This window comes from Lolium perenne, chromosome 4 (assembly GCF_019359855.2).
Source record: "Lolium perenne isolate Kyuss_39 chromosome 4, Kyuss_2.0, whole genome shotgun sequence".
Lineage (NCBI taxonomy): Eukaryota > Viridiplantae > Streptophyta > Magnoliopsida > Poales > Poaceae > Lolium > Lolium perenne.
In genome coordinates this window covers 214,342,110-214,486,288 of record NC_067247.2, presented here as the reverse complement: position 1 = coordinate 214,486,288, position 144,179 = coordinate 214,342,110, and the positions used below count along the sequence as shown (strand labels likewise).

Sequence of the window (144,179 nt, the reverse complement as noted above, 5' to 3'; positions counted from 1 at the left end):
GTTTCTTTTTTCCTCGCTCGCGTGCAGTACAGTCACGCAGTACAACTGCAGTACAGTTGGATCGTGGATAGCTCCAGAGGCTCGCTAGACCACACGCACTTGCTTGTTCTTAATTGTCCTCTAAAAATTTGCTATAAATCAGAATGTCATCAAAGTATACCACCACAAAAAGTCCAATAAAAGCACGTAAAACTTCGTTCATCAGTCTCATGAAAGTACTAGGAGCATTAGTTAATCCAAAAGGTATTACCAACCACTCATATAAACCGAACTTAGTTTTAAACGATGTTTTCCATTCATCTCCTAATTGCATACAAATCTGGTGGTAACCACTACGCAAATCAACTTTAGAGAACATAATAGAACCACTCAACTCATCAAGCATATCATCCAAACGAGGTACAGGGTGATAGTATCGAATGGTAATATTATTAATAGCTGTACAATCAGTACACATGCTCGAAGAACCATCTTTCTTAGGTACGAAGATAATAGGAACAAAGCTTATTAGATGAACAATTTAAAACAAATGGAACAATCAGATGGTGCAAGGTTCTAGTCCCTTCCTTCCATGATAGAATGACTGCAAAAAGGAAACATTTGGAATCAAAGAGGCATTAAAAAATTCTGGCACAAAGAAATGTTGAAGCACAGGAAATGAAAATACTCTAATTGCTTGTGATTTGAGAATGAAATCATCATGTACACAAAACCGTTGTCAAGTATAATAGAGCGGCACAATTTGGCATCCAGAATCATTGCTCATTCATACCAAATCATTTATTCCATACACTAAAAGTGCACGCCAAACATATTTACAGCCGACAGAAAATATCTTTGATAAATTGCTTTAATGGAGGAGGATGTTCAGAAGCTAGTAGGAATCCTCTTGTCAGCTCTTCATCCAGGTACAAAACGTTAACAATCATCAGAGTTATCTTGGTGAAGCAATGCAAACCTGGGCAAGCTCTTCAAATCAGAACATACATGTACGCACTCAAGAAGGCGATTTTTAAGTCATTATGCATTTACTCACCCTTCACTGAAGTCATATTATCTATACAAAGGATCGATCAGGAATATAATTATATATCTTCTTGTTCAGCTCAGACACAATCGCAGTCGGATCTTGTGATGGAGGCCGCGTCGTGGCAACTTCTCGTGAAGATATGCACACAGGCTCATGGAAAAATTATACAGAGAGGCGACCTATAAATTCTAACATCGAATAAATGAAACCTGCATGAGTACTCCCGTAATTCTGCAGTAGTACGTGCATCTATATTGGGGGTATTACCGGAGGCAGGTTTCTGTGTCTATGGATGGCTAAAACGATGTGCTGCTGCGTTTCTCTTGAGGGCATCAGTACGTACCGAAAGAAAATTGAGGGACATAATTCCTCGTCTGCAGACAACAGATGTTATTTTTTGCCGTCTTCGTTGTACCAGAAAATTGGACTGAACTCCTTTGAGGAGTGCACGTGCACCGATCCAATCTGATTATCTGCAGGGAAAAGAACTTATGTCCCTAATATAACATGACTATATTCTTAGGTTGATGATTAACCTTTGGCAGTAGCCTATACGGTTGTGTGCATCAACCCATGCAGAGCTCCTTGGATATTCCTTCTTTCAGAAAAAACTTAAATCAACAATGAATATGTGCTAGTTTCAATGGAATGGCCGTTAATATTACTGAACCTGCCCATTAAATCTTGCACCTTTCCTGAGCTAAAATTCAGGACAACGTGATTTATTGAAAAAAATCAACAAAATGATAATAAAATTTTCATTATGATGCTACTCTGCCTTCATCTATACTAAAGAGTTAACCTGATATTACTCCTGTAGTAGAAATTGAGCTTTGCTTGTACACTTACATGATATTAGGATTTAATTTAGAGATCTCAAATTTCTAGGTTCGCAGTACTCTACTGGCTTAATCTCGTTGAGAGATACAATGTCATCTGCGGATTTTAAGATAAATCAGTTGAACTCGCTAATATCACATGTAAATTATAAATATCACCAGGCCATTATCCAAAGTCGGTGATTCAATGATAGAAAATAGACATTGAAAAAATGGTATTAATAAGGAATTTCATGATACATCTAAATGCACATGGAGGCACGTTGAGATTAACCTTACATAAAAAAGTTGATAGCGTTGATATCCCGCAAAAAGAAAAACAGTGCATGACCAACCGATTAGAAAACACATATCATAAGGTTAGCAAATTGTTATAGAAATAAAATATAAGAATAAATCGAGATAATTGTGTTCTTTTTTATAGCTTATTAGATGAACAATTTAAAACAAATGTAACAATCAGATGGTGCAAGGTTCTAGTCCCTTCCTTCCATGATAGAATGACTGCAAAAAGGAAACATGTGGAATCAAAGAGGCATTAAAGAATTTTGGCACAAAGAAATGTTGAAGCATAGGAAATGAAAATACTCTAATTGCTTGTGATTTGAGAATGAAATCATCATGTACACAAAACCGTTGTCAAGTATAATAGAGCGGCACAATTTGGCATCCAGAATCATTGCTCGCTCATACCAAATCATTTATTCCATACACTAAAAGTGCACGCCAAACATATCTACAGCCGACAGAAAATATCTTTGATAAATTGCTTTAATGGATGAGGATGTTCATAAGCTAGTAGGAATCCTCTTGTCAGCTCTTCATCCTGGTACAAAACGTTAACAATCATCGGAGTTATCTTGGTGAAGCAATGCAAACCTGGGCAAGCTCTTCAAATCAGAACATACATGTACGCACTCAAGAAGACGATTTTTAAGTCATTATGCATTTACTCACCCTTCACTGAAGTCATATTATCTATACAAAGGATCGATCAGGAATATAATTATATCTCCTTGTTCAGCTTAGACACAATCGCAGTCGGATCTTGTGATGGAGGCCGCGTCGTGGCAACTTGCTCGTGAAGATATGCACACAGGCTCATGGAAAAATTATACAGAGAGGCGACCTATAAATTCTAACATCGAATAAATGAAACCTGCATGAGTACTCCCGTAATTCTGCAGTAGTACGTGCATCTATATTGGGGGTATTACCGGAGGCAGGTTTCTGTGTCTATGGATGGCTAAAACGATGTGCTGCTGCGTTTCTCTTGAGGGCATCAGTACTTACCGAAAGAAAATTGAGGGACATAATTCCCCGTCTGCAGACAACAGATGTTTTGTTTGCCATCTTCGTTGTACCAGAAAATTGGACTGGACTCCTTTGAGGAGTGTATGTGCACCGATCCAATCTGATTATCTGCAGGGAAATGATAAGGACTAATGAAGGACCGACAAAGGCACTGACGGAGAAGGTCGTGGGATGGAAGTCGGCAATGGTCAGATAAAAGAAGCAAGGCGCGCCGCGTTAGCTGGACAAACAATTCCTACCTTGAGGTCGTACATAGTTGGCGCAGGTTAACAATGGTGCCCCCAACTCGTGGCCGTACATTGCTAAAAGTAGCAGTTCAATCCATCTGGAATATTAGGATGTCATGTGCTTGGTTGCGGCCATGCAGATCGTGATCGCATCTATGATTTGGGATTACACTAGTAGAAAACGCTCATCTATACCGGTTCGTAAGGGCCATTTGCACCGGTTTCTCAACCGGTATAAAAGATCGGGTACAAAAGCCCCCCCCCCCCTTTCGTACCGGTTCCTTACGAACCGGTATTAATGGCGCCTCCACGTGGGCACGGCGAGGGAGCTTTGGTACCGGTTTGTATTACAAACCGGTACCAAAGGTTGTCTACCGCGGCAGAGAAAATGCAGAAATCTCTGCCGCGACAGAGAATTCAGGGTTTAGGGGTATCGGAGGGTTTTGTATCACGTCGATGCACCAGAAACGCATTTGGGTTTACGTAGTACATGAAGATCAAGGTGATGCATATCAAGTTGGTGCATATAATATAACACACATGTAATTGCATAAGTAGTACTCTTCGATGCATATCAAGTCGATGCACCCGAATAAAGTAGTACATGCATGAAGATCGATCTTCATGCGTAGTGGTACTCTCCGAGGCATACTATCTATTACATGTACCATAGTGGTACACTCCGAGAGTCGAACTATATATACACAAAGCAATCGAGGAGCGGGAGAAGATCTTTATGCATAGTGGAACTCTCCGGATGCTGGTATGACTTTTCGAAGGAAAAATCCCGCCAATTCCTCGCTTTGAAGCGCTCCTCGATTGAGATCTTCTCCCGCTTTCTTCTCAACTGTAAAAGAATAAGATACAAATGAATACATATGTGTGTGTGTATATATATGTATATATTAAATCACAAATCAAACAATTATTACTGAAACTCAGCACAACTTATGGTAACAAAATAAATTTTTGAATATTGTTTTCGTACATCTCTAGTTCTTTCATTATTCACTCTCTCGCTGACAATTCTGTGGATGTACTCGCAAACATAGTATCCACATAGATCAGTCCCCTGTGGTTGTTTCGCGCATTTCTGTACAAGAATATAATTCAGTCAAATAATAATCAAGTATGATAAAGGTGTGTGGACCTAGGTAACTACTACTTACTTTGTTCGCACGCCATATCAGCTTCGGTGCCCATTGAAAGGACTGATCTTCCTTGATGAAAGTTTCCATACGCTGCCCGACAAAAGAAAATGCACAAAAGAGTTATCAATCAGTTGATATCAGGAAATTCACAAAAAAACCGATAAGAATTTGAATTACCTTTTGAGCATAAGAAAACAAGACTTGTATAGTATAGGCTCTTTGGTTAGTGAGTCAAAGACTTCAACTTCTCCTTCGTACATTTTAATGACGATAAGAATAAAGTGAAACCTGCGCACGTTTAAATATGTAGAGTCATATATATAAGTCATCAGTTAATATTTTAACATATGGTGAGCAAAATAGAATGTGTTATAAGAGAGTAACACTCACTGGAAGTTGTAAGGCCAAAGTATTATCTTTTTGTCATGTTGTCGCTTCAAAAACCTTAACAAAGTCTCCGGTGTATCCCTGTTATAGAGGGGTTCTTCTATGGTCCTGACATACATTGTGTCCGGGTCAATGAACCCAATGTTCGTGATTTCATCCCTTTTGCATTCGAGCATCTTCGATCTGCATAACATAGCGCACAAAAGATTATAATTTGCAGATAATGAAGGAGCTGAGCTAAAGACTTCTCAAATTATATAAATAAATCACTTACAGACAATAGCAACTGATGATAGATTTGTCGAGGGCCCGAAGATTGTATAACTGGAAAAGCTCACAGAAGTCAACGCTCACAGAGTATTCTTGGAAGTAGTGCTCTTCCTTAACTCGCACCATGATAGTCTCGATCCCCCCTTGTGGCAACACCGTACCACGTATGCAAGTTACGCATTCTTGTTGGTAGCTTCCTGATATTCTCGACCAAATCTTTCCCTTGAACATATTTATATTGTACTTCAGCTGAGGGGTAATCGGTGTATTGTCGAGAACTTTGAACGGCCTTCTCGTCAAACACCACGAGATGGGGGGCCGATTGAACGGGTTGTTGTCCGAGCTGGTGGACTTGGTGTATCCCTTTTATCTCCTTGACACCCGATTGAACGGGTTTTGTCGCCTCGATCATGTTGTCATACGACCTTTCAATAGAACGCCTATAGTCAGATGGCGGCGATGGTACATTGTCATATAGATTCTCAACGGTACGCACAACTTTCACCGAATCTAGTGTCTTCTCAAAAGGTATCTCTGGCACTTTCGGTGCAAAAAAGGCTTTCAGCTCGGACTGAACGGTTTCCCTGTTTTCCTCTTCACTTTTTTCCCAAGGTAACTTCTCAATGGGCGGCTGTGGTTTCTCCTTTCTAGATCTCTTCCTAGGCGGTGTACCGTTCCACTTAACGGGCCCTGTCTTACACGGAGGATCTCGAGATGGTGGACTCACGCTGGTGTCCCTCTTAGGTAGGTGTGGACTTGGCTGCTCACGAGGACTGCTACCAGGAGGAGTCGATGGCATTTGCTGCTCATGTGGAGGAGTCGGTGGCCTTTGCAAAAGGACGACGTACTTCTTCGGCCATAGGGCGAAACCGTGCTTGACATCGGCCAGTGTCCTCTCATCTTCACCTCTAGAAATATCAAGCTCCACTGTTTCAAAACCCGGAACAACTTCATCCACCCCGACACGAACACAACAAGGTGGAATGGGCATATGCTGGTGCATTGCTCCATCTTCACTTGGGTACACATAGCTGACCGCCACCTTAACGGACGCGGTCCTGAATAACATATGTAGCGCGCAATCTGTCTTCTCCGTGACATAATCCACGGGGTAGCTTCCTCCACATCCATCAAGATGCGAGGAACCGACACTACTTCTTCGCTGAGATGGGGCAGCATCGGCTTGTGGATCCTGTAGAAACAGCGGCTGATCAGGTGCCCTCTGATTTTTCTCAAGCGCCTCCACCCTAGTTAACAATTCTGTTAACGTGTTGGCATCCTTCTTCTTCTTTCGCGAACGGCTTCTATAAGTGTCAGCGCTGTCCGGCCACGCTTCCTTCATGGTGAGACCTGGGCGAGCTCGTACCCGTCCAACGTGTTCAGGATTCCCCAGAGCGAGTGTTAGCTCGTCATTCTCTCTATCGGGAATGTACTCTCCCTTTCTGACCTTTTCAATTGCATCTACAAGCTTCGGTACGATTGCCTCAATTTTTTCCTTCCATTTTCCCTTCGCAACGATCAGCCCTGTATTTGGGTCCAACCCTGCCCCATGCGCGAACAACAAGAACTTGGACCGTTCGGGCCAGTCCCATGTCTGTGGAGTGATTCCTGCATCCATCAGTTTATTTTCAAACGCTGTCCTCTTCGGAATGGCAGTCTTGTAGCCACCTGACCCCAAATGATGCCAAAGTTTCTTCTTTGCAGCATTTTTCGTATTTGTGACCGATCGGGACACAAAAGTAGACGATTGCTTATACGCCTTAAATGCGGGCCAGTGATCTTTTATCTTCACTAGATTATCATCGAATACTGGATCTTCATTCTTATATTTGTCCCATAAATTTTTCTTCCAGGTCTGGAATTGTATGGCCATCTTCTTCCATGTCCATTCCCTGACTTTATTCTTCTGGCCTTCCGTCATGTCTTCCGGTAGGCTGAATCGTGTCAGTAGAGTGTCCCAAAGAAAAGTTTTCATCGCGTCGTTGACATAACTAGCTTCAGTCCCCGCTTTCTTCGGCTTATTTCACTCTTGAATGCTGATCGGTACATGGTCCCTAACAAGAACTCCGGCTTGATTTGTAAATTTGCGGCAGTACTCTTTGGGATGCTCCGGTTCACCATTAGCCTTAAATGCCGTGAGGGCTAACCTGCCCTCGCCCTTTAACACTCTCGTCGGGCCTCGTTTTGTTTTAACAGACTTGCTCGATGATGCAGAAGGCTAAAAGAAAAAAATTATTTGTTAATAAGTGCAATACAAATAAATGAATGCATCTAGGGATCGATGAACTTAGACTAATTGATACATAAATATACACCTCGTCGGAGTTTGTTATGGACACTTCATTGTCTCTTCTAACTTGTTCAGACTCAAGTCCCTCGCCGAAATCATTCAGAAAGTCTTCGAACTCGTTCTCATCTTCATCGGGTTCCGTACCACGGGCACTCTCATAGATCAATTTCTGCATCGCTTCTTCCCCCTCCTCATCTCGGACGAAGGTGCCGTCCGCCATACCTCAATGCCACTACAAAATTAAGAAAGCAATTATATTTCTTTCATCCAATGAGTCATTTAGCTAGCAATTCATTATTTGAAATACATAAGTTGTGACAAGTTAATAGCATAATCCTGTGAAATACAAACACATAGCATTTCTTGGGAGGTGGCATCGGCGGCGGTGGCATCGGCACATTTCAATAGCATTTCTAGGGAGGTGGCACATTTCTAGCCACTTGTTGTGAGAGGAAATCCAACTATATATCGATATCATCCGATTTCTTTTTGAACAACAATATCATCCGATTGCATTTCTCTTAAAAAGAGACATTTGCATCAATAGACATCCCTCGATCCGCAACACCACCGCCCCGCTGTCCACGACATGGCACTCCGCCCGCGGCATCAGCGACGACGGGGTCAGCGAGGTCGTGGCCGCGCTGCGCAAGGACGTGGACAGCCCCATCACCACCACATCCTCCTGTACGACTCCAAATGGGGCAGCCTGGTCACCAAGCAGGGGCTGCAATACTCCGGCGCCGACTTCAGCTTCGGCATCTACAACGACCACCGGGCTACTTCCTGTACGCCATCGTGAGCCCATCCCACTCCACCATCCCACTCCTCTACAGCCTCCTGTCCATCATGGCGCCGGAATGCGAGCCCATCGACGCCATGGCATCGTCGCAGCACGAGCACCGGCCTGCACCCCAACGGCACCGAGCCGCTGTACCGCATCGCCGTGGACTACACCCCGGACGCGTGCCACCACGCGCAGGCCACCGGCGAGATCCACGTCACCTACGACCACCGCGGCGGCGCGCGTTGGCGCTCCCCCGGCCGCTTCCTGCCGGGCGGCACCGTGCAGACCAACTTCTACGTCGCGGGCGTCGGCGGCAGGGAGATGGTCCACACGCTCCCCTTCGACTCCTCCGACGGGTTCCACCACTACGCCGTCGCCTGGGGTGCCGAGGCCATCGAGTGGCGCATCGACGGGGAGGTGGTCCGGCGGGAGGAGCGGCAAGGTGAGGGGCAGCCATTTCATTGAACAAGTGGTGGGCGGCCGCGGTTGAGGGCGCCGCGGCACGCTCCACTGCACGCAGACGTGCGCTGCTCCATTGCTGCGGCGTAGGCGGCGGTTGGAGCAGGGAGGCGCTGCGGCGTAGGCGGCGGCCGCTGTGGCGGGAGGCGCTGCCGGCCGGAGGAGGGGAGAAGAAGGGGATCGAGTCGAAACCCTCACCTGGTTGCCAGCGGAGGGGGGAGCGGCGGGTGACAACAGCGTGGTCCTCGTGGCGACGGTGAGCGCGTGGCGATGACGGCGGACACGGCGGCGATGGCGAGGCTTCGGGGTCCTTGGCGATGGCGGACACGGCGGCGCGCGCGGCTTCAGTGGTGGATGTGTGTGTTTCTGGCACCAAATTGGTGCTGCGCGGCTAAGGGAACGAGGCGAACCCCCATTGACCAAAGGGTTTTTTTGTTTTCTTTTTTCTTTTACTGTTTTCTTTTCTTTTGATGTTTCTTTTCTATTTCTTTTTTTATTCTGTTTCTTCTTTCTTTTCTGTTTCTTTTTTTCTTTCTTTTCATTTATGTTTCTTTTCTTTTCTATTTATTATTTTCTATTTCTTATTTTCTATTTCTCTTTTTTTTCTTTTCTTTTGTTTTGTTTTGCTTTTCCTTTTCCTTTTCTATTTCTTTTTTTTCTTTTCTGTTTCTTTTCTTTTTCTTTTCTGTTTCTGTTTCTTTTTTATTTTCTTGTATTTTCTTGTATTTTTTTCTTTTTATGTTCCTTTTCTTTTAAGTTTCCCGCCACGACGCCGCACGTGGGAGAAAAAAGGCGAGAAAGAAAGGGGCGGGAATAAAATTTTATTACGATTGAACTCGAATTAAAAGTACATAGCTCAACTGAAAATTAAGATACATGGCCAGATTTGACTGTTGGATTCATTCAGTCATACTCGTGCCTAGCCCTATAGTACTCGCCACTGTAGTCGTCGTAGTCGCCGTCATCATCGTCGCTGGCATCGGGGTAGCGGTAGTCGAACCTCGGCGGGAGAGCACGCGTGGGCTGGGACTGAGGGTAGCGCAGGCGGGGGCCACGGTAGGCCATGACGCCCTGGAGAGTCTGGCCGCGCCACCACAGCCGACGGCTGGCCTCGTTGAAGTTCGAAGGAGGCGGGCCGCCCTCCTCGTGCTTGGCAAGCACCCTCTCACGCCGATTGATGAAGAAGCTTTCCCAAGTCGGGCTGTAGTCGGGATGCCACTGGGGATTCCTCCGCTGCTCTGGCGTGAGCTCGAAGTAGTAGTGGTTCGTGATGGCCATCTCGTGCGCCACAACTAGAGGGACTGGAGGGACCGGTACGCCTCCGACGCTTAGCAACCAGCCGGTCGGAACGCGGTACCCCGGCGGGCAGGGGTAGTTCGAGGTGCAAAGCGCCTCCACCTCCCGGGGGGTTAGAGATACGATGGAAGCCATGGGAGAGAATGATGAGGTTTGCAGATATGAGTCTAGATGTGATATGTAAATGGAGGCCAAGCCTACATATATATAGTGAAAAAATGGCGGGAAGACAGAGGCAGGAACCGGTGGAAAGCGCGGGAAGAAAATAGGCGGGAACGCAATGGCGCGGCAAACCTTTAGTACCGGCTGGTTGGTGCAACCGGTACTAAAGGTGGTTTTTCTGTCATGTAACAAAACTGTCGGTGGGATAAGGACGCGTGGGTAACCTTTAGTACCGGCTGGTGGGTGCAACCAGTACTAAAGGTGGTTTTTCTGTCATGTAACAAAACTGTCGGTGGGATAAGGACGCATGGGTAACCTTTAGTACCAGCTAGTGGGTGCAACCGGTATTAAAGCTGTCGGCAGGATAAGGACGCCCTGCTCGATGAGATAAAGCATGTAGCGCACGACGCCCTGTCGGAGGAAGAAGACAATGTAGAAGCGGCACCGTGCCTATAGAAGGAGCATCGATACGCCATGGCAAGCAGCTCAACAAGCCAACATGGATGGAGAGTTTCATCACCATGGATGGAGGAAAGGGTTGGGAAATCTCCCGTGGCGAAACTTGTCGAAGATGCCCTTGGTGCACACGCCCTATGGCATCTTCGGAAGTTCCGCCTCGGAATTTTTTTCCTGCAAGCCCGTAAAAGACTCCATCTCCTCTAACAATGTTGGGGAAAGGGTTGGGAAATCTCCCGTGGCGGAACTTCTCGAATATGCCCTTGGTGCACATGCCCTATATATGGCATATTCGGAAGTTCCGCCTCGGAAATATTTCCCTGCAAGCCCGTGAAAGCTACTTAACTAGTAAAACAAGCCAACCATCTCCATTGTTAATATCTTACATACAGTAACATCATTACACAAAAGTGATTTCCATATTGAGATACACAAGTTATGATCCCTATCTAGCTAGTCTTCTGACTTTTCTTCGTCTATTTCCCTTTCTTCTGACTGCGACGCAACCATGGACAATCTTCATTGTTTAAGATGATGCTTGGGTCATTTTTTACCTTGAAGGGTGGAATATCATCAAACTTATTATAATCTTCTGACATGTCTGTCTTGTCCTCTACTCCCACGATGTTTCTTTTTCCTGAAAGAACTATGTGCCGCTTTGGCTCATTGTATGATGTGTCCTCTTGCCTTTTTTTTTCTTTTTTTTTTCGGTTTGCTAGACATGTCCTTCACATAAAAAACCTGAGCCACTTCATTGGCTAGGACGAATGGTTCGGTGTCGTACCCTAGATTCTTGAAATCCACTGTAGTCATTCCGTACTGCGGGTCTACCTGTACCCCGTCTTTCAGGTTGAACCATTTGCACCGGAACAAAGGGACCTTGAAATTAGGTCCATAGTCAAGTTCCCGTATCTCCTATATGTACCCATAATATGTGACCTTGTTCCCATTGCCATCTTCTGCATCAAAGCGGACACCACTGTTTTGGTTGGTGCTCGTTTTGTCTTGGGCGAAAGTGTAAAATGTGTTCCGATTAATCTCGTACCCTTGAAAAGTCGATATAGTAGAAGATGGTTGCTTGGCCAACAAGTACAGCTGCTCGTCATCGGTGACATTCATGAGACGTGTTTGCAACCAACCGCCGAAGGTCTTCATGTGTTCTCCATCAATCCAATCTTCATGTTTCTCCGGGTATTTAGAGCGTAAGATATCCTTGTGTTCCTCTTTGTACGGAGCCACCAAGATGGAATTATGTAGAACTGTGTAGTGTGCTTGAGTGAAAGAATGTCCGTCCATACACGTTGTTGCTTTCTTTCCTAGCGTGCCTTCTCCACGCAGTCTCCCCTCATAGCGCGATTCAGGAACACCGATCGGCTTAAGGTCAGGAATAAAGTCAACACAAAACTCAATGACCTCCTCTGTTCCATAGCCCTTGGAGATGCTTCCTTCTGGCCTAGCACGGTTATGAACGTACTTCTTTAAGACTCCCATGAATCTCTCAAAGGGGAACATGTTGTGTAGAAATACAGGACCGAGAACGCCAATCTCTTCGACCAGGTGAACTAGGAGATGTGTCATAATATTGAAGAAGGATGGTGGGAACACCAACTCGAAGCTGACTAGACATTGGACCAAATCCTTCTGTAAATTTTGTAGAGTAAGTGGATTGATCACCTTCTGAGAAATTGCATTGAGGAACGCACATAGCTTCACAATGGGCACTCGAACATTTTCCGGCAGAAGCCCCCTCAATGCAACCGGAAGTAATTGTGTCATAATCACGTGGAAGTCATGAGACTTTAGGTTTTGAAACTTTTTCTCTGACATGTTTATTATTCCCTTTATATTCGACGAGAAGCCAGACGGGACCTTGATGCTACTCAGGACTTCAAAAAAGATCTCCTTCTCCTCTTTCGTAAGAGCGTAGCTGGCAGGACCTTGATACTTCTCTGGATTCAGGTTGTTTCCTTCGTGGATACTTTGCTGGTCCTGCCGTGCATCCGGTGTATCTTTTGTCTTCCCATACACGCCCAAGAAGTTTAGCAGGTTCACGCAAAGATTTTTCGTCACGTGCATCACGTCGATTGCAGAGTGAACCTCTAAGAATTTCCAGTAGGGTAGCTCCCAAAATATCGACTTCTTCTTCCACATGGGTACGTGTCCGTCAACATCACGCGGAACAGATTGTCCGCCGGGACCCTTTCCAAAGACCACTTTTAAATCCTTGACCATATCATATATAACTTCCCCAGTAGGGCGGGTAGGCTTCGTTCGGTTATCTGCCTCACGTCCGAAATGCTTTCCTCTCTTTCTTACGTGATGTTGTTTTGGAAGAAATCGACGATGCCCCAGGTACACATTCTTGTTTCCCAAATATATAGTGTCAGACTCACCTAAACAGTGTGTGCATGCATTGTATCCCTTGTTTGACTGCCCTGAAATGTTACTAAGAGCAGGCCAATCATTGATGGTTACAAACAATAACGCCCGTAGGTTAAATTCCTTTTGTTCGTGCTCATCCCACACAGGTACACCTTCGTCACGCCACAACTGTAAAAGTTCTTCAACCAATGGCCTCAGGTACACATCAATATCGTTGCCGGGTTGCCTCGGGCCCTGGATGAGCACTGGCATCATAATGAACTTCCGCTTCATGCACAACCAAGGAGGAAGGTTATAGATACATAGAGTCACTGGCCAGGTGCTATGACTGGAACTCTGCTCACCGAAAGGATTAAAGCCATCTGTACTTAGACCAAATCTTAAGTTCCTTGCGTCATCTGAAAATGAATTGAACTCTCTGTCGATTTTTCTCCACTGCGACCCGTCAGCGGGGTGTCTCAGCATCACATCTTTCTTACGGTCCTCTTTGTGCCATCGCAACAACTTGGCATGCTCTTTGTTTTGGAACAAACGTTTCAACCGTGGTATAATAGGAGCATACCACATCACCTTCGCAGGAACCCTCTTCCTGGGGTTGGACTCGCCCTCAACATCGCCAGGGTCATCTCGCCTGATCTTATACCTCAATGCACTACATACCGGGCATGCATTCAAATTCTCGTACTCCCCGCGGTAGAGGATGCAGTCATTGATGCATGCATGTATCTTCTGCACCTCTAATCCTAGAGGGCATACAACCTTCTTTGCTTCGTACGTACTAGAGGGCAATATGTTCTTCCCTGGAAGCATCTTCTTTATTATTTTCAGCAACTTTTCAACCCCCTTGTCAGAAGTACCATTCTCTGCCTTCCATTGCAGCAATTCCAGCGTGGTACCCAGCTTTTTCTGGCCATCTTTGCAATTTGGGTACAACAGTGTCTTGTGATCCTCTAACATTTTCTCCAACTTCAACCTCTCTTTTTCACTTCCGCAGCTTATCTTCGCATCAAGAATGGCCCGACCCAAATCGTCATGGGGGTCATCAAAAATCGGCTCATCAAAAATGGGCTCTTCTTCAGCTTCGTCTTCCCCCATTCTACTATCACCGTCTTCGGTGAACATAGGATAGTTGTCACTATCCTCTTCTTTTTCGTTGTCTTCCAATATAACCCCTCTTTCTCCGTGCTTGGTCCAACAATTATAGCTGGGCATGAAACCGTTCTGCAGCAGGTGGACGTGAATGGTCTTTGAGGTAGAGTAATCCATCGTATTCTTACAAGAACTACATGGACAATAGATGAAACCATTCGACTGCCTGTTTGCCTCAGCCACGTTGAGAAAATAATGCATGCCATTAATGAAGTCGGGATGGCACCGGTCACCGTACATCCATTGTCGACTCATCTGCATTTTATATGTATATCAAAAATCATTAATTACACAGCATCGTGGATATATGAATGAACAACTTAATTAATATTCAAGTTCATCACATAAAACTAAGTTTTTTATAAAAAAGAAGAGGCTCACTGTCAACACCCGGATTTTTAAGTCCAGATGCCTGTTATGCCATACATCGCAATCCCAGGAATATTGTTGTTGCGAGACATAACAGTTGAATATCATAAGTCATCATTCATTACATACCATAGTCGTCTTACAAATAGAGATCACATGATCCAATATTACACAAATAGTTGATCTATTGATCAACGTACACAAAGTTCATAGTTTCATAGCGGAAGCGTAAGTAGAAAAGACTCTCTAGTCCACAGGCCAACGTCTGACGTCAGAAGATTCCCTAGTTGTCGTAGGCGTCCTGCTGGTCGTCCTCTTCATACTGCTGTTCTGCTTCATAGTCTGGCCATTTGAATAGCCAGGGACACAGCCGTGAGTACTTTAAAGTAATCGCAAACTAATACTAATTTAAGTGCTAACAATTCTAGTAAGGGGTGCTAAGCTCTAGTTTATTTTGCGTAAAGCCAATTTTAGTTCACAAACATTTTAGTAAACAACTCTTCATGTGCTAACTAACTCAAGTGGGAACATTAGTGTCATTCCCACAACTCCGTTGTGATTCAAAGTCAATGTCACCTTTCAAGTTCAAATTCACAAGTCACCATTCACCATTCACCATTCGTAGTTTTAGAAAAGTTCTGATGACGGAACAGTATGGCCTTCCCAACTGTCCATAACCGCGGACGCGGCTATTCGAATAGGTTTAACTCTGCAGAGGTTGTACACTTGTGCCACAACAATTGCAATAGCTCGTCAGTAATCGGCCTGATTTATCGTACGCAGACGCGAACTACCAATCCTAACCTTTCATTTACATATTCTAGTATAGGCACCTCTCCCCATGAGCTTGGCCTCCAAGTGAAGGCAGACGATCGGCACAGGAGCGCACGGGGCTTGGGCCGGACATTCACCTCATTTCACGTCATTTCATATCACTTCACCAGTACGGAGGCAGCCTCGGCATAACCCCTATGACGCTTGTTCAGAGGGAACCCATACTAAAATACATAAGTTTCCAGCTAAGCCTTACCCAGATTCAGGTATTGTGGGGGTACTTGTAAAATTGGAATGGTATCGCATCCGAACCCAACCATTAGTATTTTTTGTAAAATTCACCAAGTCCTTCACCAGTCATATTCACCTTCAAAATCTTTCAATAGAATGACTCATCATTCCAAGGTTTTCAAAGTCATTTGAATTCACAAGTTCCCAACTAGGGTAGTCACTTTTAATTTAGCACTAGCATCTAAGTATGAGGGGTGCTAAGTACTTTGCTTTGCTTCTAGGCTAACCTTGATACTCTTGTACTAATCCAAGACTAATCAATTAAATCATAAATCGGAAGTACTTTGATAAACAAAAGTAAAATAAGCTTGTAAGTAAAACTGGGACATAGGATCATAAGCATAAAGTAAATGGGGTAATGCCTTGCTCATGGTGAGCTTTGCAGTTTGCAAGAGTATTATCTTGCTTTGCTTGAGGGAGACTAACTTTACCACTCTAGTAAATTTCTCTACTTTGACCCAAGTTAACTATAAAAGTAACTTCTTGAGAAAACAAGTAAAAAACTTGGAAGATATAAACTTGGGATAGGCTTATGTAAGAAAAGATAAGATTCATGATGCCTTGCCCCAAGGGGCTTTGCACTTTGCAAGAATATTAGCTTGCAACATTATAACTTGCAATAGTCTAGCTTGCATTGGTAATAGCTTGCCTTGGTTGGTGATGTGATCAAAGTTTTCTTGCTCTTCCTCTTGGTAGAAGACCTCTTCCTCTTGATAGTCTCCGGTACTAGCGTCTAAAATACAATACGGGATACACAATCATCATACCAAACTCATTTACTAAACTAAGCACACACATGATTCACACAACTTAAACTAGCATCACACCTTACTATTAAGTTGGTGAATGTGTTTTTCTTATTCAAGAAAAATAATTTCCTCTCATACTAACTTAGGTGTTACTTTTAATTATTTAGATAAATAATTTCCTCCCATTATCTTATTAAGATTTAATTTCTTTCATGAACAATATATGACCTAGGTTGACCAAAGTCAACCTCTTCATACTCATCATGTAAGAAAATGATTTAAATGAGGTTCCATACCTCATACAATTTAATACTAACATGGTAGTGATTTAATGTCACCAAATAACTCAATATGAGGTTTATATAGACCATGGTCACCACCTCATGTTGAAATACTTGAGACCAAGATTTAAATGAGAGGGAAACCTCTCATATGATTTAACACATAGTTGCAACTAGGTTAACAACTACCATTGAGGTGGTTTCACATCCTCAACAATTCTTTGGTTATTCTAACATTACTTGTATTTACACCAATTATTCTATTCACACAATTACTACAATTAGGGTGCATTGGTTGTGTTGCTTGAGGAAGAATAATTTCCTCTCCTTACATATGTAAGTGATAGTTTCCTGCTAGTGTTTGAGAGATACTTTTCTCTCTTTGTAATCTTCTTAAGTTTTAATTTCTCAAACAATTATACATGAAATCATGTTGACTCAAGTCAACCATTCACCATCATTTGAGAAATTGATTTAAATGAGGTAAAGTACCTCATACCATTTAATAACACTACAAATGATTTAAATCTCGAAATAATTCCCATAAGTGAGTTTGGCCAGGGGTCCAAACATCACATGAATTCATTTGAGACAAGATTTAAATGAAGCATAAGACTTCATATGAATTACTTAATAGTTTTGGACAATATCCACTAGTTAAACTAGCCATATTATCCACTACTTGAACTAGGGCATGATCATGTAAAGTGACCACACCATTTTATTGCAAAAACAATTAGTGCAAGTCAAATGTGAGCTATTGGAGTTGGAATCAACTCAATAGCTATTTTGGTTGATTTTTAGGAATTAATCTAAGGCAGAAAAGTCCCTGTCTTGTTTATTTTGCTACATTAATTCTACAAACAATTTTGAGATGGGCCCAGTGGCATTTGATAGAGAATTTCACTAGCTTTCCAATGGTATAAAAATCATCAAATTTGGATAAGCCAAACAGATTCTATTGAATTTTGAAAACAGGGTCAGTATTCAAATTTATACTAAATTCATTTAACCAGATTTGAAAAATGGGCCGGCGGGAAAATAAACGGGCTCAAGGATTTAAAAACGCCCGGGGGCAGAGTTGGGCCGGCCCAGCAGTGCGTCCAGCGCGCAGCGGGCCAGCTGACAGGGGGAGGTCCACATGTCAGTGAGTTCACTCACCCGAATCGGTACGGGATGGTGCGGGCCGTAGGATTAGAGGAAGATCGTGCGGCCGAGGTTCGTCGTCTCCGTCGAGGGGAGGGACTTGCTGGCGCGGCGAGGCACGGGGGTCGACGGCGAGCTGGGGCTCCGGCGAGCGGCGGCGTTGATGCAGGTCGACGTTGTAGACGACGGCGAGTGCGCTGGTACCGGTGGCGTCGCCGATGGTGCTCCAATTCGTCGGCGATGATCTCAGGCCCTCCGCGGCTCCGGCGACTAAATTGAGCAGCTCCGGTGGCTAATCAAGGTGGGGAAGGAGTTGAGGTGCTCAGGAGGAAGAGGGGAAGCAGAGGGGGTGAGGATTTTGTCCAGAGGACGCTTCCTTTTATAGGGGGTCGAGGCGCTGCGGGTGCGGCGGAAGGTTGACGACGACGAGGTCGTTCCAGGGAGCGAAGGGGCAAGCTATGATGCGCGTCGGGTAGGCGACGGCTAGGTGGAGCTAGCGCGCGTGATGGCGAGGTGGGGGACGGTCTGGTTGGCGCGCATTGCGTCCAGGTCTGCGGCGGCGTCCGCGGGAAAACGGCGACGGTGTCGACGGTGACAGGCGGCGCGAGGACACGGGACCGTGTCAGGCGGGTTCAGGGTGCGGCGGTGATGCTCAACGCGCATCTGGTTGGCCTGGGCACGGGAGTTGTTGCGGGTAGGAGGGGCCATCTGAACATTGAAGTAGATGATAAGATAAGAGGGAAATTTCTATGGTTTGTTTGAGATAAAGTTCAAAAAGTTCACAACTTGAACACTTGAGTAGTGTTGAGGGGGTAAAACCAGCAACACTTTTTCATTCATACCAAACATCACACATTACAAATCTAGCACACCGTTGGTTTGAAGAACCATTCATTCGCTCTATGATACAAGGGGATCCTGATACAACTCACACCTACTTAAGTGCTGGGGTGATACTACTCTTCCGGGTGGATTCTTATTCTTCACGGGTGAGGTGCTTGGCGAGAGGTGAGAGCGTTGTCCAAATCCCTGCGGGTTTTGTACTGCCTGAAGTCCTGAGGTGCTTCATAGGGGTTCATCTTTGGTTGTGGTGGGGGCATGGTCATCGGTCTTCCCATGGAGTCATGTCTTGGGTAGTAGATGAAACGAGTGTTCTTGATCTTGTCCTCATTTTGTCCACACAGACGGGAAATTGCTTCTTGCATAGCTTTGACTAGTCCTTCCTTCCAAGTGTTTCCCGTTACAGAAATCCAGATGGTTTCCCATACCGGGGCATCAAGCTTCCTTCGTAGATCAGTAGAAACGTCCCACTGAGGTGGTTCTCCTGGCTTAGCTTTGAGTGGTATTCCGAAGAACTTGGGATACGGGTGTCCTAGATAGTCCACGAGTTGCTTCAACTCCTTCTCGAACCTTTGGTCGCCTCCGGAACCAAGCTGATAGGATTCCCATTGGTACGTCATCTGTGAACAGAGAGGAGGAGTAAATTAGAGAAGTAGTCAAGTGCGCAAAATTTTATGTAGGCTTGCAAAGAAAGTAGAATATAGATTTCTCATTTTGCAGAGGATCTCAAGGATAAGAGTCAGAACAAGTTTTCTCAAATATTCATTTCATTGGTTTTTGAAACTAAGTTTTTCAGACGTCCATTCTAACTAGGGTCTCCTAAGGTCAAACAATGGCTCTGATACCAACTTGTCAACACCCGGATTTTTAAGTCCAGGTGCCTGTTATGCCATACATCGCAATCCCAGGAATATTGTTGTTGCGAGACATAACAGCTGAATATCATAAGTCATCATCCATTACATACCATAGTCGTCTTACAAACGGAGATCACATGATCCGTATTACACCAATCGTTGATCTATTGATCAACATACACAAAGTTCATAGTTTCATAACGGAAGCGTAAAGTAGAAGGGACTCGCTAGTTGGAAAGGCCATACTGTTCCGTCATCAGAAACTTTTCGAAAACTATGTTTGGTGAAGGGTGACTTATGTTTTTGAACTTGAAAGGAGACCTTGACTTTGAATCACAACAGAGTTGTGGGAATGACACTAATGTTCCCACTTGAGTTAGTTAGTACCTGAAGAGTTGCTTACTAAAAGGTTTGTGAACTAAAATGGGCTTTATGCAAAATAAACTAGAGCTTAGCACCCCTTACTAGAATTGTTAGCCCTTACATTAGTATTAGTTTGCGAGTACTTTAAAGTACTCACGGCTGTGTCCCTGGCTATTCAAATGGCCAGACTATGAAGAGGAGCAGAACTATCAAGATGACGACCAGCAGGACGCCCACGACAACTAGGGAATCTTCTGACGTCAGACGTTGGCCTGTGGACTAGCGAGTCCCTTCTACTTTACGCTTCCGTTATGAAACTATGAACTTTGTGTATGTTGATCAATAGATCAACGATTGGTGTAATACGGATCATGTGATCTCCGTTTGTAAGACGACTATGGTATGTAATGGATGATGACTTATGATATTCAGCTGTTATGTCTCGCAACAACAATATTCCTGGGATTGCGATGTATGGCATAACAGGCACCTGGACTTAAAAATCCGGGTGTTGACACTCACCGAGGTTGTACGGTGCCGGCTAGGGGACGACGCTGGCGATCGACGGCGGTGAGGACGGGGATGATACTAATTAAAACCTACAAAATATACCATAATTTCAGCTCAAATTGATTATAAAAAAAGTAAAATCCCTAACTTAGGCATTTCATCAAACACCTTGCTAGCACTAGAAAAATAGTACGAGTTAAACTACCAAAGAAATGAGCTAAATTAGGAACGCCGGAAGAAATGATGATATTGCTAACCCTTGGATAGATGGAGGTCGTTAATCTTGTTAAAATGGTGGAGAAAAAATGAAAATTTGTTGGAATATGAGAGGTGCAAAAGTTTTAGAAATGTGAGAGAGATGAGAAAATGAGAATGGATCGGGGGAGGGGGAGGGGCAGTGAGCATATGAGGCACCCTTTAGTACCGGTTGCTAACACAAACCGGTACCAAAGGTCCAACCCTGGCCCCACCCTCACCTGCTATTCTGGCCGAAGACCTTTCGTACCGGTTCCTAACACGAACCGGTACGAAAGCTCGTAACTAACCGGTACGAATGCCCCTCGCCCGTCTGAGCGTCCGAACCGGTACAAATGCCACCTTTAATACCGGTTCGTAAGGGAACCGGTATTAAAGTCTAAAAACGGTTGCCCCTTTTTCCACTAGTGTTAGCATACAAACCTGTCGGGTTCTGGATGAGGCCGAGGCGCAGAGCGAGGCCGGTGGCGGCCGGCAGTCGCACACGGCTCAAAGTTCTATCCATCTTGTCGATTATGAATCTATGTGCTTGTGTTGTGGAGTGGTTTAGATTATATCTTGCTGTTTGGATACGGAGGGATTAGCTATCAGCTCTCCAGAGATAGATGCGTCTAACAATCTACGCTGGCGAAGTTAATCTCAAACGATGTTATTTATTTGATTATGTCTAGCTAATCCACACCATTGGTTGTTAGTTATTTTAATAATATAACTAGCCGATGGGCCCGTGCATTTGCGCGGCTAGATAGATTTAATAGGCATTGTTATACTTGGGGTTGTTCTCTTGGTAAGATATTTAACCTTGATGTCAACATTTGATCCATTTAATTCAGCACAAATTAGATGCTATAAGTAATTCTATCAAGTGCATTAGTTCGTCAAGAGCTACAATAATATAAGACAAATTGAACATGGATGCAAAACCATATATAAATTTCGATACCAATCTTTATATGGAATTTCATAATAACCTTTTTACCAATTGGAATTTGTGAATCGATCCGTGAATTGTAATAATATTATCTACTCTCTTATTCCACTGAAGATATGACTGGCCATATTCTCATTAGTTTTTCATCAGCAATGCTGCCTATAGATGTTTATCTGGTCTGACAATCTAATGCAATAGTTAGTGTGTATATTCAACACTGGTTTTTTTACATCGACCATTAAAAAAACTTGTTTTTTTTACATCAACCATGAATTTTTTTTTTACATTGACCATGAAAAATACTAGGAATTTGCTAAAGTTATATTTTCCATCTTGTATACAATCTATTATATTATTAAAACAACAAACAACCAACGGTCTAGATTTGTCACCCTAAAATGTAGGGACTTAACGGTGGAGATTTAACAAATTGATTCCTCGGATCAACGTCAACACGTCAAACAGCGACAAGCAAAACCGTTTCGCGACCGATGACCTCATGGATGATGAAACGTACACAACGGCCTGATCTAGATAAAAGGAAGTTTAAATGGCCGCACGCGTTTTCAACAAACCGATCGACCTTATCGTCCAGCCCTGCCGAGCGCCTGTATAAATGCCAACTATTCAACAATTCACCCATGCAAGGGAGAGGTACACACGCGCCGCACCATGCCACGATTACTTGCATGCGTCGTACACAAACGGAGGTGGAAATCAAGAGGTGAAGGATTGTCCAACAAGATTCAAGACGATTAATGGCATAGTTATGATCGGAGAAGACGACATCACGCTGCCGGACCAGATGAGGTCCATCGTCGATCGTCGTGGAGCGCTACATATCCATTGCTAGCGTGCTGGACCGTGCCAGCCGGCTAGCTAATGCCATCAAATTCATCGGCAAAGCCACAGAACAGCAGGCCACACCATCAACTTCAGTCCAGCAGGATGCCTCTTTGCCCCACTTAAGCCACCATACCTGGTGCCAGGATTTAGCACGGAGGAATTATAGATGCTGATGACTGATTGGTGTTGAGGGAAATGTCTAGCGGCCGCTGAGGGTGTCCTACAAGGCTACAACAGCCTTGCCTTTTCTGATGAGTTCGACATGACAAGGGTAAGGCCTCTTGGCGATCTAGCATCGACAAAGTGACAACACATGCAAAATCTCCGATTCTGAGACAGGCCCGATCTATGTGGCGATTTTGATCTAGCCCAAAGGAATGGTGCGTCGGCTCGATCCCAACTACATGCAGCAAATACAGGGCGATGGTATTGCAGATGGTCTAATTCTCTGATGAATCCCCCCATCAGTTGGGCTAGCTCTGTCAGATCATTCGCCTGGACTTTAGTTTAGCACCCAATTCCATACAAAAATCATTCGAACTGACATGCACATGCACCAGCCCGAATCAAATAGGTTTTGCCCTGTCCTTGAACTAACTTGCTGCTGCATGCATCGTGTATATTCAGAGGACGCTACAACCTGCAAAAGGAAGTACTCCTATAGAATATGTACATGCATCTTATAGAAGAGGGCTTGATCACATAAGCACCCAGGCTGACCGATGACACATTCAAGCAATAAAAATGCTCAATCAGCATGGTACCGTAGGAGGCTAAGACAGTGGAATTTTTTTTAATAGTATACTCATCGCAATTCAAATTTGTAAACAAATACTCGGCAATAGTTTAGTATATGAATATGTATATCAACCATTATAGTAAAACAGTGGAAGTAATTAAGGCACCAAATCGATCCATACATGCATGGTGCATACTTTGCATTATTATAATCGTGCTTGGTAAATATTAGAACAACAAAGCTGAATGATTTTTTTTTATAGAAATATAGGAAAACAAGTAAATAGGCCCATCAACGTATGAAAAATATGTGCCATTTGTATATATAGATTATATTAGTAACATGACGTAATTTATATTTTTGGACAATACACAAGAAAACTGATTTAGAAATTACATTATTAACACAATGTAGATGAATTGAAACGTTTATCCAATACGTGCAAACTTCGTATAGGGATAAGAAATGCAACCCAATTTTCAATATGAAAAAATGAACAATAAATAAACACAATTTCACTAACTCCTTGCTAATTAGAACTCCATGCGAAATCCATCAATACAATAGATAATTTTTAGAATAATTATTATATAGGAAATTATCACTTGGGTTCATGTAAAAAAAACTTAAATTTTTTGCTTCAAAGCAACATGATGGGAGTGAGGGAAAGAAAATTTGTTGTACTAACCAGTGTTGAATATACACACTAACTATTGCATTAGATTGTCAGACCAGATAAACATCTATAGGCAGCATTGCTGATGAAAAACTAATGAGAATGTGGTCAATCATATCTTCAGTGGAATAAGAGAGTAGATAATATTGTTACAATTCATGGATCGATTCACAAATTCCAATTGGTAAAAAGGTTATTATGAAATTCCATATAAAGATTGGTATCGAAATTTATATATGGTTTTGCATCCATGTTCAATTTGTCTTATAATATTGTAGCTCTTGACGAACTAATGCACTTGATAGAATTACTTATAGAATCTAATTTGTGCTGAATTAAATGGATCAAATGTTGACATCAAGGTTAAATATCTTACCAAGAGAACAACCCCAAGTATAACAATGCATATTAAATCTATCTAGCCGCGCAAATGCGCGGGCCCATCGGCTAGTTTAAAATATATTTAAAACAAACAAATCTCTAATGTCTAGGTGTACCATCTCTACTAGTAGTATATACTTGTAAATTACACGTGACTTGCACGTGAGAGCTCTTTTTTTTAGTGAAACAACTTCGATGCAATAAGAATTCGATCTTTTTTTAACAAAGGAGTGGGGCCCAAGGGCTTGGATACCATTAAATGCAATAGAAGGGTACATATTACAGATAGCAGTCAACAATCACTTGGGTTGAAAGCCAATGCAAGTCCGCCTACATAATAGCGGAATTTTGTGAAGCTTTTTAACTTAATTGGTCAAACATGCGAAGCATGTGCCATTTACTTGTACAACTTTATCGGAAAAAATACTTGTACAAGCTAGTTCCCCTAAGTACTACCAGCACATAAGTAAACAAAAGAACCAGGGACATCATCAGCTGAAAACAACAATCTATTCATATAGCGGCTCTTGCATCACCCTTTGAAAATCATCTACCTGCAAAGATGAGTGCAGAGTTTCTGCTCGTGCTTTCACCTGTTCCAAGATCGTCCAGTTGATCTCATGGACATCTGCATCAGCCAAAGCGGTAACCAAGTTGCCAGCCACTAGCTTCTGCAGATCAGCAACAGCATGTAGGCCATCTTGAATTGTAGAATTCTATCCTCGGTTCATTTCTTTGTTCCGCCAAGTGGCCACATCCAAGTCCTTTTGAAGACGCCTAATCTTAGCTTCCCCAGTGCCACATCCTTCTGTTTTGTTCCTACAAACGTTTGCATCACTGGAACTCTGGACATCTGTGATACAATGCTGCTTGGCAGGGACATGAGCAGTCACTTGCTTCTGCGATTTGCCATGCATAAAATCAATCAGCAGATTAAAAGGAAATATGTTGGTTGATTCATGTCACCACTTTGAGCAACCCATGAGTTTCTAAACCTTAAATGGAGTCTAAAACATTGCAATAAAAGGGTGGGTGCATCATTTGGATGCAGAGGCCGGGGCGACCCTATTTTGAAGAAAAAATTAGGAAATCTGAAATCTATATCTATATCTCTACCATCTATACCACTCCACTCCTGTTGACAGTTTGATCTCTTTTAGTACATTAGATTATTTCATGTTTAAAACACTATTATAAAATTACCTCCTTAATGTTGAGCTCAGGAGGATCCAGATGTGCTGATCCTAGGCGGCCCGTCAAATGATTGCTTGCTAGAACAATAGGACCAAATCCTGCCTCCTTTCTACCAATGTCTGCATCACTGGCTCGCTCACTGTCTTTGTTAGGAACATGAGCAGTGGCTAGCTGCTGCAAATCAAAGTTCATCAAATCAATCAGCAAACAACACATATGAAATTTGATCAGTGCGGCTAAATACCTTCTTCAGCAGCTGCCCCACGGGATCGTCCTTTTGGCGGCACATCACACGGGTGAAAAATATCGACAACGACTTGGGGTGCGGTGATTTTGTCCCATTCCACAGTATGCCGATCGAGGCTGCAATTATCTTATTCTGCAAGATATTTTGCCTCCGAGATTCTTCGTAGGCATTCTCGAGTGGAATATCTAGCAGGCATTACAAAAAAATTAAACAGATGCTAATAACAAGAAGTGGAAGCAAGCAATAAACTAGTCTCGAAAATCAAATACATAAAAAAAGCTGCCAGACAAAGTGTTCAACCTTGGTCGACTGGGGAGGTGGCGCATTGGCCGTTCGGTTTGGTTCGGTGGATCATGGTGGCGCTTCGTGTACCGATCTCGCCGGCCGGTAAGATGAACCAGTGAGTCGGGGAAGCAGATCCGATGAAGCGGACGGAGTGTGGTTGACGGTGTCGCTGAGCTGGCTCCGGCGCGGTGGATGTCGGCTACGGATGGAGGACTGAGAGGGAGAGAGACGGACTAGGAGTGAGGTAGGGAGAGAGGCCCTTGCTTGTCCGTGGGTGGGGCTAGATATAGGGGAAATGAAAGCCCTAGAAGATAGCATCCTGCTAATATCCTAGTACAAAACAATTGAACTAGAAAATCCCGCCAATATATGGTGCTGAATTGCGGGCGGCTCATAGCTTGTGCACAAATAAAATGGGAAAATCCAAAAATGTAGTTCAACAAAAAAAACTCTAGTAGGCAAAGTCGCTAGCTCGCCATGAGAAGATGCACTCCGCCAAAAAAATGTCATGACAAGCTAGTTTGCTATGGATCTTGCATTAACCCTGCTCGATAAAATGGTGGGCACAAAAGACAAGCTAAATCAAAAATAATGGTGGTAGAAAGATGTAAACTCTCAAATGTAAACTCTACTAAACAGGGCCAGCTCAAAAACATGCCTCATATTATTAGTACTTCCTCCGGTCCATATTAACTGCCACTAAAATGGATGTATCTACAAATACATCCATTTGAGTGGCATGTATATGGATAGGAGTAGTAGATCAAGGTTGCGAGACAGTGGAGGAAATGAGGTGGGGAGGAGGAGGGTGACGACCAGACCCCCACCTTCACGACACCGCATAAATAGAAGCTAAAATATGTGAAACAATGGAGAAAATGAGGTGGGGAGGAGGAGGGCGATGACCATACCCGATAACAGTACTCCCCCCGGTCGAACTGCTCCTCATGTCGCGCAAGGTGAAAAAAGGGGTATTTTTTCATTGACTTGATGGTGAAAAAAAAGGTCTTCTTTTTAGCCCCAGCGTCACCACAGATCAGGTGACATGCACCTATTGCATGTCACCGTGTGACATGCTGTAGTGACCTCACCCGCTAGGGTGCCGATCCCTGTGTAACAGTGCTAGTCCCGGATCGAACTGCTAGCACACACAGTTTAAGATGTAATACCAAATAGCAAAGGTCAATATTACATCGCATGATCCAGTAAAATAAAATAGTTCATTACAACTTGCATAGCTCTCAGCTAGCACTTATTCAGAGTTCACAACGGTAACGTAAAACTTAAAGCATGGAGCCATCTGTCTTCAAGATGCCACAGGCAGACATGTTGCGCGAAGACTCGTGATCCTAATTCATTGATTCCTTAGTCAGAAAATAACCTGCAACATGAAACGTTGCAGCCACAAAGGGTCAATACACTTGAATTGTATTGGCAAGATGTCACTGTTGGGTGGGCGTAAAAGACACCTATCAATTATATGCATATTGAAACATGGTCTTCCTTTGGCTTAACTTTGTATGTATCAAAATGAATTCTTGTTATAGAATCCCTATACATAATACTAGCACACCAAGGGGTACCAATGTAAGGAGGATCTCCTATACATGATGCTAGTCCACCAATGGAGGTACCAATGTAAGGGTGAATTGCCTGTACATAATGCTAGTCCACCTACGGTAGCACCAATGTAAGGGTAAGCTCCCTGTACATAATGCTAGTCTGCCTACGGTAGTACCAATGTAAGGATATGTTGTCTATACATAATGCTAGTCCACCTACGGTAGTACCAATGTAAGGGTAAACTCCCTATACATAATGCTAGTCCGTCTACGGTAGTACCAATGTAAGGAACTCTAGCTATTTACGATTCCTTAACGAGAAAAAAAATGTCCATTCTCTTTGATTTCTGGACGGCGATCCCCACCATTTCTCACCATGCAAACGCCCCCATCATACCAATATGTCTAGGTTTTTCGTGAACCAAGTTGTTTTCATTATGGAAAACATATCTTTTTACCTCATCTAAAATTGACATGATATCTCAGCCACGTATCTATCCACATATCTAGGAAACTCTACTTACGGTGAAAAAGGGAAATCAAATCATAGCAAGACACATAGCGTATATAATAAAAATAATCCTACACATGCACTACTAGTGAAATCCTAGAATATATTTAGCAAACAGTAGGACAGTGAAAAAAAAGTGACACTTGCCTTAGCGAGGGGATGAGTTGTTACACTCTTCGCAAAAACACTCGTTGCAATCGGAACAACCACAATCTACAAACATAATATCACACCATAAACACATACAAACATATATGCAAGCACAAATTAAATATGAATGCTTCATGCGAGTTAAACATGATCAACCCAACTTAGTATGTTTTCTGGTTGTCACTATACGCATGATGCCACGGTTCAAATTTTAGTGTTGTTTACTTTATGTAAAACATTTTCTAACACTAGAAAGGTCTACAACACTATATAAAATATAGAAATAAAATAACAGAGACTATTGATTTTGTTTATTATACTACTGTACAGAAGATTTGATTATCCACTAACCGCAAAAGGGATCTCTCAAAAATCTTTTATATAACTCATTTCATAGCGAAAATACTCTAATTGTGTGTTCTGCAAAAACTGCGAATGAACATGATGCAAAAGTGCAATATTATGTGTCTACTGTATTCTACACATTTTTTTGAATCCAGGGACACGAAGTTTGCTAAATTTGGATAAACGAAACTAAAGATATGGTTTTTACGAGTTTCTATGTTTCTTTGTCTAAAAATTCGAAAAAAGGAACAGATATGACAAGTGGCAGAATCTGGTTGGTCAATACCCCTTCGTTTAAGTGATCAGCTTTGGGCCTTAGGATCAACATCGTGTAGTTGCAAGGAAAAGAACTAAAAGAAGAAAATTATCAAGGGCCAAGGCAGCTCACGAACAGGAAGAAAGACGTCCATGTGCTTATTCGTGGATGTAGTCGCGTTCCGGCGGTTCTTAGCGTCCGTGAAGTGGTGTACGAGATGAAATCGACGATGAGTTCTACGTACGGGCTTTCTCACTGGTGCGCAGTCGCTCGCCGGAAAACTATCTCGCGGACGTGCTCAGAGACGAAGATGGCGCCGTCGCTGTGGTGCACCAAAATTCACGAAACAAAGTTTGAAACGTGCGCAAAGAAGAAATAGGAAGTTTGGAAGAAACTAGAGATCAAACCGTGGACTGAGCTCACCGAATTCGACGATACACTGCGGCAGTACCGCGGAGTTGCGAGGCCAAATTCGAGCAGCCTGGAGGCTCTCGGTCTGTGTGGTTTGAGGGAAAACTAAGAGGAGGGTGTGAAGCTTAAGTAGGAACAAACGGCTCGTTAAATGGTGGCGTAAATCACCGGGAATCAATTCGAAATGAAATACAAGAAACTGAAAACGTACGCAGTCTCGCGTGCGGTGTCTCTTCGTGCGTGGTTGAAGACGATGACCTGGCAGTGGGACCCGCACGTGAGGAAAAAAAATGAAAAGAAAAACAAAGAAAATGATACACAGAAGCGCCGCATCGGTAGCTCTTCCGTGCGGCGCATTAAGATTCGGTAAAAAGCCGCGCTGGCCTTATCTAGTCGATGCCACATCTCGTTCCTTATCCCCTCGTCATTCGCTCTCTCTCCGACCACCATGGAAACCAGCGACGGAATTTTCCACGAGCACCACGCCGGAGGGGCTGCCGCCGTCCCAGACCATGCATCGGGAGGCTGCCGCCCCACGAGCACGCGTCCGCAGGGGAGGCCGCTTCCGAGCCCACTCCGGGAGGGGAGGGCCGAGGGCGCCGCCGTCGAGCACGCATCGGAGGAGGCCGTGGACGCCGAGCAGGGAGCCGCGACGGGAGCACACGGCCGCAGGGGAACCCGCCGCCGAGCCCGCTTCGGGAGGGGAGGCCGCCGCCGTCAAGCACGCATTGGAGAATACCATCAATGCTGAGCACACATCACGGATGCGGCCGTGAGGCATGAGGGGCCGCGCGCTGGTGCTGCTCTGCATGGCGGCGAAATTCCCAGGAACGTGCTGCCGCGGCGGAGACCTCTTCAGCGGCGGCGACCGAGGCCACTTCGGCGGCAAGAGTAGCAGCGGCACGGGCGGGCGCGATTGCCAGGTGCGGGGGTGGGCGTGCTTGCCGGCAGGGCCGCGTCTTGGCCGCACACAGCCGCCGGCGAGCCGCATGGCCGTGGCGTCTCAGGGTCTGGTGGTGCTCATTTGGCTGGGCTGCATACTTGCGGAGGCGAGTCGATTTTGCAAGATGTTTTGGTAGCAGTTTTAGCAGTGGTAGATTACATAGCTCGATGTAATTGTTGTATTTGCTAGATCGTCTATTGCAATACTTAGCCGGGTAGGAGAGGTATGCCGAGGTTATTTACCTTGATGATACTTGTTGAGCCGGCGCTCTGGTGAATTGCGGCGGCGACGGCAGTGAGTGGGCGAGGTGGTGGCGGCGGAGCTTCCCGTCGGCACTGTGCTGAACCCAGATCGGTGGGTTGGTGGGACGAGTGGCACTCCCGGTCAACCTTGTAACGTGTGCCACCGCCCCCACCACTGTATATATAGCACAGGCGACAGGGGCCCACCAACCAGACGCGGTTGGGCGCCCCCGATCAGGGCGCGGACGAGGTCAAGGGTCCGAGTTCGAGCCGTTGGGCTCGGACGCGAGGAGATCATCCTAACATTCTCCCCCTTGATCTCAACTTTTCTTTTAACTTTATACTTTCATTTTATTCGTTTCATTTTGGATCAGTCCATAGGGCATGTTTCATCGTCACAGCTCTATTGCCGATAGAATCAGACAGCCACAATACACTTCTCTGTTTTGAAACAAATTCTTTTACTTTTGGGCCTCTTATGATCCAGGATAGGTAAGACTTTCCCTTAAACCCATGCCGGCTACGTGCTCCTTGAACACGCTGGGTGGTAAGCCTTTCGTTAGCGGATCCGCAAGCATATCTTTTGTCCTTATATGCTCGAGACTTATAGTTTGATCCTGGACCTTGTGTTTCACAACATAATACTTAACCTCAATCGGTTTAGTAGCATTACTCGACTTGTTGTTGTGAGCATAAAATACTGCAGGCTCATTGTCGCAGTACATCTTTAGTGGTTTGTCAATACAATCTACCACTTTCAAGTCGGGTATAAATTTCTTTAACCATAATGCCTGCCCCGTGGCTTCATAACATGCTATAAATTTTGCATACATCGTGGATGATGCAACTATGGTCTGTTTGGAGCTTCTCCACGAAATAGCTCCCCCTGCGAGGGTGAATACATATCCAGATGTGGATTTTCTATCATCTTTATCCCCCGCAAAATCTGCATCTGAATACCCTCTTATTTCTAGGGAATCAGATCTTCTGTATGTTAGCATGTAGTTCTTTGTGCCTTTCACATAACGCAATGCCTTCTTTACCATTTTCCAGTGTTCAAAACCTGGATTTTCTTGATATCTACCGAGTACTCCGGTGATAAATGCTAAGTCAGGGCGAGTGCACACTTGTGCATACTGTAGCCTTCCAATAGCCGAAGCATATGGAACCGCTTTCATTCGATCGAGCTCGTATTGATTTTGGGGACTTTGATGTTTCCCAAAACTATCGCCCTTGACTATAGGGGCAGGTGTGGCACTGCACTTATGCATATTATACTTACTTAGAATCTTTTCTAAATAAGCCTTTTGCGATAGTCCTAATACTCCATTGTTCCTATCTCGGTGAATTTCTATGCCCAAAACATATGACGCTTCACCAAGATCTTTCATATCAAAATTTGAGGACAGGAACTTCTTTGTATCTTGCAGTAGACTAACATCACTGCTGGCAAGCAGAATATCATCCACATACAAGGTTAGGAAAATATATTTCCCACTTTTAAACTTTGCATAAACGCAATTGTCCTCAATATTTTCTTTAAATCCAAATCTCTTAATTGTCTCATTGAACTTTAGATACCACTGTTTGGAGGCTTGCTTCAATCCATAAATGGATTTCTTTAGGCGGCATCCCATTTCTTCCTTGCCTTCCATGATAAAACCCTTGGGTTGTTTCATGTAGACATTTTCTTCTAAATCCCCGTTTAGAAATGCCGTCTTTACATCCATTTGATGCAACTCTAAATCAAAATGTGCAACTAGTGCCATGATGATCCTGAAGGAATCCTTACATGAGACCGGAGAAAATGTCTCATTGTAATCTATCCCTTCTCTTTGTGTAAATCCTTTTGCCTCTAGAGGTGGCTGTTGTTGCTCCCTTTCATGCTCAACAAATGGTTCATTCGGCTCCTGACGGACAGGTTCTGAATTTTCACTCATCGTTGTCATGGGTGGAGTTACAACAGGTGTTTGCACCACAATCGCAGGGATCGTCGGTACAGGTGCACATGGTAGCGCAAAAAATGGCTCCTGAGTCATCGGATTGGGTGCATGCACCCTCTTCTCCTCAAGATCAATTTTCCGAACTACCATGCTCCCCCTCATCATTTCGTCTTCTAAGAAGACAGCATGTCTCGTTTCCACAAACTTTGTATATTTGTCTGGACAGTAGAAACGATAACCTTTTGACTTTTCAGGATAGCCAATAAAATGGCAACTGACTGTTTTGGTATCTAACTTTGCGATATTTGGATTGAATACTTTGGCCTCAGCAGGGCTCCCCCACACTTTCAGGTGGTTTAGAGAAGGCACTCTCCCTGTCCATAGCTCATACGGCGTTTTGGGCACCGATTTGCTTCGTACTCTGTTTAGAATGTGAATAGCGATTAACGCCTCAATCCACAATCCCAATGGTAGGGTGGAATAGCTCATCATACTGCGCACCATATCCATAAGGGTACGGTTGCGCCTTTCAGCTACCCCATTCTGCTGAGGTTCGTCCGGCATCGAGTACTGGGCGACTATTCCAGTCTCCTGTAGAAACCTTGCAAAAGGTCCAGGGACTTGGCCATATGGAGTATGTCGACCGTAGTACTCCCCTCCACGATCAGACCTGACTATCTTTATTCTTTAATCATGCTGATTTTCAACTTCAGCTTTGAATATTTTGAATTTATCCAACGCTTCTGTTCTTTCTTTTATTGGATAAATATAACCATATCGGGAGTAATCATTCGTGAATGTTATGAACGAATCATAGCCATCCACACTTTTCACAGGAAATGATCCACATATCTCTGTGTGAATTATTTCTAGTGTTGCTGTGCATCGATTTGCACCCTTTTTAATTTGCTTTACAAATTTTCCTTTAATGCAATCGATGCACTGTTCTATGTCTGAGAATTCTAATGGAGGAAGAATATCATTCACAATAACAAGTCTTTCTATTCTTTGTATTCTCCCCCTCGAAATATGGCCTAAGCGACAATGCCATATTTCGATGATTCATCAGTTCTTTTCTTTTCTTTTGTTCTTTGTCCAACGCGGACAACACTTTCTTTCACTCAAATTACACACAGACAACACCCACATAAGCATTATTACACCATATGGCACACTTGCCATGTCCTTCCTGTCCATGTGTACTTTTCTGTCACGGTTGCTACAAAGAATCGGGTCGCACATATCTTTGAAGAACCAGTTAACTGACTCTTTATTCTTTCAAGATACTCCCTTACGGAAGCACACTCTGCAATTGAGCTCACAACTCAATTGTATTCTTTATAAATGGCACTTAGCCACCTTTTATACTGCCATGCAGCATCATCATCCTTGTCATTTCTGACTGGATCTTTTGGTCCGACCGGCTGTGGAAAACCAGTCCACCTCAGCACAAATCGACCTTCTTTTCTCCATTCAGTGTAGTTGTCACCTTTGAGGGTTGGAACATCCTTGATGCATCTCATCAAGTAGTACCCTCCTTTAAACCATAATGGAATGAGATCATAACAACAATTGCATGCAATAATCCAACGTTGGTCAAAATTAGAACATACAACTGTTTATGCAAATAAAACTATATCACCGTTGGGCAGAAATAGAGATAAATGCACATGTCATTGCAACAAAACATGATCATGCCATCAATAACGTTGGTCATAAAATGACAGGATCATAATTGTTTCAACAACCACTTTTAAACAACCTTTTAAATTTTAATCATCACTTTTGCATTTTCCCAAATTGAAAATGCATCCTAACTATTTGCAGCGGAAATTTTGAAGTCAAACTTTAAACTTTAAACTTTTCAGAAGCATCTCTGTTACTTATTAATTTCCTAAAACAAATATCTCGTTGGTTCAATTTGCTCAGGAAAAAAAAACTTGACAAAAATGCTTCTTTTACTATTGCAGCGGAAACTTTTACTATTAACTTTTGAACTTTCCAGAGGCATATCTTTCACTTTTAATTCCTAAACAAATATCACGTTGGTTCTATTTGTTCAGAAAAAACTTGGACAAAATTAGGCCAAAATTGACCCAAAACTGCCTAAAAAATGCCTCTGGAAAAACATAAAACAGTACAAAACTGTAAAAAACTGTGTTACTGTCGCGGCCCACGCGGCCCGCACGCGGCGAGCGACGCGCAGCAACGCGCCGCGCACGCGGCTGGCAGACGCGGCGCCCACGCGGCCGGTGACGCGTTCGCACGCATCGCGGCCTCGCTAACGCGACCTTCCTCTCGCCCGCTCGCGGCCCGCGCGCAGCCCACGCGGCCCGCACACGGCGCCGACGCGGCCCGTACACGGTGCCCACGCGGAGGCTCTCCTGGCCGTCGGATTCGATCCGACGGCGTCCCTTCTCTTTCGGCTGGTATAAAACGGCCGAAAACGGCCGGAGAAACCCTAGCCCTAAACATTTTCTCCCCCGAGCCCCTTCTGTGTCTCTCTTTTGGCGGCGGCGCCGACCGGCAGCTCCTCGCGAGCGCGTGCCCGGCAGCTCGCCGGCGACGGGCAGAGCTCGTAGCCCCATCCCTTTTGTTCTTTGCCACTGTGAACTCCGGCGGCGGCGCGGAGGCTTCACCGCCCGCCCGCGCGCTCGGGTCCGGCGGCTACGGGGCTCTCCCGCGGCTCTCTTTACTCTCTGGCGCCTGGGAGGTGGCCGCTCGCCCGCTCCGGCAGCAGCTAGCCGGGGACAAGCCCCCCTCCCCTTTCCTTTCTCTCTGCCTCCACCACCATAACCTCAACGGCGGCGCGGTGAGAAGCAGTGGCGCCCCCTTTGGCCCTCTCGCCGGCGCGTGCGTGCACTCTCGGGTGAACGCACCGCCGTCGTGCGGCTCAGTGGCGGCGCCCTTTGCCGGCGACCTCGAGCAGCAGCTCCGGCCGCCACCCGCAACCGGTGTCCTTCTTTTCTTTTCCTCCTTTATACTTTAGGGATCGCGGAATCGATCTGGGGTTTAGCTAGGGTTTGCAGTTCATCTTTTCTTCCCGGAAACAAAGGATCTATCGATCTAACAACGTGCTCTGATACCAATGTTGTATTTGCTAGATCGTCTATTGCAATACTTAGCCGGGTAGGAGAGGTATGCCGAGGTTATTTACCTTGATGATACTTGTTGAGCCGGCGCTCTGGTGAATTGCGGCGGCGACGGCAGTGAGTGGGCGAGGTGGTGGCGGCGGAGCTTCCCGTCGGCACTGTGCTGAACCCAGATCGGTGGGTTGGTGGGACGAGTGGCACTCCCGGTCAACCTTGTAACGTGTGCCACCGCCCCCACCACTGTATATATAGCACAGGCGACAGGGGCCCACCAACCAGACGCGGTTGGGCGCCCCCGATCAGGGCGCGGACGAGGTCAAGGGTCCGAGTTCGAGCCGTTGGGCTCGGACGCGAGGAGATCATCCTAACAGTAATCCCTCATGCTAGTGCTACTAATATAGTTGATTTTAGTAGTATTTGCTAGTTAAGTTCTAGTTACCAGAATAATTAAGAGTAATTGACTGGTTAATTATGTCATAATCCTAGTTGCATTTTTACTAATTGCCAGATTAATTTGTGGTAATCATCATATTAACTAGTGTTAATTAGTCACTAGTTGCCATATTACTAAATTTCTAGTAGGATCTAAAATAGTACTCCTAATGTGGAGTAGCTGCCATATTTCAGTGAGAGTACTTGCCAGATTAATTAGGGGCCTGATGATTCTCTCCCGTGACTCCACATTGGTTAAAACCTGTAAACCAAGTGAAATTTATCTGGCAGTTAGTCGTAGTTAATCTGGCAATGTGTCATACAATTTCTCTATTTTTCTGGTAACCATTTTAGGCAGCTAGCAAGTGTATTAGTTTCTACCGTGTGTAAGTGGTAAACGTTTCTGGGCAAGCAAATAGGGATTGTTTAGTGATTGTTTTTCCGCTTGTCTTTCTATCCGCAAGATTCCAAATTGTTGAACGATTGATGGTTTCTTAGGGCAAATAAAAATGCTGCTGAGAGGTTATGGTTAGGAAGTTTGTCTTGTTTTTTTGCCAGCGACAACCGCGTGGTAGGAAGCTTTGCAGAGACAACGTCACAACGATGACCAGTACTCAGTCATGGGCAGATGCAAGTTGTCTGTGCGCATTTGGTTGCGGTGGGCCGCTTGACGCGAGAGGGCTGCCAGCGGGGCCTCGCACGGGAATGAAATTATGCGGCACCGCCGCGTAGTACAATCCAACAAAGAAACGCCATGCTGCTGTGTCGCGCAGCGTGCACGTGCGGCCTGGCTTGGCTTGCTCATTTGAGCAGCTTCGCTGGTGCCACGCTCTCCTTTCTCTCTTTTTTTTTTCTTTTTCTTTTTAACCAAAATCACTTTTCTCTTCCCTGTTTTAGTATTTGGAAAAAAAAATTGACAAATTGAATTTGATTAAAAGTGACTCAAACTAAATCAGAAAAATAATACAAATAAAATATCAGCGGATTCCTTATTCAATGAAGAATATTTTGGAACCACTTTTAAATCATTTTGAAAAAAAAAGAATTCGGCACATAGGCCTATATGGCTTTATTTGCATTACTTCGGGTTTTAGGTTTCTTTAACAAAATTTAAAATTTCATTCAAGTTTTTCCTAGGCAATGCAACGATGCCAAGATGCTTATGAATGCAATGCATGCATTTTGATATTTAAAATTTTGGGAAAAAGTTTTTAAATAACTTTAAAAGTTTTAATTTCTTGGAAATTTTCAATCAAGTTCAAACAATCAAGCATTAGATTTTATTTTTATTTCACATACTAAAGTTTGGAAAATTTTGGGATGTGACAGACTACCACCCTTAAAAGGAATCTCGTCCTCGAGATTCGAGAAAGGCTAGAAAGAAAGATGGGTTCGGGACATGTTGGGGTGGCTACCACCCTTAAAAAGAAACTTTGGTAGCTTAGACTAGGTCTTGGGTTCATGCTGGGTTCATCCTAAGTATGACTTGGCATTAGGTTGTCTCTTGGAATATCTATGGATTCATATCTCCAATAGGGGTTGTTTACATGTAGTGAACAACATATCTATTCAAGGTGACCTGAGTAGGTTTCCTCATAGTTGGGATTCTAATCTATATGGGCAGGTGGTTGAACTACTTTTGACAGAAGGGGTCACTTTTTGGGTCAATCAGGAAACCAAGGTGAGGGGACTTCACGACATTCCTCATCCCTTGCTTGTTGGGGCCATCGACAATCATCCCCTACTCTTCAACTAGTGGTTGGACCTGCAAACTCACCGTAGTCCTACGCTTGGCAACACTTGCCTACTATAAGGGTATATAATATTTATCCACCCTAAGGTTTAGTCTTAATCATCGACATCTCTTTTCTAGGTATGTCTCTCTAGATTCGCAAAGCCAACATTACGAAAGCGAATAATAAGAGTAGTAGGAATGGTGATCAATCCATCCTGCACCCAGATCATTACTCCGTATTTGATTTATTGAATCCCGTGTTCTAACACTTGGTCAACCTCACAAGTTTGAACAAACTTCCATGGAATAATTGAATCAATGTTTCAATCTCCATTATTGAGCTATTTTGAAAATATTTCTATCGATCCTTAACTAGGGATTTGCATAACTCACATCCTATGCTTCCTCATCTTGATGGGAACCATCATGGTTGGTTTTGCTAAGGTTGTCTTCATGACGATTTGTCGAGAAGACACATGTTGGGTTAGATGTAGATGAGAATAGATAGAAAGGTTCTATAGAAGTTCCCTACCCAAACATGACAAATCAAGCAATTTAGCAAACAACAATCATCTAACAAGCATCAAGCAACATAGCTCAAATACAACCAAACTTGTATGGTCATACCACAATTTGGTATGATCAATACTTATTAGGATATCGCCGGTTCAATAAAAGAGAAGAATGGTGGTCTGGTCTATTTCTATTTTGGATGTTCAAGTTTCTATTCTACTCCATCAGTGTATCTTCGTGTGTTCTGAAGTCTACATCGAAGTCTTTATTGAAGTCCTTCATTAATCTCCCATGAAACCATTCTAGCAAAGTGGAAGGACGTCACATGAAGTAGCAGTCCCTCAATTCAGGCACAAGGTCATCATCTCTACTTCCTTGATGGTTTCATAAGGTAGGTCATCTAAGGTAAGAGGAAAACATTATTGAAAATTGAGTAGATGAGAATACTAGAAGTTCACAAATCAACCGTCTTTTTAATAGAAGTAGGATTAGATAGATATTTCATCCTAGGGTCTTCCTTATGTTCTAATCCAAACCTAGGGTCACGAACCTAAGGGCAACACAGTGCTCTGATACCATCTGTGGTGACCTCACCCGCTAGGGTGCCGATCCCTGTGTAACAGTGCTAGTCCCGGATCGAACTGCTAGCACACACAGTTTAAGATGTAATACCAAATAGCAAAGGTCAATATTACATCGCATGATCCAATAAAATAAAATAGTTCATTACAACTTGCATAGCTCTCAGCTAGCACTTATTCAGAGTTCACAACGGTAACGTAAAACTTAAAGCATGGAGCCATCTGTCTTCATGATGCCACAGGCAGACATGTTGCGCGAAGACTCGTGATCCTAATTCATTGATTCCTTAGTCAGAAAATAACCTGCAACATGAAACGTTGCAGCCACAAAGGGTCAATACACTTGAATTGTATTGGCAAGATGTCACTGTTGGGTGGGCGTAAAAGACACCTATCAATTATATGCATATTGAAACATGGTCTTCCTTCGGCTTAACTTCGTATGTATCAAAATGAATTCTTGTTATAGAATCCCTATACATAATACTAGCACACCAAGGGGTACCAATGTAAGGAGGATCTCCTATACATGATGCTAGTCCACCAATGGAGGTACCAATGTAAGGGTGAATTGCCTGTACATAATGCTAGTCCACCTACGGTAGCACCAATGTAAGGGTAAGCTCCCTGTACATAATGCTAGTCTGCCTACGGTAGTACCAATGTAAGGATAAGTTGTCTATACATAATGCTAGTCCACCTACGGCAGTACCAATGTAAGGGTAAACTCCCTATACATAATGCTAGTCCGCCTACGGTAGTACCAATGTAAGGAACTCTAGCTATTTACGATTCCTTAACGAGAAAAAAAATGTCCATTCTCTTTGATTTCTGGACGGCGATCCCCACCATTTCTCAGCATGCAAACGCCCCCATCAATATGTCTAGGTTTTTCGTGAACCAAGTTGTTTTCATTATGGAAAACATATCTTTTTACCTCATCTAAAATTGACATGATATCTCAGCCACGTATCTATCCACATATCTAGGAAACTCTACTTACGGTGAAAAAGGGAAATCAAATCATAGCAAGACACATAGCGTATATAATAAAAATAATCCTACACATGCACTACTAGTGAAATCCTAGAATATATTTAGCAAACAGTAGGACAGTGAAAAAAAAGTGACACTTGCCTTAGCGAGGGGATGATTTGTTACACTCTTCGCAAAAACACTCGTTGCAATCGGAACAACCACAATCTACAAACATAATATCACACCATAAACACATACAAACATATATGCAAGCACAAATTAAATATGAATGCTTCATGCGAGTTAAACATGATCAACCCAACTTAGTATGTTTTCTGGTTGTCACTATACGCATGATGCCACGGTTCAAATTTTAGTGTTGTTTACTTTATGTAAAACATTTTCTAACACTAGAAAGGTCTACAACACTATATAAAATATAGAAATAAAATAACAGAGACTATTGATTTTGTTTATTATACTACTGTACAGAGGATTTTATTATCCACTAACCGCAAAAGGGATCTCTCAAAAATCTTTTATATAACTCATTTCATAGCGAAAATACTCTAATTGTGTGTTCTGCAAAAACTGCGAATGAACATGATGCAAAAGTGCAATATTATGTGTCTACTGTATTCTACACATTTTTTTGAATCCAGGGACACGAAGTTTGCTAAATTTGGATAAACGAAACTAAAGATATGGGCAAACAGAGCTTGGCTCTGGTGGTTAGGTCCCTTGTGGTGGAACCAGCCCACTCAGGTTCAAGTCCTAGACTTGACATGGGTGTTTGCATTTACCTGGATTTATTCCAGAATTTAACCGGCGCTATGCTTTCAGTGGTAGGTGACGTGCCCGTCAACGGAGGCGCCGATGGTGACTTCGTCAACCTCAAGATATCTTGGGCTCGATCCCTCGGAGGTGCTCATAGGGGTAGGGTGTGCGTGCGTGCGTTCATAGGGGTGTTTGTACGTGCGTGTTTGTGAGCGTCTGCGTTGTACTGTGTTCTCAAAAAAAAAAAAAAAAAAAAAAAGAAACTAAAGATATGGTTTTTACGAGTTTCTATGTTTCTCTGTCTAAAAATTCGAAAATAGAAACAGATATGACAAGTGGCAGAATCTGGTTAGTCAATACCCCTTCGTTTAAGTGATCAGCTTTGGGCCTTAGGATCAACATCGTGTAGTTGCAAGGAAAAGAACTAAAAGAAGAAAATTATCAAGGGCCAAGGCAGCTCACGAACAGGAAGAAAGACGTCGATGTGCTTATTCGTGGATGTAGTCGCGTTCCGGCGGTTCTTAGCGTCCGTGAAGTGGTGTACGAGATGAAATCGACGATGAGTTCTACGTACGGGCTTTCTCACTGGTGCGCAGTAGCTCGCCGGAAAACTATCTCGCGGACGTGCTCAGAGACGAAGATGGCGCCGTCGCTGTGGTGCACCAAAATTCACGAAACAAAGTTTGAAACGTGCGCAAAGAAGAAATAGGAAGAAACTAGAGATCAAACCGTGGACTGAGCTCACCGAATTCGACGATACACTGCGGCAGTACCGCGGAGTTGCGAGGCCAAATTCGAGCAGCCTGGAGGCTCTCGGTCTGTGTGGTTTGAGGGGAAACGAAGAGGAGGGTGTGAAGCTTAAGTAGGAACAAACGGCTCGTTAAATGGTGGCGTAAATCACCGGGAATCAATTCGAAATGAAATACAAGAAACTGAAAACGTACGCAGTCTCGCGTGCGGTGTCTCTTCGTGCCTGGCTTGAAGACGATGACCTGGCAGTGGGACCCGCACGTGAGGAAAAAAAATGAAAAGAAAAACAAAGAAACGCCATGCTGCTGTGTCGCGCAGCGTGCACGTGCGGCCTGGCTTGGCTTGCTCATTTGAGCAGCTTCGCTGGTGCCACGCTCTCCTTTCTCTCTTTTTTTTCTTTTTCTTTTTAACCAAAATCACTTTTCTCTTCCCTGTTTTAGTATTTGGAAAAAAATAATTTGACAAATTGAATTTGATCAAAAGTGACTCAAACTAAATCAGAAAAATAATACAAATAAAATATCAGCGGATTCCTTATTCAATGAAGAATATTTTGGAACCACTTTTAAATCATTTTGAAAAAAAAGAATTCGGCACATAGGCCTATATGGCTTTATTTGCATTACTTCGGGTTTTAGGTTTCTTTAACAAAATTTAAAATTTCATTCAAGTTTTTCCTAGGCAATGCAACGATGCCAAGATGCTTATGAATGCAATGCATGCATTTTGATATTTAAAATTTTGGGAAAAAGTTTTTAAATAACTTTAAAAGTTTTAATTTCTTGGAAATTTTCAATCAAGTTCAAACAATCAAGCATTAGATTTTATTTTTATTTCACATACTAAACTTTGGAAAATTTTGGGATGTGACACATGCGGTTTAAATTCAAATTTAAACATTGCGAACAAATCTGAAATAATCATGCATGTTCACAGCACATATTAAGATAACCCCTAAAAATTTCAGATCAAAATTCGAAACATACATCGAGAAACAAAAAAGAGAAATATGTCATGAATAGTTCCGAATTCAAATCCGAGTTTCTCTGTAGACTATTCACATCTGAGTTTCTCTTTTTTGTTTCTCGATGTATGTTTCGAATTTTAATTTGAAATTTTTAGGGGTTATCTTAATATGAGCTGTGAACGTGCATGATTTTTTTCAGATTTTTTCGCAATGTTTAATTTTGGATTTAGGCCGCATGTCACACGGTGACATGGTGCATGTCACCTCGCTACCGCTCGAGAAATGGAGCCCCTCTCCGCTGGGCTCCATAAAAGCTTCACTGCTCGTGTCAGACTGTTGAAGACACTGGCAAGTGCATGTCAGGGGGACAGAGAATAAATTTCGTCCACGCGTCGGCGCGTGCTGTCTACCCCAAACACTAAACTCTGTCTTATGAAGTCAAGCATGCATGAAGAGAAGTGGTTTTTGGTTTCAAACATGGAAATTTCAAAAACCCTCTCAAGAGCTACATTTTGGAGCGACTAATTTTTCATATTCATGATTTAAACTTGTTTAAATGGGCATAAAAATGGGCATAAAATTCAAAATAAATCAAAATAAATGAAAAACCAAGGCACATAGTCTTTTATGTCATATAGCAAGCATTCAATTAAGTTGATAAACAAGGTCTAGACATATTCAAACCAGAAAAATCATGTATCTACCCCCTAACCCTAAACTCTGTCTTATGAAGTCAAGCATGAAGAGATGTGGTTTTTGGTTTCAAACATGGAAATTTTGAAAACCCTCCCAAGAGCTTCATTTTGGAGTGACTAAGAAGCATACATGCTTACTTTTTCATATTCATGTTTTAAACTTGTTCAAATCTTGGTCAAACCTAGGATTTGACCAAGATTCAAATGGGCATAAAAATTTCAAAAAAAAATGAAAAACCAAGATCTTCTTATGTCATATAGTAAGCATTCAATTACGTTGATAAACAAGGTCTAGACATATTAAACCTGAAAAATCATTTATCTGCCCCCTAACCCTAAACTCTGTCTTATGAAGTCACGCATGCATGGTGAAGAGAAGTGGTTTTTGGTTTCAAACATGGAAATTTCAAAAACCCTCCCAAGAGCTTCATTTTGTAGTGACTAAGAAGGATACATGCTTACTTTTTCATATTCATGTTTTAAACTTGTTTAAGTCATGGTCAAACCTAGGATTTGACCAAGATTCAAATGGGCATAAAAATTCAAAAGAAAATCAAAAACCAAAGCACATAGTCTGTGTATGTCATATAGTAAGCATTCAAGTTGATAAACAAGGTCTAGACATATTCAAACCAGAAAAATCATGGAAATATCAAAAACCTCCCACAAGCTTCATTTTGGAGTGACTAAGAAGGATCGATGCAGGTTACTTTTCATATTCATGTTTTAAACTTGTTTAAATCTTGGTCAAACCTAGGATTTGACCAAGATTCAACAAATGGGGATAAAAAAAAATAAAATGAAAAACCAATGCACATAGTCTTCTTATGTCATATAATAAGCATACAATTAAGTTGATAAACAAGGTCTAGACATATTCAAACCAGAAAAATCATGTATGTGGTTACCCCTAACCCTAAACTCTGTCTTATGAAGTCAAGCATGAAGAGATGTGGTTTTTGGTTTCAAACATGGAAATTTCAAAAACCCTTCCAAGAGCTTCATGTTGGAGTGACTAAGAAGCATACATGCTTACCTTTTCATATTCATGTTTTAAACTTGTTCAAATCTTGGTCAAACCTAGGATTTGACCAAGATTCAAATGGGCATAAAAATTCAAAAAAAAGAATACCAAGGTCTTCTTATGTCATATAGTAAGTGCGCATTCAATTAAGTTGATAAACAAGGTCTAGACATATTAAACCTGAAAAATCATGTATCTACCCCTAACCCTAAACTCTGTCTTATGAAGTCAAGCATGCATGGTGAAGATAAGTGGTTTTTGGTTTCAAACATGGAAATTTCAAAAACCCTCCTAATTAAGAACTTCATTTTGGAGTGACTAAGAAGGATACATGCTTACTTTTTCATATTCATGTTTTAAACTTGTTTAAGTCATGGTCAAACCTAGGATTTGACGAAGATTTAAATGGGCATAAAAATTCAGAAACAAAATCAAAAACCAAAGCACATAGTCTTTGTATGTCATATAGTAAGCATTCAAGTTGATAAACAAGGTCTAGACAAATTCAAACCAGAAAAATCATGGAAATTTAAAAAACCTCCCACGAGCTTCATTTTGGAGTGACTAAGAAGGATCGATACAGGCTTACTTTTTCATATTCATGTTTTAAACTTGTTTAAATCTTGGTCAAACCTAGGATTTGACCAAGATTCAACAAATGGGGATAAAAATTCAAAAAGTAATCAATAAAATAAAAACCAGTGCAAATATTCTTATTATGTCATATAGTAAGCATTCAATCAAGTTGATAAACAAGGTCTAGACATATTCAAACCATAAAAATCATGTATCTAGCTACCCCTAACCCTAAACTCTATCTTATGAAGTCAAGCATGCATGAAGAGAAGTGGTTTTTGGTTTCAAACATGGAAATTTCAAAAACCCTCCCAAGAGTTACATTTTAGAGTGACTTAAGAAGGATAGATGCTTAATTTTTCATATTCATGTTTTAAACTTGTTTAAATCATTGTCAAACCTAGGATTTGACCAAGATTCAAATGGGCATAAAAATTCATAAAAAAATCAAAAGAATGAAAAACCAAAGCACATAGCATTCTTATGTCATATAGTAAGCGTTAAAGTTGATAAACAAAGTCTAGACATATTCAAACCGGAAAAAATCATGTATATATCTACCCCTAACCCTAAACTTTGTCTTATGAAGTCAATCATGAAGAGAAGTGGTTTTGGGTTTCAAACATGGAAATTTCAAAAACCTCTTAAAAAATTCATTTTAGAGTGACTAAGAAGGATGCATGCTTCCCTTTTCATTTTCATGTCTTAAACTTGTTTAAATCTTGGTCAAACCTAGCTAAGATTTGACCAAAAGATTTAAACGGGCATAAAATTAAAAAAAACAGAAAATTGAAAAACAAAAGCATATAGACTTCTTATGTCATATAGTAAGCATTCAAGTTGATAAACAAGGTCTAGACATACTCAAACCAGAAAAATCATGTATATATCTACCCCTAACCCTAAACTCTGTCTTATGAAGTCAATCATGAAGAGAAGTGGTTTTGGGTTCCAAACATGGAAATTTCAAGAACCTCCCAAAAGCTTCATTTTAGAGTGTGACTAAGAAGGATCCAAGCTTACCTTTTCATTTTCATGTTCTAAACTTTGTTTAAATCCTGGTCAAACCTAGGATTTCACAAAGATTCAAATATATGGGTATAAAATTCGAAAAATAGAAAAATAAAAAACCAAAGCACATAGCATTCTTATGTCTTATAGTACGCATTAAAGCCGATAAACAAGGTCTAGACATATTCAAACCAGAAAAAATCATGTATATATCTACCCCTAACCCTAAACTCTGTCTTATGAAGTCAATCATGAAGAGAAGTGGTTTTGGGTTTCAAACATGGAAATTTCAAAAACCTCTTAAAAATTCATTTTAGAGTGACTAAGAAGGATGCAGGCTTCCCTTTTAATTTTCATGTCTTAAACTTGTTTAAATCTTGGTCAAACCTAGCTAAGATTTGACCAAAAGATTCAAACGGGCATAAAATTAAAAAAAAAAAATCTAAAACAAAAGCATATAGTCTTCTTATGTCATATAAGAAGCATTCAAGTTGATAAACAAGGTCTAGACATACTCAAACCAGAAAAATCATGTATATATCTACCCCTAACCCTAAACTCTGTCTTATGAAGTCAATCATGAAGAGAAGTGGTTTTGGGTTCCAAACATGGAAATTTCAAGAACCTCCCAAAAGCTTCATTTTAGAGTGTGACTAAGAAGGATCCAGGATTACCTTTTCATTTTCTTGTTCTAAACTTGTTTAAATCCTGGTCAAACCTAGGATTTCACAAAGATTCAAATATATGGGTATAAAATTTAAAAAAAATAGAAAAATAAAAAACCAAAGGACATAGCATTCTTATGTCATATAGTAAACATTCAAGTTGATAAAAAGGTGTAGACATATTCAAACCAGAAAAATCATGTATATATCTACCCCTAACCCTAAACTCTGTCTTATGAAGTTAATCATGAAGAGAAGTGGTTTTGGGTTTCCTACATGGAAATTTCAAAAACCTCCCAAAAACTTCATTTTAGAGTGACTAAGAAGGATACATGCTTCCCTTTTCATTTTCATGTTTTAAACTTGTTTAAATTATCTTGGTCAAATCTAGGATTTGACAAGATTCAAATGGGCATCAAAATAAAAAAAAATCAGAAAAATGAAAAACCAAAGCACATAGTTTTCTTATGTCATATAGTAAGCATTAAAGTTGACAAACAAGGTCTAGACATATTCAAATCAGACAAATCATGTATCTATACCCCCTAACCCCTAAACTCTGTCTTATGAAGTCAAGCATGAAGAGAAGTGCATTTGGGTTTCAAACATGGAAATTTCAAAAGCCTCCCAGAAGCTTCATTTTAGAGTGACTGAGAAGGATCCAGGCTTACGTTTTCATTTTCATGTTTGAAAGTTGTTTAAATCTTGGTCAAACCTAGGATTTGACCAAGATTCAAATGGGCATAAAATTCAAAAAAAATTAGAAAAATGAAAAACAAATGCACATAGTCTTCTTATGTCATATAGTAAGCATTCAAGTTGATAAACAAGGTTTAGACATATTCAAACCAGACAAAATCATGTATCTACCCCCTAACCCTAAACTCGGTGTTATGAAGTCTAGCATGAAGAGAAGTCGTTTTGGGTTTCAAATGTTTAAGCCAAAAGCCCCATTTCAAATATTTCAAACTTATTCAAATTTGGTTCAAATTTGAAAGACATACAAGTTATAGCACCCATAGTGCATACATGTTCACACATACTGCACTAGATGCTAACCCTATAGTTTAGGGGCGGACCTAGGATAAATTTTTAGAGGGGGCAAACAAATGATAAGTGATGCAAATATCATTTCTTAGCCATTTGGATGACGTCAAAAAAATTCTTTGATTAGAAATGGGGTTGTTCGAACCCCGTAGTTGGATTTTTTGAACCTAGATCTGTAGTACTGGGCAAAACCCTAGTTTAACCTAGTATTTAATTATAGATTCGTATTTCGATTTTTCTACCTTTTTATTATTACTATGCATCACATATGTGTTTGCCCGTCGAGTGAAACTCGGAAGAAGAAGGATCACTCGGAAGGAGAGAAGAAGGGAGAGCATTATGGTGTCTCCCCTTTTTCGGGTGATGATGATGATGTTGACTGTTGTGCAGGGTTTGTCAGTGAGCAGGAGGTGCGAGCGAGCGAGCGAGTCGAGCGAGGCCGAGAATGAGAGAGATTTGTTTTTTTTGTGAGAGGGACAACCGAAGGATCCTGAAGGACCCAAAGACTTCCAATACGCATCCTGATGCGTATTCTCTTGACAAATAAAATGGCTAGGAGTTTGCGTACCTATTGCACGTGACCTGTGCTCACTGAAGTGTGGGACCTCACGCATGGGCACCACACGTAAGTGACAGACCTGTTGGTGTAAAAACTCGGTTGATTATTATAGTGCATTAGAACAAAGTTTCCTATGGATTCAAGGGTAGGAAATCCAAGTTAACTCATTGATACGTCTCAAACGTATCTATAATTTCTTATGTTCCATGCTAGTTATATGACAATACTCAAATGTTTTATATACACTTTACATCATTCTGATGCATTTTCCGGCACTAACCTACTAACAAGATGCCGAAGCGCCAGTTCCTGTTTTCTGCTGTTTTTGGTTTCAGAAATCCTACACAGGAAATATTCTCGGAATCGAAACAAAAGCCCACGGTCTTATTTTCCATGGAGCCTTCCAGAACACCGAAGAGGAGACGAAGAGGGGCCATGAGGCGGCCACCCCACAAGGCGGCGCGGTGGGGCCCCTGGCCACGTCGGCCTATGGGTGGGCCCCTCGAGCGCCCCCCTGACTCTGCCCCATCGCCTATTTATTCCTTCCGTCGCGAAAACCCTAGTACCGAGAGCCACGATACGAGAAAAGTTACTGAGCCACCGCTGCTGCCAATCCCATCTCGGGGGATTCTGAAGATCGCCTCCGGCACCCTATCGGAGAGGGGAATCATCACCGGAGGGCTCTACATCACCATGCCCGCCTCCGGACTGATGCGTGAGTAGTTCATCCTTGGACTATGGGTCCATAGCAGTAGCTAGGGTCTTCTCCTCTTGTGCTATCATGTTTAGATCTTGTGAGCTGCCTATCATGATCAAGATCATCTATTTGTAATGCTACATGTTGTGTTTGTTGGGATCCGATGAATATGGAATACTATGTCAAGTTGATTATCGATCTATCATATATGTGTTATTTATGTTCTTGCATGCTTGATACGTCTCCAACGTATCGATAATTTCTTATGTTCCATGCCACATTATTGATGTTATCTACATGTTTTATGCACACTTTATGTCATATTCGTGCATTTTCTGGAACTAACCTATTAACAAGATGCCGAAGTGCCAGTTGCTGTTTTTGGTTTCAGAAATCCTAGTAAGGAAATATTCTCGGAATTGGACGAAATCAAAGCCCAGGGGCCTATTTTTCCACGAAGCTTCCAGAAGTCCGAAGGAGAGACGAAGAGGGGCCACGAGGGGGCCACACCCTAGGGCGGCGCGGCCCCCCCCTTGGCCGCGCGGCCCTGTGGTGTGGGGCCCCCGTGCCGCCTCTTGACCTGCCCTTCCGCCTACAAATAGCCTCCGTGACGAAACCCCCGCACGAGAGCCACGATACGGAAAACCTTCCAGAGACGCCGCCAACGCCGATCCCATCTCGGGGGATCCAGGAGATCGCCTCCGGCACCCTGCCGGAGAGGGGAATCATCTCCCGGAGGACTCTACGCCGCCATGGTCGCCTCCGGTGTGATGTGTGAGTAGTCTACCCCTGGACTATGGGTCCATAGCAGTAGCTAGATGGTTGTCTTCTCCCCATTGTGCTATCATTGTCGGATCTTGTGAGCTGCCTAACATGATCAAGATCATCTATCTGTAATTCTATATGTTGCGTTTGTTGGGATCCGATGAATAGAGAATACTTGTTATGTTGATTATCAAAGTTATATCTATGTGTTGTTTATGATCTTGCATGCTCTCCGTTATTAGTAGATGCTCTGGCCAAGTTGATGCTAGTAACTCCAAGAGGGAGTATTTATGCTCGATAGTGGGTTCATGTCTCCGTGAATCTGGAGGGGTGACAAGAACCTCTAAGGTTATGGATGTGCTGTTGCCACTAGGGATAAAACATTAGTGCTATGTTCAAGGATGTAGTCACTAGTTACATTACGCGCAATACTTAATGCAATTGTCTGTTGTTAGCAACTTAATACTGGAGGGGGTTCAGATGATAACCTGAAGGTGGACTTTTTAGGCATAGATGCAGTTGGATGGCGGTCTATGTACTTTGTCGTAATGCCCAATTAAATCTCACTATACTCATCATGATATGTATGTGCATGGTCATGCTCTCTTTATTTGTCAATTGCCCAACTGTAATTTGTTCACCCAACATGCTGTTTGTCTTATGGGAGAGACACCTCTAGTGAACTGTGGACCCCGGTCCAATTCTCTTTCTTGAAATACAATCTACCGTAACATCGTTTCAACTATTTTCTGCAAACAATCATCTTCCACACAATACGGTTAATCCTTTGTTACAGCAAGCCGGTGAGATTGACAACCTCACTTTATTTCGTTGGGGCAAAGTACTTTGGTTGTGTTGTGCAGGTTCCACGTTGGCGCCGGAATCCCTGGTGTTGCGCCGCACTACATCCCGCCGCCATCAACCTTCAACGTGCTTCTTGGCTCCTCCTGGTTCGATAAACCTTGGTTTCTTTCTGAGGGAAAACTTGCTGCTGTGCGCATCATATCTTCCTCTTGGGGTTCCCAACGAACGTGTGAGTTACACGCCATCAAGCATATTTTCTGGCGCCGTTGCCGGGGAGATCAAGACACGCTGCAAGGGGAGTCTCCACTTCTCAATCTCTTTACTTTGTTTTTGTCTTGCTTAGTTTTATTTACTATTTTGTTTGCTGCACTAAATCAAAATACAAAAAAAAATTAGTTGCTAGTCTTACTTTATTTGCTATCTTGTTTGCTATATCAAAAACACAAAAAAATTAGTTTACTTGCATTTACTTTATTTATTTCATCATGTTTCCTTTTAATTTTACCACAAAAGACATACCGGTAGGACGTGGGTCTATAGTTGGGAGAAATAATATAGAAGAATTTTTCAATCATGTTAGTACTATTGAAAATTTTGAAGATAGACACTTGGTAGACCTTGCGCCTACTTATGAAATTGCTGCGGCGCATTTAGTTCGCCTGTTGGAAACTAAATTTGTTAATCTTAATCCTATAATCCAACACATGTTTTTCACACTTGGCGATATGGAAGAACGGGAAAAGAAAGATTTTGTTTTAGAAACCCTTCTTAGAGAATTTGGTGGTCTAGCAAGAGAAGCTAGGAAGGTCTTTGCTAAATTTAATATGCTTGGTTCTCATACTAATTTTGTTAGTCTCCTTGAAAAGATGGACATGGATAGAATAAGATGCACTAATAATATTGATGATGGTGGGGAGATCAAAGCACCAATACCATGTAAACTCCTAGCTATGAATGATGCACTAGAAAATAACTATGCTTGGCTTGTTCCTGAAAATTTGTTTGATGAGAGTAGCACGCCTAAGACTAATGAAAAAGGAGATGCTAAAACTTATGTATCTAATATATTATGCCTGGTTGAGAAAACTCCGCACCCCGCTGAGAATGCACCACCCTTTGATAATACTTGATGCACACTTTACGCGCCTAGGCGAAAGGCGTTAAAGAAAAGCGCTTATGGGAGACAACCCATGGTTTTTACCTACAGTACTTTGTTTTTATTTTGTGTCTTGGAAGTTGTTTACTACTGTAGCAACCTCTCCTTATCTTAGTTTTGTGTTTTGTTGTGCCAAGTCAAGCCGTTGATAGAAAAGTAAGTACTAGATTTGGATTCTTGCACGTTCAGCATTTCTTTGCTGTCACGAATCTGAGTCCACCTCCCTGTAGGAAGCTCAGAAAATTAAGCCAATTTACGTGCATGATCCTCAGATATGTATGCAACTTTCATTCAATTTGAGCAAGTCTGGTGCCATTTTAAAATTCGTCAATACGAACTGTTCTGTTTTGACAGATTCTGCCTTTTATTTCGCATTGCCTCTTTTGCTATGTTGGATGAATTTCTTTGATCCACTAATGTCCAGTAGCATTATGCAATGTCCAGAAGTGTTAAGAATGATTGTGTCACCTCTGAATATGTCAATTTATATTGTGCACTAACCCTCTAATGAGTTGTTTCGAGTTTGGTGTGGAGGAAGTTTTCAAGGATCAAGAGAGGAGTATGATGCAACATGATCAAGGAGAGTGAAAGCTCTAAGCTTGGGGATGCCCCGGTGGTTCACCCCTGCATATATCAAGAAGACTCAAGCGTCTAAGCTTGGGGATGCCCAAGGCATCCCCTTCTTCATCGACAACATTATCAGGTTCCTCCCCTGAAACTATATTTTTATTCCATCACATCTTATGTGCTTTTTCTTGGAGCGTCGGTTTGTTTTTGTTTTTTTTGTTTTGTTTGAATAAAATGGATCCTAGCATTCACTTTATGGGAGAGAGACACGCTCCGCTGTAGCATATGGACAAGTATGTCCTTGGTTTCTACTCATAGTATTCATGGCGAAGTTTCTCCTTCGTTAAATTGTTATATGGTTGGAATTGGAAAATGATACATGTAGTAATTGCTATAAATGTCTTGGGTAATGTGATACTTGGCAATTGTTGTGCTCATGTTTAAGCTCTTGCATCATATGCTTTGCACCCATTAATGAAGAAATACATAGAGCATGCTAAAATTTGGTTTGCATATTTGGTTTCTCTAAGGTCTAGATAATTTCTAGTATTGAGTTTGAACAACAAGGAAGACGGTGTAGAGTCTTATAATGTTTTCAATATGTCTTTTATGTGAGTTTTGCTGCACCGGTTCATCCTTGTGTTTGTTTCAAATAAGCCTTGCTAGCCTAAACCTTGTATCGAGAGGGAATACTTCTCATGCATCCAAAATACTTGAGCCAACCACTATGCCATTTGTGTCCACCATACCTACCTACTACATGGTATTTTCCGCCATTCCAAAGTAAATTGCTTGAGTGCTACCTTTAAAATTCCATCATTCACCTTTGCAATATATAGCTCATGGGACAAATAGCTTAAAAACTATTGTGGTATTGAATATGTAATTATGCACTTTATCTCTTATTAAGTTGCTTGTTGTGCGATAACCATGTTTACTGGGGACGCCATCAACTTTTCATTGTTGAATTTCATGTGAGTTGCTATGCATGTTCGTCTTGTCTGAAGTAAGGGCGATCTACACTGAGTTGAATGGTTTGAGCATGCATATTGTTAGAGAAGAACATTGGGCCGCTAACTAAAGCCATGATCCATGGTGGAAGTTTCAGTTTTGGACAAACATCCTCAAATCTCTAATGAGAAAAGAATTAATTGTTGTTGAATGCTTAAAGCATTAAAAGAGGAGTCCATTATCTGTTGTCTATGTTGTCCCGGTATGGATGTCTAAGTTGAGAATAATCAAAAGCGAGAAATCCAAATGCGAGCTTTCTCCTTAGACCTTTGTACAAAGCGGCATAGAGGTACCCCTTTGTGATACTTGGTTAAAGCATATGTATTGCGGTGATAATCCAGGTAGTCCAAGCTAATTAGGACAAGGTGCGGGCACTATTGGTACACTATGCATGAGGCTTGCAACTTATAAGATATAATTTACATGATGCATATGCTTTATTACTACCGTTGACAAAATTGTTTCATGTTTTCAAAATCAAAGCTCTAGTACAAATATAGCAATCGATGCTTTTCCTCTACGAGGACCATTCTTTTACTTTCAATGTTGAGTCAGTTCACCTATTTCTCTCCACCTCAAGAAGCAAACACTTGTGTGAACTGTGCATTGATTCCTACATACTTGCTTATTGCACTTATTATATTACTCTATGTTGACAATATCCATGAGATATACATGTTACAAGTTGAAAGCAACCGCTGAAACTTCATCTTCTTTTGTGTTGCTTCAATGCCTTTACTTTGAATTATTGCTTTATGAGTTAACTCTTATGCAAGACTTATTGATGCTTGTCTTGAAGTGCTATTCATGAAAAGTCTTTGCTTTATGATTCACTTGTTTACTCATGTCATATACATTGTTTTGATCGCTGCATTCACTACATATGCTTTACAAATAGTATGATCAAGATTATGATGGCATGTCACTCCAGAAATTATCTGTGTTATCGTTTTACCTGCTCGGGACGAGCAGAACTAAGCTTGGGGATGCTGATACGTCTCCAACGTATCGATAATTTCTTATGTTCCATGCCACATTATTGATGTTATCTACATGTTTTATGCACACTTTATGTCATATTCGTGCATTTTCTGGAACTAACCTATTAACAAGATGCCGAAGTGCCGATTCTTTGTTTTCTGCTGTTTTTGGTTTCAGAAATCCTAGTAAGGAAATATTCTCGGAATTGGACGAAATCAAAGCCCGGGGGCCTATTTTTCCACGAAGCTTCCAGAAGTCCGAAGGAGAGACGAAGAGGGGCCACGAGGGCCACACCCTAGGGCGGCGCGGCCCCTTGGCCGCGCGGCCTGTGGTGTGGGGCCCCCGTGCCGCCTCTTGACCTGCCCTTCCGCCTACAAATAGCCTCCGTGACGAAACCCCCAGACCGAGAGCCACGATACGGAAAACCTTCCGGAGACGCCGCCAACGCCGATCCCATCTCGGGGGATCCAGAGATCGCCTCCGGCACCCTGCCGGAGAGGGGAATCATCTCCCGGAGGACTCTACGCCGCCATGGTCGCCTCCGGTGTGATGTGTGAGTAGTCTACCCCTGGACTATGGGTCCATAGCGGTAGCTAGATGGTTGTCTTCTCCCCATTGTGCTATCATTGTCGGATCTTGTGAGCTGCCTAACATGATCAAGATCATCTATACGTAATTCTATATGTTGCGTTTGTTGGGATCCGATGAATAGAGAATACTTGTTATGTTGATTATCAAAGTTATATCTATGTGTTGTTTATGATCTTGCATGCTCTCCGTTATTAGTAGATGCTCTGGCCAAGTTGATGCTAGTAACTCCAAGAGGGAGTATTTATGCTCGATAGTGGGTTCATGTCTCCGTGAATAAGGAGAGGTGACAAGAACCTCTAAGGTTATGGATGTGCTGTTGCCACTAGGGATAAAACATTAGTGCTATGTTCAAGGATGTAGTCACTAGTTACATTACGCGCAATACTTAATGCAATTGTCTGTTGTTAGCAACTTAATACTGGAGGGGGTTCGGATGATAACCTGAAGGTGGACTTTTTAGGCATAGAAGCAGTTGGATGGCGGTCTATGTACTTTGTCGTAATGCCCAATTAAATCTCACTATACTCATCATGATATGTATGTGCATGGTCATGCTCTCTTTATTTGTCAATTGCCCAACTGTAATTTGTTCACCCAACATGCTGTTTGTCTTATGGGAGAGACACCTCTAGTGAACTGTGGACCCCGGTCCAATTCTCTTTACTGAACTACAATCTCTTTGCAATATTGTTCTACTGTTTTCTGCAAACAATCATCTTCCACACAATACGGTTAATCCTTTGTTACAGCAAGCCGGTGAGATTGACAACCTCACTGTTTCGTTGGGGCAAAGTACTTTGGTTGTGTTGTGCAGGTTCCACGTTGGCGCCGGAATCCCTGGTGTTGCGCCGCACTACATCCCGCCACCATCAACCTTCAACGTGCTTCTTGGCTCCTCCTGGTTCGATAAACCTTGGTTTCTTTCTGAGGGAAAACTTGCTGCTGTGCGCATCATACCTTCCTCTTGGGGTTCCCAACGAACGTGTGAGTTACACGCCATCAATGCTCTCCGTTGCTAGTGGAGGCTCTGGCCAACTTGATACTTGTGACTCCAAGAGGGAGTATTTATGCTCGATAGTGGGTTCATGCCTCCATTGAATCTGGGATAGTGATAGAAAGTTCTAAGGTTGTGGATGTGTTGTTGCCACTAGGGATAAAACATCAATGCTTTGTCTAAGGATATTTGTATTGATTACATTACGCACAGTACTTAATGCAATTGTCTGTTGTTTGCAACTTAATACTGGAAGGGGTGCGGATGCTAACCCGAAGGTGGACTTTTTAGGCATAGATGCATGCTGGATAGCGGTCTATGTTCTTTGTCGTAATGCCCTAAGTAAATCTCATAGTAGTCATCATGATATGTATGTGCATTGTTATGCCCTCTCTATTTGTCAATTGCCCAACTGTAATTTGTTCACCCAACATGCTATTCATCTTATTGGAGAGACACCACTAGTGAACTGTGGACCCCGGTCCATTCTTTTACATCTGAAATACAACCTACTGCAATCATTGTTCTCTGTTGTTCTTTGCAAACAAACATCATTCTCCACACCATACGTTTAATCCTTTGTTTACAGCAAGCCGGTGAGATTGACAACCTCACTGTTAAGTTGGGGCAAAGTATTTTGATTGTGTTGTGAAGGTTCCACGTTGGCGCCGGAATCCCTGGTGTTGCGCCGCACTACACTCCTTCACCAACAACCTTCACGTGGCCTTCATCTCCTACTGGTTCGATAACCTTGGTTTCTTACCATACATTTAATTGCAACGCTTCCCAACGAACGCCTTTTCGTGGCAATAGGTGCATATTGCCACAAAACGGCATCTATCGCGACAATTTTTTTTTGTTGCAATAGACCTGATTTCTTGTAGTGTGAGGGAAAACTTGCTGCTGTACACATCACACCTTCCTCTTGGGGTTCCCAACGGACGTGTGCTTTACCGTCACAAGAACCTCTTTTTCTGGCGCCGTTGCCGGGGAGATCAAGACACGCTGCAAGGGGAGTCTCTCACATCCAATCTCTTTACTTTGTTTATTGTCTTGCTTTATTTTATTTTCTGTCTTGTTTGCTTTCTTTATATCAAAAACACAAAAAAATTAGTTACTTGCATTTACTTTATTTATTAGTTTACGTTTGTTTATTTCATCATGCTTCTCCCTAAGTTTACTTTGAAAGATCTATCGGTAGGGCATGGGTCCATCATTGGAAGAGATAATATAGAAGAATTTTTCACTCATGTTAGTACGGTTAAAGATTTTGAAGATAGATCCTTGATGGAACTTGCTCCTAATTATGAAATTGCTACTGCCTCTTTAGTGCACATGTTGGAAGCTAGATTTTTTAATCTTAATCCTGTAATGCAACATATGTTTCTTACACTCTGTGATATGGAAGAAGGAGAAAAGAAAGATTTTGTTTTAGAAACCCTTCTTAGAGAATTTGGAGATGTAGCTAGAGAAGCTAGGAAAGTCTTTATTAAACATAAGATGCTTGGGTGTTATACCAATTTTGCAAATACCCTTGAAAATATGGAAAAAGATAGGCTAAAATATACTAATAAAACCAATTGTGAGGGGGAGATTAAAATACCAAAACCTCATAAACTCACAGGAATGCATGAGGCACTAGAAAATAATTTTGCTTGGATTGTTCCTGAAAATTTGTTTGAGGAGGATAGTAAGCCTAAGAGTAATGAAAGAGGAGTTTCTTACATAGATAAGATACAATGCATAGTTGAGAAAACTCCAAACTCCTCTGTTGATGCTTCTTCTCTTGATATTACTTGATTTTGCACTTTCTGCGCCTAGCTGAAAGGCGTTAAAAAAAAGCACTTCTTGGGAGATAACCCATGATGTTTTTATTTTACTACTGTTTTGTTGTATCTTGGAAGTTGTTACTACTGTAGCAACCTCTCCTTATCATGTTTATTTCGTTGTTGTGCCAAGTAAAGTCTTTGATAGTAAAGTTGATACTAGATTTGGATTCCTGCGCAGAAACAGATTTTTACCTGTCACGAATTTGAGTAGATCTCTCTGTAGGAAACTCTTAAAATGCTGAAAAAACTCATGCGTGATCCTCAGATATGTACGGAACTTTCGTTCAATTTGAGCTTTTTCATATGATCCTGTTAAGTGCCTCGAAAAAATTCGTCTTTACGGACTGTTCTGTTTTGACAGATTCTGCCTTTTATTTCGCATTGCCTCTTTTACTGTGTCGAGTGGCTTTCTTTGTTCCATTAACTTTCAGTAGCCTTGGGTAATGTCCAGAAGTGTTAAGAATGATTGTGTCCTCTCTGAACATGTGAATTTTTTATTATGCACTAACCCTCTAATGAGATTGTTTTGAGTCTGGTGTGGAGGAAGTTTTCAAGGGTCAAGAGAGGAGGATGATATGATATGATCAAGAAGAGTGAAAAGTCTAAGCTTGGGGATGCCCCCGTGGTTTATCCCTGCATATTTCAAGAAGACTCAAGCATCTAAGCTTGGGGATGCCCAAGGCATCCCCTTCTTCATCAACAACTTATCAAGTCACCTCTAATGAAACTATATTTTTATTCTGTCACATCTTATGTGCTTTACTTGGAGCATCTGTTTGTTTTTATTTTTGTTTATGTTTGAATAAAATTGGATCCTAGCATTCCTTGTGTGGGAGAAAGACACTCTCCGCTTTTTCATATTGAACACTGGTGTTCTTAGCTTTACTTTAATGTTCATGGCGAAGTTGAAAGCCGCTTCATTGATTGCTATTTGGTTGGAAACAGAAAATGGTTCATGTGGTAAATGGTATATTGTCTTGAATAATTTGATACTTGGCAATTCTTTTGAGCTCTCAAGTAGATCATGTTTAAGCTTTTGCATCATGTAGTTTAAACCTATTAGTGGAGAACTACTGTAGAGCTTGTTGAAATTTGTTTTGCATGATTGGTCTCTCTAAAGTCTAGATATTTTCTGGTAAAAGTGTTTGAACAACAAGGAAGACAGTGTAGAGTTTTATAATGCTTGCAATATGTTCTTATGCAAGTTTTGCTGTACCGGTTCATACTTGTGTTTGCTTCAAACAACCTTGCTAGCCAAAGCCTTGTACTAAGAGGGAATGCTTCTCGTGCATCCAAAACCTTGAGCCAAAACTTATGCCATTTGTGTCCACTGATACGTCTCCGACGTATCGATAATTTCTTATGTTCCATGCCACATTATTGATGATACCTACATGTTTTATGCATACTTTATGTCATATTTATGCATTTTCCGGCACTAACCTATTAACGAGATGCCGAAGAGCCGATTCTTTGCTTTACTGTTTTTGGTTTCAGAAATCCTAGTAAGGAAATATTCTCGGAATTGGACGAAATCAACGCCCAGGGGCCTATTTTGCCACGAAGCTTCTAGAAGACCGAAGAGGATACGAAGTGGGGCCACGAGGTGGCCAGCCACCAGGGCGGCGCGGCCCAAGCCCTGGCCGCGCCGGCCTGTCTTGTGGGGCCCTCGTGTGCCCCCCTGACCTATCTCCTCCGCCTACTTAAAGCCTTCGTCGCGAAACCCCCAGTACCGAGAGCCACGATACGGAAAACCTTCCAGAGACGCCGCCGCCGCCAATCCCATCTCGGGGGATTCAGGAGATCGCCTCCGGCACCCTGCCGGAGAGGGGAATCATCTCCCGGAGGACTCTTCACCGCCATGGTCGCCTCCGGAGTGATGAGTGAGTAGTTCACGCCTGGACTATGGGTCCATAGCAGTAGCTAGATGGTCGTCTTCTCCTAATTGTGCTTCATTGTCGGGTCTTGTGAGCTGCCTAACATGATCAAGATCATCTATCTGTAATGCTACATGTTGTGTTTGTTGGGATCCGATGGATAGAGAATACTATGTTATGTCGATTATCAATTTATTACCTATGTGTTGTTTATGATCTTGCATGCTCTCCGTTGTTAGTAGAGGCTCTGGCCAAGTTTTTGCTAGTAACTCCAAGAGGGAGTATTTATGCTCGATAGTGGGTTCATGCCTCCATTAAATGCGGGACGATGTGAGAAAGTTCTAAGGTTGTGGATGTGCTGTTGCCACTAGGGATAAAACATCGATGCTATGTCCAAGGATGTAGTTGTTGCTTACATTACGCACCATACTTAATGCAATTGTCTGTTGTTTGCAACTTAATACTGGAAGGGGTTCGGATGATAACCTGAAGGTGGACTTTTTAGTCATAGATGCATGCTGGATAGCGGTCTATGTACTTTGTCGTAATGCCCAATTAAATCTCACTATACTCATCATATCATGTATGTGCATGGTCATGCCCTCTTTATTTGTCAATTTCCCAACTGTAATTTGTTCACCCAACATGCTTATTCTTATCGGAGAGACGCCTCTAGTGAACTGTGGACCCCGGTCCATTCTTTTAATCGAATACAATCTACTGCAATACTTGTTCTACTGTTTTCTGCAAACAATCATCATCCACACTATACATCTAATCCTTTGTTACAACAAGCCGGTGAGATTGACAACCTCACTGTTACGTTGGGACAAAGTACTTTGGTTGTGTTGTGCAGGTTCCACGTTGGCGCTGGAATCCCTGGTGTTGCGCCGCACTACACTCCGCCGCCATCAACCTTCGACGTGCTTCTTGGCTCCTATTGGTTCGATAAACCTTGGTTTCTTACTAAGGGAAACTTACTGCTGTACGCATCACACCTTCCTCTTGGGGTTCCCAACGGACGCGTGTTGAACAGAAAGCCATATTGAACGGATCGTAGCGAACAAGAGGGGGGGGGGGGGTGAATGGCGCTACGGCAATTTTTAGTCTTTTTCAAGTTTTATGCAACAAAAGGTAAAGGTGTGACTTTTAGCAATGGGGGTGATCCTACAATGAAGCTAGAGCATGTGCAACAAGTAAAGGAATCAACAAGATAAACAAAGTAAGGCGCGAGACAACCGGGGGCGAGGCGAGTCGAGGTTTGTTTCCCATGATTCCCTCCACTAAAGGAGGTACGTCTGCATTGAGGAGGTGCTAGTCTCACACAAGAGACTAGGCGGCCACACCACGAAGGAAGGCCTCACCCTCTTCCTCGAGAGAGCTCCACGGAGGTGCTCTCCCTCTTCCACTAAGGCACCGGTCGAGGCGGTGATTCCTTCACAAGGTTGGGGCGAGCTCCACACACACAAGGATGCTCCCAACACCCTATGGAGCTAGTACATCACCAAGCTAGTGCTCATCTCCAATGCTCCACCATAGGAACCCATCACCAATGCTCCACCATAGGAACTCCTCCAATGCTCCACCAAGAAACTCTCCAAGGCTCCACCAAAGGAACTCCCCAATGCTCCACCAAAGGAACTCTTCTCCAAGATCCACCAAAGGAACCCTACCACCAAGATCCACAAAGGAATAGCTAGTATTTGTGAAATCTCTCTTGGTAGAACTATAGATCGGGGTCTCCTCCACCTATCCTCAAAATTAGGGCAAGATTGGTTGGAGGGGAAGGAGATCCTCAAGGATTAAGCTCAACAACAATGGAGGAGAGAGAAGGGGAAGAGATAAAATCGGGTGGGGAAGAAGGGGCCCTTAAATAGGCTGCTCCAAATCCAACCGTTATACCCAGTTTTGGCCTAAGCGGTACTACCGCTTTGGGGAAAGCGGTACTACCGCTCTGAGTTCAAAATCGACCCAGATCTGGTCAAAGGACACAGAGCGGTACTACCGCACGAGGTACCGCTCGTGGTACCGCAATAGGGTCCAGACCTTACTGGACTCGAAGCGGTACCAGAGCGGTACCAGGGCGGTACTGCCGTAACGCGTTACGGTACCTCGAGCGGCCGTGAGCGGTACTACCGCTCGTGAGCGGTACTACCGCTCGTGAGCGGTACTACCGCCCCAGGTACTGCAGGGGTACCGCAACTTGTTCTGGGAGACGAATTCAGCGCAGAACTCATAGCGGTACCGAGGGCGGTACCAATAGGGGTAGCGATACTACCGCTACAGGTACCGGTAGTACCGGCCTGGCTAAAACTAGTTTTCCTCCCTTTTTCTCTCCAACTTTGTTACCTCGCTAAACGCACACAAAACCGGAAAACCTATCAACTACGCTTCAGTCTTCTGATCTTGACGCGTCCGGCAAGGTCACCGTGTACTTGCAAATCTAACAATGATACTCAAGGCACACGGTGAGATTACTCAAGTGTTGTCATCAAACACACAAAACTTGGGGTATGAATTTTGCTCTTACAATCTCCCCCTTTTTGGTGTTTGATGACAACACAAGAGTTAACCATAACATATGATATTATGATGAGAACATTAGATTTGCAAAAACTAGACGGAGCTCCCCCTACACATGTGCATATCATGAATATGTATTTGAATACAAATACACATGTTATAGAGACATCACTCCCCCTAGTTTTTACAAACCAAGCACATATGCAACATAGATAGATGACATGTTCAAGAGGCATATGTACAACATGGAGGCAACATAAGATCATGTACGGAGATTTGGGTGAAGTTATCATACCATAGCCTTGAGAATACCCAATCTCACAATAGGATGCCTCCATGGAGTTGTTGATGTAGCCAAGAGACAAGATAAGCAACTAGAACCAAACGGCTACAAACAACAACGGTCTCCATCCACCTAGGAACTTCTCCCCCTTTGGCATCGGAACACCAAAAAGGAGGGTAACGAACTAGAGAGATGGAGAAAAAGAACATACAACCAAGCTTGCAAAAATCACGAGAAAACAAGCTTGATCGAGGTTCTTAAAACAAGAAGAAGAAAGCAAAGAAGAAAGACAAAACAAGGTCACGAAGAACCAAAAAAACCTCAAGGGGGGGTGTTGGTGGCCGAAGCCACCGTGTAAGAGTATAGTAGTTGTGAGGTCGCGTCGATGTATCTAGGACTCACGGACTACAACTCAACATGAAGCTCATAAGTCACTTAATTGACAAATAGCAAATGTTTTGGATTTCTTTATGCATTATGGGGGGAGCGATAGCTCAATGGATTTAAACCGCACTCCCCCTATGTCCATGCGTGCCTTTCAACTAGATATGACTGTAAGATTGGTATGTGCGCACGACGGTCAAGCAAAGTTCGACGGATCAATGATATTTAGCTCATGCCTCAACTCAATAAAGCGCTTCTCATCCAAGGGCTTCGTGAAGATGTCCGCCCATTGCTCCTTGGTGCCAATATAGGATAGTACAATATCTCCACGAGCAATGTGGTCCCGGATGAAGTGGTTCCGTATCTCGATGTGCTTCGTCTTGCCATGAAGAACCGGATTGTAGGCGATCTTGATTGCGCTCTCATTGTCGCACAAAAGAGGCACCTTGCTATACTCGAGTCCATAGTCCCGCAAGGTTTGCCTCATCCATAAGATTTGAGCACAACTACTCACCGCGGCAATATACTCGGCTTCCGCGGTGGAGACGGAGACACAATTTTGCTTCTTCGAGGACCAACACACCAAAGATCTTCCAAGAAAGTGACATGCTCCGGAGGTATACTTCCTATCAATCTTGTTGCCCGCCCAATCGGAGTCGGTGAAGCCAACCAATGCGAAGTCCGTGTCCCTTGGGTACCATAGTCCGAAGTGTGGGGTATCAACTAAATATCGAAAGATCCTCTTGACCGCCACAAGGTGGCTTTCCTTCAGACTTGCTTGAAACCGTGCACACATACCAACGCTCAACATGATATCCGGGCGAGAGGCACAAAGGTAGAGAAGCGAACCTATCATCGAACGGTAGAGCTTGGTATCCACCGCCTTGCCGCCTTCGTCAAGAGTGAGTTGACACTTGAGTTGCATCGGAGTTCCGATCCCCTTGGCGTCCTTCATATCAAAGCGCTTGAGCATGTCTTGGAGGTACTTTGCTTGATTGATGAAGGTGCCTTGTCGCATTTGCTTGATCTCGAACCCAAGGAAGTACTTGAGTTCACCCATCATTGACATCTCAAACCTATTTGTCATCAACATAGCAAACTCATCGTTGAATTTTGTGTTAGTAGAGCCAAATATGATGTCATCTACATAGAGTTGGCATACGAAAAGCTCCCCATTGACCTTCTTAGTAAAAAGAGTGGGATCGATTTTCCCCACTTGGAAACCACGGTCTTCAAGCAACTCCTTGAGATGCTCATACCAAGCTCTAGGAGCTTGTTTGAGACCATATAGGGCCTTTTTGAGCTTGAAGACATGGTCCGGAAAATGGGGATCCTCGAACCCCGGGGGTTGCTTCACGTACACTTCCTCATGTAGAGGACCATTAAGAAAAGCACTCTTAACATCCATTTGTTGCAACTTAAAGCGATGATGTGAGGCAAAGGCCAAAAGGATACGGATGGACTCGAGCCTTGCAACGGGTGCAAAGGTTTCACCAAAGTCCACGCCTTCGACTTGAGAATAGCCTTGTGCCACCAATCTTGCTTTGTTGCGGATGACCGTGCCACTTTCATCTTGCTTGTTCTTGAAGATCCACTTGGTGCCGATAACATTGCGGCAATGATCGGGTCACTTCATGAGAGTCCATACATCATTCCTCTTGAAGTTGTTGAGTTCCTCTTGCATTGCATTCAACCAATCGGGATCTTTGAGAGCATCATCAACTTTGAGTGGTTCCACTCTAGAGACAAAGGCATGGTGCGCACAAAAGTTTGCAAGTTGCCTCCGAGTGGTGACATTCCTCTTTATATCACCAATGATGTTTTGCAAGGAATGAGACTTGAGACGCAAGTGTCTTGTAGTAGGATCTTCATGGCGAGTGTCGGCTTGAGGAGATGGTTCTTGTGAGTCCTCTTGGCCTTCATCACGGTTTAGGTCCTCGCCTTGACCTCCATTGTTGTTGAAAGAGGCAACCTTGTCATGAGATCCGGACGGCTCGGGGGAATAGGGAGTATCATTGTTCATGAAGATTGTCCCCGAACCACTCGGAGAAGAACTTGAAGCTTGACCTTGGTCACTTGATGTTGGGTGTTGAAGTAGACGAGCTTGCGGTGTATGTTGTTCTTGAGCTTGTTGCGGTGAACTTGGACTTGATTGTTGTTGTAGATGTCGAGGTTGATCTTGAGGTTGAGGTTGAACTTGAGGTTGTTGTAGAGGTTGGCTTGCATTTGTTAGATCAACGGAAGAAGCTTGGCCTTGTGGTGTAGATGGCTCCACTTGGGTGGAACTTGGTCCTTCCCCGGTACTCATAGAAGGTAGCGTTTGAGGTAGGCGAATGCCCACACCCATCCTTCCTATGGTATCCGGGGGAATTGCATCTCCTTTCTCACAAGAAGCACTTCGCTCCTCCAAAGATCTATCATCTTCGTCGAACGTCACATCACAAGATTCTACAACACGTCCACTTGACTTGTTGAAGACTCTATAGGCGTGAGAGTCCGTAGCATAGCCAACAAAAATTCCTTCTTGAGCTCTTGAATCAAACTTGGATAGGCGTGTGTCCTTGACAAGTATGTAGCATTTGCATCCGAAGACCTTGAAGTATGACACATTAGGCTTGTTGCCGGTGAGGATCTCATATGGTGTCTTCTCAAGACCTTTGCGGAAGTAGAGGCGATTAGTAGCATGGCAAGCGGTAGAGATAGCTTCCGCCCAAAAATTGTAGTTGGACTTGTATTCCATCATCATGGTTCGAGCGGCTTCGATCAAGGTTCGATTCTTCCTTTCGGCGACCCCATTTTGTTGGGGAGTATATGGCGTGGAGTATTGGTGTTCGATTCCTTCCTCGCCGAGGAATCCATCCAATGTGTAGTTCTTGAACTCCGTTCCATTGTCGCTCCTTATTGCAAGAATCTTGTTGTCGTACTTGCGTTGAACTTGGTTGGCAAACTCCATCATGGTCCGCTGAGTCTCACTCTTGTACTTGAAAAAGAATACCCAACAATAGCGTGAATAGTCATCAACGATGACGAGGCAATATTTCTTTCCTCCAAGACTTTCATGAGATGGTGGACCAAAGAGATCAACATGTAGGAGCTCCAAGCATCTTGTGGTAGAGATAATAGTCTTGGCCTTGTGAGGAGCTCCATGCATCTTTCCTTGTACGCAAGCCCTACAAACACGATCCTTGCAAAAGGAGACATCTTCTTTTAGTCCGAGAATGTGGCCACCCTTGTGGAGACTTTGCAAAGTCCTCATGTTGACATGGGCTAGTCGGCGATGCCATAACCAACCCTTGTCACCTTTGGCGAATAGACAAAGAGCGGAAGACGTTGTCTTTCCGGAGAAATCAACAACATACAAACCGTTCTCTACATATCCAACAAAAGCTACATTGAGTGTCTTGCTCCACAAGAGGACCACCATATGTTCATCAAAGAATGTGCATAATCCCATACGAGCAATTTGATAAATGGAGAGTAAGTTGTAACCAAGGGTCTCGACAAGGAGGACATTCACAAGTGAGATGTCGGGTGTTACCACCACCTTGCCAAGACCCAATACCTTAGAGCACGTGTTGTCGCCATAAGAAACGGTAGAGAGAGAAGGCCCGAGGTCGACAACAATATCCTTGCTTCCGGTCATATGACTTGTGGCTCCACTATCAACCACCCATTTAGCGCCACCGGAAGCATAGTCCTACAAGGAATCAAGTCTTGGATTTAGGTACCCATTTTTCAATGGGTCCTAGCATATTAGTAACAAGGGGTTTGGGAACCCAAATAGTCCAATCTACATTGTCCTTTTGAGGACCAATAAAGCGAGCACGAATATGTCCATAGTAATCAACAAAAAGAACATGAGAAGGGTTGTTAGAGCCGGCGAAACCCGTCGAGGTGGAGTTGGATACTCCATCCCTTCTTGAGCTAGCATTGCTCCCTTCACGGTTGGTCTCCATGTTCTTCTTGTCCATCTTCTTCTTGGTCCTCCTCTTCCTCTTCCTCTTTGGCTTGATAGCCACTCCTCCTTCATTGCTCGAGCCCTCTTTGGCTCCATCTTTTGCTTCAATGATTCCTTCCAAGTACTTGGCTTGAACTTGGAGTCTATCAACCTTGGCCTTCAAGCGATTGACTTCATCTTCATGCTCCGGATGTGGATGGAAAATATCAAACACTTGAACCTCCTTTGCCTTGTTCACCCGGAAGTGTTCCATCAAGGCTTCTTCTTGGAGAGCATTCAACTTCATGAGCAAGCGCTTGTCATTTCCATCTTGGCAATGTCACTTTCATGAGTGCAACATGCGCGGTCCTTGCTCAAGGGAAAGTATTCCTTCAATGTTTCTTCTTGCATGGAGTTGATCTCCATGAGCTTGGCTTCCATTCTCTTCAAGGTGGCAATTTTCTCCTCATGATCACAACATGTATCCTTCTCCTTGCTCATACGGAGACACTCCTCCAACGACTCTTCTTGCTTGCTACTCAAACTCAATAGCTTGGCCTTGGTGATCTCAAGAGCGGCAATTTCTTGTTCATGGTTGCAACAAGAGGTCTTCTCCTTGAACAAGCGATAGTACTCATCCAAGGCTTCTTCTTGAAGAGCATTGACTTCCAAGAGGAGGGCATTGTGCCTCCTCAAGGAAGTAACTTGATCCACAAGCTCATCATGGGAAGAATCGGGGTCTTCATCATCTTTTGCTTTGTTGGCTTCTTCGAGCAAGAGCATCTTCTTCTTGAGGTCACCAACCACCTCAAGAGCATGGTCTCGATCCTTGGTGAGACGTGAAACAATAGCTTCATTCTTGTCTTCAAGCACAATGACACTAGCTTCAAGAGACATGCGAAGATTCCTTTCATCATCAAGCTCCTCCTTGAGATTGGCAAGCTCATAGGCCGCTTCCCTCTCCAACTTCTCCTCTTCTCGATAAGATCTTGTGCCGCACCAAGTTGGGCTAAGAGAGCCCCAACATGAATCTTGGTGTCTCCCTTCATGTTAGTGAGAAAAGAATCCAAGGAATCCAAACCCATAATCTCACGTTTAACGGTGAGACTAGTGGCATCATCAATATATGAGGCATTAGTAGAGGATGATGGTTTGGAATGGGATTTTACCTCCGTGGATACCTTTGCCATGAGACACCGTGCCTTGTTGGTGACGAGGCTCTCATTTGGAGAGTTGAAGAGGGAGGTAGAGGGAGTGGAAATGGCGATGGCGGCCACTCCCTCTCCTTCCTTGTTGGAGTGCTTGTCCTCATGCTCCCCATCTTCATCGGAGGTGTACTCTTCACGGATGATGAAGGCTCTAGGCTTCTTGTTGGAGGAGACCTTGTCGTCATCGGACCTTGGGGAGAACTTGGAGAATCCCTTGGAGTGTGGCTTGTACCTATCCTTTGGGATAAGCCTTCCACCATGATCTTCTCTTCTCTCAAACGTACAATCCGCGACAAAATGATTCTTGTCACCGCAATTGTAGCATGTTCTTCCCCTTGTCCTTTCTCTTGGGCTCTTGGAGGGTCTTCTTGGAGAATCACGTGATCTTCTTGGTCTTGTGTTTTGTGACATGTTTCCATCCCAAAACTTCTTGGAGGCGAGAGCCATGTGCTCATGGTAGTTGAACTTGAGATCATCCGAACCCCACTCAACGGGATCCTCATCACTTTCACTAGCTTCATGCACCTTCATCTTCAACGCGAGATTGGGCTTGCGGGAGTTGTGGGCGCGAGCAACAAGATCCTCCGCATTCTTCTTGGAGATGTCCAAAGCGATGACTTCGCTAAGGACTTCATCGGATGTCATAGCACGGAAAGAGGCGTTTTGGCGGATGGCCGTCAACTTCACTTCCTCATAAGGGAGGAGAGCGTTGTAGAACTTGCGCTTGACCCAATGGTCATCCACGAACGTTGCTCCAAGATCTTGCATTTGTACGGCAAGAGCGATGAGGCGCCGATACATCTCTTCGGGGGTCTCTCCTTCAATCATGACGAAATTGTCGGCCATGTTGTTCACTTCATCAAAACGAGAGCTTTGGATGCTTGCATTGCCAAGGAAGAGCTTCTCAAGTTTGTCCCATGCTTCCTTGGCGGTCTTGATCGAGCGGATATGAGCGCGGTCCTTGGGGGAGATGGCCATATGAATCATGTTGATGGCGGTGGCGTTGAGTTGGTCATCCACCACATCTCTTCTTGTCATCTTCTTGGGATATCGTGGTGAATATCCCTCCTCAATGATACGCCAAAGCTCGGTAGAAGCGTTGCGCACATGTGAACGCATTAAGAATTGCCAATTCTCAAAGTTGTTTGACTCGAGTAACGGTGGAGAACCATGCGACAAAATATGCGGCATCGATATCGGAACATTGATGGTGCAATCATTTGGTGGTGGCACCGCATGATAACCCCCTTGACGTTCCGCTACTGGTGTGTCATCCTCCTTCCCTTTTGTTGAAGTGCCAGTATCCCCAACCCCTTCCTTTTGTGAATCTTTTGTCGCTTCCGCGACAAAATCAACAAGAGGAAGGGTGTTAGCTTTTGGTGGCTGAACCTCGGCACTTGCTATTGGTGGAGGGTTTGGTTTTTGAACCACCAACTCCATCATCATCGCCTTCATTTGGGCAACGATGGATGACTCCAATTTCTTGAGGTCATCCAACGTAGCCGTAGTGCTATCGATGGGAGATGATGGAGCGGGTGGCTCAAGGGAAGGTGACCCATTCACAACCGTCTCTTGTTCGGCCATTTCTTAGGCGGTAAAGCCCGAGCAGAAAACCTTGCTCTGATACCACTTGAACGGATCGTAGCGAACAAGAGGGGGGGGGTGAATGGCGCTACGGCAATTTTTAGTCTTTTTCAAGTTTTATGCAACGGAAGGTAAAGGTGTGACTTTTAGCAATGGGGGTGATCCTACAATGAAGCTAGAGCATGTGCAACAAGTAAAGGAATCAACAAGATAAACAAAGTAAGGCGCGAGACAACCGGGGGGGGGGGGGGCGAGGCGAGTCGAGGTTTGTTTCCCGCAGTTCCCTCCACTAAAGGAGGTACGTCTGCGTTGAGGAGGTGCTAGTCTCACACAAGAGACTAGGTGGCCACACCACGAAGGAAGGCCTCACCCTCTTCCTCGAGAGAGCTCCACGGAGGTGCTCTCCCTCTTCCACTAAGGCACCGGCCGAGGCGGTGATTCCTTCACAAGGTTGGGGCGAGCTCCACACACACAAGGATGCTCCCAACACCCTATGGAGCTAGTACATCACCAAGCTAGACTCCATAGCTGCTCATCTCCAATGCTCCACCATAGGAACCCATCACCAATGCTCCACCATAGGAACTCCTCCAATGCTCCACCAAGAAACTCTCCAAGGCTCCACCAAAGGAACTCCCCAATGCTCCACCAAAGGAACTCTTCTCCAAGATCCACCAAAGGAACCCTACCACCAAGATCCACAAAGGAATAGCTAGTATTTGTGAAATCTCTCTTGGTAGAACTATAGATCGGGGTCTCCTCCACCTATCCTCAAAATTAGGGCAAGATTGGTTGGAGGGGGAAGGAGATCCTCAAGGATTAAGCTCAGCAACAATGGAGGAGAGAGAAGGGGAAGAGATAAAATCGGGTGGGGAAGAAGGGGCCCTTAAATAGGCTCCTCCAAATCCAACCGTTATACCCAGTTTTGGCCTAAGCGGTACTACCGCTTTGGGGAAAGCGGTACTACCACTCTGAGTTCAAAATCGACCCAGATCTGGTCAAAGGACACAGAGCGGTACTACCGCACGAGGTACCGCTCGTGGTACCGCAATAGGGTCTAGACCTTACTGGACTCGAAGCGGTACCAGAGCGGTACTGCAGCGCTGCCGTAACGCGTTACGGTACCTCGAGCGGTACCGTGAGCGGTACTACCGCTCGTGAGCGGTACTACCGCCCCAGGTACTGCAGGGGTACCGCAACTTGTTCTGGGGGACGAATTCAGTGCAGAACTCAGAGCGGTACCGAGGGCGGTACCAATAGGGGTAGCGGTACTACCGCTACAGGTACCGGTAGTACCGGCCTGGCTAAAACTGGTTTTCTTCCCTTTTTCTCTCCAACTTTGTTACCTCGCTAAACGCACACAAAACCGGAAAACCTATCAACTACGCTTCAGTCTTCTGATCTTGACGCGTCCGGCGAGGTCACCGTGTACTTGCAAATCTAACAATGATACTCAAGGCACACGGTGAGATTACTCAAGTGTTGTCATCAAACACACAAAACTTGGGGTACGAATTTTGCTCTTACACATACGTCAACTACGCGCAGCAAGTAAATTTCTGGCACCGTTGCCGGGGAGATCAAGACACGCTGCAAGGGGAGTCTCCACATCCAATCTCTTTACTTTGTTTTTGTCTTGCTTTATTTTATTTACTTTCTTGTTTACTGCATTAAATCAAAACACAAAAAAAAATTAGTTGCTAGTTTTACTTTATTTGCTATCTTGTTTGCTATATCAAAAACACAAAAAAAATTAGTTACTTGCATTTACTTATTTCATCATGTTTCCTCTTAATTTTATTGTAAAAGATATACATGTGGGACAAGGGTCTATAATTGGAAGAGATAATATAGAAGAATTTTTCACCCATGTTAGTATGCATGAAGATCTTAAAGATATACCCCTGGCAAAAGCTGTCCCTACTTATGAAGATGCCTCTGTCTGTTTGGTACGCATGATGGAAGCTAGATTTATTAGTCTCAACCCCATGATACAACACATGTTTCTTACACTTTCTGATATGGAGAGGGGAGAGAAAAGAGATTTTGTTTTAAAAGTCCTAGTGCGAGAATTTGAGGATATAGCCAAAGAAGCTAGAAAAGTTTTTATTAAGCATGAGATGCTTGGTATGTTCACCGATTTTAAAAGAACACTTGAAAAGATGGATATGGATAGAATTAAGTACACTAATAATGTTAATGATGGTGGGGAGATTAATGCACCGATACCTTGCAAGCTCCTAGCAATGCATGAAGCTCTAGATGATAATTATGCTTGGCTTGTCCCTCAAAATTTGTTTGATGAGAGTAGCAAGCCCAAGACTAATGAAAAGGGAGCCTCTGAAACCTATGTATCCAAAATACAATGCATGGTTGAGAAAACTCCAAACCCCGTTGTTGATGCTTCGTCTCTTGATAATACTTGATACACACTTTCTGCGCCTAGCTGAAAGGCGTTAAAGAAAAGCGCTTATGGGAGACAACCCATGATTTTACAACTGCACTTTTATTTTATATTTGAGTCTTGGAAGTTGTTACTACTGTAGCAACCTCTCCTTATCTTATTTTGTTACATTGTTGTGCCAAGTAAAGTCGTTGATAGTAAGGTTCATACTAGATTTGGATTACTGCGCAGAAACAGATTTCTTTGATGTCACGAATTTGGGCCTAATTCTCTGTAGGTAACTCAGAAAATTATGCCAATTTACGTGAGTGAGCCTCAGATATGTACGCAACTTTCATTAAATTTGAGAATTTTCATTTGAGCAAGTCTGTTGCCTCTTAGAAATTCGTCTTTACAAACTGTTCTATTTTGACAGATTCTGCCTTTTATTTCGCATTGCCTGTTTTGCTATGCTTGATGGATTTTTCGATTCCATTAACTTTCAGTAGCTTTGTGCAATGTCCAGAAGTGTTAAGAATGATTATGTCACCTCTGAACATGTAAATTTTGATTGTGCACTAACCCTCTAATGAGTTGTTTTGAGTTTGGTGTGGAGGAAGTTTTCAACGATCAAGAGAGGAGGATGATACAATATGATCAAGGAGAGTGAAAGCTCTAAGCTTGGGGATGCCCCGGTGGTTCACCCCTGCATATTTTAAGAAGACTCAAGCGTCTAAGCTTGGGGATGCCCAAGGCATCCCCTTCTTCATCGACAACATTATCAGGTTCCTCTAGTGAAACTATATTTTTATTCCATCACATCTTATGTACTTTGCTTGGTGACGTGGGCACTACCCTTCGGGTAACCGATGTTACCCTATCCTATATCATCTAGTTGGAGGCCCATGAAGACACTCGGAAGCAAGGCGGGCCACTAGGACGGTGCACCAGAAGGTTCCTTGACGGGCAAGACAAGGAAGCGGTCGAACAAGGAAAGATCGGATCTAAAACTACTGTAAACCTAGTCGTACTCGGTGAGACCTCTTGAGACCCGGCCTCCTATATAAAGGCCAGGAGAGGGGCTGCCGAGGGACACGATCAATCTTAGCAATCTCAGCCAGCAAAAGCTTAGAGCTAGGTCACCTTAGCAATAGCCATCTCGACGAGATCTCAGCCGAACTATTCGGCACCCCATTGTAAGCCATTATCATCATAATCAAGAACAGACAGGCAGGACGTAAGGGTTTTACCTCATCGAGGGCCCCGAACCTGGGTAAATTGCTCTCCCCGCTTGTCTGTGAACCGATGTCTCGTGTCAGCTTGCAGGATTCCATCAACCCTAAGCCCCTATCGGAGGGCATTGGCGAGGAGTACCCTCGACAATTGGCGCCGTCTGTGGGAACCCTGTCGGCACAAGATCGGACATCGGCTGAACCCGTCATGTCATGGGTAGCTTCATCAACACCATCATCGCCTCGTCTGGGAAGCCCGATTCGTTTCGGCTCCTACGAGTTCACCCCACATAGCAATTCGTCTCGCTCGACTTTCTCCGGTCTACAAGGCAACATGGAGATGACCTTCGGGAGCGTCCACTACAACGTCAACTCAGAAGGAATTCTTCGGTTGCTAGAATCTCCCATCTCCAGGTCGACGAGTCCAAGCACATCGTTGTCACTCGACCTTTCGGCTGGCCTGACAAGCCCGTCGAGTCCGTCCGCGCCTTCGACTCCCCGTTCGGCATCCTCCATGTCGGTCGGATCCGATGATCCCGCGTCCTCGGAGCTAACCTCGTACTACTGCATGAACTGCGACACCAGGCACGGGCTAGGGTCGAGCGACACACCGTTCATCTGCAATGCCTACTATTCATTGGGAGAGGACAGCATCACCCAAGGAGACACCCGAAGAGTGGCGCCCCTCCAAGTTTATGTTGCTAACAGGGGAGACAGCGATCGCACCCCCCGTTCCAGCAGGCGAGCTAGTTTTGAGAACAGCGCCAACAACAACAACAGCGACCACACCATCGCAGAGGAGGAGTGGGCAGCAGCCAAGGCAGCCGTGCTTAACAACACACCACTTCCGGCGGGAACCACGGTTGGCACTCTCAATGCTTACCGCTCCATATTGGAGAAAAATCGGGAGCGCCTATCTAAGAAGCAAGCCACCCTCGAGAGACGCCTATCTGCGGCAGACCGATCCAGCGAGCGACGAAGGGGCTCGCAGGGAAGTGCCTCTCGAAGTACCCACGGAGGAGGCAAACATCGATCAAGAATGTCCAGGCTTTCGGAAGATGATGCAAGGGAGATAACGTCAAACCTGACCAAGTCCTTTATGACTACGGACACCGCGGGCATGCCACGGCCAAAAACCGTTGCGGGAGCAACAGCCAACCTTGCAGCATACCTCATTAACCAGCGTCCCGAAGGATCCATGGCTCAGGCTCACCGTGGTGCCTTAGAAAGTCTCGCGATATTAGGAGATAATCTAGTTCCACGGAAGGAGAAGACCACGTTGCAGGCCAGCGGCTCAAAGCACCGCGCAAGAGACGCTCGGGATGAAATTACTCAGAGTAGGATCGACAAAGCAAGGCGACGACGCGCCGCCAGAGAGGAATTCGACAACGATTCTTCGGATGAGACCCAGGAGAACGACGGCGAGCTTAGGGGAGCCGATTGTTTAAGCTACAAAATTCGGGAGGCGATGCCACTTAAGAAGTTCAAACCCACCCCTACCGACGCCGCCAAATACGATGGGCAGCAGGAGCCGAGATCCTGGATAGAGGACTATCTGCAGACAGTGATTTTGCAAAAAGGGAACCAGATAGCAGCAATGCAGTGCCTGCAGCTTTACCTAAAGGACTCAGCGCGAGCCTGGCTGAGAGGTCTGCCGAAGGGTTCCATCAAGTCATGGGACGAGCTAGTGGAAGCCTTCGTCACCAACTTCCAAGCAACCTACAAAAGGCCCGTCGGGATTGAAGAGTTACGGCATTGTCAGCAAAAGCAGAAGGAATCAATGTGCGCATACATCGGGAGATTCACCAAGCTCCTGAACGCTGCGGAAGACGTATCTGTCGACAGAGCAATCGACGCCTTCAGTGATGGCATCCGACGTGAAAGCTATATAGAAGAACTTGGACGCAAGAAGCCGAAAACCATAACCAAGTTAATGGAAATCACCAACAGCTGGGCCGATGGCGAAGACAATGTTCGAAAGCCACGACAGCGCAGCGACGACGAAGAAGATGACCAGCCGAAGCATGATTCGGGAGGTCGAAGGGATCGCAACAAGAGGAGGAAGAACCGCAGCTATGATGACAACAACTTGGTGGCTGCAGGATACTCTGATCGGCAGGATGATCGGTACGATGACAGGCGAGATGATCGACATGACGGTAATCGGAACAACTCTGGGAACCGTGGCAACTATAACCACGACAACAGAGAACCCTCGAACTACCCTACGCTGAGCAGATCAACGCCCCTGCTACCTGCATTCATATACCGATTCCAAGGATGGCAAAATAAAGTCTAGCCACCTGCTCAGGGACTGTCAGGAGTTCATCGATATGCATAAACTCATCCAGCAGGCAGGCCAGCAACAGCTACCACCACCACCACCACCACCCCCACCGCAACATCAGGTCCAGCAAGCTCAACCTCATCAACCCAACGAGGCATTTCCACCACCACGTGGGCAGATGAGTATGATCCACAGGACAGGCATTTCAAGAAGAGAAATGAAGAAGCTCACCCGAGAAATCAACCTGGCAGAAAGCGTCATGGCGAACATCCCTGAATATGTCGAGTGGTCGTCTCAGAACATCACGTTCAGCCGAGCGGATCACCCGATGACTATACCAAAACCAGGACACGCTGCCCTAGTGGTCGAAGCACAGATAGGAGGGTTCAAGATGAGCAAAGTCTTCATGGACGGAGGAAGTGGACTCAACCTGATATTCCCTGACACAGTCCAAAGTATCGGGATCACCATGACAATGCTAGAAGAATCAGACACCCGCTTCCATGGGATCCTCCCTACTTCACCAGCGTACTCTCTTGGCAAAGCGCACCTGAACGTTGTCTTTGGCAAAACCGACAATTTCAGGAAGGAGAAAATTGAGTTTGAGGTAGTGAACTGGGAATCACAGTATCACGCCATACTCGGGAGACCAGCTTATGCCAAGTTCATGGCTGTGCCGCACTATGCATATCTCAAGCTGAAAATGCCTGGGAACAACGGGACGAACATCACAGTCCATGGAAGTTTCTCACGCTCGGACAATTGTGATCGCGACTTTCAAAGGATTGCTGCAAAGTTTGGGCCACAACGAGAAATTGTCGACCCTCCGCCCAAGCTGACGATACGAGAAATCAAGGAGGAAAAACATGACAGGGAAACCAAGAAGAAGCCAGCCAACCTTGCCCTTGAAGCCTCGACAGCAGAAGCTCCGGCAACAAAAGCTTCGGCAGAGGACGGCATAGAAGGCACAGGAAACAGCAAGACGCTGGCAATCACTGCCCAGACCCCTGGCGAAATCAACAACGCTGCAGCGACCACTAGCATGACGAAGAAGTCAGAAGATGCTGTTGAAGATGAGAAGAACCCCTTCCTTGATTAAGCACTTCCTTAGCCTTTAAATTTTTCCCTTTAATTTACACAGGGCCTTCCTTTTTCACCCTCTAGTTTCGTATTTACCCTATTAATGAGAACTTAAGTTTCGACTCCTTGTTGAGCATTGCAGTAATCTAAAGCATCTATGACCGCACCACCGTGAACCTTGCTTACAAGCAACGGTATAACGTAACGCGCGGCAGAAGATCGCGCCCCAAGGGAAAAAAGCCTCTACGAGTGCTGCAAAGAAAAACAAGGACATTAATCCTTCCCTCTGCTTCAGATGCCTCTACGAGTGCCGTACAAAGCAAGAATTTGGAAAATATAAATGCAGCCCACGTTCGATATTTTACTTATGGAAATATCAAAGAACAATGGGCTCATCGGCAGAATCATTGCACCCGAAATATTCGGGAGTTACTGTCGAAACTTACAATCGGTTGAAAGCAAAGTTGCGCATACAACAGGTTTAGCAAAACCTGCAACACGAGCTGATCACTCATAATGATTTGCTGACCAACTAGTATACATACATCTAGCGGGCAATTAAGATTTGCTCCTTCAAAAATTTGCCAACGGCACGGTAAAAGTACATATTCATGTATTTACCAAATAAAAAGTTTCGGCTTAACAATCCTAACACTTGGATGGACTAGCCAATGCAATTCATTTTACAAAAAACAACTTTACACCCTGATATCACCCTTGCGGAGTTTCCCTTTCTTCAGGTACCTTTGACTCTTCCTCAAGCATGCCGACAATTATATTGGCGGGCAATAATACCTTCGGGTACAGTTCTTCAAAATCACCAGTTGCGTTGGCAATAGATAGCAAACATGCTGAGGGATAACGAGCAAGCACAAGGGCAAGCGTACACTTGGCCCCTGCAAAAACTTGAGCTCTCACCAAGTCCCGAATCTTCTTGGCATTTCCAAACTCGGACATCAAAGTCAAAAGCATAGGGTGAATTGCATTTAAAGGGAACATCGTCTTCCAAACCACCCTCTTAGCTTTGTAGCACTTGTCAAAGAATTTGTGGACTTGTTGGACCCGATCCTGAAATTTCGCGACAGCCGAAGCCTTTGAGTGTTCCCGCCAGAAAATCTCTTCGGATGAGGAAAGCTGGGTTAAAGCATGCACTCGCTCGTGTATCCGCTTGTTCTCTTCCGCACGGTTCAAAGCTATGACTGGCAAAAGAATCAATAAAGAGTCAGACAAGGCGTTGTTGACAAAAGGGCAAAGGAATCAGGAAACTTACAGTTCAAACTCTCGGTAGCTTTATGCAGCTCAGTAAGAGTGTACCGTTCCACGTCAGTTGCAATCTCGCTCTTCTTATTGACAATAGCAGCTAAGGCATAAGTGCTGCGCAGGTCCTTTTCCATCTGCGTAATCCGATCCTTCATACGCTGGATCCGATCACTTTCAGGAAGGGCACCCGAAGAGTCGTCAACAAATGAGGGCACTGGGAAGACCTGCAGGAAACACCGTTACAAAAGGATGATGGATATGGTACAGCTGAGCATCCGAAGTAACTCCCATCGGGAGAAGTATAAGAAGAAATATCATAACAAAAGTGTGCTAACAACATTGCTAGCACAGAGTTTATTACAAGCATAAGTTTTGCGGCAGAACAATGTTTCACATCAGCTCAAGCATAAGTTTGCTACAAAAATCAAGGGGCTTGGGTCTGAGTCGATAAACTGGGTCTAGCCAACGACTTCCTTGATGAAACCAGTTCAAGGAGCTGGTGAGCACAAGTAAGGGCAGACGCTTTAAAGGCGCTTAAGTCAACAAGCTGCCCGTCTTGCTCTTTCGGCAGCTCCTTAGTCATCTCTTCGATATCACCCTTAAAGCCGTAACCCATCATAAACTGGAAGGCAAGGACATCACCATAAGTGCGTGATGTACGCTTGAATACCTCGATAACCTCCTTGGTGTCAACCGCGAAGGCATCGATCAGCTACCCTAGGGTCTTGTCCTGCTTGGCCTTGGGGAAAATCATCAAGTGCATCCGCGCCAGGGCACCCTTTCCCTTTACAAGAAGCTCCCGCGTAAGCTGGTGAGAGGCAAGAATCATCGACATAGCATTTGTCGGAGAATTGCTTGGAACTCTGTCCAGGGCATCAGCAGGGATGTTCGCCGCTTCTGCAGGGGAAAGAAAGAAGAAAATATACGTTTGTAAAAGGATCGAATCCATAAGTGCATCAATCGACAGAGGTGTACAAAAAAGATTACTAAGTAAAGCCAAGGAAGACTGACGAAGGAGTTCGTCCTTTTCGGCTGCCCGAGCTTCAGCCACCAGCCTGGATGCTTCCTCCTCCTTCAGCTTCTCCTTCAGCTTGCCCAGTTCCTCCTTCAAAGAGTCGACCTCTTGGCGAGCCTCAGCAGCTATCTTGACTGCGCCATCCAATTTCGAGGAGGAAGATTTGACTTCCTCTTGTAGTCGAGCCTTGTCAGCTTCCAGAGAAGTGAATTGGGAGGCGAAGGCCTCCAAAGAAGAAATAATGCATCGCAGGTCCTTAAGAAAGAAGGATGGTTCACCAAAAACTGTTAAACAAAGCACGCTCCAAGAAATTTGCATCGCAATCAGAAAAGGACTTACAGAAGGAGGAGTCACGGTGGCAGCAGTTGGAGAAACGTCTTTCCCCTTGGAAAGGGAAGAAGCAGTCGATGCTTGAGCCACAGGGGCAGCCTTAGGAGCCGAAGCTTCGGAAGCCACTACGACCGGCGAGGCAGCATCAGATTTGGCTTTTTTAGACGGAGGCACGATAAAGCCTTCGTCGCTGCAAAGGTGAAAGGTCGACAATGGTTATAAAAGGAGAATGAAAAATAAAAGGGCAAAGTATAAACTTCAGAAAAGAAACTGCTTACATGTCGAAGAGATCATCTTCATCGGCAAAGCCGCCGGTCGATCTCTTCGCAGGTGAAGACCTGGCCTCCTCCGCAGTTGCATCAACAAAGGCATCATGATCAGCGTCGTCATTACGCACTGATCCATCTGCGTCATGAGCATCATCGGCTGAGGAAGGAAGGTCGGTGTGGGCAACTTCAAAATCTATCGGACCATTATATTCGTCCTCTAGGCCTGTGTGCTCGACAGTGTGAAAATCTACGGGGATTGAGGAGCCTCTCCCCTCAGAAGTATCATCCGGTGAATCATGCATATTTCAAGAAACTATGGGGATCTGTCGAAGAAAATAACAAGTAAGAACAATGGTAATTATGTCGGCTAAGTAAAAGCAGCATAGTAGGAACGTGAAGAAAGAAAAATGCCTTTGATGGTGGATGGTCAGCGTCAAGGGGAGCATAAGAAGAAATCAGCGGAATCGAATCTTCTTGGCTAAAGGAAGTAAGGCGACGGACTTCGTCAAGCAACTCCTTTTCCGACATATCGGCAGCATTAATCCTGGTTTCGTCCTTTGGACCTGAGTACAACCACATCAGGTGAACTCTGGCCATGACTGGTTGCACTCGGTGTTTCAAGAATACCGCTGCCACCTCTGTGCCGATCATAGTTTGGCCGTCGGCCTCTTTGATTCGAAGGAATTTGGCGAATAGTTCTTCGGTTGTTGCTCTTTCGTCGGGTGAGAGAATATTCTTCCAGGAATTCTTGGGCTTGGCTTCGGAGACATCGGCAAAACAAGGAAGCCGAGATTCGGGTGACAGGGAGTCCTTGATGTAAAACCATTTCAGCCTCCACCCTTGCACGGACTCTCTCATTGGGAAATTGAAGTAATTGACCTCCGAACGAGCTACAAACCCCACTCCTCCAGTGACAAAGTATCCATTACTGCTGTTGTATCTCTTCACATAGAAGATCTTTTTCCACAACCCGAAATGAGGTTCAATACCTAGAAACGCCTCGCAAAGGGTGATGAACACAGCAACATGGAGGATTGAGTTGGGGGTAAGTTTCCATAGTTGAATTTCGTACGTTCGCAAGAGATGGAGGAGGAATCCATGAGTGGGAAGCGAAAGGCCTCGGTATAGGAAAGATAAGAACATTACGGTAAAACCAACAGGGGGATCAGGCCGAGAAATCGCACCTGGAAGGATCACGTTTCCCTCGTCAGAAGATATCAATCCCAGGCTTCGGGATCTCTTCTTGTCACGCTTGGTGACGGTTGAAGCCACCCAATCTTCGGGCTTGACCATTGAACTCGACGGCGCTGGCGGCGCCGGAGCTGGGGGAGGAGCGCTAGGAGCGCTCCCCTTCGGAAGAGAAGAGGAGGACTTGGCGGCGGCGCCTCCGCTGGTGGAACTGGCGGCGGCGGCAGGATTCTTCTTCTTCACCATTGTGAGATCTGATGAAGATTGGAAAAGCAGTGGTGGCGGCGCAGCAACGGCAAAGGGAGGAAGAAGGAGAAGAATGAGAAGATGCTACGGAAAACGTGGAGAAGATTAGGGATTTCTCGCCCTTTGGAGATTTTGAGAAAAAGATAAGGGCTGTGTAGGCACGTGTCGTTGCTATCAGTTCCTTTAATTAAAGGTTGCAAGAATCGAGGAGACGCCTTGATGACTGTGCGAAGAGGCCCAGACAAAGAAAAAATAGGCCCAGCCGGATACGTCCTGTCAGTCAGAATTAAGGTCTCAGTATAGCGTCATCAGTGACGTCATGAAAAAGCTAGAAGCATTTGAAGTAAAAGTGAAAAAGTTATCGGTTGAAGGACTTGAGCCTACGCGCGGATTGAAAGCATCCGTACCTAGACTCGGGGGCTACTCCCATCGGGAGCGCTGACGCGCACCTGATAAAATGAAGATTCGAAGGAAGAATATTGCCCGACTTAAGTCTGCACCCGGCTGCAAACACCCGCGCCCAGACTCGGGGGCTACTCCCATCGGGAGTGCGTGATGCGCACCCTATAGAATGAGCAGTCGAGGGAAGACGGGATTGAAGAAAAAATGTTTGAATAGCTCGAGTCAGCACTCGATTACAAGCACTCGCACCCAGACTCAGGGGCTACTCTCATTGGGAGCGCATGACGCGCACCACGCGTGACGCGCACCTGATGGAAGTTTTTGGCACTCCGGGATCATGCCCGGGGACTTGATTCTGTGTAGGGTAACGTTGTTTTGCCATCGGCAGTTAACCAACAAAAGTTGGGCACGTTACTCATTATCCCTTGCATAAAGAAAATATATCGGATGACCTATGAAGATTTGCAGAAAAACTTCTGCTAGAACGAAATATTCGAGTGGTACAACTTGAGTCTACGCACGGATTGCAAGCATCCGTACCTAGACTCGGGGGCTACTCCCATCGGGAGCGCTGACGCGCACCCGATAAAAGAAGGTGAAGCAGATTCAAGATGAACAAGGACAATGAAGGAGAAGAGCATCAGGAGGAGACGTGTTTTAGTCTCTACCCGAACTATCTTCGGCTAGACACTCGGGGGCTACTGACGTGGGCACTACCCTTCGGGTAACCGATGTTACCCTATCCTATATCATCTAGTTGGAGGCCCATGAAGACACTCGGAAGCAAGGCGGGCCACTAGGACGGTGCACCAGAAGGTTCCTTGACGGGCAAGACAAGGAAGCGGTCGAACAAGGAAAGATCGGATCTAAAACTACTGTAAACCTAGTCGTACTCGGTGAGACCTCTTGATACCTGGCCTCCTATATAAAGGCCAGGAGAGGGGCTGCCGAGGGACACGATCAATCTTAGCAATCTCAGCCAGCAAAAGCTTAGAGCTAGGTCACCTTAGCAATAGCCATCTCGACGAGATCTCAGCCGAACTATTCGGCACCCCATTGTAACCCATTATCATCATAATCAAGAACAGACAGGCATGACGTAAGGGTTTTACCTCATCGAGGGCCCCGAACCTGGGTAAATTGCTCTCCCCGCTTGTCTGTGAACCGATGTCTCATGTCAGCTTGCAGGATTCCATCAACCCTAAGCCCCTATCGGAGGGCATTGGCGAGGAGTACCCTCGACACTTGGAGCGTCGGTTTGTTTTTGTTTTTGTTTTTGTTTGAATAAAATGGATCCTAGCATTCATTGTGTGGGAGAGAGACATGCTCCGCTGTTGCATATGGACAAATATGTCCTTAGGCTTTACTCATAGTATTCATGGCGAAGGTTGAATCTTCTTCGTTAAATTGTTATATGGTTGGAAATGGGAAATGCTACATGTAGTAATTGGTAAAATGTCTTGAATAATGTGATACTTGGCAATTGTTGTGCTCATGTTTAAGCTCTTGCATCATATACTTTGCACCTATTAATGAAGAAATACATAGAGCTTGCTGAAATTTAGTTTGCATAATTGGTCTCTCTGAGGTCTAGATAATTTCTAGTAAGGATTGAACAACAAGGAAGACGGTGTAGAGTCTTATAATGTTTACAATATGTCTTTTATGTGAGTTTTGCTGTACCGCTTCATACTTGTGTTTGTTTCAAATAACCTTGCTAGCCTAAACCTTGTATCGAGAGGGAATACTTCTCATGCATCCAAAATCCTTGAGCCAACCACTATGCCATTTGTGTCCACCATACCTACCTACTACATGGTATTTCTCCGCCATTCCAGAGTACATTGCTTGACTGCTACCTTTAAATTTCTATCCTCTACCTTTGCAATATATAGCTCATGGGACAAATAGCCTAAAAACTATTGTGGTATTGAATATGTACTTATGCACTTTATCTCTTATTAAGTTGCTTGTTGTGCGATAACCATGTTTCTGGGGACGCCATCAACTACTCTTTGTTGAATATCATGTGAGTTGCTATGCATGTCCGTCTTGTCTGAAGTAAGGGCGATTTACCACTAGTTGAATGGTTAGAGCATGCATACTGTTAGAGAAGAACATTGGGCCGCTAACTAAAGCCATGAATCATGGTGGAAGTTTCAGTTTTGGACAAATATCCTCAATATCATATGAGAAAATTAATTGTTGCTAAATGCTTATGTAACATCCCAAGTTTCAATAAAAGGAAACAAGAGAGAGAACTCAAGAATCCCAAAAATCAGAGCCAACAAAAACTTTTTTCATCATATAGGACTATGCATATAGCTCACCTTGTTAATTTAAATTGAGTGTGCTTTAGCCATGATGCTTGTTTATGTGTTACTCTCACTCTAAAACCCTAGCCATGATCATTTGATCATCCCAAGTCAAATAAAATTAAAATAGAAAAGAAATTCTAAAAATCAACTTCACACTCACATATGGCCTATGCCATTTTTACAAATCTTGGATCTAGGTCACTTTGGTTTGCACCATTAGTTGTAAATGGATACTAAACACTTATTAACACTTTTGGAATCAATCAAACTCAATTCAAATCAAATTTGAATCAAATTTGTGATCACATGTGATTATGGTCATATGTGACAATTTCAGCATGATACCCACTTTGAGCCCCTGGTTTTCAACTTTCTCTTTCTACACTTGGCCAACTCTTTGCACCTCTTCCAAGATCTCATCAAGGACTACAACTTTGCTCAAGGGACCCACCTCTAACTCTGTCTCAAATTCAAATGGCAAGCAAGCAAAGTCAGGACTTTGAAACATATGTAAGATCATGTGCCAAATGTGATTTTGCATCTCAACACCATTTTGACCACCACCACCTCCATTCTACTTCTCTAATTATATGTTTACACTCCACCAAAAATCTTTTCAAATTTCAAAAATCTTTTTCTTGCGGGCATTACAACAAACACCTTGCAGGCAGGATCAAATTTGGAGCCCATACTGATTTTCACCTTGGACTTGGTCCAACTCTGGCCACCTCTGCACTTCTGGAGCCTCCACTCACCTCACTGCATCCTCTCACTCACCTGCCCAGCACTGGAGAGGCTCAACTTGACCAGACCATGCCATGCCGTGGCATGGCATGCCACCATCGTGCCATCTCCCTCACCTCTCACCTCCAACTTGCTCCACCATGTCCTGGACGTTCTCTGTACCCTCCTGAGCCAGCCCGTGCCTTCCTTTGCTCACCACGACGCATGCACACGCAGGCATCGACGTGCCCAGACACGCCCAGGCATGCCCATGCACGCGCCAGAGCGCGCATGGCGCTAGCCCTGGACGCGCCAGAGCGTGACGACGCCCACCGCCTCGCGTCACCTCCGCCTTCGCTCTCAGCGCCAGTCGACGCGCGACACCACCCTGACGCTCCTGGACACGATCACCTGCCCGCGGGAACGCCACAGGTGACGAGCGCATCCACGACCGACCGCCATGACCTGCGCGCTCCCGTCAAGCTCACCGCCGCTGTAGACCCTCGTCTTCACCGCCATCACGCGCGTCAGCCTCGCCAGGACGCCAGCAATCGTACACGCCCATCCCTTGCCTCTTCGCCGTCCTGGAACGACGACGACGACGGCGACCCTAGCCGAGCGCCACAGCCACCTCCCGCAACTATAAAAGGAGGACTCCTCCTCTCAATCCGAGCACACCACTCGCTTCCCCTCCTCACCACAGCTCTCCTCGACCTCTCAATTGAATCGATTAGCCACCCCACTGTCCCAATTGCAAGCTCGCCACCGCCGCCAGTACACGGAGTTCGCCGGAGCAGGAGGCCACCCCAGGACACGCCGCTGCTACCAGGGAGATCCTCGTCCTCGACAACGACGCGGCGCACCCCTCCGACGCTCGCCGGAGCTCCGACGACCGCTCCGACCCCCTACCGCCGCCGCCAGTGAGTCCCCTTCTCGCCGTCGACGACGACGCTCCCCGACCGTGCGATCCTCTTCTAATCGCACGGCTCACATTGCGCGTACCGCTTCGCGCGTGGAACCCACTGACAGGTGGTTCCCACCTTGTCAGCTGGCCCGCTGCGAAGCTGGGCCGGCCCAACTCTCTCTCTCTCTGCCTAGCCCGTTAAGATCTCCCGCCAGCCCACCGTTTGAATTCAAATTTGAAAAATAGGGAAATACCCCAATCTAATGCAAACTTTGAAATTCAATAGGGACAAATCTGCTAGGCCAATATTTACAAACTTTATATTTTTGGAAACCTTAGGAAATTATCTACACAATGCCACTGGCTAGAACCCTAGATCTATTGTAGAAATAAAGTGACAAAATAAACAAGGCAGGGACTTTTCTGCCTTATAATAATTCTTAAAAATCAACCATAAATGCTTTTTAGTTAATTCCACCTCCAATAATTCACATTTCACTTATACTAATTGTTTCTACAAAAATATGCCATGCTTACTTTGAATGATCATGGCTGAGTTGATTTAAATGACTTTATGGCTATTTCTAGTCAAAGATATTGTCCAAAACTATTAAGAAATCTTATGAGAGAGTTTCTCTCATTTAAATCTTGTCACCACCAATTCCAAATGAAGTAGAGACTCTGGTCAATTAGGTCTCATAGGAATTGTTGGTGATATTAAATCGTTGCTATGCTAGAATTAAATTGTATGAGGTGCTCACCTCATTTAAATCATTTTCTCAAAATGATAAGTGTGAAGAGGTTGACTTGGGTCAACCTAGGTCACATATTATGCATAAGAGAAATTAAATCTTAATAAGATAATGAGAGGAAATTATTTCTCTGAGTAATTCAAAGTAACATTTAAGATTAGTATGAGAGGAAATTATTTTTCTTAAATGATAAGAAGAACACACCCACCAACTCAATATTAATGTGTGATGCTAGTTTAAAGTGTGTAGCTCATAAGTGTGCCTAGTTTAGTAAATTAGTTTGGTATGATGATTGTGTACCCCGTATTCGTATTTTAGACGCTAGTACCGAGGAGTACCAGGAGGAGGAGGAGGTCTACTTCCAAGGAGAAGAAGACCACTTTGACGAATTCCCCAACCAAGGCAAGATAATACTCTTGCAAAGTGCAAAGCTCACCATGAGCAAGGCATTACCCCATTTACTTTATGCTTATGATCCTATTTCCCAGTTTTACTTTACAAGCTTTATTTCCTTTTGTTTTATCAAAGTACTTTTGATTTATGATTCACTTGATTAGAATTGGATTAGTACAAGAGTATCAAGGTTAGCCTAGAAGCAAAGCAAAGTACTTAGCACCCCTCATACCTAGATGCTAGTGCTAAGTTAAAAATGACTACTCTAGATGGGAACACGTGTTTATGAAAGGATGAAGTTGAAAACCTTGGAATGATGAGTCATTTCCATTGAAGGATTTTGAAGGTGAATATGACATGAATTTGACTTGGTGAAATGGCTAAAACTGATGATTGAGTTGGATGCGATACCTTTCCAATTATTAAGTACCCCCACAATACCTGATTATGGGTAAGGCTTAGCTGGAAATTTATGTGTCTTAGTATGGGTTCCCTCTGAACACACGTCATAGGGGTTACGCTTGAGGCTGCCTCCGTTGTTGAGAAATGATGTGAATTGAGGTGAATTGTACGGCCAAGCCCTGTGCAGTTCCCGGGTTAACAGTTGGTTTTCACCGGGAGGCCAAGCTCATGGGGAGAGGTGCCTATACTAGGGTGTGTAAGTGAAAGGTTAACGGCTGATGATCCGCGTACTGAGTTACGATTATTCGGGGTTTTATCCCTGACGGATGTAATCAAATGTTGTGGCACAAGTGTGCAACCTCTGCAGAGTGTAGAACTATTCGAATAGCCGCGTCCGCGGATATGGACAATTGGAAAGGCCATACTGTTTCCGTCATCAGAATTTATATCTATGTGACTGGTGTTTTTGAACTTGAACTTGAACGGTGACTTGAATTTTGCATCACAACAGAGTTGTGGGAATGACACTAATGTTCCCACTTGAGTTAGTTAGCACATGAGGAGTTGTTTACGAAAAGGTTTATCCACTAAAATTGGCTTTATGCAAATAAACTTAGAGCTTAGAACACTCTCAATAGTAATGTTGGTACTTACTTTAGTATTAGATTGCGAGTACTTAAAGTACTCACAGCTTTGTCCCTGGCTATTCAAATGGCCAGAATATGAAGCCGAGCAGCAGTACGAGGATGACGATCAGCAGGACGTCTACCACAACTAGGAGCTTCTAACGTCAAGCGTTGGCCTGTGGACTAGAGAGTCCTTGTATCTTACGCTTCCGCTATGAACTTGTGTTTGTTCGTTGATCATTAGATCAACTATTTGTGTAATATGGATCATGTGATTCCAATTTGTAAGACATTATGGTTTGTAATGAATGATGACTGTGATACTTAACTATTATGCCTCGCAACAACAATTTCCTGGGATTGCGATGTATGACATAATAGGCATCCGGGCTTAGAAATCCGGGTGTTGACAAGTTGGTATCAGAGCCATTGTTTGACCTTAGGAAACCCTAGTTAGAAATGACGTTCTGAAAGATTAGTTTCAAAAAAATGAATGAAGTATTTCTGAAAAACTTAGTCTTTGTCTTCTCTTTGTGCTCTTTGGAAAAATAAGAAGTCATGCTCTTCCTTAGAAAGATCACTAAAATTTTGCCACACTTGTTCACTTCTCTAACTTAATCCTTCACTTTCAGATGGAACCCATGAACACGAAGTTTTACCAGCTCGGGAACGGGGGAAGCTTGGTCTTTGAGCACGACCTCAACGCCCTTTCCGAGCACCTTGGTCGCCCGCACCCGGAGTTCCATGGAGTGCAGGTCAATGACCAGCCAGGAGGCGAGTTGCAGTGGATCATCACCGCTGACTTGAGGGGCAAGATGGAGACTCCCACTTCTGAGAGGATCCTCTTCTCCTTCAGGGAGAGCAACTGGCTGGACGGACTCGCCCGCGCACTTCAGGAGGCCCTCGCACGCTTGTGTGGGATGAGCGGGGAAGCACTCAGGAGCCCTCGCTTTTCTCACCTCGCGAGGCGTAACTCCGCTGGAGAGCCCATGGACATGTCACCCCACCCGGAGCTGAAGCACCATGTGGAGCACCTGGACTTCATCCTGTACCACACTCAGCAGGACCTCGACCACGCGCGTGAGTACGCCAACCAGACTCACGCCCACATCATCAAGCAAGGTGAAGCCATCAAGCTCCTCAACAACGACCGCAAGACTCTCCGCCAGCAGCGGGCAAAGAAGGATGCCACCATCACCCGCCTCCGCGCAAAGATAGCTGCGCTTGAGGCCACTGTCAAGGACCAGGAGGAACAGATGAAGAAGATGGAGGAAGATGGAGATGACATTCAGGGAGGAAGTGCCTTCCTGAGTGACGACGACGACTTCGAGGAGGATGAAAACACCGAGGAGGAAGACTACGAGTTCCTCGACGGTGGAGAAGATGACCATGTCGCCATAGATGTAGATGAGGATGAGGAGTAGTTCACTTGTGCACTATCGTAGGTGTGAGTTGTATCCCGCCCCATGTATCGTAGCTTGGAGAAGAAGGGTTCTTAAAACCCTTAGTGTGTTAGCTTGTAATGTGTGTTGTTTGTCATGAATGAATGTATGTTTGTGTTATCATGAAGAGACTCAAGTTTTAAACTTTATGGACTTAAAACACAAAACAAGCCGTAGAGAATTTCCCTCTTATCTCATGATCTATCTCAATGCTCAGATGGCCCCTCCGGTTCGCAACGCGACTCAAGATGCAATGATGCAGATGTTGCAAACTATGCTGGAAGGTAGAGAAGCCGAAAGAGCCGAAAGGCAAGCCAACCTTGCAGCACTTCAACAGCTTGCCAACAACAATCAAGGCCATCATGATCATCCAGGATCCAAGCTCAAGAACTTCCAGAATACCAACCCTCCAGTTTTCAGCAAGACTGAGGAACCACTTGATGCAGATGATTGGCTCCAAACTATGGAGAACAATCTAGAAGTCGCTGGAGTTGAAGAGAATGAGAAAGTGCTGTTTGCCACGCACTACTTAGCAGGACCAGCAAGAGCTTGGTGGACAAGCACCCGTGCCATGAACGCGGGACAGTTTATGACCTGGACTGATTTCAAACTCAAGTTCAGCAAGTACCATGTGCCCCCGGGTCTGATAAAGAAGATGAGAGATGAGTTCCGTGAACTGAAGCAAGGCCGGATGTCCGTGGTGGAATACCGCGACAAGTTTCTCACACTGTCAAGGTACGCCCCGGATGAGACCGACACTACTGAGAAGAGGAAGGAAAGGTTCCTGAACGGACTGCATGATGAGATGCAGACTGTGTTGATCAACATCCCCTTCGCTGACCTCGAAGCCCTTGTTGACTCCGCCATCCAAATGGAGGGCAAACTGCACCAAGCCAGCGAGAACCGCAAGCGCCGCATGATGAATCAAAGTGGATCAAGCCACCCCCAGAAATATCGCCCTAGCTCAAGCGGAGGTTTCCCTCCGAGGAACAACAAGCCACCGATGCAGAACTCGCGCCCCGGTTATCAGAACCGGAGTGGAGGAAACTCGAGGCCAGGAGGCCACTACAACAACAACAACAGCAACTACAACAACAACCACAACTACAACCGCGCTCCGCCGAGAGCCCCCAACAACAACAACAGCAACCACAACACCAACACCGCACCAAGGACTGGGAGCAATGCAATCCCCGTCGCGAACAAGCAGGACAAGACCACCATCACTTGCTATGAGTGTGGTGTAGTGGGACATTACTCCAATGAGTGTCCCAAGAGGCTCGCCAAGCTCGCAGGCAACCCGGCACCACCAGCTCAGCAGCAACGCCGTGTCTCCACCGGCAAGAAGTTCGCCCCCAACAACCCGAACAACCACGGAGGTCGCCTCTACCACATGAACGCTGAGGAAGCCCAGGAAGCACCTGATGTGGTGCTGGGTATGTTCTCTGTTAACTCAATACCAGCAAGAGTGTTGTTTGATTCTGGAGCATCGCATTCGTTCGTTACAGAAGATTTTGTGTGCACTAGTAAGATTCAACCAATCAGCTTGAAACATGTCATGATAGTTCAAATACCTGGATCAACAACTAAAGCTAGAAAATTTTGCAAAGATGTACCCATCAGAATCCATGAAATAGACTTTTATGCAAACTTGATTGTTCTGGGAACAAAAGGATTGGAAGTAGTCCTGGGTATGGATTGGATGGCGAAACATCATGGATTGATAGACTGTGCCAAGAAGGCCATCACCATGACTAGTAGCACCGGAATAATAATAGAACACTTGTCTGAAAAGCTACCCAGAAATTTCACCTGCAACCAAAGTGTAGCTAGGCCAACTCTGGATCAAATCAGGGTCGTTTGTCGATACCCTGATGTGTTTCCGGATGATCTACCCGGTATGCCCCCGGATCGGGATATCGAGTTTATCATCGAGTTAATCCCTGGAACAGGACCTATAGCCCAGAGAGCCTATAGCATGAACCCCGCAGAGTTAGTGGAACTGAAGAAGCAACTGGATGATATGCTATACAAAGGTCTGATTCGACCAAGTGCGTCGCCTTGGAGATCACCAGTTTTGTTTGTGGATAAAAAGGACGATGCCACTCGTTTGGTTACGGATTATCGTAAGCTTAACGATGTCACCATCAAGAACAAATATCCCTTGCCAAAGATAGAAGACCTATTTGACCAGCTCACCGGTGCCCAAGTATTCTCGAAGATTGACCTGAGGACAGGTTACCATCAACTAAAGATCCGAGCAACAGATATTCCAAAGACTGCCTTTACCACCAGATATGGACTGTATGAGTACAACGTCATGTCCTTTGGACTGACCAATGCCCCCGCTTACTTCATGAATCTCATGAATAAGATCTTTATGGAATTCCTGGATAAGTTTGTCGTTGTCTTCATTGACGACATCCTTATCTACTCCTAATCAGAAGAAGAACATGAGCAGCATTTGGAATTGGTACTAGAAACCTTGAGGCAGCACAAGTTGTACGCCAAGTTTAGCAAATGTGAGTTTTGGTTGAAAGAAGTAGGATTCCTGGGACACATCTTGTCTGCAGGAGGAATTGCTGTAGATCCCGCAAAAATCAAAACCGTTGAGGAATGGAAAGCCCCAACCACCCGCATCAAGTCCGAGCATTTCTGGGATTAGCAGGATATTACCGCAGATTCGTAGAAGGATTTTCAAGCATCGCAAGACCAATGACCCAACTTCTGAAGAAGGACAGGAAGTTTGACTGGAATGACAAATGTGAAGAAAGCTTTCAGCTACTCAAGCTCAGATTAACCACAGCCCCAATATTGATCATGCCCGATGTCACCAAGCCATTTGATGTCTATTGTGATGCATCCAAGACTGGTCTTGGATGTGTGTTGATGCAAGGAGGCAAAGTGATATCTTACCTATCAAGGCAACTAAAGCAACATGAACAGAACTATCCAACTCATGACTTGGAGTTAGCAGCCGTAGTGTTAGCCCTGAAGGTTTGGCGTCATTACCTCATGGGTAATCGATGCGAGATATATTCAGATCACAAGAGCCTGAAGTACATTTTCACCCAGAAGGAGCTGAACATGAGGCAGCGCAGATGGATTGAATTAATCAAAGATTACGACATGGAAATTCACTACCACCCTGGCAAGGCCAATGTGGTAGCGGATGCTTTGAGCAGACTGCCGTGTCAGTTAAACTCCATGATCGCAATAGAGCAACCAAGCCTGTACCAAGAGTTTGAACAATTCAGACTAGAGCTAGTGAGCGAAGGATTCCTCGCCAGCATTGAGCTCCAACCCACTTTGATGAGCCAGATAAAGGAAGCCCAGAAGGGAAATGCCAGCATTGACGGAATCAAGAACCAGATAGCTGCAGGAAAGGCACCAGGATTCACCGTAGATGAAGAAGGAGTTCTTTGGTACAACGAACGCCTGTGTGTACCATCAGATTCAGAGTTGAAGCAGGTCATTCTGAAGGAAGCTCATGATACACTGTATTCCATTCATCCCGGAGTGGAAATGGGATTCTGTCGGTATGGACTTTATCACAGGATTGCCCAAATCTAGCCGAGGAAATGACTCCATTTGGGTAGTCATCGATAGGTTGACCAAAGTGGCACATTTCATCCCCGTCAAGACCACATACCAAGGCCCAAAGCTCGCAGAGTTATACATATCCAGAATAGTCAGCCTGCACGGCACACCGAAGTCAATTGTGTCAGATAGAGGATCGCAATTCACCTCAAGATTCTGGCAGAAAGTGCATGAAGGACTAGGAACCCGTCTGAATTTCAGCACAACTTACCACCCACAGACTGACGGACAGACCGAGCGAGTCAACCAGATACTGGAAGATATGTTGAGAGCCTGTGTGCTAGAGTACGGATCCAAATGGGAAGACTGCCTACCATATGCAGAATTCTCCTACAACAATAGCTATCAAGCCAGCTTACAGATGGCCCCCTTTGAAGCCCTGTACGGAAGGAAATGCCGTACCCCTCTGAACTGGTCGGAAGTCGGAGATAGTCAAGTCTTCGGCCCCGATGTTCTCCGCGAAGCCGAGGAGAAGGTGCACAAGATCCGCGAGTACCTCAAGACCGCCCAGTCAAGACAGAAGAGCTACGCCGACAAGAGACGCCGAGAGATGACATTCGAGATCGGAGATTTTGTGTATCTCAAAGTCTCACCCCTCAAAGGAATGCAGAGATTCCAACTCAAAGGAAAGCTCGCCCCCAGATATGTCGGACCATTCAAAATTCTGAGTCGCCGAGGAGAAGTCTCATATCAGCTGGAACTGCCGGAAGAGATGTCCGCCGTACACAATGTGTTTCACATCTCACTGCTTCGGAAGTGCCTAGAAGTGCCGGAGAAGACCGAAGTATTCAAGAACATCGACCACAGAGCCATTGATATCAACAAGGATCTAACCTACCGCGAAGTGCCGATTCGCATCCTTGAAGAAGCATTCAGGACCACCCGCACCAGAAGTATCAAGTTCCTGAAGATACAATGGAGTAATCACACCGAAGAAGAAGCAACTTGGGAACGCGAGGAAGACATGAAGAAGGAATACCCAGATCTCTTTAGTACCTAGTTTTCTCTAGATCTCGGGACGAGATCTTTTGTAAGGGGGAAGGGTTTGTAACATCCCAAGTTTCAATAAAAGGAAACAAGAGAGAGAACTCAAGAATCCCAAAAATCAGAGCCAACAAAAACTTTTTTCATCATATAGGACTATGCATATAGCTCACCTTGTTAATTTAAATTGAGTGTGCTTTAGCCATGATGCTTGTTTATGTGTTATTCTCACTCTAAAACCCTAGCCATGATCATTTGATCATCCCAAGTCAAATAAAATTAAAATAGAAAAGAAATTCTAAAAATCAACTTCACACTCACATATGGCCTATGCCATTTTTACAAATCTTGGATCTAGGTCACTTTGGTTTGCACCATTAGTTGTAAATGGATACTAAACACTTATTAACACTTTTGGAATCAATCAAACTCAATTCAAATCAAATTTGAATCAAATTTGTGATCACATGTGATTATGGTCATATGTGACAATTTCAGCATGATACCCACTTTGAGCCCCTGGTTTTCAACTTTCTCTTTCTACACTTGGCCAACTCTTTGCACCTCTTCCAAGATCTCATCAAGGACTACAACTTTGCTCAAGGGACCCACCTCTAACTCTGTCTCAAATTCAAATGGCAAGCAAGCAAAGTCAGGACTTTGAAACATATGTAAGATCATGTGCCAAATGTGATTTTGCATCTCAACACCATTTTGACCACCACCACCTCCATTCTACTTCTCTAATTATATGTTTACACTCCACCAAAAATCTTTTCAAATTTCAAAAATCTTTTTCTTGCGGGCATTACAACAAACACCTTGCAGGCAGGATCAAATTTGGAGCCCATACTGATTTTCACCTTGGACTTGGTCCAACTCTGGCCACCTCTGCACTTCTGGAGCCTCCACTCACCTCACTGCATCCTCTCACTCACCTGCCCAGCACTGGAGAGGCTCAACTTGACCAGACCATGCCATGCCGTGGCATGGCATGCCACCATCGTGCCATCTCCCTCACCTCTCACCTCCAACTTGCTCCACCATGTCCTGGACGTTCTCTGTACCCTCCTGAGCCAGCCCGTGCCTTCCTTTGCTCACCACGATGCATGCACACGCGGGCATCGACGTGCCCAGACATGCCCAGGCATGCCCATGCACGCGCCAGAGCGCGCATGGCGCCAGCCCTGGACGCGCCAGAGCGTGACGACGCCCACCGCCTCGCGTCACCTCCGCCTTCGCTCTCAGCGCCAGTCGACGCGCGACACCACCCTGACGCTCCTGGACACGGTCACCTGCCCGCGGGAACGCCACAGGTGACGAGCGCATCCACGACCGACCGCCATGACCTGCGCGCTCCCGTCAAGCTCACCGCCGCTGTAGACCCTCGTCTTCACCGCCATCACGCGCGTCAGCCTCGCCAGGACGCCAACAATCGTACGCGCCCATCCCTTGCCTCTTCGCCGCCCTGGAATGACGACGACGACGGCGACCCTAGCCGAGCGCCACAGCCACCTCCCGCAACTATAAAAGGAGGACTCCTCCTCTCAATCCGAGCACACCACTCGCTTCCCTGATGGCATGTAACTCACTCGTTCGTTGGGAACCCCAAGAGGAAGGTATGATGCGCACAACAGCAAGTTTTCCCTCAGAAAGAAACCAAGGTTTATCGAACCAGGAGGAGCCAAGAAGCACGTTGAAGGTTGATGGCGGCGGGATGTAGTGCGGCGCAACACCAGGGATTCCGGCGCCAACGTGGAACCTGCACAACACAACCAAAGTACTTTGTCCCAACGAAACAGTGAGGTTGTCAATCTCACCGGCTTGCTGTAACAAAGGATTAACCGTATTGTGTGGAAGATGATTGTTTGCGAGAAAACGAGAGAACAAGATGTGCGATGGGTGTATTTCAGTAAAGAGAATTGGACCGGGGTCCACAATTCACTAGAGGTGTCTCTCCCATAAGACAAACAGCATGTTGGGTGAACAAATTACAGTTGGGCAATTGACAAATAAAGAGGGCATGACCATGCACATACATATTATGATGAGTATAGTGAGATTTAATTGGGCATTACGACAAAGTACATAGACCGCCATCCAACTGCATCTATGCCTAAAAAGTCCACCTTCAGGTTATCATCCGAACCCCCTCCAGTATTAAGTTGCAAAGCAACAGACAATTGCATTAAGTATTGCGCGTAATGTAACTAGTGACTACATCCTTGAACATAGCACCAATGTTTTATCCCTAGTGGCAACAGCACATCCATAACCTTAGAGGTTCTTGTCACCCCTCCAGATTCACGGAGACATGAACCCACTATCGAGCATAAATACTCCCTCTTGGAGTTACTAGCATCAACTTGGCCAGAGCATCTACTAATAACGGAGAGCATGCAAGATCATAAACAACACATAGACATAGCTTTGATAATCAACATAACAAGTATTCTCTATTCATCGGATCCCAACAAACGCAACATATAGAATTACAGATAGATGATCTTGATCATGTTAGGCAGCTCACAAGATCCGACAATGATAGCACAATGGGGAGAAGACAACCATCTAGCTACTGCTATGGACCCATAGTCCAGGGGTAGACTACTCACACATCACTCCGGAGGCGACCATGGCGGCGTAGAGTCCTCCGGGAGATGATTCCCCTCTCCGGCAGGGTGCCGGAGGCGATCTTCTGGATCCCCGAGATGGGATCGGCGGCGGCGGCGTCTCTGGAAGGTGTTCCGTATCGTGGCTCTCGGTACTGGGGTTTTCGTCACGGAGGCTTTAAGTAGGCGGAAGGGTAGGTCAAAAGGCGGCACGAGGGGCCCAGACCATAGGGCCGCGCGGCCAGGGCAGGGGCCGCGCCGCCCTATGCTCTAGCTGCCTCGTGGCCCCTCTTCGTCTCGTCTTCGGACTTCTGGAAGCTTCGTGGCAAAATAGGACCCTGGGCGTTGATTTTGTCCAATTCCGAGAATATTTCGTTACTAGGATTTCTGAAACCAAAAACAGCAGAAAACGACAGCGGCACTTCGGCATCTTGTTAATAGGTTAGTTCCAGAAAATGCACGAATATGACATAAAGTGTGCATAAAACATGTAGATAACATCAATAATGTGGCATGGAACATAAGAAATTATCGATACGTCGGAGACGTATCAGCATCCCCAAGCTTAGTTCTGCTCGTCCCGAGCAGGTAAAACGATAACACGGATAATTTCTGGAGTGACATGCCATCATAACCTTGATCATACTATTTGTAAAGCATATGTAGTGAATGCAGCGATCAAAACAATGTATATGACATGAGTAAACAAGTGAATCATAAAGCAAAGACTTTTCATGAATAGCACTTCAAGACAAGCATCAATTAAGTCTTGCATAAGAGTTAACTCATAAAGCAATAATTCATAGTAAAAGCATTGAAGCAACACAAAGGAAGATTAAGTTTCAGCGGTTGCTTTCAACTTGTAACATGTATATCTCATGGATATTGTCAACATAGAGTAATATAACAAGTGCAATAAGCAAGTATGTAGGAATCAATGCACAGTTCACACAAGTGTTTGCTTCTTGAGGTGGAGAGAAATAGGTGAACTGACTCAACATTGAAAGTAAAAGAATTGTCCTCCATAGAGGAAAAGCATCGATTGCTATATTTGTGCTAGAGCTTTGATTTTGAAAACATGAAACAATTTTGTCAACGGTAGTAATAAAGCATATGTATCATGTAAATTATATCTTACAAGTTGCAAGCCTCATGCATAGTATACTAATAGTGCCCGCACCTTGTCCTAATTAGCTTGGACTACCGGATCATCACAATGCACATGTTTTAACCAAGTGTCACAAAGGGGTACCTCTATGCCGCTTTGTACAAAGGTCTAAGGAGAAAGCTCGCATTGGATTTCTCGCTATTGATTATTCTTCAACTTAGACATCCATACCGGGACAACATAGACAACAGATAATGGACTCCTCTTTTATGCATAAGCATGTAACAACAATTAATAATTTTCTCATTTGAGATTGAGGATATATGTCCAAAACTGAAACTTCCACAATGGATCATGGCTTTAGTTAGCGGCCCAATGTTCTTCCCTAACAATATGCATGCTTAACCATAGGGTGGTAGATCGCTCTTACTTCAGACAAGACGAACATGCATAGCAACTCACATGAAATTCAACAATGAATAGTTGATGGCGTCCCCAGTAAACATGGTTATCGCACAACAAGCAACTTAATAAGAGATAAAGTGCATAATTACATATTCAATACCACAATAGTTTTTAAGCTATTTGTCCCATGAGCTATATATTGCAAAGGTGAATGATGGAATTTTAAAGGTAGCACTCAAGCAATTTACTTTGGAATGGCGGAAAATACCATGTAGTAGGTAGGTATGGTGGACACAAATGGCATAGTGGTTGGCTCAAGTATTTTGGATGCATGAGAAGTATTCCCTCTCGATACAAGGTTTAGGCTAGCAAGGCTTATTTGAAACAAACACAAGGATGAACCGGTGCAGCAAAACTCACATAAAAGACATATTGAAAACATTATAAGACTCTACACCGTCTTCCTTGTTGTTCAAACTCAATACTAGAAATTATCTAGACCTTAGAGAAACCAAATATGCAAACCAAATTTTAGCATGCTCTATGTATTTCTTCATTAATGGGTGCAAAGCATATGATGCAAGAGCTTAATCATGAGCACAACAATTGCCAAGTATCACATTACCCAAGACATTTATAGCAATTACTACATGTATCATTTTTCAATTCCAGCCATATAACAATTTAACGAAGGAGAAACTTCGCCATGAATACTATGAGTAGAAACCAAGGACATACTTGTCCATATGCTACAGCGGAGCGTGTCTCTCTCCCATAAAGTGAATGCTAGGATCCATTTTATTCAAACAAAACAAAAACAAAAACAAACCGACGCTCCAAGCAAAGCACATAAGATGTGATGGAATAAAAATATAGTTTCAGGGGAGGAACCTGATAATGTTGTCGATGAAGAAGGGGATGCCTTGGGCATCCCCAAGCTTAGACGCTTGAGTCTTCTTGATATATGCAGGGGTGAACCACCGGGGCATCCCCAAGCTTAGAGCTTTCACTCTCCTTGATCATGTTGCATCATACTCCTCTCTTGATCCTTGAAAACTTCCTCCACACCAAACTTAGAACAACTCATTAGAGGGTTAGTGCACAATAAAAATTAACATATTCAGAGGTGAGACAATCATTCTTAACACTTCTGGACATTGCATAAAGCTACTGGACATTAATGGATCAAAGAAATTCATCCAACATAGCAAAAGAGGCAATGCGAAATAAAAGGCAGAATCTGTCAAAACAGAACAGTTCGTATTGACGAATTTTAAAATGGCACCAGACTTGCTCAAATGAAAATTCTCAAATTGAATGAAAGTTGCGTACATATCTGAGGATCACTCACGTAAATTGGCATAATTTTCTGAGTTACCTACAGGGGAAAACAGCCCAGATTCGTGACAGCAAAGAAATCTGTTTCTGCGCAGTAATCCAAATCTAGTATGAACTTTTCTATCAACGGCTTAACTTGGCACAACAAAACACAAAACTAAGATAAGGAGAGGTTGCTACAGTAGTAAACAACTTCCAAGACACAAAATAAAAACAAAGTACTGTAGGTAAAAACCATGGGTTGTCTCCCATAAGCGCTTTTCTTTAACGCCTTTCAGCTAGGCGCAGAAAGTGTGTATCAAGTATTATCGAGAGACGAAGTGTCAACATCATAATTTGTTCTCATAATAGAATCAAAAGGTAACTTCATTCTCTTTCTAGGGAAGTGTTCCATACCTTTCTTGAGAGGAAATTGATATTTTATATTACCTTCCTTCATATCAATGATAGCACCAACAGTTCGAAGAAAAGGTCTTCCCAATATAATGGGATAAGATGCATTGCATTCAATATCCAAGACAACAAAATCAACGGGGACAAGGTTATTGTTAACGGTAATGCGAACATTATCAACTTTCCCCAAAGGTTTCTTTGTAGAATGATCAGTAAGGTTAACATCCAAATAACAATTTTTCAGCGGTGGCAAGTCAAGCATATCATAAATTTTCTTAGGCATAACAGAAATACTTGCACCAAGATCACATAAAGCATTACAATCAAAATCTTTAACCTTCATCTTAATGATGGGCTCCCAACCATCCTCTAGCTTTTTAGGAATAGAGGCTTCACGCTCTAGTTTCTCTTCTCTAGCTTTTATGAGGGCATTTGTAATATGTTGCGTGAAAGCCAAATTTATAGCACTAGCATTAGGACTTTTAGAAAGTTTTTGCAAGAACTTTATAACTTCAGAGATGTGGAAATCATCAAAATTCAAACCATTATAATCTAAAGCAATGGGATCATCGTCCCCAATGTTGGAAAAAATTTCAGCAGCTTTATCACAGGCAGTTTCAGCAGTTTTAGCAGTTTCAGGCAGTTTCTCGCGCTTTGCATTAGAAGTGGAAACATTGCTAACACCAATTCTTTTATTAGTATTAGTAGGAGGTGCAGCAACATGTGTAGCATTAGCATTACAAGTGGTGGTAATAGTCCAAACTTTAGCTACATTCTTCTCTTTAGCTAGTTTTTCATTTTCTTCTCTATCCCACCTAGCACGCAGTTCAGCCATTAATCTTATATTCTCATTAATTCTAACTTGGATGGCATTTGCTGTAGTAACAATTTTATTATGATGATTTTCATTAGGCATAACTTTTGATTTCAAAAGATCAACATCAGCAGCAAGACTATCGACTTTAGAAGCAAGTATATCAATTTTCCCAAGCTTTTCTTCAACAGATTTGTTAAAAGCAGTTTGCGTACTAATAAATTCTTTAAGCATGGCTTCAAGTCCAGGGGGTGAATTCCTTTTATTGTTGTAAGAATTACCATGAGAATTACCATAGCCGTTGCCATTATTATAAGGATATGGCCTATAGTTGTTACTAGAATTGTTCCGGTAAGCATTGTTGTTGAAATTACTATTTTTAATGAAGTTTACATCAACATGTTCTTCTTGTGCAACCAATGAAGCTAATGGAACATTATTAGGATCAATATTAGTCCTATCATTCACAAGCATAGACATAATAGCATCAATCTTATCACTCAAGGAAGAGGTTTCTTCGACAGAATTTACCTTCTTACCTTGTGGAGCTCTTTCCGTGTGCCATTCAGAGTAATTGATCATCATATTATCAAGAAGCTTTGTTGCTTCACCAAGAGTAATGGACATAAAGGTACCTCCAGTAGCTGAATCCAATAAATTCCACGAAGAAAAATTTAGTCCTGCATAGAAGGTTTGGATGATCATCCAAGTAGTCAGTCCATGGGTTGGGCAATTTTTAACCAGAGATTTCATTCTTTCCCAAGCTTGAGCAACATGTTCAGTATCTAATTGTTTAAAATTCATTATGCTACTCCTCAAAGATATAATTTTAGCAGGGGATAATATCTACCAATAAAAGCATCCTTGCATTTAGTCCATGAATCAATACTATTCTTAGGCAGAGATAGCAACCAATCTTTAGCTCTTCCTCTTAATGAGAAAGGGAACAATTTTAGTTTTATAATGTCACCATCTACATCTTTATATTTTTGCATTTCACATAATTCAACAAAATTATTAAGATGGGCAGCAGCATCATCAGAACTAACACTGAAAATTGCTCTCGCATAACAAGATTGATAAAAAGGGTTTAATTTCAAAGAATTCTGCTGTAGTAGCAGGTGGAGCAATAGGTGTGCATAAGAAATCATTATTATTTGTGGTTGTGAAGTCACACAACTTAGTATTTTCAGGGTTGGCCATTTTAGCAACAGTAAATAAAGCAAACTAGATAAAGTAAATGCAAGTAACTAATTTTTTTGTGTTTTAGATATAGCAAACAAGATAGCAAATAAAGTAAAACTAGCAACTAATTTTTTTGTATTTTGATTTAGTGCAGCAAACAAAGTAGTAAATAAAACTAAGCAAGACAAAAACAAAGTAAAGAGATTGAGAAGTGGAGACTCCCCTTGCAGCGTGTCTTGATCTCCCCGGCAACGGCGCCAGAAATTTAGCTTGATGGCGTGTAACTCACACGTTCGTTGGGAACCCCAAGAGGAAGGTATGATGCGCACAGCAGCAAGTTTTCCCTCAGAAAGAAACCAAGGTTTATCGAACCAGGAGGAGCCAAGAAGCACGTTGAAGGTTGATGGCGGCGGGATGTAGTGCGGCGCAACACCAGGGATTCCGGCGCCAACGTGGAACCTGCACAACACAACCAAAGTACTTTGTCCCAACGAAACTGTGAGGTTGTCAATCTCACCGGCTTGCTGTAACAAAGGATTAACCGTATTGTGTGGAAGATGATTGTTTGCAGAAAACAGTAGAACAGTATTGCAGTAGATTGTATTTCAGTAAAGAGAATTGGACCGGGGTCCACAGTTCACTAGAGGTGTCTCTCCCATAAGACAAACAGCATGTTGGGTGAACAAATTACAGTTGGGCAATTGACAAATAAAGAGGGCATGACCATGCACATACATATTATGATGAGTATAGTGAGATTTAATTGGGCATTACGACAAAGTACATAGACCGCCATCCAACTGCATCTATGCCTAAAAAGTCCACCTTCAGGTTATCATCCGAACCCCCTCCAGTATTAAGTTGCAAAGCAACAGACAATTGCATTAAGTATTGCGCGTAATGTAACTAGTGACCACATCCTTGAACATAGCACCAATGTTTTATCCCTAGTGGCAACAGCACATCCATAACCTTAGAGGTTCTTGTCACCCCTCCAGATTCACGGAGACATGAACCCACTATCGAGCATAAATACTCCCTCTTGGAGTTACTAGCATCAACTTGGCCAGAGCATCTACTAATAACGGAGAGCATGCAAGATCATAAACAACACATAGACATAGCTTTGATAATCAACATAACAAGTATTCTCTATTCATCGGATCCCAACAAACGCAACATATAGAATTACAGATAGATGATCTTGATCATGTTAGGCAGCTCACAAGATCCGACAATGATAGCACAATGGGGAGAAGTCAACCATCTAGCTACTGCTATGGACCCATAGTCCAGGGGTAGACTACTCACACATCACTCCGGAGGCGACCATGGCGGCGTAGAGTCCTCCGGGAGATGCTTCCCCTCTCTGGCAGGGTGCCGGAGGCGATCTCCTGGATCCCCCGAGATGGGATCGGCGGCGGCGGCGTCTCTGGAAGGTTTTCCGTATCGTGGCTCTCGGTACTGGGGTTTTCGTCACGGAGGCTTTAAGTAGGTGGAAGGGTAGGTCAAGAGGCGGCACGAGGGGCCCAGACCATAGGGCCGCGCGGCCAGGGCAGGGGCCGCGCCGCCCTATGCTCTGGCTGCCTCGTGGCCCCTCTTCGTCTCGTCTTCGGACTTCTGGAAGCTTCGTGGCAAAATAGGACCCTGGGCGTTGATTTCGTCCAATTCCGAGAATATTTCGTTACTAGGATTTCTGAAACCAAAAACAGCAGAAACAAAGAATCGGCACTTCGGCATCTTGTTAATAGGTTAGTTCCAGAAAATGCACGAATATGACATAAAGTGTGCATAAAACATGTAGATAACATCAATAATGTGGCATGGAACATAAGAAATTATCGATACGTCGGAGACGTATCATTCCCCTCCTCACCACAGCTCTCCTCGACCTCTCAATTGAATCGATTAGCCACCCCACTGTCCCAATTGCAAGCTCGCCGCCGCCGCCAGTACACGGAGTTCGCCGGAGCAGGAGGCCACCCCAGGACACGCCGCTGCTACCAGGGAGATCCTCGTCCTCGACAACGACGCGGCGCACCCCTCCGACGCTCGCCGGAGCTCCGACGACCGCTCCGACCCCCTACTGCCGCCGCCAGTGAGTCCCCTTCTCGCCGTCGACGACGACGCTCCCCGACCGTGCGATCCTCTTCTAATCGCACGGCTCACATTGCGCGTACCGCTTCGCGCGTGGAACCCACTGACAGGTGGTTCCCACCTTGTCAGCTGGCCCGCTGCGAAGCTGGGCCGGCCCAACTCTCTCTCTCTGCCTAGCCCGTTAAGATCTCCCGCCAGCCCACCGTTTGAATTCAAATTTGAAAAATAGGGAAATACCCCAATCTGATGCAAACTTTGAAATTCAATAGGGACAAATCTGCTAGGCCAATTTTTACAAACTTTATATTTTTGGAAACCTTAGGAAATTATCTACACAATGCCACTGGCTAGAACCCTAGATCTATTGTAGAAATAAAGTGACAAAATAAACAAGGCAGGGACTTTTCTGCCTTATAATAATTCTTAAAAATCAACCATAAATGATTTTTAGTTAATTCCACCTCCAGTAATTCACATTTCACTTATACTAATTGTTTCTACAAAAATATGCCATGCTTACTTTGAATGATCATGGCTGAGTTGATTTAAATGACTTTATGGCTATTTCTAGTCAAAGATATTGTCCAAAACTATTAAGAAATCTTATGAGAGAGTTTCTCTCATTTAAATCTTGTCACCACCAATTCCAAATGAAGTAGAGACTCTGGTCAATTAGGTCTCATAGGAATTGTTGGTGATATTAAATCTTTGCTATGCTAGAATTAAATTGTATGAGGTGCTCACCTCATTTAAATCATTTTCTCAAAATGATAAGTGTGAAGAGGTTGACTTGGGTCAACCTAGGTCACATATTATGCATAAGAGAAATTAAATCTTAATAAGATAATGAGAGGAAATTATTTCTCTGAGTAATTCAAAGTAACATTTAAGATTAGTATGAGAGGAAATTATTTTTCTTAAATGATAAGAAGAACACACCCACCAACTCAATATTAATGTGTGATGCTAGTTTAAAGTGTGTAGCTCATAAGTGTGCCTAGTTTAGTAAATTAGTTTGGTATGATGATTGTGTACCCCGTATTCGTATTTTAGACGCTAGTACCGAGGAGTACCAGGAGGAGGAGGAGGTCTACTTCCAAGGAGAAGAAGACCACTTTGACCAATTCCCCAACCAAGGCAAGATAATACTCTTGCAAAGTGCAAAGCTCACCATGAGCAAGGCATTACCCCATTTACTTTATGCTTATGATCCTATTTCCCAGTTTTACTTTACAAGCTTTATTTCCTTTTGTTTTATCAAAGTACTTTTGGTTTATGATTCACTTGATTAGAATTGGATTAGTACAAGAGTATCAAGGTTAGCCTAGAAGCAAAGCAAAGTACTTAGCACCCCTCATACCTAGATGCTAGTGCTAAGTTAAAAATGACTACTCTAGATGGGAACACGTGTTTATGAAAGGATGAAGTTGAAAACCTTGGAATGATGAGTCATTTCCATTGAAGGATTTTGAAGGTGAATATGACATGAATTTGACTTGGTGAAATGGCTAAAACTGATGATTGAGTTGGATGTGATACCTTTCCAATTATTAAGTACCCCCACAATACCTGATTATGGGTAAGGCTTAGCTGGAAATTTATGTGTCTTAGTATGGGTTCCCTCTGAACACACGTCATAGGGGTTACGCTTGAGGCTGCCTCCGTTGTTGAGAAATGATGTGAATTGAGGTGAATTGTATGGCCAAGCCCTGTGCAGTTCCCGGGTTAACAGTTGGTTTTCACCGGGAGGCCAAGCTCATGGGGAGAGGTGCCTATACTAGGGTGTGTAAGTGAAAGGTTAACGGTTGATGATCCGCGTACTGAGTTACGATTATTCGGGGTTTTATCACTGACGGATGTAATCAAATGTTGTGGCACAAGTGTGCAACCTCTGCAGAGTGTAGAACTATTCGAATAGCCGCGTCCGCGGATATGGACAATTGGAAAGGCCATACTGTTTTCGTCATCAGAATTTATATCTATGTGACTGGTGTTTTTGAACTTGAACTTGAACGGTGACTTGAATTTTGCATCACAACAGAGTTGTGGGAATGACACTAATGTTCCCACTTGAGTTAGTTAGCACATGAGGAGTTGTTTACGAAAAGGTTTATCCACTAAAATTGGCTTTATGCAAATAAACTTAGAGCTTAGAACACTCTCAATAGTAATGTTGGTACTTACTTTAGTATTAGATTGCGAGTACTTAAAGTACTCACGGCTTTGTCCCTGGCTATTCAAATGGCCAGAATATGAAGCCGAGCAGCAGTACGAGGATGACGATCAGCAGGATGTCTACCACAACTAGGAGCTTCTAACGTCAAGCGTTGGCCTGTGGACTAGAGAGTCCTTGTATCTTACGCTTCCGCTATGAACTTGTGTTTGTTCGTTGATCATTAGATCAACTATTTGTGTAATATGGATCATGTGATTCCAATTTGTAAGACATTATGGTTTGTAATGAATGATGACTGTGATACTTAACTATTATGCCTCGCAACAACAATTTCCTGGGATTGCGATGTATGACATAATAGGCATCCGGGCTTAGAAATCCGGGTGTTGACAGCTTATGCATTAAAGAGGAGTCCATTATCTGTTGTCTATGTTGTCCCGGTATGGATGTCTAAGTTGAGAATAATCAAAAGCGAGAAATCCAATGCGAGCTTTCTCCTTAGACCTTTGTACATGCGGCATAGAGGTACCCCTTTGTGACACTTGGTTAAAACATATGTATTGCGATGATAATCCAGGTAATCCAAGCTAATTAGGACAAGGTGCGGGCACTATTAGTATACTATGCATGAGGCTTGCAACTTGTAGGATATAATTTACATAACACATATACTTTATTACTACCGTTGAAAAAATTGTTTCTTGTTTTCAAAACCAAAGCTCTAGCACAAATATAGCAATCAATGCTTCCCTCTGCGAAGGGCCTTTCTTTTACTTTTATGTTGAGTCAGTTCACCTATTTCTCTCCACCTCAAGAAGCAAACACTTGTGTGAACTGTGCATTGATTCCTACATACTTGCATATTGCACTTGTTATATTACTTGGCATTGACAACTATCCATGAGATATACATGTTATAAGTTGAAAGCAACCGCTGAAACTTAATCTTCCTTTGTGTTGCTTCGATACCTCTACTTTGAATTATTGCTTTATGAGTTAACTCTTATGCAAGACTTATTGATGCTTGTCTTGAAAGTACTATTCATGAAAAGTCTTTGCTATATGATTCATTTGTTTACTCATTACATTACCATTGCTTTGATCGCTGCATTCATTACATGTGCTTACAATAGTATGATCAAGGTTATGATGGCATGTCACTCCAGAAATTATCTTTGTTATCGTTTACCTACTCGGGACGAGCAGGAACTAAGCTTGGGGATGCTGATACGTCTCCGACGTATCGATAATTTATTATGTTCCATGCCACATTATTGATGATACCTACATGTTTTATGCATACTTTATGTCATATTTATGCATTTTCTGGCACTAACCTATTAACGAGATGACGAAGAGCCAGTTGCTGTTTTCTGCTGTTTTTGGTTTCAGAAATCCTAGTAAGGAAATATTCTCGGAATTGGACGAAATCAACGCCCAGGGGCCTATTTTGCCTCGAAGCTTCCGGAAGACCGAAGAGGATACGAAGTGGGGCCACGAGGTGGCCAGACAGCAGGGTGGCGCGGCCCAAGCCCTGGCCGCGCCGGCCTGTCATGTGGGGCCCTCGTGTGGCCCCCTGACCTATCTCCTCCGCCTACTTAAAGCCTTCATCGCGAAACCCCCAGTACCGAGAGCCACGATACGGAAAACCTTCCAGAGACGCCGCCGCCGCCAATCCCATCTCGGGGGATTCAGGAGATCGCCTCCGGCACCTGCCGAGAGGGGAATCATCTCCCGGAGGACTCTTCACCGCCATGGTCGCCTCCGGAGTGATGAGTGAGTAGTTCACCCCTGGACTATGGGTCCATAGCAGTAGCTAGATGGTCGTCTTCTCCTAATTGTGCTTCATTGTCGGGTCTTGTGAGCTGCCTAACATGATCAAGATCATCTATCTGTAATGCTACATGTTGTGTTTGTTGGGATCCGATGGATAGAGAATACTATGTTATGTTGATTATCAATTTATTACCTATGTGTTGTTTATGATCTTGCATGCTCTCCGTTGTTAGTAGAGGCTCTGGCCAAGTTTTTGCTAGTAACTCCAAGAGGGAGTATTTATGCTCGATAGTGGGTTCATGCCTCCATTAAATGCAGGACGGTGACGAAAGTTCTAAGGTTGTGGATGTGCTGTTGCCACTAGGGATAAATCATCGATGCTATGTCCAAGGATGTAGTTGTTGATTACATTACGCACCATACTTAATGCAATTGTCTGTTGTTTGCAACTTAATACTGGAAGGGGTTTGGATGATAACCTGAAGGTGGACTTTTTAGGCATAGATGCATGCTGGATAGCGGTCTATGTACTTTGTCGTAATGCCCAATTAAATCTCACTATACTCATCATATCATGTATGTGCATGGTCATGCCCTCTTTATTTGTCAATTGCCCAACTGTAATTTGTTCACCCAACATGCTTATTCTTATCGGAGAGACGCCTCTAGTGAACTGTGGACCCCGGTCCATTCTTTTAATCGAATACAATCTACTGCAATACTTGTTCTACTATTTTCTGCAAACAATCATCATCCACACTATACATCTAATCCTTTGTTACAGCAAGCCGGTGAGATTGACAACCTCACTGTTACGTTGGGGCAAAGTACTTTGGTCGTGTTGTGCAGGTTCCACGTTGGCGCTGGAATCCCTGGTGTTGCGCCGCACTACACTCCGCCGCCATCAACCTTCGACGTGCTTCTTGGCTCCTACTGGTTCGATAAACCTTGGTTTATTACTGAGGGAAACTTACTGCTGTACGCATCACACCTTCCTCTTGGGGTTCCCAATGGACACGTGTTGAACAGAAAGACATACGTCAACTACGCGCAGCACCACCATAACTACCTACTATGTGGTATTTCTCTTCCATTCCAAAGTAAATTGCTTGCGTTCTACCTTTCAAATTTCATTCCTTGTCTTTGCAATACATAGCTCATGGAAAAGTAGCCTAAAAACTATTGTGGTAACGAATATGTCGCTTATGTATCTTAGTTCTTATAAGTTGCTTGTTGAGCGGTAACCATGTTTCTGGGGACGCCATCAACTTTTTACACCTTTGTTGAATATCATGTGAGTTGCTATGCATGTTCGTCTTGTCTGAAGTAAGGGAGATTTCTCATGCTTAAATGGTTTGAGTATGCATATTGTTAGAGAAGAACATTGGGCCGCCAACCAAAGCCATGTATCATGGTGGAAATTTCAGCTTGGACATTAATCCTCAATCTCTTATGAGAATATTATCCGTTGTTGAATGCTTAAAGCATTAAAGAGGAGTCCATTATCTGTTTTCTATGTTGTCCAGGTATGGATGTCCTCAAGTTGAGATCTATCAAAACTGAGAAATCAAATGCGATCTATCTCCTTGGACCTTCGTACACTTATTGATGCTTGTCTTGAAAGTACTATTCATGAAAAGTCTTTGCTATATGATTCAGTTGTTTAGTCATTATCTATTTGTTAACAAATTATAGACCATTGCTTCGAATCACTTCATTCATCTCATATGCTTTACAATAGTATTGATCAAGATTATGATAGTAGCATGTCACTTCAGAAATTATCCTTATTATCGTTTACCCACTCGAGGGCAAGTAGGAACTAAGCTTGGGGATGCTTGATACTGATGGGATTCGTAGCATAGAAAACAAAACATTTCCTACCGCAAGAACGAAAAACAAGCCAAGATGCAATCTAGAAGATGGTAGCAACGAGGGGATCACGAGACTAACCCTTGAAGATTTCCAAAGCCTACGAGATTATACCTCGTTGTTGCAGAAGATGATCACTTGCCGCTTTCAAAAGCGCGTAGAAGATCTTGACGGTGCCACAATCGGGCAGCACCTCCGTACTCGGTCACACGTTCGGTGTTGATGAAGATGACGTCCTCCTCCCCGTTCCAGCGGGCAGCGGAAGTAGTAGATCCTCCTCGGAATCCCGGTAGCACGACGGCGTGGTGGCGGTGGAGAACTCCGGCACGGCTTCGCCTATGCGTTGCGGGGATATTATGTGGAGGAGGAGAGGCTAGGGTTTGGGGAGAGGGGAGGGGCACTTGGGCGCCGGCCCTTGGATGACCTAGGTGGTGCGGCCAAGCCATGGGCAGCCCCTCCCTCTCCTCCTCATTATATAGGTGGAACCCCAAGAGTTTGCCCAAAGTCTTCGAATAAGACCCCAACAGAAAAACTGCCTTATGGACAAAACCTAGAGGGACAGGGACTCTCCCCTTGCCCCTTTACTTGGCCAGCCAAGAGGTGGAGTCCACCATGGACTCCACCCTCTCACTTGGTTGGCTGGTTAGGGTTTGTGGAGTCCCTCCGGGACTCCTCCTTTCATAGTGATTTATTCCGGATAATTCTAGAAACCACCTTCCATAAATTCACCGGATCATTTCCAAACTTGGAAAGTGACTTCCTATATATGAATCTTATTCTCCGGACCATTCCGGAACTCCTCGTGATGTCCTGGATCCCATCCGAGACTCCGAACAAAACTTTGAACTCCATTCCATATTCCATATCTACTTAAACGACATCAAACCTTAAGTGTGTCACCCTACGGTTCGCGAACTATGCAGACATGGTTGAGACTTCTCTCCGACCAATAACCAATAGCGGGATCTGGAGATCCATAATGGCTCCCACATATTCAACGATGACTTAGTGATCGATTCAACCATTCACATACGATACCGATTCCCTTTGTCACGCGATATTTTACTTGTCCGAGGTTTGATCATCGGTATCTCTATACCTTGTTCAACCTCGTCTCAGACAAGTACTCTTTACTCGTACCATGGTATATCATATCTTGTGAACCATTCACATGCTTGCAAGCTAATCAGACGACATTCCACCGAGAGGGCCCATAGTATATCTATCTGTCATCGGGATGGAAAAATCCCACTGTTGATCCATATGCCTCAACTCATACTTTCCGAATACCTAATCCCACCTTTATAACCACCCATTTATGCAGTGGCGTTTGATGTAATCAAAATACCCTTCCGGTATAAGTGATCTATATGATCTCATGGTCGAAAGGACTAGGTAACTATGTATCGAAAGCTTATAGCAAATGAACTTAATGACGTGATCTTATGCTACGCTTAATTGGGTGTGTCCATTACATCATTCACATAATGATATAACCTTATTATTAATAACATCCTATGTTCATGATCATGAAACTATGATCATCTATTAATCAACAAGCTAGTTATACAAGAGGCTTACTAGGGACTCCTTGTTGTTTACATAACACACATGTATCAATGTTTCGGTTAATACAATTATAGCATGGTATGTAAACATTATCATAAACACAAAGATATATAATAACCATTTATTATTGCCTCTTGGGCATATCTCCAACAGTCTCCCACTTGCACTAGAGTCAATAATCTAGTTTACATTTGTAAAGATATAACACCTTGGCCTTCCGGTGTTTTATCATGTTTTGCTCACGGGAGAGGTTTTAGTCAACGGATCTGACATGCTCAGAAACGTATGTATTTTGTAATTCATTTGCGTCTCAACGCATCACTCATTTCCAAATGAGTCGGCATTAAATATGTTTGGTCTTCTGGTGGAACCTTAATTCCGCGGTCTGAAATATGTCACTAATATTGTCACACACAATATTGCTTCAAAGTTCTGACACTATCGGAACTACACCAAATTCTCAAAGAACTTCTTGACTTAACATCCTCAGTCATTGTCAAAACAATGACATACTCTGCCTTCATTTTTAGAATCCATCACAATATTTAGAAACTCATCTAAATCTAGCATAGACAACTTCTAGCTCATTGTGCTACCTTTTAAACAACACTTAGTCCAATTTGAGTTTGAAATTTTATATGTGACAAAACCAATATCGGTGTAACATCTTACAACGATTTGTTTGTCATTTCTCCATACTAAAACTATATTTATATATCCTTGTTTCTTCTTAAGTACTCAAGAATATTCTTACTATTTTTCAATGATCATCACATGAATCATTCTGGTACATGCTCATAACACTTTTAAGAGCACAGGACATCTGATTGTGTACATATTATTCGTGATCTATAATCACTCATGTGTTTTTACTCATTGAGTGTAGGATACACTCAAGTCTTGTTAAACCTTCACATGACAAGAACATTTTCTTAATATTTCTATATTGAACTACTTCAATATCCATTCTATGTACTTTGACTTAAACTTATTATGTGTTTCAATCTATCTTCATAGATCTTGACACTAAATTTGTTTCAGTCCATATCCTTTCATTGAAATTAATTCTCAATGAAACCTTTTTAATCAAGTATATAATTACATCATTTATAACCAACTATATGTCATCTACATAAAGTATTATAAATATGTCTCAGCGTTTCCACTTAATTTCTTGCAAATGCAAGCATCTTCATCGTTTGTGATGAAATCAAAAACTCTTTGACTATTTCATCCGGTGAAGATTCCAACTCCGCGATACTCACTTCATCCAATTGAAGTTCGTATACCTATCTAGTATTCCACGGACTAGCAAAACTCATGGTTTGTATCTTGTATACACCTTTAATACACACTTCTGTTAAGTAATGTATTTTTCCATCCTACTAGTATATCTCATAAAAGAAATATGTAGGGATTACTAGAATAATCCACGTAGACCATAAGCATTGCTACGGAAGATCTAATCTTATCGCAGTCAACTCTTTAAACTTTTTTCGTAAACAACTTTTCGACAATTCGAACTTCTTCAAGGCTATTACATCCAAGTCCATTAATTTCATAGATCCATTTACTTTCAAAAAGTATTCATCTATCTTGGATTTCATGGCGTATATCCATTTTAACGGAGTCAGGGCCCATCATAACTTCTTTGTTTGTAGTTGGTTTATCATTGTTCAAAATCAATCCTTTGTCCACAAATCATTTATTTGATCACAAAGTAAACCATACCTACAAGGTTCAATATGTACTTCGATCTCCATGGCTAAAACACTTTGTAGTCATGGGAGCCATGATCGTCGTGGCCGCTTCCGGAACCAATTCCGATGCTGCGCTACTCTGATCATTATGCTCAGGTTCATAAACCTTATCAAATCCTATTGTCCTCCCACTCAAATACTTCGCTAGAAACCATTTCTTGGAAATAAATAAGAAACATCAACAAACACTTTTGTCTTTGTATCCATAGTGGAAAGAATTCCCAATCAATACTTTGGGATAACCAACAAAGACATTCATCCGATCTTGGTGTGTAAACTTTTAGACCAAAATTTCAAGAAAGGACTATTAGGGTTTATACCCATGCCATAACTCGTATGGTGTCATTTCAACGGATCATGATGATGCTCTATTTAGTGTAAAAGCGGTAGTCACTAAAGCATAATCCACAAAAATATAATGGCATTCAATATTTTATCTCATCATTGACCCAACAAGGTTTGGATACATCTCTCGGATACTCCATCATCACTATGATACTCCAAGAAATGTGAGTTGTAAAACAATTTCATAACTCTCTTAGATGTTCGCTAAAACTCGTAATTCAAATATTTCTACCATGATCAAATCATAGATATTTGAATTTTCTATTACGATGATTTCCACTTCATGCTGAAATTTATTTGAATCCATTCAAATGTTTCAAACTTCTTCCTTATCGAATATATCCACATATATATACTCAATTCATTGTTGGAAGTTTTCATGAAGTAGAAGAATCTCCCGCACACAACTATGCCCAGTGAACCATATACATCATCATGTATGTTTCCACTAAGATTTTTTTTTGAAACTAACAACTGCAGGGGAGTCCCCCACAGCCTTTTATTACTTTAAAGCATAAAAATATATATACAAAGAGAAGGGAAAAAAGAGAAAACACTACCTACAGCTATTTACAAGAAATTACAACAAGTTGTCAAGCCATGATGACAAAATGGGCACAGTACTCTCTTTGACCCTATGTTTAAGCAGGGTAACATCAGAAATGAAACCTTCTCTCCAATTCCTGAAAGTTGGCCGGATATTCTTGAAGATCTTGTTATTTCTCTGTTTCCATATATTCCTGCAAGCCAAAATTATAATTTCCACAAAACAAGGACCTTTAAATCTTCTCTTGGTATTCTTCAGCATCTCTGGTCCAGATCCTTGTGTCCAGTCAATTTGCAAATATATCCATATTCTAACACTAAAAGTACATTCAAAGAATAAATGGGACCAATCCTCCAGAGCATCAGTGGGACAAAGAACACAAGTATGGTCAGAGGTTACTTGCCAATGCCTTCTCCTTAGCATATCCTTTGTGTTAATTCTATCATGCAGAATGAGCCAGGCAAAAAAATTATGCTTGGAAGTACACTTACTCTTCCAGATCCATTGTGAAGGAAAGTGAGAAGGTATATGCTGAAAACTCATTTTGTACACTTGGCTGGGGATGAAAACATAGTTGCCCGTTTCAACTCTTGGCCTATGAACGGTATTTTAGTCATTCTCTTTAGAAAAGATTTGCAAGCGCCAAATGATTCAAAAATCAAATGACTCCAAAAATCCATTTGCATGGAGTTCCTTCATGCGTTCCTTTCTAACATGACCTAAATGGCGGTTCCACAAATAAGTGGAATTCAAATCATTTGCCTTATGGCATTTTAGCGTCAGTGTTATGTGTGCGTGTTTTCACCATTAAGATTTATAATAACTTATCCATCGTACATGGAGTAATGTCATAATTTGAACAACTCATTGTTTTCATTTGACCAGAGCAAAATAACAATTATTAAGTTCTTTATTATAAATTCTAAGGGCTAGATAGAATGCCAACGACGAACATAATAACACTTTATTTTTGTTCCAGACGTGCATTCCTATCATATTCCTTGTCAGTCATTTAGGCCATTGTATTATTGTATTGCGTTGTTTTGTATGACACTTCATACCAACCAATATGGTACAGATACCCAAGAATTTCATTGTGTGACCAAACTAGGAATACATTCATAACATGTATATCATTTATATACACCTGAGCTAGACTTTCTAGTCTTTTCTTTCTTTCTGCCAAAATATCTTTGTAGTTTCTCTTTTAGTTTTCCTCATTCTCAGAAAACACTTCACCTTCAATAACTTCTAAGTCCATTGGTCAAATACAATAACCTTGAGGTTCTTACTTTGATCATCATATGACAAGTGTTCCAGATTTCACTATTAGTAACTTCTTAATATGATGAACAATTTCACTCATAATTTTATCCATCATTTCATGACGACTTTCTGAGACCATGTCTGTACATGCTAGGCTCATAAAGTTTTAACCTCAGTATTTGCATGTGCAAATCTGGCTTGCACCCGTTGTATGCACACGTAGAATCTATAACACCCGATCATCACGTGATGCTTCGAAACAACGAGTCTTAGCAACGGTGCATACTAAGGACGATCACTTCATGGATATGCGAATATCGTTAGTGCCCCAATAGTTGGAGGATTGGGACGCCTGGCATCTTCAACCTTCGTACATTCCCATAAAACTTATGAGTTTATGTAGTCTCACCAAATTATATTCTATCACCTTGCAATAAGGTCTTAGATATCACATATATCTCATACCTTGCTTATTTCTGAAAACAAAATTTTCAGCTCCTTACGTTTCTAACAGATTTGAACTTCAATTTTTATGGAGACAAGATAACTTTAGGTACTAATTGAAAGCATAGCTCTTTGAATCAACAATGTGAAGTTTACTAAAAGTTTGCAATAGGACTAAACCATTTCTTGATTCTTTAACAATACGGTACCAGTCCGTAAAGTTTCTTGTCGGACTTAACAGTATTTCTATCTCAATTACAAGACTAGCGCATGGTAGAAAACAGATGCCAATACTACAAAATTAATTCAAAATACTACTCAGACTATGTTTATGATAATTAGTTCATGTTTTAATCTAGTTACTAATGAACTCCCACTTGATACAACATCCCTCATAGTTGTTAAGTGGTACACGATCCACATCCACTACACCAAAACCGATCATCACGTGAGATGATGTAGCTTCAATGGTGAACATCAACATGTTGATCATATCATCCATATGACTCGTGTTCAACCTTTCGGTTTCCGTTGTCCCGAGGCCATGTCTGTACATGCTAGGCTCGTCAAGCAAACCCAAGTATTTCGCGTGTGCAAACATGGCTTACACCCATTGTATATGAACATAGAGTCTATCACATCCAATCATCACGAGATGCTTCGAAACGATGAACTGTTGCAACGGTGCATACGAGGGGAGAACACTTTATTATCTTGATATTAGTGTGAGGGATCATCTTATAATGCTACCGTCGCGTTCTAAGCAAAATAAGATGCATAAAGGATTAACATCACATGCAATTCATATGTGATATGATATGGCCCTTTAGTCTTTGCGCCTTCGATCTTCATCTCCAAAGCACGGACATGATCTCCATCATCAACGGGCATGATCTCCATCATCGTCGGCGTAGCGTCAAGGTCCATGGCGCCGTCTTCATGGTTGTTCACCTTATGTAGCAAATATTACAACTACTTTGAAATAATACTACAACATGAAATATAAAGACAACCATAAGGCTCCTGCTGGTTGCCACAATACAATAATGATCATCTCATACATATTCATCATCATATCATGGCCATATCACATCACCAAACCCTGCAAAAACAAGTTAAATGCCTCTAATTTGGTTTGGATATTTTACGTGGTTTAGGGTTTTCGAGTAAGATCCAATCTACCTACGAACATGAACCACAACGGAGATACTAGTGTTGTCAATAGAAAGTGTAAATTGAATCTTCACTATGGTGGGAGAGATAGACACCCGCAAAGCCACTTGTGCAATACAAGTTGCATGTCGAGCGTGGAGCGAATCTCATGAACGCGGTCATGTAAAGTTAGCCCGAGCCGCTTCATCCCACCATGCCGCAAGATGCAAAATACACGAACTAAAGACAACAAAGCATCAACGCCCACAAAACAATTGTGTTCTCCTCGTGCAACCAATCTATGCATAGACACGGCTCTGATACCACTGATGGGATTCGTAGCATAGAAAAAAAATTCCTACCGCAAGAACGAAAGACAAGCCAAGATGCAATCTAGAAGATGGTAGCAACGAGGGGATCACGAGACTAACCCTTGAAGATTTCCAAAGCCTACGAGATTAGATCTCGTTGTTGCAGAAGATGATCACTTGCCGCTTTCAAAAGTGCGTAGAAGATCTTGACGGTGCCACAATCGGGAAGCACCTCCGTACTCGGTCACACGTTCGGTGTTGATGAAGACGACGTCCTCCTCCCCGTTCCAGCGGGCAGCGGATGTAGTAGATCCTCCTCAGAATCCCGGTAGCACGACGGCGTGGTGGCGGTGGTGGTGGAGAACTCCGGCAGGGCTTCGCCTATGCGCTGCGGGAGTATTATGTGGAGGAGGAGAGGCTAGGGTTTGGGGAGAGGGGAGGGGCACTTGGGCGCTGGCCCTTGGATGCCCTAGGTGGTGCGGCCAAGCCATGGGCAGCCCCTCCCTCTCCTCCTTATTATATAGGTGGAACCCCAAGGGTTTGCCCAAAGTCTTCGAATAAGACCCCAACAGAAAAACTGCCTTATGGACGAAACCTAGAGGGACATGGACTCTCCCCTTCCCCCTTTACTTGGCCGACCAAGGAGGTGGAGTCCACCATGGACTCCACCCTCCCACTTGGTTGGCTGGTTAGGGTTTGTGGAGTCCCTCCGGGACTCCTCCTTCCATAGTGATTTATTCCGGATAATTCTAGAAACCACCTTCCATAAATTCACCGGATCATTTCCAAACTTGGAAAGTGACTTTCTATATATGAATCTTATTCTCCGGACCATTCTGGAACTCCTCGTGATGTCTTGGATCCCATCCGAGACTCCGAACAAAACTTCGAACTCCATTCCATATCCCGTATCTACTTAAACGACATCAAACCTTAAGTGTGTCACCCTACGGTTCGCGAACTATGCAGACATGGTTGAGACTTCTCTCCGACCAATAACCAATAGCGGGATATGGAGATCCATAATGGCTCCGACATATTCAACGATGACTTAGTGATCGATTGAACCATTCACATACGATACCGATTCCCATTATGGGCGAGTAATATGTTTTGTACATATCACAAACCTAGAAAATGTGAAAATATTAGGTTATGCCACTTAGAGTTGATACTCTTAATTAGCTTGTTCCTAAGTGGCATGGTTGCTCAAAATAGCTCCACTTTTATTAAAAAGCTTTCATTACTCATCTTATAGGTTCTTGTTTGAGTAAGAAATTCTTGGTACGGTTTTCCTCAAATACATATCTCTATATCTTATTTGGGACACCGTTTGCTTCAAGTTATTCTAATCATTGATGTGCGTGATTGTTTGACTATCATTGTCAATACACCACCGGAAATTATTTCCAATATACTCATTGTCTTTGACAATTGATAACTTTGTATGTGGTTGAATTTATGGATCATCTTCACCTTGTATTGCTTCTTATTGCCTTATTTTATTTCCAAGAAGGTACGTCAAGTTTGGTCAACACATGAAGCATGAAGAATGTGCCACGAGAAGTCATGTGGTAGGGTAAGCCGTGTCAATTATTCTTTATGAACTAACCCATCATATATGTTCCGTTGTGTTGTCTATGTGGGTTAGGTATCTTTCCATGGGCATGCATCAAAAGTGAGATCTCATATAGCCCATGAGAGGATGACGTCAAGTGGTGATCGTCATCATGGTTGAGTTGGGCAAGTTCAAGACTGAGCATCTCAAGAGGATCATATGCTTGAAGCTTGCCGTCCATTTTGGTGATAATGGACATATGAAGATGTGCATCAATGGAGCTTTCCCATCATGGTGTATGGGGGAGCATTTGTGAGTCTTCACGAAGCAACAATGATCAAGTGAGGCATTCCGGCTTGAGTGGAGCTTGAAGAGCTATCATCGAGATCAAGCGGGATGCGCAAGGCAAAGGTATGGCCTTGCTAGTTTTTCCTTTTACCGGTCTCAAGGTAGTTGTTGGGAGACCGGGTTATAGGATACATAGCCGCACTATCAAGAGGGGATTTCGGTTGGGTAACTTGATCACATCGTCTTAGGAAGCCCAACCCTTTGCATGCTTTGCATTCCATAAATATTATTGCTTCTTTTGTGTTTCTCTGTGTGAGGTTCTTGAGCTTGTTTCTAGCTTTACAACAAGCCCAAGTTCATCGAAAACGGAATTCATATGCATCTTCTATTGCGTTTTCAAGCTTGGAGGTTTTACCGGTGTCTCTTTTATAGATAGGTCAAACATTCATCTTATGGTTTTTACTCCGTGGGTGGACAATGATGTTTCTATGCATAAAGTTGTAGGGCTTGTTGTTCTCATTCCAACAAGCCCAAAATCATCAAAATCGGAGTCCGGACGCAAAAGTTATCATGGTTTTTGTAAACCATGTTTTCATGTTTGGCCCGGTGGCGCCGGCTGTCTCACCGGCTCGTCCGGCACAGACCGGCTCCCACACCGGTGCCAACCGGACGGTTTCCAGGGGGCTTTCAGGGGCGCCCGGTCCCTGGCCCGGTCTGACCGGCTTTCCCGCCAGGCGGCCCGGTCCCTGGCCCGGTCGACCTGCTCTCACGCCAGGCTGCACCAAAAACTCCCAGATCTGCCCCAAACGGTCATATTTCGTTTGGCTATAAAATGGGCTTCTTCCCCAACAGTTTTCTATGGTTCTTGAGCACGTTTTTGACCACCATTGTTGAACCTCTTGAGCTTGCTTCCTCTCCCTTCCCTCCCATGATTCTTGCTCATTTTTTAGGGATCTAAGAGAGGAGATCTAGATCTACAACCTCCACCAATCCATTTCTCCTCTAAGTTAGGGGAACTCTTGGGATCTAGATCTTGGAGTCTTTTGTTGACTTTCCCCATTGTTCTTCCTCTCCAATGTCATCTTAGCATTTGTTGCTTGGGTGGGATTTGAGTGTGAAGGACTTGAACACCTCTAGTGTTCTTGCTTTGCATCATTGCATAGTTTTGAGCTCTCCACCACGATTAGTTCGAGTGAGAGACCGTGAGCTTGTTACTCTTGGAGGGAGACCTCCTAGTTGGCTTGGCGGTTGGTGCTCCGGTGAATCTCTTCAAGAAGATTGTGAAGAGGCCCGGGCTTCTCCTTCGTGGAGCTTGTGAAGTGGTTGTGGAGCTTGCCATCTCCGGAGTGGAGGAAAAGCTAACCATAAGGAAAGGGCCATTATCCTTCGTGGGTGTGGTTCGGAGAATAAAGTGAGCCTTCATGGCGTGGGGAATCCTTCGTGGACCTCCACTCCTCCAAACGTGACGTACCTTCTTGCAAAGGAAGGGAACACGGGAATACATCATCGTCTCCGCATGCCTCGGTTATTTCTATACCCGAGCTCTCTTTCCTTGTGATAGCCATCGTGCTTGAAGTACATATATCTTGCTATCACTTGTGCTACATATATCTTGTGCCTATCTTGCTTAGCTCTAGTTGTTATTGTTACACTTAGTTGAGCTTAGCATATTTAGGGTTTGTGCTTGTAAACTAAACGTTAGTTTAATTCCGCATTCTTACAAGACAAATCCATAAGAGTTTTTAATTGCCTATTCACCCCCCTCTAGGCGACATCACGATCTTTCAGATGGGAAGTGGAGTTGGAGGGGCTGGAAACGGGTGAGGACGATGTGGCCCAGGAAGTTCTAGTGTGGAAGGAGAAACGAAGAGGCACCGAAGCATCGAGGGATGATGACTAATACACATCGAGGTGAATAAATGTAAGGAAAGTGGGAAGGAGGAGACGTTCGGCCGCGCGGTTATTGCCATATGCGACATTCTCCTGATATATTCAGTGATCATCACAATAAAAATGTAAACAAAAATTGTAGTACTTGCTGACATGGCACACCGATGAGGCGGATAGGCTGCATGTTGAGAGAAATAGAGTAGTGGGGATGAACTTATTAGTTATATAGGATGAGGAATTGGGTATGTTTGAAGGAAATGCCCTTGTGCAACCAAATGTAGCAAACCTGCAGCTGGGGATGGTTCAGACTTTTTCTATCCTGTGAACCATGAAGATGAGAAGGAAAAGTTCTCTGTCCAGGGAATGGCAATCTGGGAAAAATATTTTGCACCTCATATGGAGTCAGATTTGCAGAGGAAGGGGAGTCTCTGCAAGATTCCTATAAGTTGGTTTAACTTTATTACTATGATGCTGCTCACTCCTGAAAAATTTGACTGGACTTCTTCTCTGCTGAGATCTCCTTTATGGGATATTGTTTCTGCAAATGATTCAAATGAGCAAGTTTTCCTATTTGATATACCTGATAAATGTGTTTCCTCCCTAGCTCCTTCATGTAAGATTGTGGAATTACATAATGAATCTGACATGGATACTTTGGAACAATTACTTCCTCCTGCTGCTCCAAAGAGGAAAAGGAGAGGTGACAACCCTCTAGTAGAATCTGAGGTAAGAAGGAGCCCAATAATTGTTGAAATAAATAAGGGTTTCAAGAAACATTCCTCTTGCAATGATAAAAACTATTTGCCTTGAAATGTTGCACCCCCTGTGAGCCAAAAAAAAACTTATTAAAAATCTGGTAACTTCTTTCTGTAAGGTGGCAGAGAAAGATTATGATGGAAGAGTGATACGTCCAAAACGTATCTACTTTCCCGAACACTTTTGCTATTGTTTTGCCTCTAATTTGTGTGTATTGGATACAGATAACGCGAACTAACGCTGTTTTCAGTGAAGCTGATTCAGTGTCTCGTTTTTGTGCAGAAATCCAACTTTCAGGAAAATCCTCGGAATTTATGCGAAAGGTCTTATTTTTCCAGAAGACTCACGGAGCCAGAAGGGCAAGCCAGGTGGAGGCCCGAGGGCCCCACACCATAGGGCGGCGCGGCCCAGGAGGGGGGCGCGCGGCCCTAGCGTGTGGCCCCCTCGGCGGGCCTCCGACGCCCTCCTCTGGACTAATTAAGGGGATTCGATCTAAAAATCGCGACCAAGAAGTCGAAGTCACCAGAAACCCTCCAGAACGCCGCCACATTGCGAAACTCCATCTCGGGAGCCAGAAGTCTCCGTTCTGGTACTCCGCCGGGATGGGGAATTGGAGGAGATCATCGCCATCATCACCACCAACGCCTCTCCATCGACCAACAATGTTTCCCCCATCCATGTGTGAGTAATTCCCCCGCTGTATGCTGAAGGGGATGGTAGGGATTGGATGAGATTGGTCATGTAATAGCATAAGATTGTTAGGGCATAGTGCCTAGTGTCCGTAATTGGTACTTTGATGATATTGTTGCAACTTGTTATGCTTAATGCTTGTCACTAGGGGCCGAGTGCCATGATCTCAGATCTGAACATGTTATTGTTTCATCATGATATTCATTGTTTTATGATCTTACCTGCAAGTTGTATACACATGTCGCTGTCCAGAACCAATGGCCCCGAAGTGACAGAAATCGGGACAACCGGAGGGGATGGTAGTGATGTGAGGATCACATGTGTTCACGAAGTGTTAATGCTTTGCTCCGGTACTCTATTAAAAGGAGTACCTTAATATCCAGTAGATTCCCTTGAGGCCCGGCTGCCACCGGCTGGTAGGTGATACCCGTACAGCACGCGTCCGTTGGGAACCCCAAGAGGAAGGTGTGATGCGTACAGCGACAAGTTTTCCCTCAGTAAGAAACCAAGGTTTATCGAACCAGTAGGAGCCAAGAAGCACGTTGAAGGTTGATGGCGGCGAGATGTAGTGCGGCGCAACACCAGGGATTCCGGCGCCAACGTGGAACCTGCACAACACAACCAAAGTACTTTGCCCCAACGAAACAGTGAGGTTGTCAATCTCACCGGCTTGCTGTAACAAAGGATTAGATGTATAGTGTGGATGATGATTGTTTGCAGAAAACAGTGGAACAAGTATTGCAGTAGATTGTATTCGATTAAAAGAATGGACCGGGGTCCACAGTTCACTAGAGGTGTCTCTCCCATAAGATAAACTAGCTGGGTGGCCCGCGCACTCGCGCGGCTAGATGATCTTTGTTCACATGTTATAAATACAAATATTGAAAAAGTTCATTACTTTGTAGGACTGTATTCTACCATTCAACATGTAGTTTGTCACTCCTTGGTTGTGTAGTAATTTTGTCATTTGTAGTAACATTTACAAAGATGGGTAATGTACTGGATACATTAGCCACATCCATTGGTAGATTCTGCCTCCGCCCCTCTTATGATGTAGCTACTATTTTGAGCAAACATGAAAAAATGAAAGAAACAAAAGCTACCAGATATTCAACTGAATTAGCGAAATTCTATTGCCATTATACAATAAATAACCAATTATCCTAAGGATCCAAGACCTGCAAAAACGAAGAAAAGATGAAATGTGTGAAGAAAAAGCTATATTGTTTCCCGTAGCCTGAGGAAGTAAGTTTTAATTGTTGCATCTAGCATAGATAGGAAGCAGAAGAAGCGGCGATTCTAGGTTCTCTTGCCGAAAAGAAAATATTGGTAGCAGTTGCCACTCAACCATCGTAGTAAGGGTCTTCTCTGTGTAGAATGTCAAGCAAAATATGATTTTTATGAAATTTAATGGATTCATTAGTGAACTGATTTTAATGTAACCATACATGCAATATATACACTAAAATCGCTCCATATACAACACAAATTTTACACTCCAGCATAACAAATATGTAGAAAACTGATACAACAAATAATGTATATTTGCCTCTATGTATAAATATTGTTGCATAAGGAGGGATATATAAACTATTATATGCCTATTCATCCCTGGAGAAAATGAAAAAAATGATTTCCAATACTTCTGCCATAATATGATAGTTCACTGTAATAGAGTATGATCGGGCTTATATTGTGCACGCCTCGATGTATATACACATCATTACAACTTGTGTTACAATAAAGTATTAGGTCGGTTGTATCTCAACCGATGATCTAGATGGATCTAAAACCCTAGAGGTATCTAACATGTACCACTTACATCGGAGTTCAACAGCTAGGTAAAACATGCATGTTTTGGAGACCAATTAATAACTCTTTCACCTAGGCTTCACTGTGCTACCTCGTCCAAGATTTCACCATCAGCTTCAAGCTACATAAAGAATGCAAGTGATGGTAAAAAATATTAGAGTCACATCTTCTATAGTGATTTGTTAAATTTTTGTTTACGAAGATGCATTGGATTAAGTAAATATCGACAAAAAAACTGTTTTTACCTTACTGGTGTGTTGTTAATCTGATCCTTGCACTGATGCAGCAGTCTTACCACACAACCCATAGAATTCTCAAATCTATACTTGCAGCATGCATGCAAACAGTTGTTCTAGCAGTTCCTAAGCTCTAAGTAACCTGGATGGTGGTGGTGGACGTTTAGCTAACCTTATTTGGTTCAGCCATACCCATCGTCATAGATTGCTTGAAGTCATAGTCTAATGCAACCGGCACGGTAAAAGATTGTAGATTTAGATGGCATATGGGTGAGGCAGCACATTATTCTGAAAGTTCAGAATTTTAGAATGATACTTTTTTGATATAGTGCACTCCTGCATATTTTGTTGCGAAATGTCTTGATAGTTTCTCCCTTTGATACTCTTCCACGTTTACAGAAGAACTCGATAACAATAAACTTATATATTGTTGTTTAACTAAAGATTTATTAACTGACCTACAGTTTTGATCAAGCAAAAAGAAGGCAAGACCTAAGTTTTACCTCCTCACTTCCTCCCAAAAGGTTTTATTGAAACTTTATTGTCATTTGTTTCTAGGATATAAAGGGCAAGCTGAAGAAATACCTTACACCTGCAAAGATGAAGAACATAAAAAATATACAGGTTGAGCTGAGACTTTTGACTTCACTAATTGTTTCCCAGATAAAGGGCAAGCTGAAGAAATACACATTAAACATGTAAGAAATATATTACTTAAACTACTATTCCTCTTTATCCGATCAACATTGTGTGTCCAAAAAAATTAAACATTATTATTTGATTATATTGAACTTACATGGTTTCTCTGGAAAACTAAATCAGTTGGCTATTACCTTGAGAAAAAACAATTGTTGTGTCAACTCTGAAGTAAGTGCCGAACTTATGATTGTAAGCACTTACCTTCTCTAGTCAGGGATGAACGAAGATAAATATGACTATCAAATCCTCTATGTGTACAAAAAAAATTGCAAGCCGACCTCTCTTTTGACCGGATGAATACATTTCTTGTCCTGGTAGTTTTCTGTGCGCATATGAAACATGTGTTGGCCCTCGGTCTTGATATTCCTGAAACATTTTTGTTGGTTTCTTGTTTTTTCCCACAGTAAAATTTTCTAAGCTCCATTACATTGTAATTAGCACCATATAGTATCAAAATTTACAATTCTAAACATACAAATATCACTACCTCTTCCTCAGCTGACCAAATAACTACATATTAGTTCATGATATATTTACTGTAGCCTTCAAAAAATTCCACTTTTCTTCCCTGTCAAATAAGAGATAATAATTCCAGTTCTGATATTCAACATGTGAAGCCCCAAGGACATACCTACATAAGCCAATGTGAGTGTGAAGGTTGTGGCTTCCACGAGCATGTTCTAGTAGCAAGACATCAGCATATACGTACCAGTTACCACGCACATCCAACATCCAAGTTGTTGGTATACAGGGATGGTTTTGCCTGGAGTTGCTGTGCATGGATAATAGCTCCCTCTAGCATGCCACTGCTTCCGACTGCCTCCATGCAATGTAGGGATCGGCTCGTACGCTACGCGAATACGCGACGCTGCTTCCAATCGATTTGGCCTTACACCGGGTGTGTACACGCCGCCTTGTTTCGTCGATCGCAGATCGGTGGCCTTCGCGTGCCCGCCGTTGCACCATTGCTTTTCAGCGGGTTGCACATGCAACCTGGCTCCGCTCAGATCTTAGTCTTTCTGTATTCCTCGATCGCAGGAGACCGATCACAACGAAAAACTTCTTGCCGCAGCTCTCCCAAACTGCTCGATCTGCATCAGCGCGCGTTGTCTTCCACTACGATGAGCCCGGCGGAGTGGGCAACTGTATCGCTGGTAGATCCATCGCCGCGAATAAGCAACATGTCATGTATAACTGCTGGCGGCGCATTAGATGAGATCTCTGAGTTATTTGATCTGCGCGTTGGTCAAAGAGATATATTTTTTGTTGAGATATATCTGGAGCCATCAAGTTTTTTTTCGGTAGTAGCTTTGTGTAGATGTGGGAGAGGACGTGAGTAAGTTAATCTAGACCCTTTGATTATTCCTAGCTTATCTACACCGTTGGTTGGTTGTTGTTTTAATAATATAACTAGCTTGGCGACCCGCGCAAATTGCGCGGCTAGCTATTTACTTATAGTGAGGTGTGTGGTATCTTTCCATATGGTAACATAAAATTAAATAAGTAGGTGTAGTTCATTCCCACATACCTATTTTTATGTTATTTAAGGATTGAAAACATGTCCATGGATATAGCACCCAAGAAGAACTATTTGATGATGGAACTTTAAGCTTTAAGCTTGTTGTGGGATATGCGAATTTGGTTTTTCTTATTTTTATTTTATTTTATGCAGTCTACACAAACTATTTTCTGGAGCTGGATAGGACTTGGACAGTGGAGGGACATCCTAGTGATCTACGGTTATAATTGATTGTCCAAAATGCATTTTTAATCCTTTTATGTCAGTTAAATTTTAAAGTATACATTAACTTTTGCAAAATCTTGGTAATAGAACCTTTAATAGATAAGTAGTAATGAAGTTTGCAGTAAAAATATTAAATTTTGTATTTACATTCAAAGCCATAAAAAACCTAGCTAATTATGTGTTACATATAGTAATTTAATTTGCAATCTAACGGTATACAATACATGGCACCCTGTAATTTATGAATTATGAATATATCAAATAAAAAGCAACCTCAAGTTCCTAGTACCGCTGTGTAATGCCAAGAATCCAACTCTAGGGATCTCTAAATTTCTTCTAATTATTAAACAAAAACATCGATCCATTCCTCTAAAATGGTTGTGGGACTTGTTATCCAAACAACAACGAACGGATGGAAAACTGCGGCAATCCGATCTTGCCCATCTCTTCTAGTAATATTGCACGGTAGAAATATGATGTTCATATGTAAGTTCTTGAGACTTTTGTTGATGAAGCACCATGCATGATATACCAGGCCTCATCAGCTCTCACAACCATGGCATATGCCACGGTATATTTGTTTTCACCATTCAAATAGCAAATCTATAGTACATAAATTTTCCCAGAATTTTGTTTTCAGCTCTATAGTGAGAACTGCACGTCCAACTGGACAATTATCAAATGGCTGGATTCATAAAAAGTAACTATCCAAACTATACTTGTAACGGGTCGATCTGATACTTCATTGTGGCTTCTTTTCGCACACTTCCTCATTTGGCACATGATCGACTATCCAAACTATACTTTTAACGGGTCGATCTGATACTTCATTGTGGCTTCTTTTCACATGCTTCCTCACTTGGCACATGATCGACGTGCCGAATACTCGTGATATATCTTGCCCTATCTGTTCTCGCAACCGGGGAATATACGGCAATATATTTGAATCAACACTTAATTATCGCAATTCTGAAATTAATAGATATATTAACCTATATATAATACAATTTGAATGGTAAATGGATTGTTCTTTGATCCAACGGAAAATAATAAAGATGGATGCAAACTATACCTGCAACAGATCGATATGATAACCCGATGTGTCAGCATTGCTCCCATGTTGGCACATTTTCGATGTGCCAAATACTCGTGATATGCCTTGCACCGTTCGTTCTAACAATTGTGACATATACAATAGAGTAACTACAATTTGGATCAATTCTGTAGTGATAACTAATACACCTCAAACTTGTAAATTACTAAATGGCTAGCTACAAACTGAAATTAGCAGGATGCAAGCTATACCTGTAATAGATGACCGGATACTCCAACATGGCGACATGCCATCCTTGATCACACGCCCTCAGGTCGCACATGTTATTTTCCGGCAAGGTGGACTTGCAGTTGCGGGACTTGCTCGATGTGGAAGTCCTCGTGAACGGCTCGCCGCTGACTGGTGCTTTTGGCTAAAGCAAAACTTGCACGTACCAGCAAAGCGTAAGCTGGCCTGATTGATCTGGTGCTCCTATACCAAGCTAGCTAGAGGAGCTAATTAATCTGTTGTGCAAGCTTAACCATAGACACAACAATCAGCTGAGCCTGTTAGACTAAACAAAACACGCACGTAGTAACCAAGCATAAGATGTAATTCCATGTTAATGTTACTTTTTAAGGAAATAGCTGTCCAACAACCATCGGTACAAACAAAGAATAACCATGAGGCCTGGAGGTGCATGTAATCCATAACATAAATTTAGGAGGAGAGATTACCTGAGTATGAACTACCAGTGGATAGATGATATCATCGTCGGACATAATGCTGCTGCTAGCTATGTTTGTTATTTCTCCGGCAAGACTACATCAGTAATGCTCCTCATGAACCAATTATTACTTGTCTCCTGCAGGCATGAAGGAGGTGAAGCTGCGCCCCGGGTCGGCCGCAGTTCGTTGCTGAGCATCATCACCGATGGTGGCGGCCATCCGATCTAATTCAAACAGCCGGCAGCTCGTCCTCTGCTGCATCAAACATTAAGGGGAATCCGGTAGAGTAAACATTGATACTGGATTGCTGCTTGGTCAGAACATGGAAATTGGGCCTGGATTGTACCTTTTTTTAGATTGATTCACGTGCATGGAAGAGAGAGAATTTACGACACCATTTGAGAAGCGGAGCAGCGATGATACGGGAACTGGGTTTGGATCGTACCTTTTTTAGATTGATTCCCAATTGAGAAGTGGAGCAGCGATATGGAGGATGAGAGGACGGTCGTATGGATCGTGATGCCTGTGCCGCCGCTAGAAGGAAGGACGGGGGTAATTCTTTTCGTTGATGCTGCTGTCAGTCTCACCATGCACCGCCAGACGCAGGACATCCTCGTAGTCTCATACCCTTTTCTTGAAAGCTCGTAGTCTTCACATGGAAAACTTATTCTCATTGGTTTCCATCCTCCCACAACTTAACCTTCAACACTACTCTTATCTCCATTGTTGTCAGCTGTAAGCTCATCCCCTCCAAGAACACAAAGGATCTCATCATTTTATTGTTCAGTTCGTACACAGCGGGGATTTTCTATTGATGTCACATGAGGAATCGATGCGATTTTTATTGGGTTCTATATTAAAGAATTGGACGGTTTGGAGAACTGAACTTGTAAGTTGCTGAATTGAGATTACTTGCCTGTTGAGTTGCGGCATGAGCTAGACCTGAACCATATGCGCGAGGATGAACTACTGCATCACCAGTCCGGTAGTCCGCTGTAGTGCCTCCATTGGGCAAGGTTATTGAGGCTGCTCGACCTGCTTAAAAATTCTGCCGTTTTACCTCCACATTTGCTTTATGGACTATTATGGCCTTGGAAAGAGATGGTGAACTGCATGATGCATGTAGTCCCTTCACCGACTATTGCTGGCGTGATTTTCTAGGAAGCTAGGAAGTTAGGGCCAAAACGTTTTACATTAGGTAACTTATTTGCATATCTTTTTGCAAGCAAGATATATGTACTACAAAAATCATGAGGAGACTTACATGTTGGAAGAAGATTAGCATTGATGATCTCTTCATATAGATGTGTACTTTCGTTGTTGCATATAACTATCAAGGCCACTAAATTCCTGTAAAAATAAAAAGTCACAAACGATTTAGGCATAGAACATCAGAAAGAAAGATCGCATCAAGCTAGAACATCCGAAGTCCACCGTTCCAAATCGTGAGTGCGTTGAAGCGTGGTCCTAGATTCGACATAGCCATGATGCGATGATCTTCTCTCCATATCTTGCCTTTTCCAGATCAAGGCAACACATAGTACAGACCTACAACAAGGTAGATAGTCAGATAGCTTGTCCGGCCAGCACCACTGCGATACGAACCGATTAGAGGAGTCAGAAAACGCAATGGGCAGCCCGATTGAAGTCGCCGCCGCCAGATCGATGAGACACACAGTAGATACCAACAACGATGGGAGGTAGAGGAGACTTTTCCGGTCTTCTCCAGCGTAATGAGAACTAATTGGAGCAGCAGTCAGGAAGCGCGACGGCTGTAGGATTGAACTCGCCGCCACCAGATCCATGCCGCCAGGGAGACTTTTCTCCTTTATTTTCCTGCAAGCGAAGAGATGAGGAAAGGGTAGGGGTTACGTGGTTGGAACCTGGAAGAGGCGGCTTTGCTGCTAGTAGTAAACTCATGCGCGGATAGTTTTTTTAAATCTAAACCGTTCCTTGCTTGTTGCTTAATCTGGGCCATACAATGTTTGTTGTTTTAATTATATAATAGATAGATAGCATGTTGGGTGAACAAATTACAGTTGGGAAATTGACAAATAGAGAGGGCATGACCATGCACATACATGATATGATGAGTATAGTGAGATTTAATTGGGCATTACGACAAAGTACATAGACCGCTATCCAGCATGCATCTATGCCTAAAAAGTCCACCTTCAGGTTATCATCCGAACCCCTTCCAGTATTAAGTTGCAAACAACAGATAATTGCATTAAGTATGGTGCGTAATGTAATCAATAACTACATCCTCGGACATAGCATCAATGTTTTATCCCTAGTGGCAACAACATATCCACAACCTTAGAACTTTCATCACACGTCCTGCATTTAATGGAGGCATGAACCCACTATCGAGCATAAATACTCCCTCTTGGAGTTACTAGCAAAAACTTGGCCAGAGCCTCTACTAACAACGGGGAGCATGCAAGATCATAAACAACACATAGATATAAATTGATAATCAACATAACATAGTATTCTCTATCCATCGGATCCCAACAAACACAACATAGAGCATTACAGATAGATGATCTTGATCATGTTAGGCAGCTCACAAGATCCGACAATGAAGCACATAAGGAGAAGACGACCATCTAGCTACTGCTAGTCCAGGGGTGAACTACTCACTCATCACTCCGGAGGCGACCATGGCGGTGAAGAGTCCTCCGGGAGATGATTCCCCTCTCCGGCAGGGTGCCGGAGGCGATCTCCTGAATCCCCCGAGATGGGATTGGCGGCGGCGGCGTCTCTGGAAGGTTTTCCGTATCATGGCTCTCGGTACTGGGGGTTTCGCGACGAAGACTATATGTAGGCGGAAGGGCAGGTCAGGGGGCCGCACGGGGGCCCCACACGCTAGGTCGGCGCGGCCAAGGGCTGGGCCGCGCCGCCCTAGTGTTTGGCCACCTCGTGGCCCCACTTCGTCTCCTCTTCGGTCTTCTGGAAGCTTCGTGTGAAAATAGGCCCCTGGGCGTTGATTTCGTCCAATTCCGAGAATATTTCCTTACTAGGATTTCTGAAACCAAAAATGACTTGACAAAGCTGGCTCTTCGGCATCTCGTTAATAGGTTAGTGCCGGAAAATGCATAAATATGACATGAAGTATGCATAAAACATGTAGATATCATCAATAATGTGGCATGGAACATAAGAAATTATCGATACGTCGGAGACGTATCAGTAGGACAAAAGATGTTGTGCAAGTTTCTCATTGCGAGCACGTACGACTATATATGGAACACATGCCTATTGATTGCTTTGTACTTGGACACCGTTTTATTATTATCTGCAAATGCCCTGCTTTGATTGTTACATGAGTTTCTCTCATCCATGCAACGCCCGTCATCCATCCCTGTGCCTACAGTATTTTAATCCAGCTGTTTACTATAATCACTACTGCTGTCTTTGTTACTCTGCTGCTGTTATTTCACTATCTACATCGCTATAAAATCATTATCGATGAACTCTTGCGAGCAAGTCTATTTCCAGGTGTAGCTGAATTGACAACTCCGCTGTTAAGGCTTTCAAGTATTCTTTGTCTCCCCTTGTGTCGAATCAATAAATTGGGTTTTACTACCCGCGAAGACTATTGCGGTCCCCTATACTTGTGGGTTATCAAGACTGTTTTCTGGTGCCGTTTCCGGGGAACATAGCTTTATTTGGAAGTTCACTTGGATTGATATTGTTCGCTGCAAATTCTCCATCATGGGTAAACCTCGCGATCCTAAAGTCGCCATATTACCATCCACTACAAGAAAAGGTACAACTCTGAGTACCTCTGCTACTCTTGATTCACCATCTGTGATAAGTCAACTTGTTTCACCGCCGCAAGCTTCACTTGCTGGTACTTCTACTGAATCTGAAAACTCTCATAATATTGATAATGTTTCTGCTGTGCTTGATGATAGTGGTTCATTGGGATCCTTTCTAGATGCTACAATTGCTAGGTCTAGACAAATTGAAAATACTGAAACTCCTAATCTTGCTACACTGTTAATTCACCTGAACTTGATTATTCTAGTGATGATCCTGATGAGGATTATGTGGAGCTTAATGATGATTTTATTAATAGATGCAATGCTACTGCTGATGCAAGAAAAATTAAAAAGTTTCTCACACAATATACTGTTAGACATAAATTATCTCCTGATCCTAAATTTGCCACATCTCCTATATGCATTAAGGATAAAGATTATGATTTTTCTCTTGATCTATCTCATATAGCTATTGTAGAGAAAGCACCCTTTTGTGGTACTGAAAAAGAAAGTGCTATAGAACACATGATTGAACTTTCTTCTATGAGTAGCTTGTTTTCTGATGATGTCAAGATGCGTACTTACTTTGTCGCTAAATTTTTTCCTTTCTCATTAAAGGATGATGCTAAAACTTGGTATAATAATTTGCCTCCTGGTTCTATTAAAAGTGCAACTGATTTGCGTGATGTTTTCTTTCGAAAATACTTTCCTGCTAGTGCTCAACATATTGCTTTACAGAAAATTTATAGATTTGACCAGGGAGATGAAGAGAAATTGCCTGAGGCTTGGGCAAGATTTTATTCTCTTATCAGAGCTCGACCTGGACATGATCTAGAAAAGAATGATCTACTTGATATATTTTATAGTGGACTAACCATTGAGTCTAGAGCATATTTGGATAGTTGTGCTGGTTGTGTTTTCAGGAAAAGAACTCCAGATGAAGCTGAAGAATTATTGGCTAAAATAGGCCAGAATCATGATGATTGGACTACACATGAACCAACTCCAACGCCAATATTGAAGAAGAGGGGTTTAATTAAATTGAATGATGAAGATATGAGGGAAGCCAAGAAGTCTCTCAAGGAGAAAGGTATTAAATCCGAAGATGTGAAGAATCTATCTCCCATAGAAGATTTATGTGAGATAATTCCCCCTTCGTCCATGATTGAGGTAAACTCCCTTCAACGCTTTACTAGGGAACATATTCCGTATTCAAAACCTCCTGCTCAATGCTTAGATGAGTTTGATAATTATATTGTTAAGCAAGAAAATTTTAATATGAGAGTAGAGAATCATCTAATAGAAAATTCTCAAGCTATTAGCAATTTGCATGATATTGTGGAGAGAACCTCCAATGATGTTAAGATGCTTGTTAAACATTTTCAAATGGTTCAAACTCAAATTGATCAACTCACTACAGTTCAAATTGACTTGTTAAAAAATAATTCTAAAGAGAAACATGCTTATGAAGTAACAACTAGAGGTGGTGTCTCTACCCAGGATCCTCTATATCCTGAAGGGCATCCCAAAAGAATTGAACAAGATTCTCAACGCATTGAACCTAGTGCTCCTTCTAAGAAAAAGAAGAAGAAACATAAAAATGTTGTAGAATCCTCTGAACCTGTTAATGATCCTAATAGTATTTCTATTTCTGATGCTGAAACTGAAAGTGGTAATGAACATGATAATGATAATGATAATAATAAGAATGATGCTTCTGATAAAGAAGAGGTTGAAGATGAACCTGAAAAGCATGCTAAAAATAAAAGGTATACTAAAGAAGATTTTATTGCTAAGAAACATGGTAATGAAAGAGAACCTTGGGTGCAAAAGCAAATGCCTTTTCCTTCTAAGAAATTAAAATCAAAGGAAGAAGAACACTATAATAAATTTTGTGATTGGATGAAACCTTTATTCTTGCAAATCCCTTTGACTGATGCTATTAAACTGCCTCCTTATTCAAAGTATATGAAAGATATTGTCACTAATAAAAGGAAAATCCCCAATGAGGAAATTTCCACTATGCTTGCTAATTACTCTTTCAATGGCAAAGTTCCAAAGAAGTTGGGCGACCCAGGTATACCTACTATTCCTTGTTCTATTAAGAATAATTATGTTAAAACTGCTCTATGTGACTTGGGAGCCGATGTTAGTGTTATGCCTTTTTCTCTTTATAAGAGACTTTATTTAGATAAGTTGATACCTACTGATATATCTTTGCAAATGGCTGATAAATCTACTGCTATTCCTGTTGGTATATGTGAGGATGTTCCTGTTCAAGTTACTAATAACTGCTTGATATTAACTGATTTTGTTGTGTTGGAAATGCCTGAAGATGATAATATGTCTATTATTCTTGGGAGACCTTTTCTTAACACCGCAGGGGCTGTTATTGATTGCAATAAAGGAAAGGTTACTTTCAATGTTGATGATAAGGAGCATACCGTCTATTTCCCCAAGAGGATTGATAAAGTATGTGGAGTTAATACTATTTCTAATGTGAGAACTATCAAAGTTGGAACTATCGATTGTCCTATATATGAGCCTAAAGAAGGATATCAAAATCTTATGATTGGATCCATATCAATACAATTCAAGGTAACATGATTGATTTGAGGTTTATTTCTTCTTATGCTATGTAAAATTTATTTGGTGGCAAGACTTGATCAACCTTGTTAACAAATACTTTTTATATGCATAGAGGAGGTAAACAACATCTCTTTCTTCCTCCACTTGTTTTACTTGCTGTAGCACTTTTGATTTGCAAAGTTCCTTAGTTAATTAGAGATTTCAAAAATTTTCCTGTCCAGTAATAATAAACTTAATGCCCAGAAATATGTGCATTTTTCAAAGTTTTCAAAAATTCACAAAAATTATACCGTTGGTCTTATTTTTTGAAAATGCACCTGGGAGCACCTGGGGATGACCAGTGGGGCACCCCAGGGTGGCACCCCACAGGCCGGCGTGGCCAGCAAGGGGGCGCGTCACCCTGGTGTGTGGGTCCCCCTTTGCCCCACTTCAGCATCTCTTCCTCCCACACTCTTCTCTCTCCCGAAAAAATCTGCACCAGCTTTCTCTCACTCGCGTTTTTGCTCAAGAGCTCAGGATTTCTCGATCTCTTTGCTCAGCCCAGATTTCTGTCTAAAATTTGGCACATTTGCTCTCCGGTATGTGACTCCTCCGATTATCCAAGTAGAATTTTGTTTGGTTGAGTATATCTTGAATATTTTGCTGCTGTAGGTAACATGTTTAGTGAGCTAGCATGCTTGTTCTAAGATGTATAAACTAGTTTTGATGCATGATTAGTACTCTAGCAAGTTCCTATAGTAGTTTCCCTCAATTATATGTCACCAAATCAAATTTTATAATGTTTGTTGAAAAATTTCAGAAAAGGAAGATGGATAATTTCAACTTTGGAGAAGTGTTTGAGAGAGAGACGACGAGCACCGGAAGGCCCTCTAGGACCGCCACCCGATTCCGGCGATCCTACAATGAGGATGTCATCGCGCCAAGCTTCGAACCCGAAGAATACAATGGAGTTCCTAACGCTACATCTTTCCCATGTTATGACTTTTTGAGTAATGCAGGGTTGCTGGATGATTTCTTTACCCTCGTTAACAAAGCGGGCTTAGCCGCCTACGTGGGAGATGAAAGGGAGCAATACTACATGCTCACCAAAATCTTTGTTGAGAGCTTCAAGTTCCACAACAAGCACTATGGCCCGACAGTTGCATTCAAGATTTATGGTGATCCTGTTAGTATGACATTGGAAGAATTTTGTGTTGCATTGGGTATTGCCCCTGTAGGTACAACAAGGAGGATTGAGGACAACCCCAGGGTCTTGTTGGAGCTCTATCGAGGGATCACTAATGATGATTGTCGCACCATTCAGCGTGGCAAGATAAGAAACATCCAACTCCCCGCCATTAAGTAGTTTACCTATTACATTGCTACTAGCATTCTTGGTAGGGAGAACACTTGCAATATTTCTAGCTACCATCTTGCTTTCTTGATTGCTGCACTTACTGGAGAGACACCTTATCATCTTGGTTCTCTTATTGCTCGCCGCCTGTCTAACAGGGGGCCTATTTTTGGAGGAATTATTGCATCACGCATTTTAGCACATCTAGAACGTCCTCTTGACCCTACTGATGTGCAATTAACTCCTATAAGGCTTGATATTGCTGCTATGAAGCGCCATCAATTTGTTACCGCTGATTCCACTTCAGATAATTTGGTCTATAGATTGTTGTTTGCTGACGGGGATGAGAAGGAAATCCCTTTTCCCCAGCCATATTTGTTCAGTATTGACAGGGAACTATGGTCGCGCTCTAAGGAGGAGGTGGAGGAGAAAATGAAGATACAAGGCTTCCACCAGCAGCATGACTCCGAGGATGCCGAGCCCTCCTACGACTACACCGTCACGTATCCGGGTGCTTCTTCTAGCACATACCCGGAATATGATCCATCTTCGTACTACGGAGGTGCTACTTCATGGGCACCATGGGATTGAACTCCACTTAGGCCAAAAGCCTAAGCTTGGGGGGAGGTATACCGGCATCACTCATTCTTTGCATATTATGGTTGCTGGATACTTGTATATACTTGTTTAGTTTCTTTGAGTGATTTTCTAATGAGGGGAAGATGATATTTGGGGAAGTGCTGCCTAAAAACAGATTCTGGGCTGTTACCAAAAAAAATCTCAAAAATAGCCAAAACGGTATTTTGCGAAGCCAATTTTTGTGCATGTTCCCCAGGTTATTATCTAACTTTAATTAGTTTAACACTTTTTGATTTCAGCAGTGTAAGAATTTCTTAAAAATCGAGTACTGTACTGCTGTCAAGTTTGACGAATTTCTGCTGCTTTGTGTTTATGTGACTTCTCTAGTTTGCCATTTCTTGTTTTTGCTTTGTTTCTTTCCCAAAACACAAAAAGACCAAAAATATTTCTGTTGTTTCTCTTCATCATTTGTTTGTTTTGGTTTCTTGCATTTATTTTGCTTTATTTGCTATTGTTAGTTTGCTATAAGAAAATCCAAAAAGATTTTGCTTTGTTTGCTTGCTTCCCTTTGTTCTTGTTTCCAATTCGAAAACACCAAAAATATTTGCTGTTCTTCTTTGGTTTGTAAAGTTCATTATGAGTTCAATGGTCTTCGGTGGCTGGAGCATGGTTTTCATTTCATATTATCCAAGCTACACGAGTGAAAGGCAATAATGACGATCTACGACAATTGGATTGTGGTGAGAGGCTGGTATGAACTCTATTTGTTTTCATTTTTGTACATATACTCATCCATGTGAGCATGCTTAGTTGGTTCATGTGAGGTATATGTCATTTAAGAAAGTCTAGTAGTTCATGATCTCTCATGTTTAGCTCCAATTTATTAATATGAGTAGCATGTCATGGATGTTTGCTTGCATTGTTTTATTCATAAGTAGGTATGATATTGTGGTATCCTCCTCTGAATAATTCATTTGAATTAACTTGGCACATGCTCACGCATGCATATGACTAAACAAAAGTCAATTAAGCCTCTATGATTTACATTGCTTCGGAGTTCTTGTATCATTTTTATGCCTCCGTTAATTTATTTTGCCGCAAGCATGATTATGACAGTTACTGCTCTCTTGATTTGTCGCTCCCTAGTCTATTGCTAGCCCTCACTTGTACTGAGCGGGAACGCTGCTCGTGCTTCCAAACTCCTGAAAACCAAGTTGTTCCAAAGTGTCCACCATAAATACCTATGCATGGCATTTCAAACCATCCCAAGTAAATTCTCATGCGCTACCTTTAAACCTTCAAAATGCTTCTCAATTTGTGTTAATGTTTTATAGCTCATGAGGAAGTATGTGGTGTTTAACTTTCAACCTTGTCATTTACTCTTGACGGACTTTCATTATGGACTAGTGGCACATCCACTTATCCAATAATTTTGCAAAAAGAGCTGGCAATGGGGTTCCCAGCCCCGATTAATCAAACTTCATTAATAATTCTCTTCACTTGTTTTGCTCTGATTCATCAGTAAGCAACTTAATTTTGCAAATAGACACTCCTCCATGGTATGTGACTGATGGAAGGCACCCGAGGATTCGGTTAGCCATGGCTTGTGTAAGCAAAGGTTGGGGGGAGTGTCACCCATAGTAAAACTAAAATACGTGTGTAAACAAAAGAGAAGAGGGATGATCTACCTCGCTGGTAGAGATAACGTCCTTCATGGGAGCCGCTCTTGGAAGTCCTGTTGGCGAGGTAGTTGGTGTACCCATTACCATTCGTTGACAACAACAAACACCTCTCAAAATAATTTTACTCCTGTTTTAAAAAAATGAAAAGCTCTAGCGCATGTTAATCCCTGCTTCCCTCTGCGAAGGGTCAATCTTTTACTTTTATGTTGTGTCTCCATCCTTTCTTTGAGCACTTTCTTGAGAGCACAACTGTCATTCTTAGTATAATATGCTTGTCTCAAAATATGATTGATTGTGGTATAACTTTGATGCTTTTATCTTTGACAATCACTATTTCTAGTCTTTCTATGAACTTCAGAGGTGCCTGAGCATTTATGTTTTGCTGATCAAATATGGGCAAGCGAGATACCACTCTATCATACTCTTTTATGAACATTGCAATCCTGCTTATAGACATGATTCATGATGCTTATTATTGATTGTTGGTACCTTTCCATGATTGACATAGCTATTAGATGATCTTATTTGCATGTACCTTATTATGAATTGCCTAAGTGTTAGCCATATCATGAGAATATTTACATCATATGAGCAAATGTGTTCGTGAAAGTTCTTTTATCGCACTCAGTTGTTAACTGAATTGCTTGAGGACAAGCAACAAGCTAAGCTTGGGGGGAGTTGATACGTCCAAAACGTATCTACTTTCCCGAACACTTTTGCTATTGTTTTGCCTCTAATTTGTGAGTTTTGGATACAACTAACGCAGACTAACGCTGTTTTCAGCAGAACTGTTCTGGTGTCTCGTTTTTGTGCAGAAATCCAACTTTCAGGAAAATCCTCGGAATTTATGCGAAAGGTCTTATTTTTCCAGAAGACTCACGGAGCTAGAAGGGCAAGCCAGGTGGAGGCCCGAGGGCCCCACACCATAGGGCGGCGAGGCCCAGGAGGGGGGCGCGCGGCCCTAGCGTGTAGCCCCCTCGGCTGGCCTCCAACGCCCTCCTCTGGACTAGTTAAGGGGATTCGATCTAAAAATCGCGACCAAGAAGTCGAAGTCGCCAGAAACCCTCCAGAACGCCGCCACATCGCGAAACTCCGTCTCGGGAGCCAGAAGTCTCCGTTCTGGCACTCCGCCGGGACGGGGAATTGGAGGAGATCATCGCCATCATCACCACCAACGCCTCTCCATCGACCAACAATGTTTCCCCCATCCATGTGTGAGTAATTCCCCCGCTGTAGGCTGAAGGGGATGGTAGGGATTGGATGAGATTGGTCATGTAATAGCATAAGATTGTTAGGGCATAGTGCCTAGTGTCCGTAATTGGTACTTTGATGATATTGTTGCAACTTGTTATGCTTAATGCTTGTCACTAGGGCCCGAGTGCCATGATCTCAGATCTGAACATGTTATTGTTTCATCATGATATTCATTGTTTTATGATCTTACCTGCAAGTTGTATACACATGTCGCTGTCCGGAACCAATGGCCCCGAAGTGACAGAAATCGGGACAACCGGAGGGGATGGTAGCGATGTGAGGATCACATGTGTTCACGGAGTGTTAATGCTTTGCTCCGGTACTCTATTAAAAGGAGTACCTTAATATCCAGTAGATTCCCTTGAGGCCCGGATGCCACCGGCTGGTAGGACAAAAGATGTTGTGCAAGTTTCTCATTGCGAGCACGTACGACTATATATGGAACACATGCCTATTGATTGCTTTGTACTTGGACACCGTTTTATTATTATCTGCAAATGCCCTGCTTTGATTGCTACATGAGTTTCTCTCATCCATGCAACGCCCGTCATCCATCCCTGTGCCTACAGTATTTTAATCCTGCTGTTTACTATAATCATTTTGTTATCTTTGTTACTCTGCTGCTGTTATTTCACTACTGCTACTGCTATAAAACTGTTACTACTGATAAACTCTTGCGAGCAAGTCTGTTTCCAGGTGCAGCTGAATTGACAACTCCGCTGTTAAGGCTTTCAAGTATTCTTTGTCTCCCCTTGTGTCAAATCAATAAATTGGGTTTTACTACCCGCGAAGACAATTGTGATCCCCTATACTTGTGGGTTATCAAAGAGTTAAGAATCTGGGGAGCAAGAAGGAGAAAGAGATGAAAGATGCAGAAGCCGATGGTAGCAAGCTGCAAGACAAGAAGAAAAATAAAAAATAGTTTTCCCAATGAGTACAACCAATAGCTTTTGTGTGTATGCTGAATGGAATTATTCAACTGCTTTTGGATATCTTCTTCTCTTTAGTTGCCAAGTGGTTGTTATGTCAATGATGAAAACCTTGTCTGTAATAATGTTGGACATATCCTCCTATTTTAGTAAATTAGGTTATTATCTTGTGGTGATTCTATGCTGTGTTTTAATGGGTTGTGCTGTGGCTCATTTGGCTTCTCTATCTGCTGGGCCAATTTCCCATGGGTCATTTGGTGTGAACAAGATGACCTGCTATGTGGGTCTGTGTGATACAAAAATCTCATAGTTTATCAATGAGTGGCAAAAAACTAGGGAAAATCCTCAATTGGAATATCAGAGGTATAAATGCAGAGGAAAAATGGCTGGCTTTGGAAAATAAAATTAATGAAAGTGGATGTGATATCATCTATTTACAAGAAACAAAAAGGCAAACGTTTGACTTGGATTTCATAAAAAAATTGCCCTAGAAAATTCAACAAGTTTGAGTACTTGCCTTCTGTTGGAGCCTCAGGAGTAATTGTTACCATTTGGAATAGTAATGTCTTTGAGGGGGAAATTATTTTTTCCAATGAGTTCTCTCTTTCAATGAAATTCACATGCAAAATTTCTCTGGATTCTTGGATACTCACAAACATTTATGGTCCTTGTCAAGCTGAAAAGAAAGCAAGGTTTATTGACTAGTTTGCAAATATTGATATGCCAGATGATACTGATTGGTTAGTTGTGGGGGATTTTAATTTCATCAGATCTCGCTTTGATAGAAACAAACCAGGGGGGGACACAAATAGTATGCTGCTATTTAGTGAAGCCATCAGTAACTTGGGTATCATTGAGTTACCGCTAAAAGGAAGAAAATTCACTTGGAGCAATATGCAAAGTAACTCTCTCTTGGAAAAATTGGACTGGTTCTTCACTTCTGCTTCATGGACTCTTTCTTATCCCAATTCAATGGTGTATTCTCTTGTGAAGCCAATTTTTTATCACATACCTTGTGTTATTGCTATTGACACAAAAATCCCAAGATCAAATATATTCAGGTTTGAAAACTATTGGTTACAACACGGTGATTTTATGCAAATTGTGCAAAATGCTTGGAATATACTTGTTAACCACTCCAACATTGCTAAAAAGATTAATGCAAAGTTGAAAAATTTGAGAAGGGCCATTAAACTGTGGTCTAAAAATCTTGCATGCCTGAAGAATTTGATAAAGAGTGTTAATGATGTGATTGAGTTGCTTGATAATTTTGAAGAAATGAGAAGCTTGTCAGTGGAGGAAAACTGTCTAAGAGATCTGCTGAAATCACATGTGCTCACTCTTAAAAAAACAGAATATTTACTGGAAGCAAAGAGGGAAGATTAAGTGGGTAAAACTGGGAGATGAAAACACAAAATTCTTCCATACAAGGGCAACAATTAATGTTAGGCACAACAAGATTGTTGTATTGCAGAATGAAGATCTGGCTGATATCACTGATCATGATGGAAAAGGCAGAAATCCTCTAGAAAGCTTTCAGAGAAAGGATGGGCACATCTGGTAATTCCTCTATGAAATTTAATTTGGATGATCTTTGTGATCCGATCTCTAGTGACATGAGAAATGCCCTGGAATGTCCTTTTGAGAAGAAAGATGTGGAGGACATTGTTAAAAAACTGCCAAATCACAAATCTCCAGGCCCAGATGGTTTTAACAATGAATTCATCAAGAGTTGTTGGCCCATTATTGGAGATGATATTTTTCTCTTTGGTTACTGATTTTTACAATGGAGAAGTGGAGCTTGAAAGAATCAATACTTCTTTTATCACCCTTATTGCCAAGACTGATACTCCTATAAATGCTGGTGATTTTAGACCAATCTCCCTTCTAAATTCGGTCCTCAAAATAATCACCAAGCTCTTGGCAAACATATTGCAAAGAATTATTCTAAAGATTGTGCACAAAAACCAATAGGGATTCCTAAAGACAAGATCTATTCAGGATTGCCTAGGGTGGGCTTTTGAATATTTATATCAATGTCACAAATCCAAAGAGGAGATTCTTATTCTCAAATTGGACTTTGCCAAAGATTTTGACACAATTGATCATTCAGCCATCATTGATATTCTTAAAGCAAAAGGTTTTGGGGATAAATGGATAAAATGGATACATCTCATCCTTAGTTCTGTCTCTTCGGCTGTTTTGCTAAATGGTGTGCTTGGGAAAAAATTCTATTACAAAAGAGGTGTAAGGCAAGGAGACCCTTTATCACCCCTGTTGTTTGTCCTTGTTGCTGACCTCCTGCAATCAATACTAAATAGAGCTCTTGCACTTGGTCTTGTCTCTCTGCCAATTGCATGTCCCTCATGCCCAGATTTCCCTGTGATACAATATGCTGATGATACTCTGGTAATATGCAAAGCTGATGCCACCCAATTGTTTTGCTTAAAAGCACTGTTGCAGTCCTTTGCCACCTCTACCAGGTTGAAAGTTAATTACAGCAAGTCCAACATGATTCCAATCAATGTAAATGAGCAGAGATTACATCATTTTGCTCTCACTTTTAATTGTCAGACTGGAAATCTGCCTTTCCCATATCTTGGTCTGCCACTTGGACTCACTAAACCTTCCATTGAACATTTCTTGCCAATGGTTCAGAGAGTACAAAAAAGATTATGTGGAATTGCCAACTTCTTGAATTATGGAGGAAGACTTCTGATGGTTAAATCAATTCTGGCACATCTGCCTATTTTTTTCATGTGCTGCCTGGATATCCCAGTTACAATAAAAGAACAGGTCCAGAAATACATGAGACATTGTTTATGGAGGAAAAAGACTGATGATGTCCAAGCTAGAGGTTCTACTCTGGTTGCTTGGAAAAAATCTGTAGACCAAAACAACAAGGAGGGCTAGGAGTATTAAATCTAGATCTGCAAAATAAAGCCTTGCTCCTTAAAAATATTCATAAGCTTTTTAACAGAGAAGACATTCGTTGGGTGAACTTAATTTGGAATTCATATTATGCTTCTGGAGCTGTTCCTGGTCAGAGATTAGTGGGTTCCTTCTGGTGGAGAGCACATTTGAAACTTCTGGAAAGTTACAAGGCTTTGGCTAGATGTAACATTGGAGATGGGAAGACTGTGTTTTTCTGGAGTGATTTGTGGAATGATCAATGCCTGCACCAAATATTTCCTCATCTAATCACTTCTGCAAAAAACAAATATCTCTGTCAAAGGTAAGGAAATCGGTAATCGTTAACTGCTCGGTCAGCTTGGGAGTAGCGATTAATCGGAATTCAGACGATTAACTGATTTAATCGGTTGGCTATTAATCGGTGTAACCTACACAAATTAGCATGTAAAAAATAGTTTATGTAAGAAAAATAATAGTATATGAGCCTCTATATGTCTAGATCTACTTCTCTAGAGACTGAAATCCCAGAAAAACATGTATGTTTCTCCTCCGTGACCTAATCTTCAAGGTCACGAGCGAAACAGGATCCACTAGTCGAAGCCGCGTTTCTTCCTTCCACTTCTTCGAGCAGTTGGAGGCTACAATCAAGCGGGAGCTTTGCAAAACCTACTTTATTGTTGAGGGGTAGCGTCTGTACTAGCTATATGCATTGAAAAGTTTATAACTTTTTTGACCAAGTGCAGTAGTTAATCGGGAACATACCTAGTAATCGGACTTTCGGTACGATTAATCGGGCTAAAGGATTAACACAAGAGGTTAATGGTAATCGACACGGTCAGGCCCCTAGTAGCGATTAATCGGCCTAGTAATCGCTGAATCGGCCTAGTTTTTGAACAGAGATTCTCTGTTAATGAGGTTGTCTACACTAAATACACAGAGGATCTTTTTAATCTTCCCCTGTCACAAGAATCTTTCGAAGAATTTAATGATTTGGAGGTCATTTGTCAGAATGCTTTGGAAAAATTGATTCTAGGTGAAAAGGTTAATTGGTCCTATATTTGGGGAAATTCTGAGTTCTCTTCTCAAAAAGCATATAAAGTTCTAATTGGTTTCAGCCAGCAGTACCTCTCTTCTCATGAATTTGGAAATCTTCTTGTCAAGCAAAGCATAAATTCTTCTTCTGGCTGTTGCTCAATGATAGACTTAATACAAGAAATCTGATGGGAAGGAAGAGAATGATTTTGCCATCTTATAATTTTGCCACTTTGGAATGTAACAGGGAAGAAACTCTTCAACACATTTTCTGGACCTGCCCCTTTGCAGAAGAATGCTGGAACTATATCTGCCCCATGAGACAAAGAAATCTTTCTGTAAATGAGGCCTTCCAAGATTTAAAGGATAAATTGAAACTGCTTTTTTCGATGGAAATTATCATCTTAGCTTCCTGGGCTCTCTGGATGACAAGGAACAACAAAATTTTCAAAGGACAGAGATCAAGTTTTCAAGGATGGAAAGCTATTTACATGGAAGAGCTGAAATTGCTATCTTTTAGGATGAAAAATAAACACAAAACATGCTATGATAATTGGCTAGCCTCGGATATGTAACTCTTTTTGTTTCTTCTTTCTTTCTTTTTTTCTTCTTTTGTAAATATGTTTGTACAGTTTCCTTATATATATATATATATTGCAGTGGGAGCCTTTCCCACTGTTTTACCTCAAAAAACAATATTTATAAGGGTTTTTGGGCTATATGTAGTGTTTTTTTCGGTGAGTAGACTAAGGTTGTCTATTGTGTTATT

General features: G+C 43.0%; 1 long non-coding RNA gene across 13 annotated transcripts; it reads right to left on the bottom strand.

Moving 5' to 3' along the window:
• Nucleotides 1–126,109: 126,109 nt before the first annotated feature.
• On the bottom strand, nucleotides 126,110–129,219 carry LOC127295042 (uncharacterized). Of its 13 annotated transcripts, none has more exons than XR_011743312.1 (8): nucleotides 128,764–129,219; nucleotides 128,594–128,679; nucleotides 128,246–128,494; nucleotides 127,676–128,062; nucleotides 127,339–127,581; nucleotides 126,874–127,137; nucleotides 126,641–126,741; nucleotides 126,110–126,537 (listed from the first exon to the last, which is right to left on the bottom strand). It is a non-coding gene; the product is annotated as an uncharacterized lncRNA (long non-coding RNA). The 13 variants fall into 13 exon arrangements; XR_007847420.2 differs by having other exon boundaries at nucleotides 127,676–128,494; nucleotides 128,764–128,877; nucleotides 129,015–129,219; XR_011743311.1 differs by having other exon boundaries at nucleotides 127,676–128,077; nucleotides 128,764–129,218.
• Between the last annotated feature and the right edge of the window lie 14,960 nt (nucleotides 129,220–144,179).